At 40.5% G+C, this 144,179-nt stretch overlaps 2 protein-coding genes and 1 long non-coding RNA gene across 10 annotated transcripts; 1 reads left to right on the top strand and 2 right to left on the bottom strand.

Moving 5' to 3' along the window:
* Window positions 1-36,335: 36,335 nt before the first annotated feature.
* Smg7 (SMG7 nonsense mediated mRNA decay factor) lies at window positions 36,336-108,090 on the top strand. 8 transcript variants are annotated; one of them, XM_048358049.1, is made up of 24 exons: window positions 36,336-36,610; window positions 58,897-58,988; window positions 64,931-64,962; window positions 67,796-67,913; window positions 70,425-70,557; window positions 78,861-79,032; window positions 80,216-80,287; window positions 81,415-81,565; window positions 81,907-82,042; window positions 85,140-85,302; window positions 85,426-85,582; window positions 86,865-86,935; window positions 88,355-88,415; window positions 92,455-92,574; window positions 94,397-94,823; window positions 96,804-96,948; window positions 97,371-97,753; window positions 98,167-98,538; window positions 99,326-99,475; window positions 102,761-102,841; window positions 103,230-103,389; window positions 104,419-104,589; window positions 104,707-104,852; window positions 105,648-108,090. In XM_048358049.1, exons 2-24 carry the CDS (start codon window positions 58,936-58,938, stop codon window positions 105,759-105,761), a joined length of 3,588 nt encoding a protein of 1,195 aa, XP_048214006.1. In that variant the 5' UTR covers window positions 36,336-36,610; window positions 58,897-58,935; the 3' UTR covers window positions 105,762-108,090. The 8 variants fall into 8 exon arrangements, with proteins under 8 accessions (XP_048214006.1, XP_048214005.1, XP_048214007.1 ...); XM_048358048.1 differs by having other exon boundaries at window positions 58,850-58,988; XM_048358051.1 differs by having other exon boundaries at window positions 36,337-36,610; window positions 58,850-58,988; window positions 94,397-94,685.
* LOC125360071 lies at window positions 68,854-69,708 on the bottom strand. The gene is made up of 2 exons (XR_007212644.1): window positions 69,477-69,708; window positions 68,854-69,053 (listed from the first exon to the last, which is right to left on the bottom strand). It is a non-coding gene; the product is annotated as an uncharacterized LOC125360071 (long non-coding RNA).
* Window positions 108,091-108,953: 863 nt separating the features above from the next.
* Window positions 108,954-143,747, bottom strand: Ncf2 (neutrophil cytosolic factor 2). Its single transcript, XM_048358057.1, has 15 exons — window positions 143,391-143,747; window positions 141,321-141,403; window positions 129,215-129,323; window positions 125,474-125,608; window positions 124,115-124,222; window positions 122,415-122,474; window positions 121,040-121,083; window positions 118,923-119,064; window positions 118,663-118,731; window positions 116,599-116,674; window positions 114,512-114,537; window positions 113,990-114,141; window positions 113,754-113,865; window positions 110,922-111,099; window positions 108,954-109,426 (listed from the first exon to the last, which is right to left on the bottom strand). The coding sequence occupies exons 1-15, from the start codon at window positions 143,562-143,564 to the stop codon at window positions 109,314-109,316; spliced, it is 1,581 nt and encodes a 526-aa protein (XP_048214014.1). The 5' UTR covers window positions 143,565-143,747; the 3' UTR covers window positions 108,954-109,313.
* Window positions 143,748-144,179: the final 432 nt, after the last annotated feature.

Below are 144,179 nucleotides of genomic sequence, written 5' to 3'. Positions count from 1 at the left end.
TCTGGGAATTGAGAACATTATATTCTTTGGTTGGTTATACAGCACTAGGGATTAAACCCAGGGCCTCACACATTCCAGGCAAATGTTCTACCACTGGAGCCCAGGGAGAGTTATATATGTATGTGCGTGTGCAAAAATGTAAAAGGTGACTGGAAGATATAGTTTAGAAAGAGACATGCAGAGGACACGGTAGCACATTGGACTTCCATAATGGTATGCACATCCTCAGCCTTAACACTGGCAGATGGCCATGGAGCTATTCGAGTTGAAGGTGAAAAGAGGCATCTAGAGGTTCCAAATCCTCCAAGGTTCCATCTAGTAGAGGAGGTGGGGAGGGCACAGAGTAGGACTTACCTTTATAGCTGCCTTCAGTTACTGTTCTCTTAAACTGCTCTGTACACCCACCCACCAGCTTGCACACACAGGGCAATCATGCATTTTTCTTCTACTATCCCTCTAGATGTAGACTCCTTACTCCCCTCTCCAGTACAGAAAAGGTGTTTTCAAGGGAAGGAAGGAAAGGAAATTGTCAGGAGCCTGGAAAGTCAGAGACTTTTTTTTTGTTTGTTTGTTTATTTACTCAGTACCCATGTGTGTCAGTGAGGGGCTTAAAGGGTGGCAGGGATGATTGTCCCCATCGTCCAAACGGGGAAAGAATCAGAGGGGTCAAATTGTTTGCCTAGGCTTGCCACTCACTACATTACACATGGCAGAGCCAGGATTTGAACCAGATCTGCTTGAGTCCAGGGAAAGCCCCATGGTGTCATTTTGAAGGAGGTACTTGTAGCAGCCATTCTCTATTGCAGGACTATAGATTTGGTGAGAATCTCCAACCATTGCCTTCAGCTCTCTTGACCCTCAAACATGAAACTAGCTTGGATGAGGACAGAAAGCACTGCTGTGCTTTGTAGCCCAATGACATTTACCTGTCAAAGCTCAAGCTTTGTCCTCAAGGGCATTATCCAGAGGGGACTTCTGCTGAAGTCCACCCAGAGCAAATCCTAGTGACACATAAGGTCAATGGGAAAAGATAGTCTCCAGTGTTTTTTTCTACTTCTTCCCTCTACTCACTTAACCTCTGCTGAGGCAGGCTGCCTGCCTAGTCCTTCAACTAGGTTTTAAAGGTAGATGGGGTTTTAAAAGGTAGATGAGGACCGGGTGTAGTCCTTATAATATCAGCTACTCCAGAGGCACAGATTGTAAAGAACAATATTCAAGGCCAGCCCATGCAAAAAGTTAGTAGGAACCCATCTCAGCAACCAGACCAGGAATGATGGTCCAGTCTTGTAATCCTAGCTACTCAGGAGATATAGGTAAGAAGACCAAGGTACTCCAGAGGAGGATAGGGTGGGGAGGCAGGTGCACAGCACATGGCTTTCCAGGAAGACTTCTGGGTAGAAGGGAAGCATAAGGCATTTGTGATGATGATGTTTTAAGTCTTCCTTTAGTCCCTACAGAGTGTAACAATGGAAGTGGCTTCCAACATGATTTAAGTGAATTCATCACATAGAGAAGGCAGCATTAATATATAGTAGAGAGTTCATTTCCTTGTATAAATGGCACTGAAAGAGAACTTTAAAGTAATCAAACTTTGCATAATCAGAAATGATGGGTCTTTTGCTTTGTCAGCCTGTCTGGAAAAAGTGCAAGAGCCATAATGTGAATTCAAATTCAATATGCCACCAAAAGCGGAGGCAATTTCACATGCAGCGGGAAGTAACTGCCTTGGCTGTGGGCTCTGACACACTGTAGACTCTTCCCATTGAGCTCTTTAGCACTAAAAGAAAAAAGACTGTTCTCACCAGAATGACCTGGATCAGATTTACTTTATCAAGCTTGGAAATGAGGCTCTGAAGAAGAAGAATAAAGCTTAGTCCTATCTCTTCCTAAAAAGGCAAAGAAAAGACATTTTTGGGGGGTGGGGAATCTTTCCTTTTGTTGTTCGGGAGCTTAAACTCAAGCCCTCATGGTTGCTAAGTGGGCACTGTACACTGAGCCACCTCACCCCAACCCTTTGGGGGAATAGGGAAGAAAAGAAGAAATAAGAGAAGAGAAGAAGAAGAGAAAATGAGAAGGGATAGGTTAGGTGGGGAAAGAAAGGAATGAGATGTGAAGAGAGAAGAAGAGAGGAAAGGGAATCAGGAGAAGTAAGGGGAGTTCAGAGTGTATAAAGTTCTGTAAAGAGGAATGTGGGCACTATTAAAATAATACAACTAAGGAAAACCAAGGCAAAAGTAGTATCATATATTAAACTTCATATATGTAAATTGATGTTTACAAGAGAATTAGTAAGTATTTAGTGATGAATTTTTTCATTATTATTTTAGAGAAAGATTCACAAATTTTGTTTTGCTTTGCTCTGTTTATGTCTTCGACATCAAAACTAAGATGCATCTTAAGCATTTTAATAAGACCTTTTCTTTGCTTGCAAAGAAAAGGTTATGGATACTTTAAGAAGCCAATTTACCTAGGTTTTCTTCATTTCTCTCTGGATTAATCTCTCTTTCCCACACACAAATACAGATATTAGACAAGATTCAAGGCAGGGGAGCAGGCAGAGGGGAAAACATTTCAAAAAGTCTTTTAGACATATTTGTGTACAGGAATGGATTGATCCCAGGGGTGGAGAAAGGTTCCTCTGACAGATTAGAGAGTTATGTTTGTTTGTTGGTTGGTTTTGTACCTATACTGGGCTTGAACTCAGAGCCTCAAGCTTGCATTCAGTCACAGCATTCTACCACTTGAGCCATACCTCTATTCCCAACATTTTTGCTGGTTAGCTTGATCTTCAGACCTTAGCCTCATGAGTAGCAAGAATTATAAGCATGAGGCACAGGCAACTAACAAGAGGTTTTTGCTTCCCCTGTTCAGGCTAGTCTGTACTATAAGTTACCATCTAAAATGGCAAACAGGCAAGTTCCTAAAATTACAATAAAAATTCCTACAACTTTTAAAAAATATTACACTAACCCACACTTATCTTTTTCCCAATCCATCTGAATAGATAAGCTATGGAGATCACAAAGTTTCTCAAAAGGAAAATACAAAGTCAAAGAGAAGGGTGTTTGAGATATTATTTACTCCTAAGACTTGAACACGGCCTTGGAGACAGAAGTAAAAAGCAGACTGTTCCTTCAGATGTGTGTTTGCCAAGTCTCATTCTTTTTAGGTTGTCATTCCCAGACCTCCTTTTAGTCAGCATAGCAGTGTGACCCAGATCCTGCCAATGATACCTGAGGGAATTATTTTGATATCTTTTGGGAAATATTGCTGGGTTTTTTGGTGGTGGTGGTACTGGTCGTGGGGCTTGAGTGAACTCATGGCCTGGGCTCTGTCTCCCAGCTTTATCTCTACCACTTTGAGCCACAGGACTGCCTCCAGTTTTCTGGTAATTATTGGATATAGGAGTCACTGGACTCTCATGCTCAGGCTGGCTTTGAACCATGATCCTCAGATCTAGGGATTACAGAAGTGAGTCACAGGTGCTCTGCTATTTTTTTCCTGAAAAATGTTTATTGTGTTTTCACAACATCAGGTAAGGTATCAAACAGGAGAAAGGGGGCTAACTTGAGATCTAGACTTCAGTGATCTTCCTTCTTGTGACTGGAGGGAGGGGCTGTTAAGACTGAAGTCCCAGGAGGAGGGTAGATGCAGGGTTTACAGAGCCACAAATGAGCATGGGCCCCACACCATGAGGGATTCTTCTGGGAGATGAGATTGGGTGTTGAAGCCAGAACTGGCAGAGAAGGACAGAGTCCAGCTGGGAGTGGAGGAGCTCACTTGGCACAAGCTGGCCCAGTAAACACAGGGGATTCTTCCCCACCCATTCCACAAACCGCATCCATATTCATCCCAAGTCCGCATTCATGACAGCTTTGACCGCAGTGGTCATCTCGAAGTATCGGAGCCCATAGGGGCAGTTTGCAAGGCCAGAAAGCCATCCTTCGTGTCTGGAGGGGACATCTTGCTCACAAACAAGTGGATAAAGAAGAGCGCCCACACGTGGGCTTGCACGTCTCCTTTTGGGGGTCTCCTTGTTTCACTGCAGAGCAGACACCATGCCATGTCAGCCAAATAGGTACAGAGTGTGGACAGTCCTCAAGCAAACCTTAAGTCCTGTTCTTTTAAAAATAGAGATGGGCTCCATGAAATTCATGAGGATGTAATATTGGAACTATAAGAGCAATTTTGTTACTATCTGAGATTTCAGAATAGAAAAACATTGTTTGTTTTTATTATTGGTAGCCAAATTGGTAGCTACACCCCAAACCCCAGGCAAGTGATCTTTAAGAGCATCATGGAGCCACTTGCCAGCGCTGGAACCATCTACCTCTTCATAAATGTGTTCAATGCTTTAGCCACGGTGTTGCATGTGACCCACTACTTGTAGCTCTATATATCCTGACAGACAATATAACTTCAAATATATAAAAGATATTAATATACAAGATCAAAGGAATAAAATAGAGACTCTAGAAAAATTCCACTTAAATATATTCAGGTTTTTTTAGGCAAGGTAAAAAGTTGGTTCACAGTTTTGACCTAGGCAACATAATAAGATGCAGTCTTAAAAAACAAACAAACAAAAACCAAAAGAAAGAAAGAATGAGAGAAATTGAAGATCTATATTAGATCACAGTAATGACGGCTATAGGTAAGAATCTTTAAAATTGGGAGGTGGAGCTATGTATCTCACCTGAAATATTGATCACTCTGGTAACTGAACATTGGTCCCCAAATCCTTCACTAGATCTACCTCCAAGAGGTATATGAATCTGATTTCCTGAGTGTTCTTAGACTCCCTTATTGCTTCTGATGTATGGACTCTGGAGGGAGAGGATTGTAACTTCCCAGTGGAGAAACAAGTCAGCTTTTACCTTAACCAAGTGATCTAAGTTAGCATCATATGTAAGTATCCTGTGTTGATATCATGTAGCCCCTGCTATGATATGATAAGAGGATCATCTTCACCTTCATGAGATCATTTCCAAAAATGCATCAATTCCATCTAGTCATGAAGTGGTATTAACAGAAATCCCACTTTAGGGGTAACCCATGAAATATGTGACAAGCATGCTTCAAAATTGTCATGATCATGGAAGAGAAAAACAAAAACTGAGAACCGCATTGAAGGAGACAGATGCAATGATTAACTATAATAAAGTCTTTTGAACTAGATCTCAGAACAAAACAAAATAAAGAAAAGGAAAAGATTTGAAACATAAATGAAGCCTGTAGTTTTAGTATTGTATCAGCAATAATTTTAAAGTTTCCATGGTACTATTCTTATATATTAACATTGGGAAAAGGTGGATGGAAGTTATCCATAGACTCTAAATTTTTAAGAAAATTTTTAGAAAAATTAAATCTTTTTTTTTAAAAGGACTTAGGGCCTTGGTTGGAACATTGGTTTGGTGGTAGAGTGCTTGCTTAGCATGTACAGGGATTGATTCCTAGCACTACAAAGCAAAACAAAACTAAATAAAATAAAAAGTGTTTCAACTGATACTTTTTTCCTGATGTTTTCTGGGGTGATGGATGCATTCATTCAAAAATGAATGATTTTTTAGTGGTGTTTTACATGTTTTAGTCCATTAGGATTGCTATAAGAGACTGGGAAACTTATAAGTAACAGAAATTAATATCTCACATTGGTCAAGGCTCTGGCAGATTTTGTGTCTGGTAACTGTCTGGCTTTCTAGTTCATAGACACCTTCTGGTTAGTACTTTGATCAGTAACAACACTGACTAGATGGCAGAACCTTAGTTTTTAATCACTCTGTCTCTGAAGGCTAGTTTCATGGCTGGAGAATTGGGTCTGGCTTCATGACATCTCAGAAGCAGGATGACTTGATTTTACTTGTAAATTCTAGATTTACCAGCTCAGCTATCCCAGTTTTTGTTTTTAGGCTGTCCATTCAGCATTGAAAAGAGAAATAGCTTTAAAATGAAGCAATGTGAAAGTATGGCAGTCCTTCCGCTTGGCCCTAAGCATTTGAGATGTCACTGACTTCCATAGTGGTCAGAGGGAAGTAGAAAAGGATGCAGAGGAGGCTTCAAGTTGTGGGCTTAACTGTCAGTTGTTTTGTTTTCTTGCCTGTGCTTCATCCTAAATTCAAGTGTTTGGGTGTTTTATTCTCTCATTTAAAAAGAGTGTTGTTAGGCTGAGCATTGGTGGCTCACACTTGTAATCCTAACTACTCAGGAGGCTGAGACTGGAGGAGGATTGAAGTCAGCCTGGGCAAAACTTTGTGTAGTTAATCTTCAATTAATCACCAGAAAACCAGAAATGGAACCATGGCTCAAGTGGTAGAGTGCTAGCCTCAACAAGAAAGCTCAGGCACAGTGCCAAGGTTCTGAGTTCAAGCCCCACAACCAACTAAAATAAAGAAGGAAGGAAAAAGGGAAGGAAGAAGGAAGGAAGGAAGGAAGGAAAGAAGGAAGGAAGGAAGGAAGGAAGGAAGGAAGGAAGGAAGGAAGGAAGGAAGGAAGGAAGACTTTCTCTTACTAAGCTTTTTCTTGCCCAGTGGCTTTTGTAAACTACAGTGGAGTAGCTTTTGTTCATTATTTATGTTCTCATCTACTTCAAAAACAGAATTTAAAAAACTGTTTGGTGTAAGTGAACTGAACACCTCAGGGGGGGAAAGGGGGAGGGGGGAGGGGGGTATGAGGGACAAGGTAACAAACAGTACAAGAAAGTATCCAATGCCTAACGTATGAAACTGTAACCTCTCTGTACATCAGTTTTATAATAAAAACTTAAAAAAAACAGAATTTAAGGCAATTTATTCATTAAACAATTATGACAACTCTAAGCTTTCATTCTTTTCCTGGGCCATCTGTGTCTCCTCACCATGAAGTCATAGTACTAAATTTATGACAGCACAAGTATTTCCATGGTAACAAGATGTAGTCATCACCAAATCCTGATTTCATTCTGATGAAACTCAAGCAGAAGGAAGATTCAGGGGAGGAGATTCTAATCAGACATTCATATTCTGACATTGTCTTTTCTTGCTCAAGTTTGGTTTCTTTTTGAAAAAGTTTCTGTGAATATTTGCATAATTTACATTTGAAATATTTGTTCAGAAAATAATGAAACAAGAAAGCCAATAACATCCATAATTTGGAGGCACCATAGGAACCCCTCACGCACACACAAACACTATGACATATAAACTTGTTTAAAAAGGAAATCATTTTTAGCACGTGCCCTTCTAGTTTGAAGAGAAGAACAGATAACAAGGAATCCATTTTAAAGCCACAAAACTTCTAAGCCTAAGAAATTTTCTTTGATAACTTTGATAAGCTGACCTAGTTCCTACTTACAGGGTTTTCTTATCTTGCTTCAGCACAAGTAAAACACAAAGCATCTTCCCATATGAGCTCCAATGATCTGATCAGAGGAAGATTGATGGGCAGCTTTATTCACACAAATGACTATATTCCTGCATATTCTGGCTTTTGACTTTAGCCACACATGTCTTAATTACCTAGTCTGGAGAAAGTCTTCTGAACATCATTTGCTATACTGTAGAACTGAGTAAATGGAGCAAGCATCAGAAGAAAATATTAGTCTACCAATTTAGCAGTATTATAGGACAGATGACAAGGATAGTTTTAATGACCCTTGCTGAATACGTCACAATATATCATATAGTGAATGACATATTGTATGTAATATTTATGTAGGTCAAAGACAAAATGTATCTGTAAGAATAGACCTCTATTCTTCAGCTTCCTGGTTAATAGATTCATGAGGGAAGATAAAGGGGAGAGAAAGTAGTAAGAGAGACTGTAACAGGAAGAGAAAGTAGACTGCTTTATATTTTTAGCAATACATAAGAATTATCCACAATAGAAAAATTCCAAAAGGAAGAGCAAGCAGGGAGATAAGAGGTAGAAGGAGTAACTGAACAGCAGAGCAGAAATATTTAGAAGCAGCTGTTTTGCTGGGCTTTGGGAAAATAAAGAGGAAAGGACAATTTTAACTAAATTCTATTGTTATGTGATATAATTCATCACTTTGCTAAATTTTCAAGAGATTTTGGTAAAGAGAATTTGCTTTTCAAAGCTCTTTAAAGATGGACTGTGATTCTTTTGTTTTTTTTTAAAAAGAACACAGCTTTTATATTATTGAGCTTTATGTACAAAGCCATTTGATTTCAAATAAACATTTAATGTAAAAACAAATGTTCTTTTAAACTGAATTTCTTTTAAATCTACTGTACCATTCAAATGCTTTATCATCTTACATGATTTCTTCAAAATCTGTTATCAAGGGTACATATAGAAAAGCATTTTTTATTATAAATAGAAACAAAGGGTTTTTTTCTGCTTTTATTATAAGATGACATAAAAGGTTTACTCAACAGAAGTAATTTCATTACTATTTGGAGGAGGGAATCACCAACTTTTTGTGCAAATAATGCTAGCCTTCTTTTAAGCATTAAGAGCATTAACTGCTTAAGAAATGACATAAGCAATAATTCTACACCTACATCTCCCCTAAAATAATCTATTTTTTTCTTTTTTTTTTTCACATATGTGCACAGCTTTAGCAAATTAAAGCCCGAGAGAAATGCTGGAAACTCACTACCCAGAGGCAAAATGGGAGTTTACGGTAACTCCACAGGGAGTCAAGGAGTCTGTAATGAAAGCTGCAGTTTCCCTCTTTCCTATTATTTTTTAGCACAAAAATCAATTACTAAGAACTTAATACTGGATGACAAATCACATCCACATTATTAAATAGCCTCACAGTTAAACACATCTTACAGACCAACCAAATCAGTATTTACATTTTATAAATTTCTGAAGACACCATTAGAAAGCTTATATATCCCTTCACTAATGAAAATAGGGAACTGCATCTTATGGTAGTGGAATGAAATTTAAAAAAACACCTGTATTTACAGCAGCATTGATCCTTTATAAATAAAGAATATGAAAATACAACATCTTTAAAGGTATTTTGAAAGAGACAAAATGACCAGATGCATGCTAAAGTCTGAGAAAGTTCTATTGTGGTATAAATATGTGTATATAAAAATATATGCAATATACATATAAACGCATAATATATACAAATTCAAATATACACTGTATATTATATATACATTGTATGTCTAATTTTTGTTTGTTCATTGCCAGTCCTGGGGTTTGAACTCAGGGCCTGAGCTCTGTCCCTGAGCAATTGTGCTCAAGTCTAGCATTCTACCACTTTGAACCATAGCTGCACTTCTGGGTTTTGAGTGGTTGATTCGAGACAAGAGTCTCATGGGGACTTTTCTGCCTGGGCTGGCTTTGAATCACAATCTTTAGATCTTAGGCTCCTGAGTAGCTAGTATTATGGGCGTGAGCTACTGGTACCCGACTCTTTCTACCTTGTCCCTCAGCAATTCTGTCTTCCTTCCCTGTTGTAACAACCATTACCACTTTTCAAAAATTTCCTTTTATCAGTATTCTGTGTTTGTAGGAGCATATGCATTTTCTTTTACACAGATATTATGATAGGCATTCTTCTTTCTCTATGATTTTTTAATTTACCAATATATCTTTTTTTCTCTTTTTTAAAAAATAATTTATTGTCGGGCTGGGGATATAGCCTAGTGGCAAGAGTGCCTGCCTCGGATACACGAGGCCCTAGGTTCGATTTCCCAGCACCACATATACAGAAAACGGCCAGAAGCGGCGCTGTGGCTCAAGTGGCAGAGTGCTAGCCTTGAGCGGGAAGAAGCCAGGGACAGTACTCAGGCCCTGAGTCCAAGGCCCAGGACTGGCCAAAAAAAAAAAAAAAATTTTATTGTCAAAGTGATGTACAGAGGGATTACAGTTTCATAAAGCAGTGAGTACATTTCTTATCAAACTTGTTACCTCCCTCATTTTTCTCCCATGTTCCCTCCTCTTCAACTCCCTCCCCTCCCCCCAAATTGTACAGTTTGGTTTACAGCATATTGTCTTGTAAGTATTGCTGTTGCACTGTTTCACCTTTTAATTTTGTCTCTCTGATGTTCCCCTTCCCTTCCCTAGTTCCAGTAAGTGTCTATACAATACCCAGGGTACCAAAAACCAGTTACAGTGACACCAGGGGTAAAACCATGGGGAAGAAAGACAAAAGAAATAGACATAATTTCACATTTACCAATATATCTTAATCTTAGTAATACAATATATGGAGAGATCGTGGCTTGGTTATTTTCATAGCTACATCGTATTTCCATAGACCACATCCCTACACTGGATGCATGTGCCATTTTATTTCACTAGTCTAATTGAGGAATACTATTTCATATTATCAACAATAATGCTTTGAATAGATTCACTGGACAAGCACCTGAAAACATCATTTGTGTTTATGGGTATACACAATTCTACTTTTTTTTTTTTTTGGTAGGACTGTGGTTTAAACTCAGGGCCTCAAGTTACTAGTAAGGTGCTCTACCACTTGAGCCATATTCTAGCCTTTTTTGCTCTGGCCTTTTGTGAGAGCTGGTCTAAACTGGACTGTAATATTCCTACTTATGCTTCCCATTCTAACTGAAATGACAGGTGTGTGCTACCACACTTAGCTTTTTCTGTTGAGATGGGGTCCTGTGAACTTTTTGCTTGGCCTGGAGTCAAAGTGCAAACCTCCTGACCTCAGCCTCCCAAGTAGCTGGGATTACAGGCATGCACCATAGCATCAGATTTACATTTTTTACTTTTGAAAGATATTGCCAATTTCCAAAATGTTCTTTATCCTTTACATACCCACCAACTGTATATGAGTGGCTACTTCCTTAGTCCTTTATCAAACCAGCATACCATAAAGAGTTTATTTTTGATAGTTTGATGGTTAAAAATGTGTAAATATTGGGCTGGGAGTATGGCCTAGTGGTAAAGTGCTCACCTCATATACATGAAGCCCTGGGTTCAATTCCTCAGCACCGCATATATAGAAAAAGCTGGAAGTGGCACTGTAGCTCAAGAGGTAGAGTGCTACCCTTGTGCAAAAAGAAGCCAGGGACAGTGCTCAGGCCCTCAGTTCAAGCCCCAGGCCTGGCAAAAAACAAAAACAAAAATGTGTAAATATTTACAACACGGAACCAAAGATAGGGATGGTATAAAGGTTAAATAAGGTGTAAAGGGCAAATATGAAAGTCATATGGTAGCATTTCTCAGGCACTCAGGAACTTGTTCCTAAGCAGAGAGACACTGAATTAAAATAAATTAATCAGGGGCTAGGGATATGGCCTAGTGGCAAGAGAGCTTGCCTCCTATACATGAAGCCCTGGATTCAATTCCCCAGCACCGCATATACAGAAAACGGCCAGAAGAGGCGCTGTGGCTCAAGTGGCAGAGTGCTAGCCTTGAGGAAAAAAAAAAAGAAGCCAGGGACAGTGCTCAGGTCCTGAGTCCAAGCCCCAGGACTGGCAAAATAATAATCATAATAAAATAAATTAATCATACATCAAAAGTGCCTTGATATTAAAATAGGTTACTTCAAAAAGTTAAAGATTCTTTATACCAAACATGTATTGTTTTGTTTTTCATTTTGGCTTGTTTAATTAACTAATTTCTTTTCAAAGTAATGTACAGAGGGGTTAGAGTTTCATACATAAGGCAGTGAGTACATTTCTTTCTTTTTTAATTTTAATTTTCAAACTGATGTACGGAGAAGTTACAGTTTCATACATTAGGCATTGTATACATTTCTTTTACTGTCTGTTACCTCCTCCCTCATTCCCCTTCCCCCTCCCCCTTTCCCTTTCCCCTCCAAGAGTTGTTCAGTTCATTTACACCAAACAGTTTTGCAAGTATTGCTTTTGTAGTCGTTTGTCTTTTTTACCCTGTGTCTCTCTATTTTAGTATTCCCTTTTAGTTTCCTAGTTCTAATACCAGTATACACGGTTTCCATTGTACTCAGATAAGATACAGAGATAGTGCAGGTACAAACACAGGAAGGGGATATAAGATCATCAATAATAGAAGCTACGGTTACACATAGCACGTTGAAAGTAGTTACAACAGTGATATAACACTCGTTTCCATGACCTGGAGTTCATTTCACTTAGCATCATCTTATGTGTTCATAAGGGTATAGCTATTGGGCTCTTGTGATCCACTGCTGTGACTTGCCTAAACCTGTGCTAATTATTCCCTATGAGGGAAACCATAGAGTCCATGTTTCTTTGGGTCTGGCTCACTTCACTTAGTATAATTTTTTCCAAGTCTGGAAGGGAATCTTATGAAGAAGTGGAACTTAGGCCATGCGGAAAAGGATGAGGTTACACACTCATCCATTTACCTAACACAGACAAGTAGGAAGGCAGGATAAATAGGGTTCTGGTTTTATTTTAGGGTTCATAAGGGGGTTCTCTGGGGCATGGATATTTCAACTGAGACCAGAGTATGTCTTCATCTAGGCCAGATGAACAAAGTGGACTATGTAGCCCTGGGGCTTCACCTAGTACCTCAAAATGAGGGGGAGGAAAAAGTCACAAGTCTCAAGTGCAAATCTTTCAATATTGGATGGCAGTGTCTTTTGCAAGAATTAAAACAGCACAGATAAAAGTCAAGGGCCCTAGCTGCCCCTTCCCAGCTTAACTCCCTAGACACAACCAGTACTAGAAATTTGCTATGAAGGAGTCCCTGCTGTGATGCTTTTCTTTAACCTATTATAGACCACCACAACATTTTGTGTTTGTGTTTTTTGAACAATGTGTACATGCAATTGCATATTGTACATAATATGGTGCAAGTTGATGTCACACAATGTTTTCAGCATATCCATGTTTCGATATAGAACCTCTGTGCTATCTTAACTTCTGAATAGTATTTTATAGACTGGTTACCCCACAGTTAACCTGTTCCCTATTCATTCATGACTGGTTTGTTTCAGTGTTTCCTTAAAACAAATAATATCAACAGTAGCTATGCTTGCCTACTTCTTTTCATCAGCTGTTTTCATCAGTAAATGACATTGTCAGGCACCAGGCTTAAGTCCTCTGTCCTAAGCTCCAATCAGGTCAAACCCTACCCTTTCACCTTGAACCTCATCACTAAGCTGTCTGTTTCATCTTCAATACATAGTCTAGATTCATCCATTTCTCAGTACTTTCAACCCAACCCAACCCAACCCAACATCTCTTTCACTACTACTGTGATATGTTTTTTCATTATTCGGAGAATTTGCTTTTACAATGCAGTTTTTTAGTTAATTTATTAATCAAAAATTAACCAATTTTACTATACAAAGGGGAATGACATTTTAAAAATATTAAAAATCAATATACTTTGGGAAATAATACAAAATGTAAAGAACCTTATACAGTGTAACTATGCAGTCATCATTTTATCACCTAGTCTCATCATTAATGCGATCTTTTGCTATGTAATTAGAAACATAGCAGTAGTCACTCACTTAACCTAGTAAATACAGGTCATCAGTTTACTAGTCAAAAACGATGATACAGTGGGAGGTAAAAAGGATAACTCATAGAGTAAACAGGCTTCCTTGCAGTATCTTACTACCCTGTACCCTAAGCTTCTTGTCCACAGAACTGCAAGAATGATCTTTACACATGGAAATTAGAGCAACTGTATTCCTGCACAAAAACCTCAAATGGCTTCTCATTTCACTCTTGAAAAACGTCTAAACTGTCTACCTTGATCTCACAGCATCTGTGATCCAACCCTTGTCCAGCCTCCTGGCTCATCTTCTCCCATTCCCTAGTGAGCATCTTTGTGTGCTCTCATTCCATGTTTCAGCCTTCTCCCTGTTTCCAGATATTTGCATCTTCCATTCCTTCTTGCCCAAAATGCACTTTCCTCAAAATCAAAGCACAGATTTGGCGTTCTCACCTCTCCAGTCTCCCTGAATCCACTCTCCCCTGAAGGTCTTCCCTGTCATCCTGGTGCTAGCAGAAACAACACCTCAGGCCCCCACCTCCTCACCTGGACAGGTCCTCACCTCGGCTCCATTCACATGCTTCCCCGTAAGTCTATTTCTGTTTCCCAAGAGCAGTCTTGCTCACCATTTTATTCCAAGGCCTAGCGTGATCTTTAGTTTTGGTGGGACCTTGTTAAACATTTATTAACCAAATAGACGCATGGTTTCCTTAAGCACCATTTTATCATTTTTCTAAATTTTAGATGTTTCTGGATCATAGAATATATGCATTTTCAATTAGGCAAGATATTCCTAACTTCTTCTCCAAGTAGCTGTACCTGTTTACACTTCGACTTGCAATTAAGTTAGGCTTCCACTTCTACTTGATAAGATTTCTCACTCCCCTAGATCCTTGCCAATATATTACATTGACATATTAAGAAAGCTTTTGTAATCTGAGTGCTGGTGGCTCATATGCGAAATCCTAGCTACTCAGGTAGCTGAGATCTGAGGATCACAATTCAAACTCAGTCTGGGCAGGAAAATCTTTGAGACTCTTATCTCCAATTCACCACCAAAAAGCTGGAAGTAGAAGTGGTAGACCATCAGCCTTGAGCAGACAAAGCTTAGGGATAGTGGCCAGCCCTTGAGTTCAAACCCCAGTGTCAGCACATGTACGCATGCGCGCATGCACACACACATTATTATTTTTTTTTGCTGACAGATGTTTTGATTTATATTTCTCTGATGCTAGTGAGATTGAACGTATATCTTCATTTACTCATTTTTACAGGGATGTCTTCCTTTCACTTATAAAAGTAATTTATATTGTCTGAATACTACTTCTTTGCTTGATTTATGTGACAATTAACTTCTACCAGACTATGGCCTTCCTTTTAATTGTATGGGATATTTTGTCAATTAGAAGTGGTATATTTGGAGTGTTCAAATTTATTAAGCTTTTTTTTTTCATAATTTGCCCTTCAGATGTCTCATGTAAGTAATCCTTGCTTCTCCTGCAATCACGAATGCGTTCCCCTTCTAATAGTTATCAAAGTTTTTATGTTGTTTCAGGTTTAGATGTTTTTCATGTGGCCTTTTAAAAAATAATAAATTAAAATGGCCCTTAATTTATAGTTTGGGAAGACTAGGAGACCTCAGAGACTCTTTCAGGAAGTGTAGTGCAGGGTCAAAACTGTTTTTCATGGTTTTACTAAGATATTTCTCTTCTTCCCTATCATTCTCATCAGTAATAGTCTTAACCTCATGTAATGGTATCACCACTGATAGCTAGCTAATGGAATGTGTTCTCTGTTCAGGTGTCTTGTAAATGCCTCAGTTTTAATTCAAACATGATAAAGATCAATGGAGGTAACCCATATAAATGTATAGTATCTTCTATAAATTCTAAGAATGTAAAGGAATCTTAAGATCAAATAGGTCGAGAATGGTTGGTATATAAGAAAGTATCTCATTAGGAATCTAGTACTTAAGTACCTCATTAGGAGTATAATTGTTCTGGTTGTCTTTAATACAGAAAGTCAGTATCCTCTGAACCTGAGTGGTCTATGAAATCTCCTTTATCAAGTGTCCAGGTCTCATGTATGTCTGTGTCTAGCCCATTGCTTTTGTCTTATAAACACACTACACTATAGAATTACCACAGCTTTATAATCAATCTTCCTTTCTGGAAGGGAAAATTGTACTTGCTTGCTTTTTAGAATTACCTTGGCTTTTCTTAGGTCTTTTCTATATGTATTAATTTTCATATTTTAATAAATAAATTAATGTTTGTGCTGGTTCTGAGGCTTGAACTCAGGGCCTAGATGCTACTGCCCATGAGATTTTTTTGCTCAAGGCTAGTACTTTACTATTTAAGCCACAGCTCCACTTTGGGCTTTTTGGTGATTAATTAGATATAAGAGTCTCATGGACTTTGCTGCCTAGGCAGGCTTCTAACTACAATCCTCAGATCTCAGCCTCCTGAGTAGCTAGGATTACAAGCATGAGCTACCAGCAATCAGCCTCTATATAATTAATTTTGTAGTCATTTGTCAAGTTCAAGGAAATAATGTTGCTCAGATTTTGGTTGTAACTATAATGATTTATGGGGAATTATAATCCCTTTCTATTAAATGTCTGTCCTGTGAGCTTACTATTATGTGCTTTTATTACACTCTTCTTTTTTTTTATATTTGTAATTCTTCATAAATGTTTTGCATGCTTTTTTTTTTTTTTTGGCCATGTGACTTGAACTCTGGGCCCAGGCACTGTCCCTGAGCTCTTCAGCTCAAGGCTAGCATTCTACCACTTGAGCCATAGAGCCATGTCTGGTTTTCTGGTGATTAATTGGAGATAAGAGTTTCATGGACTTTCCTGCCCAGGATGACTTTGAATTATGATCCTCAGATCTGAGCCTCCTGAGTAGCTAGGATTACAGGAGTAAGCCACTGGCATCCGGCTTGCATGCTTTTTAACTTTATTTTTACCTTTAATTAGTTGTACAAAGGAGTCGCATGTTTTTGTTAGATTTATTCCTAAGTATTTAATAGTTTCTGTTGCAATTGTAAATATGATCTTTTGTCCACTGTTATGCAAGTGTACAGATTGTTTAATTTTATATAAAATGACTATTGATTTTTATATTGATTTCATGCACTTAGCAGCATTGTTCAAATGGTGATTCTAATTTTTGTCCTGTTGAACCTCTTGAAGTTTCTAGATAAGAAATGATTGTCTACAAATATATATTTTTTTACCTTTACTTGCTAAAATTGTTGAATGCCTTTTTTCTCTTACAGGAACTAGAACTGTTAGTACATTTGGTTGCAGAAGTTACAGCATATTTGTCATGTTCTTGATCCTAACAGACTACTTCTATAATAGTTAAGTATGTTTATTTTTAGACACCTGATATATACTAATTCATTCAGCTTCCTGAATAGCTAGGATTACAGCCATGAACTACTGGTACCTGGCTTAATTCAACTAAATTTTGGTCAAGGTTCTTTGTCTCTACTGTGATTTTTTGAATTATCTGGCCTATTTATTATGTACTCAAATTATATGACGGTTAGATATGTGTTAGTAAGGAATATTTATTGTGGGAGCAGGAGGTGTATTACAGAGGTAGAGTGCTTGTTTAACATGAGGCCCTGTTTTCAAACCTCATAGTGCCAAAAAAAAAAATCACACACACACACACACACACACACACACACACACACACACACACTGGTAGAGAGCAACTATTCCTTGTTGGGTGGAGTATTTTTACATACATATACACATATTATAAAAATCGATTTATTTGAACTGAACAACTCATGGGGGAGGAAGGGGAAAGGGGAGGGGGAAGGGGGGAATGAGGGAGGAGGTAACAAACAGTACAAGAAATGTATCCAATGCCTAACGTATGAAACTGTAACCTCTCTGTACATCAATTTGATAATAAAAATTTTTTTAAAAATCAATTTCTTGTAGGTGCTATATTCCTACTGAAGTAGAAATCCAGACTAGAAAGTAGTCTAAAATGACTTAAAATAAGTATGTTCAAAATATTTTAAAATAATCAATATTAAAGAAACAAATGCAGAAGCTATGAATAAAGATGAATTTGAAAGGTAACTAAATAGAAAAATGAAGTCATTGTAATTAGAAAAGAATAAGATAAACTCTAATTCTATCATAGTGTGGGAAAGAGTTATTGCATTGAAAAATTACACTGAAAACTTTCCAGAATCAAGCATGACACGAGATTTTTGTGTATGTGTGTGCTAGTTCTGGAAGCTTGAACTGAGCATCTGGGTGCTGTCCCTGAGCTTCTTTGGCACAAGGCTAGTGTTCTACCACTTGAGCCACAACTCCACTTTTTTTTTTTTTTTTTTTTTTTTTTTGCCAGTCCTGGGCCTTGGACTCAGGGCCTGGGCACTGTCCCTGGCTTCCTTTTGCTCAAGGCTAGCACTCTGCCACTTGAGCCACAGCGCCACTTCTGGCCATTTTCTGTATACGTGGTGCTGGGGAATTGAACCCAGGGCCTCATGTATAGGAGACAAGCTCTCTTGCCACTAGGCCATATCCCCAGCCCACAACTCCACTTTTGCTTATTGGTAGTTAATTGGAAACAAGAGTCTCACAGACTTTCCTGCTCAGTCAGGATTCAAACCTCAACTCTCAGATCTTAGCCTCTTGGATAGCTAGGATTACAGGCATGAGTCACCCATACCTAGCTTAAACATATTTTTTAAATGGAGGAGAATTTGTGTATCCATGATTAAAGATGACCACTATATGTCCTCTCTCTTATATCATGCTGGAAGCAGGGGGCCAGTGGCTCATGCTTGTAATCTTACCTACTTGGGAGGCTGAGATCTGAGGATTGAGGTTTGAAGCCAGCCTGGGCAGGAAAGTCTGTGAGACTCTTACCTCCGTTAAACTACCAAAAACTCTACCAAAAATGGAATTGTGGATCCAGAGGTAGAGTGCTAGCTTTGAGCAAGACATTCGCGGAAAGCACTCAGGCCCTAAGTTCAAGCCCCAGAACTGGCACCAAAAAAAAAAACAAAAACAGTGAGTATAGCACCTGCATTCTTGAATCTGAGTGGACTGGTGACTGAGAACATGTAGAAAGGGGCTTGTCACCAGTTGCTCATACCTGTAATCATAGCTTCTCAGTTGGCTGAGGTTTGAGAATCATGGATGGAAGCAACCCAGGCAGAAAACTCCATGAGACTCTTATTCCAATTACCAAGGTGCCAGAAGTGGAGGTGTGATTCAAATGGCAGAGTGCCAGTCTTGAGTTGAAAAAGCTAAGGGAGAGTGATCAGGCCTTGGGTTCAAGCCCACAGAGTACCAACACACCACACACACAAACACACACACACTCACACACACACGCACACACAGCATACTCTGTGACTTGTTGTATTGTGCACTACTGGAACCCCGAGTTGCCACATAGGAAGTCCATTAGTGCTGAAGCTACTATGATGTGACTAAACCCACACATAGTGACAACTGTGATCTGTCATTCAGCAAAGTCTAGCCCTCCACACTCTACCACCCATCACAAATTAAATAGGATAAAGATAAATTACATAGTGGCATATTAAAAAATATGAATAAGTGCTATCTTGCTAACCATGCAAAATCATGCAACTATGGTATAAAATAAAAAATTAATAACAAAACCACAAGAAAAATGGTAGTTTCAGCATTTCTATTTGAAAATTTCCCCATGTTCTTATGAGAAATGCAGAGATTAATTAAAAACTAAGTTGATGCTATCTGGTGTTTTAAATATTAGTTTACCTTTTGTATAAATTGTTGTTTGCAACTGATTTTTTTAAGTGGTAGTTCTTAATCTCCCTACCACTCCACTCATTTCCTGTTTTAGGATAGCTTCCATGTACATCTGAGACACTCTAGTCCAGAAATAAGTGTGAGGGGCTGGGGATATGGCCTAGTGGCAAAGAGTGCTTACCTCATATACATGAAGCCCTGGGTTCAATTCCCCAGTACCACATATACAGAAAACAGCCAAAAGTGGCACTGTGGAGCCCCAGGACTGGCAAAAAAAAAAAAGAACCAATCTCAGAAATAAGTGTGATAGCATCCTTGACACTTGGGATGTTTATGGGACATGTCTGGTGATGAGCTGGAAAACAGAGTAGCCTAAGTCTTATGTGTAAGGTCTCACTGTTTTCTTCCCCTATAGCAGCAGTTATTTTTTAACCCAGTCCAAATTCCCAGCATGGAAAATACAACTTTTCCAACATTCCAAAGGCATCATACATTGAAAGGGATGCTTTTGATCATTCCAAACATCAGTCCGACCTGCATCCAGACATAGTCCATTACCAGAGCCCTAACTGTGGCCCTACTACATCAATTAGGTTGGGTTTTCCTTTCTGATACCCTGAAATAAACACTATGAAATAAACAACATGAGAATCCTGAACTAAATACCCTGAGGTAAATAAATAATAAAGCTAGAGATAGCTCTTCTTTTTTTTTTTCATTACTGAAATTCTTGAAGAATTTGAAAGTATGAGCTCACAATACCACTTTCTGTTTTCTTCTGCATGTGGGGAACCCAGTGGTTTCATTATTCTTGGCTCTACTCAATTAGTAATGGGGTATCATGTTTATTCTGCTCTAAAAATGTAAAAAAAAAAAACTATTTAGAAACTTTATGAGGGGCTGGGGATATAGCCTAGCAGCAAGAGTGCCTGCCTCAGATACACGAGGCCCTAGGTTCGATTCCCCAGCACCACATATACAGAAAACGGCCAGAAGCGGCGCTGTGGCAGAGTGCTAGCCTTGAGCGGGAAGAAGCCAGGGACAGTGCTCAGGCCCTGAGTCCAAGGCCCAGGACTGGCAAAAAAAAAAAAAAAAAAAGAAACTTTATGAATTTCCTCAGGGCATATGGGTTCTAGCAGAAGGCAGAGTATAAAGCCTTTTGGTTTTTGGTTTCTTCTCTGATATTCTTTATATATTAATCAAAGGTAGTTTTCTTTCCTTTTTTGTTAATACATTCTAAGCCAGGTGCTGGTGGGTCACACCTGTAATCCTAGCTACTCAGGAGGCTGAAATATGATTATTGCAGTTGGAAGCCAGTCTAGGTAGGACAGTCCATGAGACTCTTACTAAGCACTGAAAACACAGGAAGTGGAGCTGTGACACAAGCAGTAGAGCACTAGCTTTAAGCAAAAACCTCAGGAACAGTGCCTAGCCTGTGAGTTCAAGTCCTAGGACCTGAAACACACAAAGTAAATATTATAGTGCTGAAAATCTTGCTTTTAAATTATCCTAAGTTTCTTTAGTCTGTGCATCCTCATAGCCCTAATATTTAAAATCCCAAAGAACAAGTAAAGAAGAAAATGTATGCAATGTAAACCCATCAAATTTTTGTTGCCATTTCACCAGGGAACAGATCTCCTTTTGTACTTGTGTTCCTTGCTTGCATCTACTTTGTCTGTTTTGTCTCTCTTATTTTTTATATTGAATCCTTTCCTTTAGTCAGTCTCTCATTCATTATACAGGAAAGCTTTCTAAAAAACCACTCAAGTATCTCTAATTATCATCTACATGATGTTAACCAAATCTACAACTCTGGCTCCAATTTCTTTCAAGTTTTCTAAATAAATAAACTTTTCAATTTCAGACAAATGTGTGTGATTTGACTAAAATGAATTCATTATCCTTATATCCCATATACCTGTTCTTTCTCTTTTGCTGCCTACTTTCATCCAGCTTCTCAAGCAGAAACCTTGAAATCTTTTCTATTTCTTCACTGTATTCCTTCCATCCAGCAAGTTATCAAGTCCTGCCTGGCATTATACTTTCATTTAATGAACACTTAGAGCCAAACATTTAATACTGTTCAACTAAACTACAACCAGCAAACCTGTCTCTGTACCCGACTTCCTTTTTCTATCCACAAATAGTTTCTGACCACATTGCAACCCCAATGTTCTTTGAACCCATGTTATTTATTTCAGAGGGCTGCATAATTCTAGAATCATGAATAAAAACCACTTAAAGTCTTCAAATTTGTTATAATTTTGACTTTTAACAATGCAGAGTGCACACTCCTAGCTCAAAAATTCAAAATCAATTTTTATTTCCTTTTTCATTTATTTATCCATTTAGCCAGTACTGAGGTTTGAATTCACAGTCTTATACTTTCCTTTCCTTCCTTCTTTCCTTCCTTCCTTCCTTCCTTCCTTCCTTCCTTCCTTCCTTCCTTCCTTCCTTCCTTCCTTCCTTCCTTCCTTCCCTCCCTCCCTCTCCCCCTCTCTCTTTTTAAGGTGGCACTCGGTATTGTCATATGTCAGAGCCTTACTTGCCAGAGAGGCACTCTACCAACTGAGCCATGTCTCAGCTGCTGCTTAGTGCCAGTGGCTCTTGTCTAAGTTTCTAATCCTAACTACTCAGGAGGCTGAGATCTAGAGGACTGAGGTTAGAAGCCAACCTGGGAAGAAAACTCCATAGGACACCATCTTCAACTGACCAGTAAAATGCTAAATCAGAGGCTGTTAGAGCACCAGCCAAACAAGCAAGCCAGTGTGACCTTGAGGTTCTGAGCTCATCACAATATTGTCCCCGCAGAGACAGATTGAGGATTGAGACTCTTCATAAAATCTCTCATGGAGCCAGGCATAGTAGGGCATACCTATAATCCCAGCACTTGAGAAGTCAAAGCAGGAGAATTCTGAGTCTGAGAACAGTCTTGGCTATCTATGGAGACCGTCTTCATAAAACAGATGGAAAGTAGGTTTAATACCGCCAGGAGGTATGCCTCTTTGCCCACCCATCTCTCTGTTCTTCCTCTAAACTTTATGGTTTACTTTTTCTCTTCCTCTATTCTTTCTTCCTTATTTCACAATTCATTTTTCCTACGTTTTCCTTTCTCAATTTAAAAAAAGAAGGAAGATGTTGAGGTTCTGGATTGGTCACATTCCAGAGGAATGAGATTGTTATATAATTGGGAAGGGCCAGGTATGCCTTCAAGTTGAGGGAGGAGACTAGATTTTAAAGGTAAGAGAAAGCAAAAAGTTTAAATGAATGTATAACTGCAAACTTTTATTACTTAAAATAGTTCATGAATCTCATTCAGGTCATCTTGCTCAGTTTGTGATGGATTGCAGAGATAAATCTAAACTTATCAAAAATGTTTAATCAGTAATAGCCCAAATGGTCAAAAATGACCATCCTTATTCATATTAGCTTGTACATAAGTATCAGTGTCCACTAGTGCACCAGAACCAAATGGATTGCCTATAATAAGATCTTTCTTTTTAATCATCAGTTTTTAAAAAGCTGTTACACTTATTTTTAATCTGACTCCTCTTCCATCTGCAGGGCTACTTTCAGGCCCCTACATTATAGAAGGCTGATCAAACATTTAAAGAAAAACAGTGCTGGAGTGTAGCTCAGTGGTAGAATGCTTGCCTGGTGTGCACAAACCCCTGAGTTTCATCCTCAGCACCACAAAACAATAACCAATTAAACTCCTACATAGTGCAAAGAGGGGAGGGTGGATAAAAATGAGTGACAGAAGGGATAATCTCTTCGAAGCACAGTATGTACATGTATAAACATATTGCAATGAAAACACCTTGAATAATGAATATATGCAAATTTTAGAAAATACACAATGAAATCCTAACAACAATAGTAACACAGAAATAATAACAACTCTTCAGTTGGTCAAATATATTAAAAACTTGAAAGTAAGAGCCACAGAAATAACTATTATTAACATGTTGTATTCTTGGGCATTTTCTTTGCAATCTATTTTATAGTTTCACTCTACATAGCTTTGTGTCTTTCTGGTATATTGTGGTGTACAACAGTTTCAACCATGGTTTTCCATCCCTCTTCTGTTAACTTGAATGCTATGTATTCCTTTTCCTGCTGGGAAATAGAATTTCAGAAAGAGAACTCTGAAATCTCATTCTGAAGGACTTTGTGGTTGGCACACTTAAGTGTCCAGTTGAATAAGATGCTTAACTGGAGTTTTTTGACTGCTGGTCTAGACTTGATCTCAAAGTGGAATGGATGTAGAGACCTTTACCATACTTAAACCACAGCTTCCCATTTACTTAATTCTCCTCTCAAATTTAAGCTCTGGAAGACTGTTGTTCATCACTGGCATGGCAGTGCCTATCATATGACCCAATACAACAGATTTTTCAAGATTGAATAACATATGATTAAATACTGCAATTCTAGAGGCTCGACCACTCATCAACTTATCTTAGTATCAGGATATATGAAGATTAATATTTTCAGAAGATAAGAATTTGGTTTAGGATTATCGTTGTCTTCAATGAGCAAAGAAAGACAGGATTTGATTAGCAATTGAACATTCTAGCACATTCATGAGCATTCTGGAGCTTTTACTAAAATCTCTCTCTTTCTCTCTCTCTCTCTCTCTCTCTCTCTCTCTCTCTCTCTCTTTCTCTCTCTCTCTCTGTGTCTGTCTGTCTGTCCTCTCCCCTCTTCCCTTTATTCCCTCTCTTTGCAGTCCTAAGGTTTCAAACTCAGGCTTCACAATGACTAGACAAGCACTATGCTATGCCACTTGAATCAAACCTCCAGCCCCCTTTACTTTTAGTTCTTTGTTTTTTTCCAGACAGGTTCTCATGCCTCTGCCAAGAGCTAGCCTTAGGTAGCATTCTAATCTTCCCACTATTCCTACCTTATAACTGGGATTATGAGCACAAACTACCATATCTTTAGCTTATTTGGGATGAGGCCTCACTAATTTTTTGCTGAGATTGGCTTTAAACTGGTCTGCATCTGAATAGTTGGGATTACAGGGAAGAGCCATTGTGCCTGGCCAATAGATCCTAAATTCTAAAGATTTCTGTTGATTTTTAACACTAAAATTTGGCTGTCTCTCAAATACTTTCTGAAAGTTAATTTCACCTTCTTTCTAAAGCTAATAACCTTTCCTAACATCTAGGCCCCTTGCTGTGTACATTTTGGTACTCCACATGCCCAATAGATTTGATCCAACCATAAGAACATGGTCATGGGCAGATTAGAACTAAAACCATGCATCTCCTCTAGGAATAAGGATTTAGAGAACCATGAGAAACATCTCAGTCAATGAGGGGAGGGGGAAGAGCTAGAGAGAGAGGAGGACTGGGAGGGGGAGAAAGAGAGAGACAGAGAGACAGAGACAGAGACAGAGACAGAGAGTTTTTTTTTAAAAAAGGAACAAGTGAGAGTAAGCACATACAAACCAGAGCTACCCAGGAAGTTCTAAAGGGGGCAAGGACTGGTCAGTCCTAAGCAGCTGGTTTTGCTCCTTATGAGCTCTGTATCCTCATTAGCTGTGAGATCGATTTGCAATATCATCTCATCCAAACATAAGACAACTAATGAACTGAGACATCCTCCAAATGCATATGAATGCTGTTTTCTTCTTTTGGCACTTTACCCCTGGTCAAATGATTTTAAAGAATGTGCTCTGTATTTCCCTCCCCATAAATGCAATTCTGAAAACACAAGTATTGTGTTTTAAAAGAAAGTTTAACCTACACTGATTGGTGTGTGTTATGAAGATTTTATTTGCCTATGTGCATAAGAGCAGCACCATCTGTTGACTTTCTATTAAGTGCCAGAAGTGCTAGGTATATTACAAATGTTAATTTAATCACACAATTTGCCTCCAGAAACATAATTTAATTACCTCATTTACTTTGAAATTGAAGACAGAGTCTAATATTCAATATTTTTAGTTCTACCTCATTGGAGAAAAAAATAATGCTGCTAGAATTTATACTTTTCTGATAAGAAATAGAGACCACTGAGCTCCTCATTCTACAACCTGATACAATTTTCATTCTCAATGTTTGTAACTAATATCTTCCATATTATCTAACTAGTTGATGGTCTTTCTTCTGTTTTCACATCCTCTCCCAGGAGGGTGTCCTTCCTCTGAGACATGATGGAAAAGCTGCTTTCATTTAATTATGAATTAGAAAACACAAAGGTAAATAGAAGTAATTTGGATGTCAAAGACACTATTGCTCTGAAGTCTGAAAATTTGCGTTATGATACTTTATATGTGCTCTTTACTCATTGCCTAAACTTGGCTTAGTTAACACTTTCAAGCTGGGTGTTGGTGGCTCCTGTGCTGATAATCCTAGCTACTCAGGAGGCATAAATCTGAGGATCTATGGAAATTCTTATCTCCAATTAGCCAGCAAAAGCTAGAGTGGATCTATGGCTCAAGTTCTAGAGCTTTAGCCTTGAGTGAAAAAAGCTAAGCAACAATGTGAGGTCCTGAGTTCAAACCCCAATATCTTAAAAAAAAAAAATGTTCCATATTGCATAACATAGTAGCACATTCCCATTGCCCAGATTGGTTGCAGGCTCTATAAAGTTGTTAAAATTGTTCTCTGATTGTATAGGAATTACTTCTAGAAGGCATTCCGCAGTAAGGTAGTCAGGAATTTTAAGTATATACTTGAAAGTAATGATCCAAATTTCTATTCGCTTTTTAAAATTTACTGATTTAATAAACAGTTATTGAACACTCATTGTACCTGACACTTTCTAGGGAAAGAATAGGACAATACTGCAGAAGATAGGAACAACATTTCTTTTTTCTTAAATTTATTTATTAATTAAACAAAAAATTTTGACAAGGTGTTGTGCAAAAAGGGTACAGTTACATAGTAGGGAAGTTTGTACATTTCTTGTGATATCTTACACCCTGTTTTTCTTTCCCTTCCCTAGGTCAGGCAGACATATATACAATACCCAATGTACCAAGAACATATACAGTAGCCACGTGGCATACGCCAAAGGAAATTCGCCTAGGGCTTTAAATGTAATGTCGACATTAGACAATATGTCGACAGTAGAATTATATGAATGTACATGCATAGCTTTTGAGCTATTGTATTCCACTGAGAGGTCAATTTTTGACCTTTATATGTTGAGTAGTTGTTCGGTTTTAGTTACATAATGTTGGGTCGCTGCCCCAATCCTGTGGGAAATACCATTTTACAAGCAGTTTTTGGTTTCACAGACCTGGTCCCTACTGTCTCTCCGTCACCCCATCTTAACAGTCATATATTAGGGAGATCATGCCCCTTTGTTTTCTGTGTTCTAGGCTTGTCTCACTCAACATTATTTGTTGGAGTTCTGACCATTTCCCTGCGAATAACAATATTTCACCATTCCTAATCGCTATGTAGTATTTCATTGTGTATAGGTACCATATTTTTTGGATCCATTCATCTGGGTTGTTTCCATATTTGGGCTATTGTGAATTGTGCAGTGATAAACATGGAAGTACAAATGTCTTTTTGATATATTGGGACCTGCTGTTCAGGATAGATGCCTAGGAGTAGTATGGCTGGGTCACAGGTAGGTCTATATTGAGCTTTTTGAGAAACCTCCATAATGTTCTCCAAAGTGGTTGTACTAATTTGCACTCCCACCAACAATGGAGAAGGGTTCCTCTTTCCCCACACCCTCTCCATCATTTGTTGTTGCCTGAGTTCAGAGTATAGGCCATTCTAACAGGGGTGAGGTGGTATCTCAGGGTTGTTTTTATTTGTATTTCCTTTACTACCAGGGATGTTGAACATTTCCTCATATGTTTCTTTGCCATTTTTATTTCTTCTCTTGTGAAGTCTCTCTTTAGCTCCTTTGCCCATTTCCTAATTGGTTTATTGGGCTTGGAGGGGGTTAGTTTTTTGAGTTCTCTGTAGATGACAGATATTAGGCCTTTGTCTGTTGCTGTGCTGGTAAAGATCCTTTCCCATATGGTTGGCTGTCTTTCTGTTTTGGTGGCTATGTCCTTAGCTGTGCAGAAACTTTTTAATTTGTAGTAGTCCCATTTGTCAAGTCTCTCCCCTATTTGTTGTGCCCCTGGGACTCTATTCAGGAAGTCCCTTCCTGTGCCTATAAGTTCTAGCGTCTTTCCTACTCTGTCCTTCAGTAGTTTCAAGGATTCAGGTCTGATATTGAGGTCCTTGATCCATTTTGAGTTGATCTTGGTGCATGGTGATAGACTTGGATCTACTTTGAGTTTTCTGCATATGGCTGCCCAGTTCTCCCAGCACCAGTAGTTGAAGAGGCTCTGTTTATTCCATTGTATGTCTTTAGCTCCTTCGTCAAATATCAGCTGACTGTAAGAGTGCGGTTTTATTTCTGGATCTTCAATTCTAATCCACTGGTCTTCAGGTCTGTTTTTATACCAATACCAGGCTGTTTTTGTTATGATGGCCCTATAGTAGAGCTTGAAGTCTGGTATTGTGATATCTCCTGCACTGCTTTTTTTGCCTAGAATTGCTTTGGCTATTCTAGGTCTTTTGCTGTTCCATATGAATTTATGGATTGCTTTCTCTATTTCAGTGAAGAATGCAACTGGGATTTTGATAGGGATTGCATTGAATTTGTATAACAATTTGGGCAATATGGCCATTTTCACTATATTGATTCTGCCTACCCATGAGCATGGGAGGTCTTTCCATCTCCTTGTGTCTTCTTTGATTTCCCTTATTAGATTTTTATAGTTCTCATTAAATAGGTCTGTCATGTCCTTGGTTAGGTTGATCCCTAGGTACTTTATTCTTTTTTTGGCTACTGTAAATGGAATTGTTTCCATAATTTCCTTTTCTGTTTGTATATTGCTGGTGTACAGAAAAGCTGCTGACTTTTGTGGATTGATTTTGTATCCTGCTACTTTGCCAAAATGGCTTATTAGGTGTAGGAGTTTGGGAACTGAGTTTTTTGGGTCCTTCAGATATAAGATCATGTCATCTGCAAATAGGGATAGCTTTATTTCTTCCTTGCCAATGTGGATCCCTTTGATGTCCTCCTCTTGCCTTATTGCTATGGCTAGGGATTCCAGCACTATGTTGAAAAGAAGTGGGGAGAGTGGACATCCTTATCTTGTTCCTGAGTTTAGGGGGAATGATTTAAGTTTCTCTCCATTTAATATGATGTTAGCAGTTGGTCTGTTGTATATGGCTTTTATTGTTTTGAGGAATGAGGGACAACATTTCTTACAGAGCTCTAGCTGGAGTTAACCATATACACACGAATTATAAACAAAAGCAGGGGCATAAAGACACAGGCTGAACACTAAGAGAATACACAGCTGTGTAGTTACCTAGCTTGATGGGGGCCAGGGTGAGTTTTTCTACAGTTCAGATTTAGATTGGAGAGAAAAGTTAGGAGGGGCTGGAAATGTGGCCTAGTGGTAGAGTGCTTGCCTATCATACATGAAGCCTTGGGTTCGATTCCTCAGCACCACATATACAGAAAAAACTGGAAGTGGCACTGTGCCTCAAGTGGTAGAATGATAGCCTTAAGCAAAAAGAAGCCAAGGACAGTGCTCAGACTCTGAGTTCAAGCCCTAGTTGTTGGGGACAGCTGTGCCTTTCAGAGGCCACAGCTGGCTTTAGCCCGTCCCCTTCCGCCTTTAACAGGAAGAGAAGCACCTGCCCCTGGAGGCGAGAATGTGTCTAGAGGAAGTCCCATGACGTCACTAGAGGGGCAGCCCTTGTGGCCAACTAGTGGCCCCTCTCTTGTGCCCGCCTTTGGGTGTATATCTGTTGGCTCCTCATTTGAATAAACCAGAACGCCCCAGAAGCTTTCTCCGGGACTCCCACGTGCCCGTGTCTTTCCTTGGGCTGGCGGGCATGGGGTCTTGCAACCACACGCGAACTGAGGCTACCTTGGGTCCCCGCATCCGGGACTAACCCCTCTGGCCAGGGAGACGTGAAAGAGCGAGAAAGGATCCCACAAGGAGGAGGCAGACAAGCCCAGGACCCCCTCCCATGTAGATGGGGTGGGGGGTAGAGCGAAGCCCGGCACTAGGACTAGCAAAAAAATAAATAAGTAAACAATAAAAAAGGGGGAGCAAGAGGGGGAAAATGAGGGAGGAGATAACAAATTGTACAAGAAATGTACCCACTGCCTTACATATGAAACTGTAACCCCTCTGCACATCACTTTGACAATAAATAATTATTCAAAAAAGAGAAGAAAAGGGGCTGGGGATATGGCCTAGTGGCAAGAGTGCCTGCCTCGGATACACGAGGCCCTAGGTTCGATTCCCCAGCACCACATATACAGAAAACGGCCAGAAGCGGCGCTGTGGCTCAAGTGGCAGAGTGCTAGCCTTGAGCGGGAAGAAGCCAGGGACAGTGCTCAGGCCCTGAGTCCAAGGCCCAGGACTGGCAAAAAAAAAAAAAAAAAAAAAAGAGAAGAAAAAAGTTATCTAGATAGAAGAAACAATTTAAGTGTATGTTTTGAGGGAAAAGAGAATACAGTTCCTATTCAAAGACCCAAGAGAAGGTCCCTATAGCTAGAGTGGTCAGGATGGGGTACCAAGGGAATCCGGGAAGAATCAGCCAAGGGACAGGATATACACATCACCCTAAAGATTGGGAACTTTATCCCAAGGGTAATAGACAGCCAATGGAAACCTTAAGCCATATTTTAAAATTTGGGGAAAAAAAGCTTAATATGGCTAAAAGGTTAACTACACATAAACATTAATTTACTAATTGTTCTGCAATGGGCTCCTGTGTGTTAATCCAATGGTGTCAAGAATTTCCACAAACTTGGGGCAAATCATCCAAGTTTCTGACATACAAAACTGTTCTGAGAAAAAAAAAATCTTAGGGCAGTTAAGCAAAGTAGAAAAGTAAAAACAAAAACAAAAACAAAAAAAACCTTGTATGCTTCAGAGCAATGAGCTTAACTTCCAGGGTGGCTCACTTTTCATCTTTATTACATCTTATCTGGAATTACAAATGCAAACAGCAAAGTAACAGTGGTAGAGAAAAGGAGGAAGTTCCTGCCTGTGTGTGTGCACTTACATGCTACTTCCCACTGGCTGGAAGAAGAAACTCATAGCAATGAATATCAGCATCATATTCTTTGTGGCCAAACTGGTATCTACTATGTAGAAATTAAGAGACTGGAAAAATCTTCAAGATTATGTTCCTTTAGATGGGCGTTTTAAGGGGAAAGTGGCAGTTTGGACTTGGAAATGAAATGTATTGACTTGAGAATCGGACCCAGAGGATGGCTTTGGTAAAATTGTGCTGGTGTTAGTAAAGAGTAACATGAGAACTAAGGCTGTCTGTCAGTACATTATGGAGAACCCAGGCTTTTGTTTTACTTTAAAGTACTTTTCCATCTTCCCATTGAACATCTTTTTGTCTTCTTCAGATTATCTCTGCTCACTAGCAGATTCAAGTGTAATAATTTCTCATACATATTTGCTTATTGGGAGTTGAGAAATTTTCTTGTTTAGTTTCCTTAGTAAATATTGTAGAATGGAGAGAGAGTGGGAGAAAGGGAGAGGTGAGGAAGAAAGCAAATGAAGAGGAAGAGGAGGAGGAAGGGAAGGAAGAACAGAAGGAAGAGAACACACACACACACACACACACACACACACACACACACATACAAATAAGCCCACTACAATTCTCAGCTGACACCCTATTGCTTTCAAACCTGAAGTTGTTTTCTTTGGATCATGGACTGCTGTCATCCCTATTTTTCAGGCTACATGATTCCCTCTTAAAAATGAGCTTAGACTTGGTATGTTCTTTGAGAAAGAGTGCTGACCCTTGATCTAAGAAAGCCTGAGTAGGGGCTGGGGATATAGCCTAGTGGCAAGAGTGCCTGCCTCGGATACAAGAGGCCCTAGGTTCGATTCCCCAGCACCACATATACAGAAAATGGCCAGAAGCGGCGCTGTGGCTCAAGTGGCAGAGTGCTAGCCTTGAGCGGGAAGAAGCCAGGGACAGTGCTCAGGCCCTGAGTCCAAGGCCCAGGACTGGCCAAAAAAAAAAACAAAAAAAAAAAACAAAGCCTGAGTAACAGAAGACCTGAGTTTTAAATGTCAACCTGTATCTGACTCACTATTTGAAGACACTGAATCACTGACTTGACTGAATGACTTAGCTCTATGTTCTGAGGTGTGGTACTAAAGAACACAAGCCAGCTATACATAAATTGTGTACTTGAGTATGCAATGATAATTGTTCATCAAAATAGAAACACATCTATTAATGCTTAATTGTACACATCATTTAGAAACATTCAGAATATGTAGGCTAAATAGAAAAATAAATTAGTGCTTACTAAGGTTTCATGCAACAAGATGTCTATTATTAAAAAAAAAGGAGAGGTTTGCTATGTATTAATTGTCAGGTTACTAAAGCTCTGAATATCTTCACAGGATTGCTAGGAATTAGTTTCTCAGTAAGTTCTTAGTGTACGATGGAAAAGTAGCCACTCTGATTGAGCAGAAATATGGTTATACTAGGATGTTTGGTAGTGGTAAAAGTATTTGACATTTAACACTTCTAGAATCTGACTCACAATGTCATAATATTGTATTCTTTCACATAATCAGAGTCATGGATAAAGTAATTTACATCATTCTAATACTTAGGAGGCTGAGGTAGGAGGATTGTGAGTTTAAAGTCAGTTTGAACTATATAATGAGATCTTGTCTCAAAAAAAAAAATCTGTAGGCTGAGAATGTGGCTTAATGGTAGAGTGCTTGCATAGTGTGCATGAAGCCCTGGGTTTGATTCCTCAGTACCAAATGAACAGAAAATGTCAGAAGTAGCACTATGGCTCAAATGGTAGAGTGCTAGCCTTGAGCAGATGCAGCTCAGGGACAATCCCCTGGTCCTGAGTTAAAGCCCCAGGACTCGCAAAAAAAAAACAAAAAACTGTATTCTGAATGATACATTGAGAATTAAAACTTTCATTGTAGTAGCATATGAATTATAATACATTTGGAGGTATGCTTAGACATTAATATTATGGACAAAGACTAGAATATTATTTGTAAATAATTTTATGCTGTAGCAATTATACTTCAGTATAAAAAAAGCACAAAGAGGGGCTGGGGATATAGCCTAGTGGCAAGAGTGCCTGCCTCGGATACATGAGGCCCTAGGTTCGATTCCCCAGCACCACATATACAGAAAAAACGGCCAGAAGCGACGCTGTGGCTCACGTGGCAGAGTGCTAGCCTTGAGCGGGAAGAAGCCAGGGACAGTGCTCAGGCCCTGAGTCCAAGGCCCAGGACGGCCAAAAAAAAAAAAAAAAGAAAAAAAAAAAAAAAAAAAAAGCACAAAGAAAATAAGCCTGTGTCACATGCTGGTGTTATGAGGCATTCATAAATTCAGTCACAGGTCATCTAACTAAAGTTTACAGGAATCCTGTATTCAGGATTGCCATCAGCAAACTAAGATAGTGAGATGCAGGGCAAAGCACACTCAAGTCTGTTACCTTATGAGTGTTTTGTGAAATCAGCTAAAAAGACAAATGAAAAACATTTTAAAATCAGTGGTAATATGGCAGCAAAAGGCATATCACCTTTATTAGTGTTTATTTGCACTGGGGCTCACAGAACGGCAAGGTAAGAAAAATTTAGCTGGGTGTGGTGACTCATATAATCTCAGCACAGTTGGAGGTAGTCTGCACTAGAGGGGCTTGTTCATGTTGAACTTCCTATGCAGTGTGTAAGAAGCCATGTTTTCCATTGGCAATACCATCAAGGAACTGCTACAATCAGGCATTCTGGAATGCAACTTTAAAATCCCCTGTGTGCTACCTTATCCTGCAAGAAAACTGAAAAGATTCTAGAAAAAAAACCCAATGAGCTATCTTGTTTTCAATGTTGAGTAATTAGTATAACTGTCAACAGTCAACTTGCACAGTTCCAGAAATCCTAAATTTCCTCAGTGGAATCTACTAAAAGATGAATTGAGGTGTGGAAATGTTGCTAAGTGCTTGCCTATCATACATGAAGCCCTGGGCACCACATATACAGAAAAGGCCAGAGGTGGCTCTGTGGCTTAAGTGGTAGAGTGCTAGCCTTGAGCAAAAAGAAGCCAGGGTCAGTGCCCACGCCCTGAGTTCAAGCCCCAGGACTGGCGTGCAAATGTGCACACACACACACACAAAGATGAATTGACTTCTAGGCTGCTTTTCTCTTTTGGTGCTGATGGAATGTGCATCCCCAACAGGGAAAGTTAATAAAACTTGTTGCAGAAAGATATTTGTGCTCAGGTTGGTTGATTTTTATTCGTTGTAGATGGTGGTGCAGTCTGTTAACTGAAACAGTGTAAAGGTACTAGAAAATGTACATTGCCCATATGTATATTCCAGGTACTATTTTTTTCTGAGTATTATTGATTTTGAAAGTTATTTGTAAGATTATCATCAATGTTTTATGATTGGTCAGACTTATTATCATTTATAGACACATTACAAAGCTGTTGAATCATTTTAACTTCTTAGGATACAGTATTCCTTTTTTTTTTTCTAAGCAAAGATTTCTGACCTCATCCATGTTTCTATTTTGCTCATACATCACTGCATCTGCCACTTGGCATGGAATTATTTCTGTAACCTAATGTCTCCTCTAGTGAGTTAAAAGACCATTATCTCTTCCATTGTGGTATACACAGTCACTTGGACAGTGCCTACAGTACATTATGTGCTCACTAAATCAACAAACCATAATAAAAAAAGACTCATCTCTCTGGATCCATTTTGTTTCTAAAATGAGAAGAAGTAATATCTTCATGGATTTCATACCAGGAGATAATTACTGTTTACTGGAGACATGCGTCCTACATATAAAACGTTTTTATGATGATTAGTATTATGGTTACATAACGTAAACGTTTCATTCTGGCTAAAGTCTCTAAATATGACTAATACAGTTCAGAAAATGAATGTATGGTATTTGAGGTGGCAAATACAGTAGTAATCTTCATCCTTGGGCTCTGGGGTTGAAAAGCAGCATGCTACACTAGAGATGTGAACGTCGTCTCACTAGGTGGCTCTCTTTCCCGGGAGTGGGCATCGCCTGGGTGTGGGTATCGCCTCAGTTTGGGTGGAAGGCTGGGGGCGTGGCACTGCCGTCATCTCTTCGTCATAGCGCATCATTCTGGGTGCCTGCTGGCAGTGCGGTGGTGAGGGGCCATAGTTCACTTTTTATTTCGCTAATGACAATCTGTCCTTGAGACTGGCTTCACAGTGGACGGTACAAACTTACACAGTATATGGTGTTCCAAATAAACACAGGTCCTGTTTTCTAATAGGTGCTGTCCTGGACAAGGAACTGGCTTGGGAAGACAGGAACCAGGTACTCAAGCCTGTTGGAATGCTGATTTTAACTACTCTGATCGGGGTGTGTTTCCTGGAGGATTTTACACCCTTCTCAAGTGTTTTGGAGATAGCTGCTTATGCTATCCACAATATGTACTGAAAATGTTTAAATGTCAAGTGATTCGAGCCCTTAGAATGATTTCCCGCTATTTCTCAGGCTCCATATTATCGGCCTCATTCTTAGTTTCTACATTTTAGCCCCAAACCTGACAAAATACACATAACTAACATTAAGAATGTTAAAGATGGAAAAATTCTTTTCCTAATTAGATTCCTTTCACTGAGTCTTTGCGCCAGTAATACTTAGGTTCCTCTGTATTAGGTGCTTTCTGCTCTAACACCCTTTCCCCGGTATCAGGTGTCAAGTGTGAAACACTGCGGAGAGGACAAAGGGTGAGGGGAGGGGTGGTTGGAGATCAATCTTTAATGACCAGCGTGTGTGTGTGTGTGGGGGGGCGTACCTTTAGGAGAGAAGGCAGTAGTCCCCCACTTTACCGGACCTCGATTCTAAAGGCTTGAAAAACTTGTTACCATTCGAGATTACGTTCCTATCCATACCTCACCCGGGTCTCCCCCCAGCAGGCTGGTGGAGGAGGAAGGTGCCAGTGGGTTAGGATTGGGGGGATTTCGGGAAGGGGCTGTCTCTCGCCGGTCGTGAGCCGTTCTCCTCCCTCGAGGGACCCCGTCCAGGCCGGATCCTGCCCCGCCCCGCCGCCCGCGGCGCGAGTGGGGAAGCCCCGGGCCCGTCCTCGCCGTCGCCTCGCTCTCACAGCTCCTTTTCAGCCCTGCGTCTGCGCAGGCCCGGCCCTGCCTCCACGAGCAGCTCCGGGCCGCTCCTGTAGGAAACCCTGGAGGTGGTTCCCGCCCGCGGCGGAGGAAATGCCCACGGGGGAAGCCGCGGGGGTCTCCGCCATGGCTGCGGGTGGGGAGGGGTGGAGGACATGGATTCCACCGCCCGAGAGAACAATTTCGACTTCCAACCAGGGGAAAGTCTTTAGATGGCGGAGGAAGCCAAAGTGGGGGAGTGGGGAGGCGGTGGAGGAATCCTGGGCGTTTTCCCGGGAATCCATTCGCCTAGGGGAGGGTCACCCCTGTCCACACACAGCGGTTACTATGACAATACAACCACAGCCTCCAGTTTCCAAGGCAGCTGCTTATCCAATCCGGTGGCCCTCCTTTCTCTTCCTCCCGGGGCTCTACCCAATCCCCACCACCCGTCTCCCCGCGCGCAGGGGCGGGGCAGCGGAGTCAGAGGGAGGCCTTCGAGCACTCGGAAGCGCGCGAGCGGAGACCCGAGTCGCAGAGACTGGCGGGCGGAACTGCAAAAGGAAGGGGCGGAGTTTCCGGTGGGGAAGAAAGGAGGGGTGGAAAGAGGAAGAGGGAAATCGGGTAGAGTGGAAAGACGGGGGAAGACTTTGAGTGTAACTCCCCGCTGGTTTGGGCTCGATGTTCCCGGTGAGGCTAGGGTTGTCCCCTGGCGCGGGAGAGGGCTGGATCGTCAGGAAGTCGCCTGCCAGCGGGTTCCTCAGCGGCAGCGGCAGCAGCAGCAGGTTCTTCAGTAGTCGCGGAAACGCCGTGAAGCTTGCTGATCCCAAGAGGGAGCGGCACCGAAAGGCGGAAACCACCTGGAGGGATTAGCGCCGCTGAAATCTCGCGAGAGCAAACTCCTACTTCCTTCCTCTACTTCTCCCTCCTCCGTCCCCCGCCCCCTTCCCTTCTCCCGCCTCCTCTTCCACCTACTCCTACTCCTCCTCTTCCACCTCCTCCTCCTCCTCTTCCTCCTCCGGGGTCGGAGTGTCCCCGTGCCTCACGGGCCGGAGCCGCTGGAGAGCAGCTTCTCTGCTCCCTCCCCTTCAACTCACCCCCCGGCTCCCCCGCCCCCCCCCCCCGCCGAGCGAGGAGGAGCCGGAGAGAGGAAGATGGCGGCGGCCGCCAGCACCCGCGGGGCCGCGGGGCCGCTCCGAGGAGCCTGAGAGACCCACGGAGGCTTCGCGGGAAGACGCGGCGGCGGAGGATGAGCCTGCAGAGCGCGCAGTACCTCCGGTGAGTCTCCAGAGGCCGGCGTGGGGGGAACGGCCGGAGGGCGGGCGGGGGCACGGGGCGACAGCCACCGTGGTGGTACGTCCCGGGGTGGGGTGAGGGGTGGTGGCGGCGTCCTCTCCTTCCCGGGCAAGCGGGCACATAGCTGCTCCTGGGCCTGGCCCCCGCCGGCGGGGCCCGAGCTCTGGCGAAGCCGGTCGTCCCGGTGTGCGGTAGGAGGTTGGGGGAAGCGTGTGAAGAAGGTGTGCGCGCGCGCCCGGGGTCTCGGGCTCGCCGGCGGGCCGGGGGAAGAGGCGACCCAGGGTGGAGGTGGGTGTGGAGGAGTTGGATCTCGGCCGCCCGGGGTTGGCTGGAGCGAAAGGATGCGTGTAGTAAAGTACTGAATGGAAATGGGCACACCTGAGGTGTGGAGAGAGGACAAGGGAGGGGGAGACTCTGGGAAACGGAAGCTGCTGCTTCATTCGCCGGAGCCCGGGGGAATAATGTCATCTGCGGTTAGTTGGCGGGGTATGGGAGAGCGTGTAGAGGGGGAGTGGATGGAGAAAGTGAGGAAACGGGGAGGCCAATCGGTTCAGTGAATAAGGTTGTGTTTCCCAGCCGAAACTAGGTTAGAATCCATGTAGTTGGAAGATACCATTGTGAGAGTCGTGTGCGTTCATTAAGAGTAGTGTAGGAACTTGGATGTCAAAGAGATGGAGTGACGCATGTATGGTACAGTGTGTGTATGTGAGACTTGTGTGGCCGCGGTGGGGCCAGAGAGGACGTCCATGGATGCAAAGAAAGAAGATGCAGATACACTGGAACTTTTATTTGGTATGGAGAGGACCAGAAAATATACTGTTTTGCAGCCACAATGGCTTCATAGATGCTGAATAAGAGCTGGGAGGTAGAGCAAAAGACTTGAGTCAAAAGCCTTGATGGCAGAGAAAAAAAATAAGGTTGGAGCCTGAGACTGAGGAATTGCTACTGCTTACAAAAGGAAAAGACCTTAAAATCAGTCCTTTTTGTCTTTCAGGAGCAGAACTAAGAAAGGCTGGCCACATAGGAAGATGGTTTTAAAAAGTAGTTCCATACTTGGCAAAGGAGGGAGAAGTCTGCAATGAGCAGAAAAGTCACTCAAGCTGTTAGTGAAGTGAAAATATTAATGTTGAGAGAGAGAGAGAGAGAGAGAGAGAGAGGTGTCAAGGCAAGAAAAATATAGCTATGTGATATATAGGGTGGCTTTTCAATCTTTGAAAGAAGTTGTTTATTAAGAATACATGAATGTCTTGAGTTTTAACAACATATGTGCCCAAAGACCATAAAACAGTTGGTATGATAACCTACGTATTGAGGCCTTTTTCCTCCCTTCCCTGCCCTTTATTTAATATATCAGCTAATCTTGAAAAATACAATTAGAGCAGACATCAGTGGTAGGTGCTGTAAAGGGCGGGACCTGGAAACTACCACAAGAGTCCTTAACCTGAAGGAATTTGTGTGGGGTAGACAAATTTATAACCGCATAGAGTAATATGGCAGATACCACAATAGATACCAAGTGTGTGAGTCCAAAGGCAGGCGGTAACCTTAACAATTACAGGGAATCAGGAAAACTTTTCTTTGGTCATTGGCCCATACATTCATGATTCATCAGTTTAGTTGATCACCTGTGTGGGGAAGCATTGTACCAACTGCTAAGAATAGAACGTGACAACTCTGCCCCAGTCTTAATAGATTTTACAGCTTTAAGAAGAAAATAGCACTTAAAATTTAACATGATTTCCTTGTCCAAAAAGAAATGTACTCTTTATGGAACTGTAATCCCTCTCCCCATCACTGTTATGATAACAATTGAAACACAATAAGAAGGGCTGGGACTGTGACTTAGTGGTAGAATGCTTGCTTAGCATGCATGAAGCCCTGGATTCGATTCCTCAGTACCACATAAACAGAAAAGGCCACAAATGGTAGAGCACTAGCCTTGAGCTGAAGAGCTTAGGGACAGTGCCCAGGCCCAGAGTTCAAGCCCCATGACCTGCAAAAAGAAAACAGTGGAGGAAATGATGGTACTGTTCCCAAAGAGAGACAACGGGTGTGCCAAAGAGGAGATCCAGCGTTCTGGTTTGGGTGGCAGTGTTAACACTACCCTCTTATCTTTTTACACAGTGAATGTAAGTGATGCCTATCTATGCCAGCTGGTATTGTTAACATCTCAAGGCATTAATGTAATACAGTGATGCCCTCAGAAAATAAACAGCTGATAGAGAAATTAAAAACAAATTTAACATGATCGACATTCTGACAGATGTGAATTAAAAAGAAGAGATTCCAAGGAAGGAAACGGAATAGATATTACAGATGTTGGAGGCAAGGATATGGTTTAGACAAGAATGTAGGATGATATACCTGGAGAAACTTGAGCTGTATCAATCAAGTTTGACCTCTTTTACAGATTAGGAAGTTAATAAAGTTAAAAGTGTTAAGTATCATATAGCTGGTATGTAGAAACTAACCCAGTATTGGCCTTCTAACTTTCGGGTCAGCAGTGCTGTGGTACTTGTCTGTGTCCATCTCTTCTTTCCACAAATTTGTGTTGGAAGCTGTTTCTGTATTCTAGGTGCTAAGGCTACATGGGTGAACAAAAAGGTGAATGTGAGAGGGCTTATTCTATTAGAAAGAGATAAATATAGGGCATTTTTGAGTACTAGGAAGAAAAAAGTAAGAGAGATGTACCATTTTATATAAATAAGATGGTTAGAAAAGGCCAATTTGTTAATATTTAAGAGGGTCTTAGGTATGGGGCAAACAATAGAGAATCTGAGATGATTTGGTAGAAAGGAAAATTGTTCTTTGCTGTATAATAGTGGATGTATAGAGCCTGAAATAAGGTATTGGCAGTCGGGACTAGAACAGTGTAATGACAAACAGGTTGTAAAAGTAGTAATACTTTTAATAAGAAGGAGGCTTCCTGCTAGTGTATCTTCTATTTTATAAATCAACATTTTAAGGAAGACTTAGGTTATGGTAACAAAGATAGGTAGATTGCAAGAACAAGAGTGAACACAGTGTTTAACTTGCATATTTCCAGCTGACACTGAATAGACAAAAAGGGAAGCTGCTGGGTCTGGAATCTTTTTTTTTTTAAGATTTCTGGGAGCCAATCTTAATCTGTTGTGTGTCTGTCCTAAGGAAATAAGTCTGGAACTGAAAGAGTGTCTGTTTGGGTGACAGGTGGGGTAATGAATAATAAAGGCTGCAACCAGCCTCAATTTCCCTCCTTCCCCTTAAGATAATTGTTCTATTGATATTGGGAGAACATGTGTTATGCTCAAATTTATTTTTTTTAATGGACTGTTGGGAGTTGGGGAGGCTGTTGAGAGTTTAACAGTTATTCTTTGTGACCTTGACTTTAGAGAGGAGTTATATTGTCTTTGGTCAGTGGTGGAAGACTATGACTGGGCAGTTTTTAAACTGTATAATTATAGGTCTCCCCTCAAATGATGGAAATTAGTTTTATCTGCTGAATTTTATTAGAATAAATGAGCTAGAGTGTCTGGCTTTGAACAAGTGCTCCAGTAGGAAGTGAAAGAGCAAGATGGTGGTTTCAAAAGGGTAAGAAATAAGGATATGAAGTAATAAGCATCCGTAGACCCAACAAAGAAGGAACTGAACATTGAGGGGACTTAATTAGTCTCAATTTGTAGAAGTAGAGCAGAGATTAAAGGAAAAAAACCTTTATGTAGTTAAAGGTCTAACAAGAAAAGGTGACATATTGTCAGAAAGGAAAATCTTTTTCTTTTTGGTAGTAGACTAACTCCTATTGTAATGCATACGTTGAAAATACTCTCCTTTATAAAAATATGAAAGGCTTTAAATATAGAAGTTCTAGGCTGAATAACACTGGAAATGTATTAACCCCGCAAATTGAGGAAAAAAATCTGGTATTTTTCTCTTGATTTAAAAAAAAAAGTTTAAAAAAACCCTACAAATAATAATAATAATAATAATAATAATAAAAGACAACCTTTGTCAGGTCCATTGAAAGCATTGAATGTAGTTCATTTACGTAAGGATAGGCGATTATATATGTATATGTGTATATATGTATATATATGTTGCTTTAAAAATTACATGTTTGAAAGAATAGAATAGAAATTTACATACTAAAGATGAAAAAGTAGAGGGGAGGCAAGTATTAAAGAATTAGATGGTGAAGACATCATCAAAGTTGTTTTGGAAGATGAGAAAGAATAATCATAGCCATAGGGAATACCATCAGACAGGTCAAATCTTGTTATAAAAGGTGGCACAGGTGCCACTGAATTACATCTATTGCTGTTAGGGGACTCACTTCATCCTCTGAACTCCCTCCAACTTTGCTTCACTATTTCTGTCTTTAATTTACTCCTGTGCTACACCAGGTGATTCCTGGTGTTAAGACTTGTTTACTTGGGCTGGGGATATAGCCTAGTGGCAAGAGTGCCTGCCTCAGATACAGGAGGCCCTAGGTTTGATTCCCCAGCACCACATATACAGAAAACGGCCAGAAGCGGCGCTGTGGCTCAAGTGGCAGAGTGCTAGCCTTGAGCGGGAAGAAGCCAGGGACAGTGCTCAGGCCCTGAGTCCAAGGCCCAGGACTGGCCAAAAAAAAAAAAAAAAGAGACTTGTTTACTTGAAAGATCTTTAGGTTGTTTTGTCACTACATGATACACATGTAGTGGGAAGACATTCCAATAGCACACTGCTTTATCAAAAACTTACCAGAGATAGGAATAATACTGTAGTCACAGTTGTTTTCCAAGACAGCAGAAAAATGGTTCTCATATAAATGAAAATGAAGATATATAAAATAATGTGTCCTTGTAAATCCTGGAGTGCGACTAGATAGAGAGCAGAGTAAGTAGTAGCCTATAGTCTGGAAAGAGGAACAGGGAGAATACAAATAATTAAATGGTGGGACTGATATTCATGATCTCTTTTCAAGCTAAAAAGCCCTGTATCATTGATTTTAATCCACACAGTCCTTAAATTTATCTTCTCTTTGTGTGTCACTATGCTATAAAGTAGCTCTGATTCTAGAAAATTAATCAAACATGGATGATTGACCAAACATGGTAAAATTACTTTGAAATAAATGACTGTTCCTTAAGTGCCTTAACCTATTTGGGTGTAGACTGGCTAAATTATTTTAGCAGTTAATTTCTGCTTCCCTTGTGATTTCACTTAGGTTTCTTGTCATAATTTATGTTTTATTTCTTTTCTTTCTAACAGCTACTGTCATTTACCTTCATGATAGAAGAAGCAATTGCTGGGGTTTTGTTTTGTATTTACTTGACTCACCAGTATAGCAAGTTTCTCATGAAGAACTTTTATAGAGTGGAGAGTGGTTCAGGCTTTAGGAGACTACTTTTTTTATTTCTTAACATATTGGAATAAAATTGTTTGCAGTTTCAGGCTGGTAATGTGGATTAGCGGTAGATTGCTTGCCTAGCATGCATGAAGCCCTGGGTTTGATTCCTTAGCACCACATAAACAAGAAAAGGCTGGAAGTGGTGCTGTGGCCCAAGTGGTAGAGTAAGCCTTGAGCAAAAAACAAAACAAAAAAAGAAGCCATGGACAGTGCTCAGACCCTGAGTCCAAGCCCAGGATTAGCCAAAAAAAAAAAAAAAAGATTGTTTGCAGTCTCCAATTAATATGCCTAGACTTTCAGATTTTTGTTACTAGTGGCACAGATAGGTGCCCGAAAGTTCAACAGGTTAATTTAACTGATTGTCTTGTTCAGAAAATAAATTATTAAGTAGATACCTTATAAATGGTGAATTGTTCACTTGTGTATCTGTGATCTGTGTATTAGTATGTTGGCAGATACACACACATTGCCATTTAAATTTTGCAATCAAGCTATACTTAAACTTAGTCACTGTTTTGCTTGTGAAGATTTATCAATGGCTTGGGAGATTGTAACTAAGAAGTGCTATAATCAGGAAGATACAGGGATAGAGTTTTGGCAAATGCATCACATGGTAAGTGAGATTGTAACCGATTCCTTTCTTAGCTGGTAATTGGAGCTGCTGAGGAAGGTTGTTTTTACTCTCCCGTAGACCAATTTTTACTCAGCAGAAAAAGGAAGGGATCCTATCATTTAGAAAGAGTAAGGAAGGCTGGGATGTAGCTCAGTGGCAAAGCGCGTGCCTAGCAAGTGCAACATCCTGGGTTCGATCCCCAGTACCAAAAAAAAAAAAGAAAAGAAAGTAAGGAATCTCAGATACTAGCAAGTTTGGATATTATTGTTATTATTATTATCTTGTTTCATTTTGAACAGGATTTCTCAGTTCGTCAGTTATTGACATAGTGGGCTGTTATTGTGAGTATGTAGGGAGGGTCTGTCCTATTCATTCTAGGATTTTGGCAGCCATCCTATCCTGTATTCATTAGATGCCAAGTATCATTTGTTTCTATTGGTGACAACCAAAAACATTTCCACACATTGTCAGATCCTGGAGGCATAAGTTGAGAACCAGTGACTTAAAAATATATTGGAAAATTATATATGCATGTTAGCTTTCCATCACTGTGACAAATAACCTGAGATAACCACCTTAGAGAGAAAGAGTTGCTTAGGCTCATAATTTTGGAAGTTTCAGCCTATAGATAGTTGGTTCTTGCTTTTGAGCCTATGGTGAGCTCCTCATAGTAGAGGGTGTGTAGTGAGGCATCCTGCTCACCTCGGTATGGCTGAGAAGCAAAGGGAGTGAAAGACCTGTGTCCTATAATCCCCTTTGAGGGCATGCCCTCAGTGACCTCAAGCCTCCCAAGGGGCCCCATCTCTTAAAGGTTTTACAGCCTTCTTACAGTGCCACTCTAGAGACCAGTCCTTTACATGGACCAGAGGCCGATCTAGGTCTAAACTACAGGACATAGTCTGGGTCCATTTTCTTAATTTTCTAAGCCACAGACTAGTGCTTAAGCTTTGTTTCTGTTTTAAGTGGCAACAGGCTAATTACTATGTTCAGGCTTTACCCATAAACACTCGTTCATATTTTAGTTTAGTTTTTTTTTTTTTTTTTGGCCTGGGGCTTGAACTCAGGGTCTGAGCACTGTCCCTGGCTTCTTTTTGTTCAAAGCCAGCACTCTACCACTGAGCCATAGCGCCACCTCCGGCTTTTTCTTTATATGTGGTGCTGAGGAATCGAACCCAGGGCTTCATGTATACGAATGAGGTGAACACTTTACCACTAGGCCATATTCCCAGCCCCAGTTTTTTTCTTTTAAGTCTGGGATTTATTTTGCTGACAATTACTGAATACTGAGCATAGTCACAAGCAGAAGAAGGTAGGTTGAAAGACAGAAAAAAGAAAGACAGTTAAGTACCTTATAGCTAGTAAGGTAGAGATGCTATGATAGAGCCAAAGATACTATAAATGCAATGATAGTGTTTATCCAACATAGGTGAATGTGGCATAAGGAAAGCATCTTGGAGGATATGAGATTTCATGAGCATATGGACAGATGGATAGAAGTTTTAAAAGGATTTTGGACAAATTAATATAAGTAAATAAAAATAGTCACTTTCATTTACTATAACAGCATTCTGATTAGGCTTCTGAAGTTTTGCTTGGATCAGATAGGCTTAAGAACAGAGAAATAAAGATAAGCAAGTAGTGATTCTGAAGATTAGATGACTTCATAAGCCTCAAAGGGAAAAGCAATCCTGGGTCAAAGTCAACCTGGCCAGATTCTTTATCTCCAATTAACAAAAAAAGCGAGGAGTAGAGCTGTGACTCACGTGGTAGAGCACTAGCCTTAAGGAGAAAAGCTCAGAGACAGTGCCTTGGCCCTGAGTTCAAGCCCCATGACCAGCACCCTCACCAAAAAAGGAGACAAGCAGTTTGTTAGGTTTCTGCAGGTTGGTTTCTACAGAATCCTCTTCTTGTGCTCTTAAGTGTCTGTCATTCCTCCAGAACCTATTTCAGCTTTAATAAATTACTTTCACTAATCTTTTCTATGAGCCAGAAAAGAAAATAAATTCTAAAAACACCCTAAAAGTCCTTTCTTCCTCTGGTTTTACCTTTAAATTCTGTTATTCCTTACCCTTATTTTGTGGTTAAGCATTTTGTTTACTTTATAATAATATTTTTCTTTATAATATGAGTCAGTCACTTTTTCTTAATATTTGATAAAATTGACCAAAGGCTTCTAGAGTTGCCAATATTCTGATAATGGCCCTATAATTCACTCAGTATTTTTATATTTCTCTCAAACTCACACTTTTGTTTTCTCTCTGCCTTTCTATCATTCTCTCTTATCTGTTTGTTCATCTGTCCAACCAGTCAACATTCAGTTTGGGCCAAGGTATATAGGACCCTGGAGATAAAAAGAGACAAGTAGTTTTACCAAACTCCTAAGTACTCAGTTGCTATATAGTTCATACTATCTGTGATATGTATATTCTGGGAAGTTCTCGAGTCCAGTTACTTTCAAGCACCAGATTCTGATTACCCTGCCTGTGTAATTTTCCTGGCCTACTTTACTCCATCAGTGGCAAAAATGTGTTGCCAGCTAGCCCATCTCACAGGATTTTTGCTTTCACTGTATTCTCATTGTTTAAAATCTGTCAAGCATCTACTCATTATGTTAGGTCCTGGGTAGGTTGTTCTAAGATACCATCCCTGGGCCTCAGAAAGTTATAAACTATCAAAATAGACATAAACACAAAATACTAAAGTGTAGTTAAGCTTTAAGAGCATAGTCTCGGGGGGTGAAATTGTCTCCTTCTAAAATATGATTGTGCAACTTACTATGTTACCTAGAGCAAGCTAATTAGGCTTTCTGTACCTGAGTTTCTCCATCTCTACAATGGGGATACTAATGATATCTTACCTCACACTGTTATGAAGAGCAGGTAACATGTGATATGATTAGAATTAATTCAGTGGCTCACACCAGAGGAAGCTCAGGTAGGAGAATTGAAGTCCAAGGTTGGCTTCAGCAAAAGCATGACTCTAAACTAAAAAAATAACAAAAGCAGAAGAGCTGGAGTTATGGCATAAGTGGTGGAGCAAAGGCCAGTTTCAAACTCCAGTACCCACTAAAAATGTTTAGAACAGCAAGACGCATGTAAGTTTTTAGGTAGGCATAACACTTGAAAATTAGCCTTGAGCCTGACTAATCATTTTACACCTCTGTCTTTTGGGTGTTCCTCATTTCATAAGTCTTGCTGTCATTATCAATCACAACAAGTAAACTATTATTATTATTATTATTATTATTATTATTATTATTATTTTGGTGGTGTTAGGACTAGAGCCTAGGGTTGGTTTGTTGTTTTTTTTCTTGCATGCTAAGCAAGCATTCTCTACCACTGAACTAAAAGTAAACTCTTTTTGTTGTCCCTCCTTTCTATTTACCTCCTGTTTTATCTTTGTCCTCTTTGTCACTCTACTTTTGTCTCCTCTTCCACACCCAAGTTTAAACCCTTATAGTCAACTTCTTCTAGTTTCTTTATCTTCTGCATTTATACTACTTGGAGACATTGCCACCTTGTCTGTCTCCTTTTTCTTGCCTTTGCTGTCAATTTTACCCTTACTGAAATTCTCTTCCAATTGGTGAATTGTTTGCACCCTTCCCTTAAGTAGCCAGAAGAAAGCTTTCAGCACTGCTCATCACTTTTCATTATTTGTAAATGTGAAACATAGATTTCATAAAATTGTTGTCCATTTTAAAGTAAAATAGCAACGGTTCATATGTGTTCAAGTTCTGGTTCTCTTTCAGATTAAAGTCTGGTTCTTTCTCAGAGTCCCCACCAACTGACCCTACTGCAGAGAAATCTTTCACATTCTTTTTATATTAATATTCCTTAAAAAATATATTTGGGCTTTTCTTAAACCTGGCTATCAGGCATTGTCAGTCTTCCATAAAATGACTGTTATCTACTTTGGCCAATGATAGATACCTGCTTAACCTTCGATAAGAACCAAGTACCTTAAAAGCATAGCATATATTCCTACTTAAATCTCCCTATTCCATTTCCCTTGTAGGAAGTGCCAACCTCCATTACCTGAATTTATGCTTTGCCTTGTTAAAAATATTTTTTAAATTACTATCTTTTAAGTAGTTGTAGAAAGGCATTACCATTTAACAAAGCAGTTTATGGGTACAATATATTTTGATCAGTGTTATCCCTTTCAACAGTCTCACCCATTCCTCTCTTACCCCTTTCCTCACTCTTCTTACTTGTGTATTTGCATTGGATTCTTGTCTGTATTTTCCCCTTCTTCTTGTCTTCATTGGTGTACCCCTTTCTCCTTAACCCCACTCCAACCATTTTGAGTACCTACTTCCTAGTGTTTTATTTTGCTGAACTTTGACTTCGGTTTTCTAAAGAATTATAATCGGAGATATCTCCCTTGAACCTACCATATGTCAGTTAATACATTTGTATACACTTGCATTCCACCTAATATGTTTACTTAGGAGTTTGTAAGCTAAATCTAGCTTCTACATATAAAGGAAAACATGGATACTTTGTCTCTCTGGGCCTGACTTACTCCACTTAACATAATTCTTTCGAAGTCTTTCCATTTCTTTACAAATGGTCCAATATCATTCTTTGTAATGGATGAGTATACATACACACACAAACACACACATATACATATACATATATATATCACATTTTCTGGATCCATTTGTCCATCAAGGGGCATCTAGAAGTGACTCCATACCTTGGCTATGGTGAATAGTGCTGCAATGAACATGGTTGTACTGGTACTTTACTATATCCTGGTTTACATTCTTTTGGGTAAATAAATGCCCAGGAGTGGAATTGCAGGATCACAGGGTAGTTCTATGTTTATATGATACACCTTTTTAATGAATAACATTTCCTGTCTTTTAATCACTTAATACTTGGCACTTCATTGATTTTGTAATCATCCCCCTAAAAAGGTGTTTAAATCTGAAGCTAGACTGCATATGATACAGTACATGCCTAACCATTTTTAAAAATATATTGTATGGATATTAAAATTATCATGCTTCTATGGAATATCTACTGTATAGATGCTACTGTTGATTCTGAGACTATAAAAACAAATTGACTCTTGTTCCTTAGGATAGCTGTCTCCTGAGGTAGATAGATACTGTACAACTATTTCAATATGTGTCAAACCCTATGTTATTTGTTTTCAGTGGGTACTGTGAAGTATATTGAGGAAAGTGCAATTTTTCCTACTTAGGGGGCCAGTGCAGAGAAAGTTACTAGACATGAGCACCAGAGTGAACAAGCCCTCCATTCCTTTTTCCTCCTTTCACTTTGCCTGGATTCATCTCTGGTGCTTCTCCTTCCTTAGCCTTCCTAGTGCTAAGCTACATCACTGTGCCCAGGCTGAGCACAGTTTAAAGGCTAAGTAGGTAAAGAAGAGATGCATAAAGTAGCAGAAAAACAAAATGAGTGATTGTCTTGAGGTAGTGTATTTGAGGAACTAATTTGATATTAGGAATGACTAGAGAGATTGGGTGATGTAAATATCAACCAATCAGGTAATGTCATGTATAATAAAGATCAATCCATGTCTCATTTCCTTTGGGAGTCCAAGATTTTCTTTTAACAAATTTGGTCATTAATCTTTTGTGTATATGTGTGTCCCAATCTCAGGGCGTGGGTGTTGACCCTGAGATTTTGTGCTCAAGGCTAGTGCATTACCACTTGAGCCACAGTTCCACTTAGATTTTTTGGTCTTTCCTGTTCAGGCTGGATTTGAACCCCAGTTCTTAGATCTCAGCCTCATGAGTAGCTAGTATTACAGGTGTGAGCCACTAGTGCCTGGCCTCGTCATTAATCTTAAGAGAGCAATGTGTACTTGAATGGTTAGTTTTGTACATTCCTACTAGTATAGGGAGACCTCATTTGAGATACACAGACTTTGTTCTCCTCTTCCTCTTATTGTAAGTAGCTTCTAACCATAGTAAAAAGTTGTTTGAAACATTATTAAATTATGTGGGAGATGGCAAGTGTTTCAGTAAGTACATATAATTATGAAAAACTTTTTTTTGAGGTTGTAGAATTTATGCTGTAGAATCCTTATTTTAAGAGAATTGGGGAGAGAGGTACTAAGATTGGAACTCAGACCTTCTGCTTGCTAGGCAAACAGTCTAACACAAGCTAAGCCTTCAGCCCTATAACCTTCACTTTTTGAGATGAGGGGATAGAGGGAAAATAAGAGCATTAGGATGATTGCTCTAAAAATCTCTACTTTTGTTACTGGACTTACATAAAGTTTGGACTTCACTTGGGTCTGTCATTTAAAAAGCCAGCTGTGTGTGGGGCTGGGGGTATGGCCTAGTGGCAAGAGTGCCTGCCTCATATACATGAGGCCCTGGGTTCGATTCCCCAGCACCACATATACAGAAAATGGCCAGAAGGGGTGCTGTGGCTCAAGTGGCAGAGTGCTAGCCTTGAGCAAAAAGAAGCCAGGGACAGCGCTCAGGCCCTGAGTCCAAGCCCCAGGACTGGCCAAAAAAAAAAAAAAAAAAGCCAGCTGTGGGCTGGGAATATGGCCTAGTGGCAAAGGTGCTTGCCTCGTATACATGAAGCCCTGGGTTCAATTCCTCAGCACCACATATATACAAAATGGCCAGAAGTGGCACTTTGGCTCAAGTGGCAGAGTGCTAGCCTTGAGCAAAAAGAAGCCAGGGACAGTACTCAGGCCCTGAGTTCAAGTCCCGGTACTGGCAGAAAAAAAAAAGCCAGCTGTGTTTTTTTTATGATTCATTTTTTTGTTGTCACAGTTTTACTATCTATCCCTTTCTGTGCCTGTGATTATGCATGCTTGGCAACTACTCTACCATTGAGATGCAGCCCAGGCCACTGTGATGGATCTTCATGGCATCTACATTCTGTGAGAAATTGGTTTCGAATGTTTGCCATCAAGTAATTGCATTAAGTCCATTTCCTGAAACTGTTTATAGAACATAGAAGTCCTTTTTCTCTTTTCCTATTACCAAGGGCATAGTGTTTCCTGGCTGTATTGGTCAAACATAATGTTACAGTGTGTTTTTTTGGTACTGCTGTCTAGACAGGCTATGTTATTACTTAGGATTTTTCAAATCAGATAATCACCTACCCAAAATTTCTGAGACACTTTATAAATTAGGAAATCAGAATTCACCTGGAAGATGATGGTATGCAAAGAAGGAAATGAATTAAAGAGTGCATATTTATTAGTGCTGAATAAAAATAAGAAGCATAGTGTTAAAAAAAAAAGCCACAGCAGGATAAGTTTGAATATTAAAAAGTATCATAGGGTATTTGCAAAAGTTAGCATGTGACAATATAGTTTCTGTAATGTATTTTAAAGTATATTTTTAAACTTTTCATATATAATTCTAAAAATGTATATTTCTCAAATTCACCTAAGTTTTCTTTTTTATGGGACCAGGACTTGAACTCAGGGTCTCATACTTTTGCTCACAGCCTGGAACTCCGCCACTTGAACCATGCCTGCAGCCCCTCATATTTACCTAATTTAAATAGCCTGTATGACAGTAACTTGTTTCCTTGAAATAATCACTCGTTTTTAGTGACAAAAGGTTAGAGTGTTTGAAGAAGCACATCCAAAAGGCATATTGATAATCAATTCTGATTTCTAAAAGGGCAGGAAAAGAAATTACAACAGACGGTTAACTTTCTGACTTAAATTCTGGCTTCTGAAAGGGGCAGGAAAAGAAATAACAAATTAACTTTGTGACTTAAAAACATTTATTTGTGTAGTTTTATGTAAGTTTGACACACCGGGGGTATTTTAAGACAGCAGCATGGTATAACAAATTAAGGAAGTATGAGTGAAGACTCCAAATTTATATTCAAGTTCTGAGTTATGATCCCTGGTCTGCTATCTACAGCAATGTGTCCTTAAGCCTCTCTAGTTTTTGTTTTGCTGTCCACAAACTGATCATAATAGACTTACTAGGAGAATTTCATAGGAAGATGTAACCTATGTGAATGAAGTTCAGCATAGTTTTCAGATGGGTGAAGAGCCTAGTTTTTGTTTTCTGAATATATTAATATTTAACTTATAAATTCTGTAGTCTTTTGTTGTGGGGGTTAAGCAACTGTAGGATAATTGAGGGGTCTTCACTGCGAAGTAGGCTTCTTTGTTCTACAAGGGTACCATTTTACATTTATTAGTCTTATTTGCTTTTCTAATTACATAATTGTCTTTTTAGCATGAATTAAAAACTGTGTAATTGTTTTTGCATTTTGTAAAAGTAAAATAAGACTTAGTCAAGATACCTAATTAGGAGAGTTGAGTTGGGATTGCCCTCAATCTGCTCTTCCTCCTCCTCTTCTCTCTTGCTTGCTTTCCTTGCTGTTGCTGTTACTCTTGTTCTCACTCTCTGACTCTCACATGCTTTGGGGTTTGAACATAGGGCCTTGAACTCTGGTTCAGCTTTTATGCTCATGGCTGGAGTTCTGCTAGAGTCATGTCTCTCCTGCTTGGTGTTTTGCTGCTCTTTTTGTTTATTTGTTTTGTTTTATGGTCAGTCCTAGGGCTTGAACTCAGGGCCTGAGCACTATCCCTGGCATCTTTTTGCTCAAGGCTAGCATTCCATCACAGTGCCACTTCTGGCTTTTTCCTTTTATGTGGTACTGAGGAATTGAACCCAGGGCTTCATGCTTGCTAGGCAAGCACTCTACCGCTAAGCCACATTCTCAGCCCTTGCTGGTTTTTATAGGAATTTCTTGGACTTTTCTGTCAAGGTTAGGTTCAAACCTTGGTTCTCTAGATTCCCTAGTTACCTCCTTTTTGCCTTCTGCATATACTTGGACTTAAAAATGAAGTTTTGATTCTGGAGCTCTCTTGCTCTAGCCCACTTCTGTGGTATGGAGTATATTTTACTCTTAACTGCTTATGTCACATAAAAGAAGAAAATGAAGTTTTCCTTTGAATATTCATGTTTACCATTGATGTCAAATGCTATCTTTAAACATATTTAGTTTAACTTCAACCCCCAGATAGGTGGTTGAAATCCATGTATTAGTGTGTGTGTGTGTGTGTGTGTGTGTGTGTGTGTGTGTTTGAGACAGGGTCTCATTAGGTAGTTCAGGCTGGGATAGAATACATAGTGAGTCAGCCCAGGCTGACATTGAATTCACAATCTTCTTGCCTTAACTAAGATTATAAGCATGTATTATGCTCAATGTAAAAATAACCAGGTACAATTTTTGTTGCTGATTTTGTTTGCTATGATGCTGAGACTCAAATTCATGGCCTACCACATGTTATAGCAGGTGCTGTACCATTAGATTATATACCTAGCTCATTAAAGCATAATTCTCAAATTACTTTATAATTTTTAAAACTTTAAATGCAAGTGTAGGTCCTTACCACTTTAAGCATCTAGGAAAGTAATATATTCTTGTTCTAAAAATAAAAGAAAACCCAAAAGATGATGAGTGTGATCATATGATAGTGAGGAGTGCTGATCTCTGCTGGGTCAGTTTTATATGTATATACATAAATCTTCATACTTTTATGTACATACTCTAAAAACCAGAACTGTAGTTTTGTAATTTTTTCCCTTAACATTATCAAGAATGTGTTTGTAGTAGAATGTCTATGGTAACATTCTGTTATATCTAGTATTGTTTTCTAAACTAATTTTCTACTAATGAGAATTTATGTTAACTCTAGAACTTTATTATAAAAAAATGGAATACCTTTGTATGCACATAAGGATATGTTACTTTTTTGAGTGAAAGCATATTTACATTTAAAATACTTGTTAGATGTCTGGTCCCCTTTTCTCCTAGTATGTTCACACACTTGTCCTTGGAATCTATGACTGTTTTACTATACATTACTGGCAAGGATAGATTGCAGATGGAATTTAAATTGTTAATCAGCAGACTTTATTTTTTGTTTTGTTTTGTTTTACCAGTTGTGGAGCTTGAACTCAGGGCCTGAGATTGTCCCTGGCTTCTTTTTCCTCAAGGCTAGCACTCTACCACTTGAGCCACAGTGCCACTTCTGGTTTTTTCCATATATGTGGTGCTGAGGAATCGAACCCAGGGCTTCATGTATATGAGGCAAGCACTCTACCACTAGGCCATATTCCCAGCCCTAATCAGCAGACTTTAAAGTGAGATGATCATAGATTATCTGGTAGACTTAATGTAACGGAACAGTTAGGTAAGCAAGTAAGACAGTAGAGTCACAACTAGAATAATGTCATCCTGTATCTTTGAAGATAGAAGAAGGCAGCTTGAAGTCAAGGAATGCAGACAACCTTCAGAACCAGCCCCCCAAAACCAAATAGATTCTCCTCCAGAGCCTCAAATGCAGCCTTGGTGACATCTTGGATTTAGCCCACTAGAACCCATTTAGTTTTTCAAGCCTGTAAGATAATAATTTGTGTTATTCTAAGCCACTAAATTTGTGATAATGTACAACAGCAATAGGAAAGTAAAACATGCCATAGTAATTCTTCAGAATGTTCAAAGTATTTATTATATCCCTACCAGTTTTTAAAAGCACCTGTTTTCATACATCCTCTCCCAGTACTGAGGAGCTCATGCATCTTACGTTTTTTATTTAACAGACCCTTTGATGTCTTTACTTGAGTTACATGTAGACAGTTACTCTATTGAGCAAAATCCTCTTGAGATAGTCGTAGGCATTAGGACTATTAGTATTTTCACGACCAAATTTAAGAATAATAGTTAAATCAGATGTTTTAATATACAGATCTTTTCATAAAGTGAAATACGCTAATATGTATTTGAGCTTCCAGGACAGTAGTATTGTGTAGTTTATTTTCCTAAAGTTATACCACATTTCACAGGATTGATGTTTTGAACTGATTTTTTTTTTGTGCTGGTGCTTGGGTTTGAACTCAGGGTCCCATGCTATTACTTGTCTTTCTCATTCAAAGCTGCCACTCTACTATTTGAGCCACACCTTCATTTCTGGCTGTCTGCTGGTTAATTTGGAGATGAGTCTCATGTACTTTTCTGCCCTGGTTGGTTTTGAACTGTAGTCCTCAGATCTCTACTCAGACCTCTTGAGTAGCTAGAATTACAGGTGTGACCCACCAGCACCCAGTACTTTCACTTTCATATATGCTTATCAAACTGTAGGCTTTGCCACTATATAGAACTGTATAGAACCACTAAAGTCTTAAATCTACCTATTCCATTCTGATCAGAGCCCCATCTCCATTAATCTGCTTTTGGTAAAGACTTCCAAGGTAATGATTCTTCTTCCTTATTAGTCAGTCTTTCTGTTTTGTTCTTCTGTTCCTCCTCCTACCCTTTAGAGAATATTGTCTTCCCACTATCCTTGTTTCCTTGTCCATTATTCTCTGCCTTATTTGTCTGGGAGAATCCAGCACTGAATGGATTTGTGCTTCTTTGGGGCTATCGAAGGTAGTCCCGTTAGGGGGAAATTATAGACTCACTAATTGCTATTTAAAGTGCACAGTCTTCCATTTAAATATGTACTTGTCCCATTCTTTGCATTTATCCACTTCCTTTCTTTAGCTATTTTAAACTGCTACTATTTTCTTGAAGCTTTTCTACTCTCTAGTAGGGCTGGAGTTGTGGCTCAGTTGGTAGTGTGTCAGCATTACTATTCTTAGCAAAGGGCCTTGTATAACAAATATAATGCTTGAAACCTTTGATGGGACTGATCTTTTTCCTGCCTCCTTCTCTACCACTCTGCCCTCTGCTGCTTCCATATAAAGGTCTTTGCTCTGGATCTCAATAGTATTTCTTATTTAATCTTTTTTTAAAAAGAAAATCAGGTCTTTATCATAGATATTCAAGTACATTCCCCTGCTACATTTCACCTTAAAATGTAGTCTTGTGCTGATTTTAGTTCCTTCATTTTTCTCATGTTTCTTTCCTCAACCACTTCTTCTTTTTCTTTTTTTTTTTTTGGCCAGTCCTGGGCCTTGGGCTCAGGGCCTGAGCACTGTCCCTGGCTTCTTTTTGCTCAAGGCTCTGCCACTTGAGCCACAGCGCCACTTCTGGCCATTTTCTGTTTATGTGGTGCATGAAGAATTGAACCCAGGGCCTCATGTATACAAGGTAAGCACTCTTGCCACTAGGCCATATCCCCAGCCCCCTCAACCACTTCTTTAAAACTACCTGCTTTGTGACCAGAGGACTCCCTAGATTTAAGTCTGTGAACTGTTTTCTTTTATAGCATAAGTTGTTTCTTCCTTTTGCTTCCCCCTACACAAATTTGTGAACAAAGGGACTATTTTGTTAATATTTGTTTCCCTTTAGCTTTTCAGAGTCAGGCACATAGTGGTGGCATAGAATGCATTTGCTGAACGTTTATTCAGAAAGTAAGAATGCACTTTAGTTTTCTAATGTTACACTTTTTTACTCCGATTTGGTTTATGTTTTCATGACTTTCCTTGCTCCTTTGTTACTTTACTTTATTTATTTATTTATTTAGCCAGTCCCAGAGCTTGAATTCTGGGCCTGAATGATGTCAGTGAGCTTTTGTGCTCAAGGCTCGCTAGTATTCTACTACTTGAGCCACAGCTCCACTTCTGGCTTTTTTGGTAGTTAATTAGAAATAAGTGTTGCATTTAAGATATCTAACCAAACATTTAAACCATGTTTGGTAGGTTAGACATCTTAAATTTATTTTCAGTTTACAATATTTTTAGTTTTCAGTGAGTTTGTTGGGAAATGGGCTCATCATTAACTCATGAACATCTGTCTAGGAGCACCTATCATTGTCCTAAAATACTGTGATTTCTTGTTTATCTTCATCCTGTTCCTTGAGCTCCTGTCACTATTGTTCCCATAGTTCTACCTTTCCCAAATTGCCACATAGCTGAAATTATATAGTATCCAATCTTTTCAGGTTGGCCTTTTGAATTTAGTATTCTTCATTTAAAATTCATCCCCTTTTTTTGAGACTTAATAGTCTTGGGTTTTTGTTTTTGTTTTTGTTTTTTAAAGCTCTGAATATTGCTAGATGAGCCACAAATTAATCACATATCAAAGGACATCTTGATGGCTTTGAAGTTTTGGCAAGTAGGAATAAAAATGTGGTCTTGCGGGTATTTGTGGAGAAGTAAAATTTTATTTTGTTTGGGAGCACAGTATCTGGATCATGTGATAAGACTAATTTTGGTAAGAAACTGCGGGACTATCTTTTGAATTGTCTGTACTCTTTGACATTCCTACAAACAATAAATAATACTGATCAGCATTTGGTTTTGTCAGTTTTCTGAATTTGGGCCTTTCTAATAGCATAGAAATGTGTCATATTTGTTTTAGCATATAGTCTCCTGGAAAAATTTGATCATTTTGTATTGCTCTACCTTCTTTGGTGAGATATCTGCTACTTTGGCTTATTTTTTAATCTCATTTGTTTTCTTATTATTTGAGTTTGAGAATTATTTGTATGCTTTTGATAAGTATACAGTCTACAAAGCTATTTAAAATATTTTCTCCCAGTATTCTCATTCTCTTATAACATCCTTGTTATCTCCCATTAAGTTCTTATACTTCGTCTCATTATATTATCCTATATTTCACTTACTCTTTCCATTGCTGAATAACTGTGACCTGATGTTACTTACATTATCGAATTAATTCTAATGGCTATTCTTATTTTTGTTTTTATATAATTGAAATTCTCTTAGTTTGTATAATGTAATACCAATTTTATTAAGTTGCTTTATTTTCTGTTATATGTAAAATATTTATTTACTTGAATGTTTTGAATAGTTTACATTACCTGGGAGTTTTATTTCAGGAAAGTACAAGAGTTGCCAACAATGAAATTTTTTTTTAAGGGCCATTAGAGCTTGGTGCTAGAGGATGAGGATGAGTCCTGTAATCCTAGCTACTTGGGAAGCTATATGTGGAAGATTGGATGGGACAGACAATCTTTCATGGAGATGTATAGACAGATAACTATTATAATGCTGAGTGCCGTAATAAAGGTGGACATTAAGATGCACTGACATTACTTGGTCAAGCCAAGGCTTTCATAAGAGCTGCTGAGTTTAAAAATACCAGAATGGGGGCTGGGGATATAGCCTAGTGGCAAGAGCGCCTGCCTCGGATACACGAGGCCCTAGGTTCGATTCCCCAGCACCACATATACAGAAAAACGGCCAGAAGCGGCGCTGTGGCTCAAGAGGCGGAGTGCTAGCCTTGAGCGGGAAGAAGCCAGGGACAGTGCTCAGGCCCTGAGTCCAAGGCCCAGGACTGGCCAAAAAAAAACAAACAAACAAACAAAAAATACCAGAATGGGTTAGCCAGACAAGGAGATGATTGGGAGTATATTCCAAGTTGGGTGTTAGAGCATGAATAAAAATATGGAGGGGCAAAAGGTCAAGGAACTAGGCATAACACAGGTCTATTGAATCAGAAAGTGGAAAGTCAAGGGTACTCAGATGCTATGTGCTTTATTATGAAATACTTTATCTTATTTTCTCTCTCTTTTTTTCTTCCCTTCTGTCCTTCTCTCCTTCCCCCCCCCCCCCCTTTCTTTCGGGTCATAGAGCTTGAACTCAGGGCCTTGGTACCGCCCCTGAGCTCTTTTGCTCAAGGCTAGCACTCTACCATTTGGAGTCACAACACTACTTCTAGTTTTCTGATGGTTGGTTGGAGATAAAAGTCACCGAATTTCCTGCCTGAGCTGTCTTTGAAACGTGTCCTGAGTAGGATTACAGGCATGATCCACTAGCTCCTAGCCTCATTCTTTTCCACTGAAGTGCAACTAAATAAGAAATAGACTATATGACTTGAAGTCCACTACTACATGGTTGAAATTTATTGTTAAAAATCATGAAAATTTTTGTGTTATTTTCTAGAATTGGTAGATATGAATTTGTAGCTTCATATTCCTAATTATAGAATAAAGATAATCACATTTACCTTTTTGAGTTGTGTTGGGAGGACTATTACAAACTATAAGTATAACATTACTTATGATATATAACATCACAATAATAGCTAACATTTTTGAGGGTTGTTAATTGTCTTACATTTTTATTTTTCTAATCATCAAAACATCTCAGTGAGGTAGGTTATTATCTCCATCTACTTAGGATCAGGGTTAAAGTTTATCTCCATCTTATTTCTGATAAACATTGAAGATTGGAGAAGTAATTTTTAGCCTTATAAGCCAAGGGGCAGTGTTTGATTTGAGCCAAGAAACGTGACCATATACCTTACTATATGCTTTGTCTCTTTGCGATCACACATTTAGAAAAGTTAGTTTAATATCTGCCACAAAAATAGGTACAGATGTAAACATTGAACAATAGCCAATTGTCACTAAAATTACTTTGCATTAATCTGATATCCCCAAGAAATTGTGCTGTTTTTCCTGTGGCTTTACCCCCATGCATACTATTGATTATAGAATGATTTCTCAAGCCTGTATTTTTAGCCCCTACTTTCTCTTGCTTCTGTTGGACTGCTTCTACATTAGATTTTAAATCAGGGGTCCTATCTGTTTTATGATTGTATACTCAGTCATTTATACAGTATCTAGCACATAAAAATGACAGTGTTGTTCAATGAGTGGTTAAAAATCTTAAAAACCTCTGGGCACCAGTAGTTCACACCTGTAATCATAGCTACTCTCAAGAGGCTGAGATCTAAGGGTCATAGTTCGAAGCCAGCCTGGCCAGGAAAGTCTGTGAGAATCTTACCTCCAATTAAACACCAGAAAAGCTAGAAGTGAATCTGTGGTTCAAGTGGTAGAGTGTTGCCTTGAGCAAAAAAGCTCAGGGCCCAGGCCCTCAGTCCAAGCCCTGGGACTGGCACAAAAAAAATATAAATAAATACAAATCTAAAAACCTAATGTTTTCAGCTGATCTTAAATTTTAAGCATTATTTGCATGGCATGTAATTATGGTTTAATTCCTTTCCAAGTTTTCTTAGTGTATAAGGAGTCCTTCTGCATCTTTGTTTTATAGGACGTTGTCACAATGATTCCTTAACATTGTTCTCTGCTGAGTAACTTTATCTGTCCTCTAGAGACCAGTCAGCTTTCATACAGTGAGACAAATGATAATATTTTGAACTAAGACTAAAATACATGAAACGATTCTAAAGGACGTTTTTAAAGAAACATGTTAAGCAAAAAAAAAAAGCCTTTTGTTATTTTTTCCTTTGCCTTTCACATTAAGTCATTTCAAGCAAAATTAAAAAATAATTTGATTCCAGGGGTTCTCTGTGTTTCTAAGTTAACTCGTATTTTCCTCCTCTCTGTCTAGAAAGTCTTAAGCCATTCTACCTTATGAGAAATTGGATGTTCTTGCAAATAGTCATTGTGGGAGAAAACGTTTCATTTAAGTCCCAGATGAGGACCGAAAACTTGAAATCAGAGGAGCATCTGAAATCAAGTAATATTAGGTAGGATAAAAATTACAAAGGGTTTCTATATGTTTTTGCTCATTTTAGAGATGTATGTTAAGGTTATTCATATTCTGTGGACATTGAAACAAATTAGAGACTCTGAAGTCTTGATTTTGGCCAAGATGGGGGAGGGATGCTTTATGAGAATTTCAGGCTAGGTTTTCTTCATCATGAGCATTTATATTTTAGGGTCCAAGGATTTAATAAAAATTTACAGGAATAAATTTGCATGTTATGTGAAGTCTCTGACTATTAGGATGCTTTGGGACATGTAATCTATGTTGTAGCTATTTACAAGAAGCATCTGCTGTGGGGTCTGTATGTCAGCATGGATTCAGTTAAGGCTCTTCCATACCTGTAAAAATGGATGTGTGATAATGTGCTACAAGGCCCTCTGTATTGTTAGTAAAAATTCTTGCATTTTATGATGACAGAGCATGTGAAGATGCTTTATCTCAGAGATGTGACTTGTAACTGAAAAGAAGTGGTTACCGCTGCAAATTGATACTGTGATAGATACATCTGTGTAGCCAAAGTTTTTTAGAAGACCTGTTTTATTGATTATTTTTAAGTTCTAGGTCTGGAACTAGGCTCTTCACTGAATCCAGAATAAAACCCAGGCTCTTCACTGTCAAGCTGTGTGACTTTGGGCAGGTTACTTAGTTACTTCATGTCTCAGTTTCCTTACCAAAATGAGTGTCTTGCTATTTATTTGACAAAATTGAAGTTTGAAGTTATTGCTTTTTTTTTTTTTTTTTTTTTTTTTTTTTTTTTTTTTGCAGTGCTAGGGGTTAAACCTGGGGTCTTGGGCCTGCTAGCAAGCATGCTCTACCACTGTGTTACATTACATCCCCAGTCACTTTGTTTGCTTGCTTGTAGGGGGTTGACTGGGTCTTACTGTGTAGGCTGGCCTTGAATTCAGGATTCTGTCTCCTCCTGAATTTTCAAATTATAGGAATGTGCTATTATACCCTAGCAAGATTTGAAAAATGGAAAATAAATGAAATGAATGTAAAATAAATGACTAAATTGCATTATTAGGCTACTAGTGAATTTATAACAGATTAATCCACTACCAAATGAATTTAGAGAGTATTATCAATTAGCATAAAATTTCCATAATTTATACTATGCTTAACTCAGTCCAGTTTTTTAAATGCATTTGTAAAATGATAATATGTGGACTGGGAATGTGGCTTTAGTGGTAGAGTGCTTGCCTAACATGCATGAAGCCCTGGGTTCAATCCCTCACCACCACTTAAACAGAGAAAGCTGGAAGTGGCTCTCTGTGTGGCTCAAGAGGTATAGTGCTAGCATTGAGCAAAAAGAAGCCAGGGACAGTGTTCAGGCCCCGAGTCTAAGCCCCCAGACTGGCAAAGAAAGTAATCAGAACTAAAGTTTACAGAGAAGTAAAAAAGAAAAATACCAACTTGGTTTAGTTCTTTTGTAATTATCCTGTATCTTATCTCTTGTTTTATTTTCTATCCATACTAAAAATTTAGATTTCATCTAGGTGACCTAGGATTTTTAACTTCAACCTTGGGATGTTTTCTTTAACCCAGTGTGCTTCTTTAAACAGCAGAGAGAAAGAAACACTTGATTAGTCCGTTACTAACTAGATTAGCAAAAGTAATCTGTTAGTCACAGTTTACCTCTCATTTGTAAATTCTTTTCTGCAACTTGTTTTATTCCTCATATCAACTCTCTCATCTTTAAATCCCTCCTTACATACCTCCACTTCCTCAGATATCCCATCTGTACCTATCTGGAAGTGATTTTAGACTTTTCCTCTGCTTTGGCTCCCCTTCTGTTTAACTTTTATTCTTGAATCTGAGATGTTTTTAACTCCTCTATATCATTTTTATATGTGCCCGTCATATGTGTTAATAATCTTTATGGGGGGTCTTGCTTGAACTTAAGCATTTTTGCTTAAGGCTATTGCACTACCACTTCTTGTAAGAGTCTTACCTACTTTCCTGCCCTGGCTAGCTTCAAACCTTGATCCTCAGATGAAGTGTAAAGTTCTATAGAGAGAAAGCAAGTTATTGTGTTGTTGTTTTTAAGATGTACTGAGAAATCCTCCTTTAGGAGCAGACTTTCCCTAGATTCTCTTTAAATGAAATTCATCAATACACAGTATGATTTATTCTTCATTGATATGACTGGATGGATGAATATTTCTGTGAGTGCATTGCATGCTAACAATATGGCCCATTTGGCATAAATAATTCTGATTCAGTTTTATTTTTATAGTTAAAATCAATGGCTGTTTGTTACTAGCCCAAATTACTCCTTAGAACTCTACAGAAACAACAGTAACAAATTAAAAATGTACCTTGGCTCTTGTTTACACTTCCTTACCCCCAACATATAATAGATACTTTAGCGTCTTCTTCCAAAATAGAAGAGTGACTCACCGCTTTTTAGTAGCTGTTTAGAAGTGTTTCCAAATTCTTGTAGAGAAAGGGGTCTAGAGTTCCAAGCAGGTCAGACACACACAACCCTCCTTCTCTCTATCCTTTCTTTGTTGACAATGCTAGAGATTGAACTCTATACATGCTAGGCAAGCACTCTATCCACAGAACTACATCCCCAATCACTTAAAATTTTAAACTGTGAATCTTGGAGTACACATTAAGAGAGATACTATTATCTTACATTGTTAAATACATGCTATACATAACCAAGACACTTGTTAAGGAAGACGATCCAAATTTTTATTTTTCATTTAAAATTACCATAAACTGATTACGTATTGAAAGCCCTTGATCTATGGGTAATTACTATAAAACACTCTAGTTTTGTTTTGTTTTTTCTCTCTTGTGTAAGAGAAGAATTCTGATTTAAATGAGTAGAATAGTCTCACATAATAAGTCCTATACATTGTATTAGCTATTATTGTACCTTGTCCTAAGAATATAGCAAATATGTCTAATAGATCTTGATTATTTTCTTACCACAAGCATTCTTTCACATTGTAAACTTCAATATATTTATCACTTGAGTATTCTAGATTTTTCAGCCTTTCAATATTGCTTATCGGAAATACTTAATTTCTCTTAATAACCGAGACATGCAATTAATTCTTTGAAATTTTCTAGTAGTGCTGTTTTATTACTAAAGGCATAGTGATTTAATATTTAGATTCTTGGTTCATTCTTTTGATTAATTTGTCCAGCTTAACATATGAATAGTAGGTGCGGAATACTGGGCTGCCTGTAATTCTAGCTACTCTCTAGCTACTTGGAAGGCTGAGATCTGAGAGGATTGTGGTTTGAAGCCCAAGGGCAGAAAAGTCATGAGATTCCAATTAACCACTAAGAATCTGTAAGTGAAACTGTGGTTCAAGTGGTAGAATGCAAAAAAGCTCCAACAGATCCAGGCCCTGAGTTCAAGCCCTAGGACTTGCACAAAAGAAACATAAAAACCTCATGATGCTACACCCTCTACCAAGAGAAAACATTAAAACTTTTAAGTGTTGGCTTAAAAATTGTATTGTCTGTGTGGTAAAGGTCTTTAAGAAAACCAGGTTGGGGTGTAGTATTCTTTATAAAAGAAATTGATACTTCATTAGAGAGTATGCCATTTTGGTGGAAAGAAGGGGAAATAGAATAGGGCATGTAGTAATAATGTAAGCAGAATAGCTTTGACAAAAGTTGACACCGTAATTAGTAAAGCTATGCTGTATGGAAGATGAAATTTGATATGTTACTTTTTAAGACTAAACATAGCTATTTAGTTGTTCATTTATATTGATCAATCCCAGATGTTATCTCTCTCTCTCTTTTTTTTTTTTTGCAGCAGAAGCTAGTTTTGTTTTGTTTTGTTTTTTGTGAGTCCTGGGGCTTGAACTCAGGGCCTGAGCACTGTCCCTGGATTCTTTTTACTCAAGGCTGGAACTCTACCACTTGAGCCACAGTGCCACTTCTGACTTTTTCTGTATATGTGGTGCTGACGAATCGAACCCAGGGCTTCATGTATGTAAGGCGAGCACTTTACCACTAGGCCATATTCCCAGCTCAGCAGAAGCTATTTATATAGCACACGATTGTGAATCTATTTGAAAGTGTGCCTTTAAAAAAATCCAAAACAACACTAAGTATCTTTATAAAGGCTAATACAATGAAAAGAATTTACTTAGTGTTTTAATGAAATTAAAATCTACAATTGCTACAAAATAATTATGAAAACAGTATTTACAGTAAAAATTTGAGACCCTTAATGCACTAGCTTTCATTTAATGAGTCTGAAGTGCATATAATTTTCTTTAATTATTTTTATTTGACACAGTGGCATGTAGTAATGGTACAGACCAGTGTTTCAATACATGTATCCATTGTGTTATTACAGTCCGAATATTTGGCATATTTATCACTTCATATATTTGTCATTTCTTTGTGGTGAGGACATTCTTACAGCTGTTTGAGATACTCAGTGTGATATTGCTAACTATGATCTGCTGTTCAACAAACAACAGAACTTATTCCTTCTATCTAACAGTAACTTTGTACTAGTTAAACAATTGTTTTCTATCCTCTTCCACTCCTTGCTTGTTTCCAGCTTCTGATAACTTACTCTTATATTCTCTACTTCCATGAGAGTGACTTCTTTAGATTCTGTATTTGGGTGAGAGCACTAAATAGGATATAAGGACATGATGTATAATTAAGTAGCTAAAGAAGTAGGAAGTGAAGATTAAAGTCTTTGGGTTTGGGCAAAGGTTATGGAATTCTTGAAGGTTCTGCCATCCACAGCTGGAAATTCATGATAGAGTTGCTACAGTGAGAAGAAAAACATACTAAACGGAACAATAGGTTGATAATGCATCATGAGTTCAGTTTTGGACCTCTTTAATGCAAGCCATTTTTAAGACACTGAGAGAAAAGAGGGTAGTAGCTAGAGGAATATGGGACTGAAGGTTTTAAAATGCATGAGAATATTTTAACCTTTCAATACTAAAGAGCAGACAGGACCCAGCAGAAAGAAGTGTCAAAATTGTCCAAAAAAACACATGAACATTGCTGATTGTGGTGGCTCAAGTATGTAATTCTAACTACTTGGGAGCCAGAGACTGGGAGGAACACAGTTTAGGCCAGCCTGGGCATAAAGTGCACAAAGTCGTGTCTCAACCAATGGCTAGGCACAAGGGCACATATCAGGAACCACAATAGTTGTGCTATAACATGCATCTTTTATCCCTAGCATGCAGCCTATATGTAGGGAGATTGGGAATGAAGTGAGACCCTACGATGAAAATAGCCAATGTAAAAAGGAGCTGGAGGTGTGGCTCAAGTAGTAGGTCACATGACTGGTAATGAAAGGCCTTGAATACCCTAGCACTTAAAATAAGTTGTGTTTTTTTTTTAAAAGGGGGGGGGGGTGGACCAAAACCTCATGAACACATAGATACATCCTTACAAAAGGCCAGAAAGAGCATACTGAAGTGGAATTTTGGACTTTAAATAAGAGGTGCTACTCTATTGTTAATAGAAAGTAAAGGTAAAGCTGTGTAAGTATTTATTGTACTTAGCATAGATTGTTTTCCCAGAAATCTAGGACTATCATTGGTAAAGAGAAAAGGGAATAGGAGTCAGCATCTCTGGGGAGAGTAGGGGGGAATTTGATGTAGTTACAATACATGGTTGAAGATTTCCTCAGTGCAGAGAAACTCTCCACTTAACATTTCCTTTAAAAAGTTAAATTTAGAGGAAAACAGCCAAAAAGAAAACTCTTAAGATGTCACTTAAGGTTCTGTAAATTACAAAATAATAGCATCAGTTTGCCAAAGTCCAGTGCTACCCTGATATTAAAGCAAGGACACACTTTACAGTACCACACCTGGTTGCTGTATAGCCTTATTGTAATACGTAGTCTTTACTTTATGTTATGTTGGTTAAGTCTGGTTTATTCCTAACTTGTGTTCTTTTTTCCTTATTTAGGCAGGCAGAAGTCCTGAAGGCTGATATGACAGGTATTGGTTGAATTTTTTTTCACAACTTACTTTATGCCATTAAATTAATGAAAGAATATTCTGTCTTTTTTGTATTATATGTCATACCAAATCCCACAACATGTAGCCCTAAACCCATGTTGTCAAAAGGGCTAATTCATCATTGTCTCTATTTGCTTTGAATATATATATATATTTTTTTTGGGGGGGGGGCCAGTCTTGGGGCTTGGACTCAGGGCCTGAGCACTGTCCCTGGCTTCTTTTTTGCTCAAGGCTAGCACTCTGCCACTTGAGCCACAGCGCCACTTCTGGCCATTTTCTGTATATGTGGTGCTGAGGAATCAAACCCAGGGCCTCATGTATACAAGGCAAGCACTCTTGCCACTAGGCCATATTCCCAGCCCCATGCTTTGAATATTTTTGTTTTTAGCCTTTAGACTCTTACTTAATTATGTCAGGAAACACTGTGTAAAATATCCCACATTAAACTGAATGTTGCTTAATTTAATAGACATAGGCAGTTTTTTTATGAATCTTATATTTATGGTAAACAAAATAATTCATACTCCATATAAGTAGAAACAGTGTTCACTTAATGTCTTCCTGGGAAATATTATTTTTCTATTTACAATGATCCAAACTTAAAGGGTAGGTAAGACTTGAGAAAAAAGTTGCAAAAACCGTGCTGACAGTCTTTGAAATTGAGTCAGCTACTTTGCCATGTTTCTTCCTTTTTTCCCATCTTTGCTATTTTGCATACTAGTTGAGGTCTTTTTTGGAAGAATTCCTGGTTTTAGCCACTGGAATGTTAATAATTTTATCTTCAAAATTAAGAACTATATGGTAATTATACAGTGGTCAGCATGTCCTCCATAACAGCATATCTTATCCTGAAATATAAGAGGGATGTGTGATAACGGATTTCAATCTAGTTGTACAATAAAACCCGCAAAGAAGAATTAAACTTTATGGTAATCAGCATATCTTCTAAAATTTACCATCAGAGGAAATAGGCATTAATGATATATCTTTTCCCCAATTTCTAGAATTGCAACTTAGTGTTCTAAGAATTCATGGATAATCTACTTTCTTAAGGAAAAGGGCAATGAAAAGTCTGAGATTCATTTAGTGTAACACCTCAGTTCTGCCTCTTAAATGTGTTGTTGTCCTGCTTTCTTTTGAATTGTCATTGAAGTATAATCTATGTTATGTGACACCTAGTACACAGGACAACATCAAGCTAAGTAAACCATTTACTTAAGTGTAGAATACTGCCTTATTGTCTCATTTTTTTGTCATCCATAAATAAATCAATCTCTTAGGTCTGTTGATGTTTAAAGAATTGCTAAATCTGTTGGTTACTAAAGACTTGCATACAGTAAGAGATCAACCAGCTTATACTAGACTTTATTTTTACTAGCTAGCAAACTCCTGTGATAATTAACTCAGATATACAGTAGTTTCTGTTTACGGAACAGGATTGTGGGTGGCTGTAGATACAAATAGCAACTCTTTTTTTTTTTTTTCTCACCAGTTCTGGGGCTTGAACTCAGGGCCTGGACATGGTCCCTGGCTTCCTTTTGCTCAAGGCTAGCACTCTATCACTTCAGCCACAGCACAACACTTTCGGCTTTTTCTGTTTATGTGGTACTGAGGAATAGAAACTCAACTTCATGCATGCTAGGCAAGCACTCTATCACTAAGCCATATTCCCAGCCCAACAAACTACACTTGAGTTTTTTGGTTTTTTGGAGGGGAGGGGGGCAGTTGTGGGTTTGAACTCACAACCCAGGGCACAGTCCTTGAGCACTTTTGCTTAAGGCTAGCGCTCTACCACTTGGAGCCAGAACTCTACTTTCCAAATAGCAACTCTTAAGAAGGGAGAAGTGTGCCATTGTGCAGTGGTAAGTTACTGGTTTATTGAAAGTCTATTATTAGTTATTAATTTGCTCAAGGACTCTACCTTGCAAAAAGTATGGTCCCAATTTTACAGTGTATGTATACTCATTGTGTGACTTCCTAATTTTGTCCTATGTCCAGTCTCTCATTTGGTTTTTTGAGCAGTTTAATCCTGGACTTCTGCCAGCCCTCTTTCACGTCACATACCAAGCATAGATTGCTCACAGCAGTGTTCTACGTTAAAATAATTCTCAACTGTTTTGACTTTATTGTGTTGAAATAGAGAAGGAGGAGTAACCTAAGAAACTACTAGCTGGTTAGCTGACATGAAATTCTGTAAGATCATTGTGAGAATTTTTCTAAATAAAATGGGGGGGGAAAACTACTTGGTAAACAGACCAGTACTCCATAGTTCACTATGTCAAATGAAATGATTGTTTTGGAGCTATAGCTTCTTGTGATAAGCATATGTAGAAATCCAAATCAAAGGCAAGGACATGTGAATCATTCCTTTAAGCCATTTTTGTTTTATGATGTTATTTTAAAACTAAAAGACAAACACATACAAAAGCTTATTAAACTAGATTTAGTCTTTAGTGAAAAGTTCAAAGTCCGGGCTGGGAATATGGCTTTAGTGGTAGAGTGCTTGCATACATGAAGCCCTGGGTTCAATTCCTCAGAACCACATATATGAAAAAGGCAGTAGTGGTGCTGTGGCTAGAATGCTAGAATGCTAGAAGGGGTAGAATGCTATCCTTGAGCAAGGGACAGTGCTCAGGCCCTGAGTTCAAGCCCCAGGACTGGCCAAAAAAAGAAAAGTTCAAAGTCACTTGAAATGTTATAATGTAAAACTTCTGCAACAGACTTGCTTGGGAATGGAGAAAGAAGAAATCATCTTTGTGGTATATGAATTAAGCTGTTTTTCCATGTGTTGTGTTTTTGTTTCCTTACCCAGATTCTAAGCTGGGTCCAGCTGAGGTCTGGACATCCAGGCAGGCTCTGCAGGACCTGTACCAGAAAATGCTAGTTACCGATTTGGAATATGCTTTAGACAAGAAAGTAGAACAGGATCTGTAAGTATTACCATTTAAGATGCTCTTGTAGATCAGGAATCTCACCAAGACTTTTAAACTGGTTGGTGGTTGTCTTATTTTATTTTCTTAATGTACTTTAGAGTAAGCATTTCAACACAAAGAAATTACAGTATTTGATTTTTGTTTTTTTAATGTTGGTCATGGGGCTAGAATTCTCTGGGCTTAGGCCCTGTCCCTGAGCTCTTCAGCTCAAGGTTAGGTTAGTGCTCTACCACTTGAGCCATAGCACCACTTCTAGTTTTCTGGTGGTTAATTGGAGATAAGAGTCTCATGGACTTTCCTGCCCAGACTGGCTTTGAACTATGATCCCCAGATCTGAGCCTCCTGAGTAGCTAGGATTACAGGTGTAAGCCAACGGCTCCCTGCAGTATTTGATTTTTAAAAATAGAATATTTGGCCATTAGTATTTTTTCAGTTGTAAAGGTAAGAGAAGAATTTCAGAGAGTGGAATCTAACTAAGGTCAGTTTTTTTAGGGTTCCTATCAGAAAAATAAATACATATATTTCAGTTACTAAAACTGTTCATTTGTTTGTATTCAATTCTATATTGAAGCCATGATTTATTTGTTTGCTTGTTTTGTTTTTTGCCAGTCCTGGGGCTTGAATTCAGGGCCTGAGCACTGTCCCTGGCTTCTTTTTGCTCAAGGCAAGCACTCTACCACTTGAGCCACAGCTCTACTTCTGGCCTTTTTTATATATGTGATGCTGAGGAATTGAACCCAGGGCTTCATGTACATGAGGCAAGCACTCTACCTTTAGGTCATATTCCCAGTCCCTGAAGCCATGATTTAAAATATCTATATATTAAAGAAAAATCTTCATTTGGAAAAGTGATCCTAAAGGTTTCTCCAATAGGAAAATATATTTTCTTTGTAAGGAAAATCCTTGCTAATCAAATAAATTGATATTGCTCCCCCCTCCCATTCCTAATAAAACTAAAGGAAGATTTTATATATCTAGGCTATTCCACTTGTTCTTCCTATGCAGGGTGAAATGGCAGTTAACCAGATATCCAAGTGAGTAAATGAATGCCTTTTTCGTAAGGCCTTTCCTTATAAATTGGCAGGATATGCGCTTGATGGAAACGAAAATCGGTTAGGAATTTTCTGTCTAGTAATGCTTATTACCCTAAATTAGAGTCAAGACTTAGTTTTTCCTACTTTACTGTTGTGTTCTTCCTCCACCTCCTCCCCTCCCCCCCCCCCCCGGCCCTGGGGTGAGGAGGGGTTGACTGCAGTTTTTCCAAGGCCTTACATTTATTTGCTAGGCAGGCAACTCTTAACTTGAGTCACATCTCTAGCCTTGTCTGGACTTTATGTTCTTAGGAAATCTAGTAGTAGAACTAAACAACCAGTCAGAATCCATGTCTATGATATTAGATTTAAGGATAAAATGTTATTAACAATATTGAGAAGAGTGTTTGTAAAAAAAATCCTGGGTCTAGCTGGGCAAGGTATCTAATGCCTGTTGTCCTACCTATTTAAAAGGCAGAGATCAGAAGAATTTAGTTCAAGGCCAGGCTGTGCAGAAAGTTACAAAGACCTCATCTCATGCAGTTAAAAGAAAAAAAACCCAAGCTTGGTGATGTGTGCCTGTCATCCCAGCTATATGGGATCTATATAAGTGGAGCAGCCCAGGCATAAATATGAGACCCTAACTGAAAACTACCTAAATTGAAAAGGACTTGAGAATAAGGCTCAGGTGATAGAGAGTCTGCCTAGCAAAGCACAAGGCCCTTGTTTACACACAAAAAGCAGGAAGCTCTAAATAGCCTTAAAAATGGATAAAGATGTTAGGTGGTGAAACTCTTCTTTGTTTCCTCAATCCCCGTACCTCTCCCCCCAGTGATTTTCAAGTTGAATAGCTGTATTTCACCAAATCTGAATTTAAACTGATTATATAATTTAGTTAGTGAAAGGTATTTTATAACCAGATTTTGGTATGCATTGTAAATAAAATAGCCAGAATTGAAATGTGGCTTGTGTTTCATGCTGTAAAGAAGATGTTAATCCCAAGATAAACAAGCAAAACTATTAATAGGAATAGAACTGAATGCTATGGGAAATAACTTGGGGAAAAAATAAGAGATTGTATGTAGTATTTACAAAGCCTAACTCGTCCCTTGAACAGGGGGTAGAGTCAATTATTTTTGGCACAATAAATGGAAATTAGTTAATTTTGGTCTTGCCTATTCTGATTTTGTACTGGGATTCCTAAATAGACTTAAGAGTAGCTCTAAAAGATTAATAGCTGAAGCCTCGGAATGATTATTCTAACATTTGGTAGGTGTTATTAAGATCAGTTGGATTCTACTGCATGACTAGTCTTGTTCAAAGGAAAGCATAAAGTTATTTAAATGAATAACTTTAATGCAGATTTACTGCCTAGTATGGTATAATTATAACAGACAGTTCTTTCTTGTTCTCAGGGGGACCAGTGTCTGCCCAGTGAGTCACTGCTATACCAAATAGAATTACATTTTGTTTTCAGCTGGAATCATGCCTTTAAGAATCAGATCACAACACTACAAGGCCAGGCAAAGAATCGAGCAAACCCGAATCGGAGTGAAGTTCAGGCAAACCTTTCTCTGTTCCTAGAGGCAGCTAGTGGCTTCTATACCCAGGTTAGTATGCATTATATATCAATTTTCCTAGTATTTCAGGTATTCTGCTCTTTGTACATATCTTTTTTTCATGTAAGCTCTTGGTATAACCACTACTTTCTTGATTACCTAAAATCTCAAGAGAATACAAATGTCCAAAATTTACCATAAGACCTTAAAGAAATTAAAGGTTTGGGTTTACATTTTGGCTTATAGATTAAAAGTGCAACTGTATGAATAGGATTGGGATAGATGGTGAAAAGTCAGTTACAAGTGGTATTAGGGCAAATATGGATTTATGAGTATTGTAATTATGAAGTTACTTGGTACGTTGTGCCAGATAGAAATGTAAGAGTTTCCATAATATTATTTATACAGTGGAATTTATGTATATCTTGAATTTTTTTTTCAGATTCAAGGGATTTAATGCCAGTACCACAGTATTTTTTTTCTTTTTCTTTTTTTTTAAAATTTATTTATTAATTAAAAAAGTTTTTTTCACAAGGTGTTGTGCAAAAGTTGTACAGTTACATAATAGGGCAGTGTGTTCATTTCTTGTGATATCTTACGCCTTGTTTTTCTTTCCCTTCCCTAGATCAGGTAGGCATATATACAATACACAGTATACCAAAAACATATACAGTAGCCACATGGCCTACGCCAAAGGAAATTCACCTAGGACTTCAAATGTAACGTCAACAATAGAGTTTGCTTTCCTTGTCTTACATGAACATACATACATAGCTTTTAAGCTATTGTGATCCACTGAGAGGTCTGTTTTTTACCTTTATATGTTGAGTAGTTGTTTGGTTTTAGTTACATAATGTAGGGTCGCTGACCCAAACCTGTGGGAAATACCATTTGACAAGAAGTTTTTGGTTTTGCAGACCTGGTCTCTACTGTCTCCCCCTCCCCCCACCTTAACAGTCATATATCAAGGAGATCATGCCCCTTTGTTTTCTGTGTTCTAGGCTTGTCTCGCTCAACATTATTTGTTCAAGTTCTGACCATTTCCTTGCGAATACCAATATTTTTCCCCATTTCTAATCACTATGTAGTATTCCATTATCTATAGGTACCATATTTTTTGGATCCATTCATCTGTGGAGGGGCATCTTGAAATATTTTTAAACTAAGAAATGTATAGCTTTTTCTCAGCTTGAATAATAAGATGTTATTCACAGAGTGTTCCATGGTCATATGCTGATACAATTTCTGTATCCAGCAAGATTTAAAAAAATACATAAATCGTAGGCTTTTTTTTTTTTTTTTTTTTGCCGGTGCTTTTGATGCTTCAAATTGGCCTTCATTGGGCTGGGGATATAGCCTAGTGGCAAGAGTGCCTGCCTTGGATACACGAGGCCCTAGGTTCGATTCCCCAGCACCACATATACAGAAAACGGCCAGAAGCGGCGCTGTGGCTCAAGTGGCAGAGTGCTAGCCTTGAGCGGGAAGAAGCCAGGGACAGTGCTCAGTCCCTGAGTCCAAGGCCCAGGACTGGCCAAAAAAAAAAAAAAATTGGCCTTCATGTGTGCTAAGCGGGCGCTCTACCACTTCAGCCATTGCCCCAGCCCTTTCAGGGGCTAGCCTACACCACAATATTCTTGTTTATTATATCTCTCACATGTCTGAAATGCAGGCATATCACCATGCCCAGCCTATTTCTTGAGGTGAGAGTCTCACTAACTTCTTGCCTGGACTAGCCTCAAACTGTGATCTTTATGATCTCAGCCACCCAAGTAGCTGGGATTGCATACATAAGCCACCATGTTCAGTAATTAAGTCTTATTTCTGATGATGGAATTTTCTTTATTGTACTCATAGTCCTTATGGAAAGTTCTGACTTCTTCCATTAGTAATTTAACTAATATGACTACATATATCTACACAATATTAGCATTTTAAAGTCATAAGTCAGGGTTTTGTTTGTTTTTTGTCGATTGTGGGGCTTGAACTCTGGGCCTGGACTCTGTCCTTCAGCTCTTCAGCTCTAAGTTAGCACTCTACCACTTGATTTCACAGCGCATTTCTGGTTTCCTGGAAGATAAGCCTCCTGAGTAGCTAGGATTACAGGCATGAGCCCCCAGCGCCTGGTATAAGACAAGGTTTTGAGGCTCATGTACTTAAAAAAAATCTTTGGTCAGTTCTCTTTACACTGCTTGCCACCTACCTATATTCTGACCTTATTATGTTCTCACCATTTCTTTTCATGAAGGGGGGATTAGGATCTCTGTGTTGGATATACTGAATGGATATCATTTTATAGAAATTATATCTCATTGAGACCCAAAACACTCATCATAATTCATCATTAAATGTGTGGGGGGGGTTTTTTTTGTTTTGTTTTTTTTAGCCAGGCACTGGTAACTAAAACCTGTAATCTAAGCTACTCAGGAGGCTGAGATCTGAGAATAGCAGTTCAAAGCCAGCCCAGGCAGGAAAGTCTGTGAGACTCTTACCTCCAATTAACTACCAGAAAACAGGAAGTAATGCTATGGCTCAGTGGTAGAGCCCTAGCCTTGAGCATAAAAGCTGGACAGTGCCCAGGCGCTGCATTCAAGCCTCATGACTGACAAAAAAAGAAAACATGTTTTTAATCTCAGAATTTATTTTGAAATTTGTACCAACTTTTAGCAGTATAAATTCATACTTCTGGAAAGAGAATGCTTTTGGAGCAAGGAATTACTGTTTCACTGCTAGTCCGTAAAGCAAATTTAAAGACTTCATTCTACAAGTACTTGTCAAAAGCTTGTATCAGACACAATATTAGATACTGAAGATATGGAGGAAAGTGAGTCTTTTAGCTTCAAGAAAATATCTACTCGGGCTGGGAATATGGCCTAGTGGCAAGAGTGCTTGCCTCATATACACAAAGCCCTGGGTTCGATTCCCTAGCACCACATATATAGAAAACGGCCAGAAGTGGCGCTGTGGCTCAAGTGGCAGAGTGCTATCCTTGAGCAAAAAGAAGCCAGGGACAGTGCTCAGGTCCGGAGGCCATGCCCCAGGACTGGCCAAAAAAAAAAAAAAAAGAAAGAAAATATCTACTCTAAATGCAAAACCATAAGTACATAAGCCTTTTTTTTTTTCTAACTATAAATAATGCATTCTGCTGGAGGAGTGGTTGAAGTGGTAGAATGCCTCTTAGCAAGTGAAAAGCCTGAGTTCAAACCCAGTACCAACAAAAATAATACATACTCACATCTAGAAACTTAAAAATTATACAAAGTCCAAAGATTTTTTTCGTTCATTATAAACCAATACCTTAATGTATAGCCTACCAGTGTTTTTGTACTTTTTTACATAGTTTAGGCAATAGAATATATCCAGTCCTGTATCTGTTTGATAACCATAATGGAAACTTTTTCTTAGTTTAATGAGCTTCATTGCATATAAAACATATTCTCTAGTTCTGCATTATTTCCCAAGAACCAATTCATTATGTGGAAATCACTAGAGATGTGAAAGTTTAAATGCTAGTAATATATATTGTCTTCCCAAAGGGTCATGATTTATAGCACGTTTCACCAGTTCTTTCTGTTATCTTTTCACTTCATTTAGAAGTTTTTTGAAGTACAGAAGTTATATTTTGCAATATAATTTGTTTTTCTTTGTCCATAGCTCAGTGGATTTTTAATAATCATAATAATGATCACTTCTAAAGGACAGATGGATTTTATAATTCAAATTTTATTTTATTTTTACCAGTCCTAGGCCTTAAACTCTGGGCTTTAGCACTGTCCCTAAGCTCCTTTTGCTTAAGGCTTAACACTCTACCATTTGAGCAACAGCACCACTTCTGGCTTTTTCTGTGATTAATTGGAGATAATAGCGACGCAGACTTTTCTGCCTAGGTTGGCGTCAAACCAGAATCCTCAGATCTCAGCCTCCTGAGTAACTAGGCTTATAGGTGTGAGCCACTGGTGCCCAGCCAAATTTTAACATTCGAAAACAACATAAACATCTCACAGTAGAATAAAAGTGAAATTTTGGCGTAACTATAAAGTGGAAGTATGAAATTATTATAAAATGTATTTATGGGGCTTTTTAAGATGAGAAAACTGTAGTGTTAGTAAGTGAAAAATGATATAAAGATACACATATGGATGTATGTATATATATACACACACACACACACTCAGTTCAGTGCAGTATTAGCACAAAAGGTATCTCTTCCTTGTCCCCATCACTGCTTTCAGCTGTGCTCTAAAATATCCAGACTCACATCAGTACTTGAATAGAGTTCATAACATTCTGATTGCTTTTAGTTTCTGAAGCATAGTCATTTTTAAATTTTCAGTCTGGTTTCTAATTCAAATCTCATTTTCTTCTCTTGTTTGGTAAAAGCTAAAATTGAGGATACAACTGAAGTAGGGGGCTGAGAATATGGCCTAGTGGCAAGAGTGCTTACCTTGTATACATGAAGCCCTAGGTTCGATTCCTCAGCACCACATATAGAAAAAGCCAGAAGTGGCGCTGTGGGTAAGTTGGCAGAGTGCTAGCCTTGAGCAAAAAGAAGCCAGGGACAGTGCTCAGACCCTGAGTTCAAGTCCCAGGACTGGCAAAAAAAAAAAGTTACAGTTGAAATAGGGAGGCAGGAAGGAGATGGAGTAGGTGGCTGTATTGATGAAGGACAGGAAAGGAACCCAGCTCTGCAGTACATTTTTGTATTAGACAACTTTATTTTATACCTTCAAATTTTATTATTATTTTGTGTGGAGAGAGGAACTGGGTTTAACCCAGGTCCTATGCCTCTAAGTAAGCTCTCTTGAATTTTTGTGTTTATTTTGTTTTGAAGATAGGGCTTTGCTCTAGTTGGCCTCAAACATTCAATCTCTTGCCGGCCTCTACCTCCAAAGTAACTTCAAGTTTTATTAAAGAACCATTTATAAATAAAAGCAATTTGTTTTCCCTTACCTACTTTTCACAGGCAGCAATTGCCCAGTCATGACACTTGTAGAATAACTATCAACACAATCCCTAATTTCATATTACTCTAATTTAGATTTTTAAGCTATTAACATTAATAGAGCTTCTTAATTTTGTTTTTATACTATCTTAATTTGATCATTGAAACAATGATAACTAATGAGTGGACATTAATGTAGTTTCTAGCAGCAATATTCCATTTGTCTTGGGTAAATGCTGTACAGATTAAGATCTAGTCAGATCCAAGAAGCAGACCGATTCCTAATCAGTGTATGACCTCATAGGCCAAAAGAAGGTTTTAACTTCAATAAGTAACATGTACTTGGAAAGTTAGCAAATGTGAGACACTCAGATTTATGTTTCTAAAAGGTTGTTTTTTTTTATATTAGATTCAGAAATGGAAATTATTTAGGATGTCATGATGGTAGTAGAAAGAAAGATAATTTTGAAATATGGCCAATAGGACTTTTCTCTGATTGATTGGATTACCTCTGTGGAATCCAAGTAGAGAAGTCAAAGCTTAACTAGAAGAGCAACTAAGATAGGAACCATATTGAGATCATGCAAGAAATGCCTTTTTCATACAAGAGGGGATATCAAATAGGTAATTAGGTGAACAAAATTTAGAACCTGGTGAGAAGTCAGAGTAAGTTTTATGATTCTAGTACAGAGCCTGACTTACTCAGATGGAAATTGATTTAGCATAAGAGGAGTCAACTTTACAGTAGAAGAAACAGCAAGAAAGATAACTTGGATACCAAAAGAAAACGTTTCAGTGTTGTGCTGCAGAGAACTATTTGCACTGTGAAAAATTAGAGTTCACAACATGGATATCATTGATGAACTTAATGAGTACCGTGTTACTTCATTTCTAAAGCTTTTTATATTCAATGTCTCTGAAATAGAGGCAAGTTTACAATAGACTTCTTAGATATCAGGATTAATATGGTTTTCCCTCTCAAAAGTATATACAATAATGGTTCATCTTAAAAGTTAGGGTGTCTTGGATTTGATGAAATGTAACTTAAGCAGAGTGGTGAGGATGGACACCTGATTGGAGTGGATTGGGAAGAGACTTCATGATTAGCCACTGTGAAATACACTTACTGAACTTATGAAACTCTTCTTCCTTGGCTCTACTTTGTTATTGACTCTCAACCAAAGGGATAGTTGTACCAGTAATCTGCATTATGTTTCATTTTGTCTTTTAAGATCATTTTTCCCCTTCTTGCTAGATGTTCAGATTTCTCTAGTTTTCTAGTGTGTCTCCAATTACTATTAACTTTTGTTTATCATCCTCTGATGCTTTCTTGTCATTTTTCAGTTATCTGTTTTTTTGTAGAAACCCCCAGTCTACTGCCCCAGTACACATTTTTTTTGTTCCATTATGTCTTCTCTGTTTCCTGGCTACCCACTTGGGACATGAACTTTTCTTATTAGGCAAAGACATAGCATTTTATTTTTTAAAAAATCAATTCTGTGCATTGCTGTAAAAATATAATTAATATAAAATATATATTAAATTACATATTATATATTAAATATATTATTATAAATTATAAAATAATCCTTTCCCAGGACTTTCCCACTAATCCAGTCTTGTCTCGAAGAGGAAATAACTTTTTTTAAAAAAATGATCTTTAAGTAATCGAACAAAGGAGTTGCCATTCAACAAAGCAGTTTATTACTACAATGCACCCTGATCAATGTCCCCCATTTCATCATTCCCCCCATTAATTTTTTAATATGATTTTGTGTCAAATACAGTTATAGGGGAAAAATGAAATAGATAATTCTTATGCTTAGTGAGAAAGGCTGAAAAAGATTTACCCTCAAGTTATAGAGATGGATTTTACCTTGGGAAAAAGATGGCCCCTCTCAGGTTCTTTTGAGTCAGCTCCTTAGAGTGTTTTATTTTGTGTTGTGAATTCTGTGTGTATTAGGAAGTGTGATGGTAGAATCAAGGTATTTCAAATTCTGTAACCTTAAGCAAGACACTTAATGTTTCTGTTGCTTTCACATCCTCATCTGAAAGAATATGGAACTTTCTATCTGCGTATACTGTAACCACAGTTTATCACTGGGTATCTTGAGACAGGAGTATCAAACAATGAATTTTATTGTGAATATAAAATATTCTATTGGTTTGTATTGTACATAATCATGCTTTCTTCTCTTTTCTTCTCCTTACACCTTCTTTTCCCCACTCTCTTCTTTCTTACCTGTCTGATTATGAGTTCTCAGAGAACTCCAATTGACTTATCTTTGTATCTGTTGCTTATCATTTGTCTGATAGAGTAGTAGATAGTTGAATGAATAAAATATTATTTGAAAAAATACTTGAATGAATGCTTTTTAGTAACTGTTTGGATAAACAAGAATAGAATATAAACATCTGGCTGGGGAATTAAACTCCTTCTAAGATGAGGAGAGGACATGAGTGGTAGTGGCTCACACCTAGCTACAAGAAGCTGAAATCTGAGGATTGTTGTGGTTCAAAGTGAGCTGGGCAGGAAAGTCCATGAAAGTCTTAGCTGAAGTTAACCACCACAAACAAAAAAAAAACAACAAAAACCCAGAAGTGGAACTGTGGGCAAGGCTCCAATCTGGAAAAAAAACTAAGGCACAACACCTAATCCCTATTATATTCCACCCACCCCCCGTACTGACATAAAAAAGGGGAAAAAAATGGTGAAGGGGGCGGGGGGGGCGGGGAGAAAGCCTTGGAAGAAACCTGAAAAGAGCTGGTAGGAGAGATACAAAGAAGTAGAAGATATCCATTGTTATAAATCATAAGAGCAGTCTAGAAAGGTGACATTGAAAAATGAGCATTGTATTTAAGTACCTCATCATGAATTGTCTGATTGACACAGTTTTAGTAGACCATTGGTGGATGGTAGATTGGGAAGAACCCATCTCACTTTTAAGAATCGAAGAGGTAAGAATGGATGCTCTGATTAAGGTCTACTAGTTCCATTACATATGCAAAGCCATGTGAATTGGCCTAGAATTTGAGAAAAGAAATAGGACAAGTGCCAGAAGTCTTACAAGTACCTTGGCATTCTACTCGCATTTATCACCAACCCAGTCTTTAGTGGTTTTGTGGTTTTGAGATAGATACTATGGAATTTCATGATTTTCTTTGCTTTTTGAATGTATCCGAAAATAGTGCTCAGGTAAATAACTTGTATTTAAAAAAACCTAATTTAAGTACATATCCTAATACTTTAAGAATTCAAAAGATAAAAATCATAATAAATTACTAAAGGTTACCATATAATGTTCATCTAGTTCATGTTCAGTTCTCAGCAGTGACAATAGATGTATTTCATAATGTACAAATTTTACTGTTAGAGGACACTTTTGACTGCTAAATATTATTTGTTTCCTTTTAGTTATTACAAGAACTGTGTACAGTGTTTAATGTAGATTTACCATGCCGTGTGAAGTCTTCCCAACTGGGAATTATTAGCAATAAACAGACGCATACCAGCGCCATAGTGAAGCCACAATCTAGCTCCTGTTCCTATATCTGCCAGCACTGCCTCGTCCACCTTGGAGACATTGGTGAGCTTTTGGTGTGACAGAATTCACAGTTTAATTATCTTGTCTTTTCTTTGGAGTAGTCATAATTTTCCTGTAAGTTAAATGTACACACACTATTTAGATTGTCGTATGAGGAAAGTACAAAAGGTATTTTTAGTAATGTTTGGGGATTGGCCAGAGGATCTTGAAAAAAATAATTTCCATATTAAGACTTAAATTTTATGCAGACTTTATACAGGTGAGAGCAAAACTATAACTGAAGCTAAATTTATTTAAAATGATGCCATAATATTTTCTAAGTTAAATAGACAAAGTTTCTGAAATACTTCTTTTAAAGTAATTTGCCCTTTTCTTTTCCTACTAGTGCAAAAGCTCATTTTACTTCCCTTCAAAGGTTAAATGATCTATTTCCATTATATGTATTTTATCTTGAGACTATAATAAAACTTATTTTTGTTCATTCCTTTAAGGTGACCTGAAAAGGTTGTAAAACAAATTAACTATAGGATTATGTTTTGCTTGTCCTCAAATAACAAGGAATGGAGAACCTGCTTTTAAGTCAGATTATAGGTTTCTTAATGCCATAAATCAGTGACTTCATGAGTGGTCACTTTAAAGAAAGCCTGAGTTCTCAGGGAGATTCAGTGTCAGTGTGTTTAGGTTGTTTTTGCTTTGAATGTCTTCTTTGCACACACACACACACACACACACACACACACACATATTTGCTATTGCAGTAGGTATGAGGCATTTTTCAAAATCACTTTAATAAGATATTGAAGAAATACATAATTTTCAGATCATATTGTATAGTGTTTTTTGTTTTGTTTTGTTTTTAAGTGCCATATAAGTCACCCCTTCTTGTGGGCCGGCTCCAGGTCACCAGCATAGTCCATAGTGGGAGCTGGTGATGCATGACACTGGAGGACCTGAAAATGGGGGCTAGGTAAGCTTTAACATTGGTTACATGCTGAATGTCCCAAATAGGGAAAGCCAGATGGACACTTCACACATAATCCTATAGTTAATTTGTTTTAGAGTATTTTCTGTCTTTAATGATCTTTAATTTTAATGTCTTTATCTTTAGAATTTAAAACTTTAGATGTTTTGGAAATGCCCTTTTGGTTGTATGTGTGTGCATGTGCATGCATGTTTGTTTGTTTTAACTAAGTTTGTTTTTTGTTTTTTGTTTTTTTCCCCTCAGCTCGGTACAGAAATCAGACCAGCCAGGCAGAGTCCTACTACAGGCATGCAGCTCAGCTTGTCCCCTCCAATGGTGAGTGAACCTGCCAACTTGGGGTTGATAAAACACTTCATCCTTTACAGCGGTGTATCAATGCGACTCACCTTTCAAGTTTTATAAAAGCAAGAGATAATGAATTTTGGTATTGCGTTTTTGTACTTTTCTTTCATATAATTGGAATGAATTTTTTTTTTGTTTTGTTTTTCATTTTGTGGTGCAGGGACTTTGGACATGCTAGGCAGTTGCTCTATTACTGGGTCTCATCTGGAACCCCCTGAATTTTTTTTTCCAGTTCAAATTTTTATTTTGCTAAAGCAATATAAGTAGATTTAATTCATGTGATCTAGTATTATTTCTACAACTATGGCTTTAATTGATTATAGAATAAATATTTGTTCCTTAGGGAATGATCTGTTACCTAAAATAAATTTTTTTGTCTTTTGACAGTCCTAAAATAGGCATTATCAACAATTATTTAATTAATAAAGTTAACAGCAAGGAGAGTCTAGAGTCTAAAGCAGAGATGGAAGTCTGACTACATTATTCATGTTGTCTGGCTCTGTTCACACTACAGTTACAGAGCTGAATAGTTTGGGTGAAACTATGAAAAAGAAAAAACAAAACTCCATAGCCTGCAAAGTCCAACAGATTTATTATGTAACCCTTTTTGGATCCTTATTTTAAGTGCTTCTACTACTCTCTTTACCCTAATTAAAGTTTTTGGGGTCGGGGAAGTACTGTGGTTTGAACTCCAGGCCTTGTGTTTGCCAGATAAACACTTCACTGCTGGGGAACAGCTCTAGTCCTTTTTTGCCCTGGCTATTTTTGAGATGTATTTTCACTTCTTTCCCTGGGCTTATGTCTGGACCATGGTCTGCCTATTTGAGGTTTCATGTCCTGATTAGAAGGACAGATGTATATAGCATTGTCCAGCTTGTGTTTGCTGAGATTGAGTTTTGGACTTTTCTTGCCTAGGCTAACCTAGAGCTGCACACCTCCCAATTTCACCCTCTCAAGTAGCTAGAATTATAGCTGTGAGCCACTAGCACATGGCTTAGGATTTTTTAACCTATGCTGTACCAGTGCTAAAAATTTGTTGTTTCACATTGTGCTAGTTTGTAATTAGCATACTCAAGAGGATTTTCAATTCTGTCCTTTAGGTCAGCCTTACAATCAGTTGGCTATTTTAGCTTCTTCCAAAGGAGATCATCTTACCACAATTTTCTACTACTGCAGAAGCATTGCTGTGAAGTTCCCTTTCCCAGCTGCCTCCACTAATCTACAAAAGGCACTTTCTAAAGCACTGGAAAGGTAATGTTACCTTTTCTAACATTTTCTGTAACCTGGAACCTTAATTCCTCAAGTTTTGGTATGTAGAAAATAGTGTCCAGTGACCTATGCTTCTCATGTTCCTAAATATATATAGATATATAATCATTTTGTGTGTAGTCACTGAACTTTACCCGATCTATGATTTGTTCTCAGCTGAATATTAAGTAATTTGAGTATGTTCTAGTTGAAAAGCCAAATGCAGAGCTCTGTCTTTTGGAATCAAAACTCAAAATAGCTTGTTTTTGCAAGCCAACTTCTCTTATAAGTCATTTTGGCCATTTTGTTGCTTAAGATTCATGGAAATTTTTCTTTGATTTCAGCCGGGATGAGGTGAAAACCAAATGGAGTGTTTCTGACTTCATCAAGGCTTTTATTAAATTCCACGGCCATGTGTATCTGAGTAAGAGTTTGGAAAAGTTGAGTCCTCTTCGAGAGAAATTGGAAGAACAGTTTAAGGTTAGAGTCTAAAAATAGAAACATCTTTATTCTGTCTAAATAACAAAGCATAATATTTGGAGGAAATTGACTCCCAGTTTTTTTTTGTCATTTTTACCTGAACCATTAGTAAAATTTTAATTTAAAATTCTTATGTATGGATACCACTCAATTTTAACAGAGCTACAATATCTGAAGAAATGCAGTAGCAGTGTGGTCACTGCAGAATATGTGTCAAAGTAGAGAAAAAAATTCCTTCTTAGTTTTGTAAAGTACTATTTTTGGTATGTGTTAAATTCTTAGCTATGATTCTGTTATCTACTTTATAGATACTGCCACCTGCAGATCATGCTCATTATTACTCTGCTTCAGTCCATCAGGATGTATGATAGCTTGAAAGAAAGCAAGAACTTTATTCTGTATTATTAATTTGGAATAATCTTAATACACTAATGGCCTCATTAATCTATTAATAGTTACAACCAACCAGTATAATGGTCTCTTGTTAGTATACTATAAACTTTTTATTTTATTTTATTTTTTTGCCAGTCGTAGGGCTTGAACTTAGGGTCTGGGACAGTGTCTCTGAGCCTCTCTGTGCTCAAGGCGAGCACTCTACCACTTGAGCCACAGTGCCACTCCGGGCTTTTTTTTTAGTATTTATTGGAGATAAGAGTCTCACAAGTACTTTTCTGCCTGGGCTGGCTTTGAACCTCAATCCTCAGATATCAGCCTTCTTAGTAGCTACAATTATAGGCTTGATCCACATGCTATTAAATTAAGTGGGAGAGTCAGAAAAATTATTTATTCAGATATTTATGTTGTATATCAGTCACTGTTTTAGGCACTAGAATCAATACTGAACAGGACAATTTCTTGATGAATTTTTTCTGTTTGATGGTTTTCCTTTAAGTATTATAAAAGTAACACATTCAAAGAATATTTAGGACTTGACAGTTAAAAAATGAATAAGCCAAATACAGTCAGTGTAAAATAGTTTTTGCTATTGATTTTTTGAGTTGGGCAATACTGGATTAAACTTAGGATTTTCTGTTTGCTAGATGCTCTATTATTTGAGTCACACTTCCAGCCCTAGTTGATATTCTTTATATGTATGAGATTATGCTTCCAGGAGCTGGTTGCTCATGCTTATAATCCTAGCTTCTCAGGAGGCTAAGACCTGAGGATCACGGTTCTAAGCCAGCCAGGCAGGAAACTTCATGACTCTTACCTCCAATTAACCACCAGGTGGGCACTGTGGTTCAAAGGACTAGAGTGCTAGCCTTGAGCGAAAAAGCTCAGGGATAGCTCCCAGGCCCTGAGTTCAAGCTCTACAACTGACACCGCCCCCACCCCACCCCCCCCCCCAAAAAAAGGAGAAAAAGCTTATGCTAGGCAATTATAATAGAAATAGTTTCAAATAAGCTTTTAGTGCCCTTTTTTGTTTCCTGTTATTGCTAATGGTCATGATATTTATAAGGTAGAGTGTGAAAGAAACAACTGCCTTTTTATGTCCTAGACTACTTAACCTGAAAGAAGCATCCAGATTGAAATCGTGTTTTGGTTTTGTGGGGAGTTTTGGCCAGTCCTGCCTGCGGCTTGAACTCTGGGTCTGGGTGCTGTCCCTGAGCTTCTTGAACCACAACACCACTTTTGGCTGGCTTCAAACTGGGATCCTCAGATTTCAGCCTTCTCAATAGCTAGAATTACAGGTGTGAACCACCAACCCTCAGTTTGAAGAACTATTTGTAAAGAAGACATACTTTTGTCTTTCCAAAAATTAAAACTGAAATCTTAAATTTGAAGTTGAAATCTTTTAAGTGAGTGTAGATTCTTTTTGGAAAGCTTACTAGGCTTTGTATTAACAGCCATGCTTCTTAGATGGTTTCATAGAATACTTTTGTGTGTGTGTGCCAATCCTAGGGCTTGAACTCGGGACCTAGGCACTGTCTCTGGGCTTTTTTGCTCAAAGCTAGCAAGCACTCTGCCACTTGAGCCAGAACTCTGCTTCTGGCTTTTTGTTGGTTAACTGTGAAGATAAGAGTCTCAGGGACTTTCCTGTCCTTCCTGTCTTCAAATCCCAAAATATCAAAGTAGCTCTTAACTTTGATAAGACATTTACGGTTGTAATCTAAAACTATTGCATATATTGAAATAGAAGTATAATTTAAATAGATGCTACCAGTTGAGTATCTGGGTGATGATGTTTGTATATGTATGCTGGTACCAGTATTGGAACTCGGGGTTCTCTGCCTCTTGAATCCTATATCTAGTTTGGTATTTTGCTGATTGATTAATGGGAGATGGAGTCTCACAGAGTTTTCTGCTCAGACTAGCTTTGAGCCGAGATCTTCCAGGTGTCAAATTTTCTGAGTATTATTACATGTTTGAGCTACCACCAGTGCCCAACTTAGTTAACTTCGTTTATAGTCCTCTTTAGCAGGTTACCATGAACACAGTTATCAAGTAAATTAATTTGGATTAAAATAACAAATGTGCATGTCAAGCAAAATTTATAATGTCTTATAAGTACCTATAGCGACTGTAACTATAATGATTGCTCCAGCATTCTGTTTATCCTGTGTTCCATGGGATGTTTGGGATGTTCTTGCTGTGTCTTATTTATAAATATTTCTTCAAATATGTCAAGCCTTTGAAAGTGAAAATTTTAGGATAAATCTTAGAGGTATTATCTTATGTATCAAGAATTTTTTAAAGTATTGGTCTTTTCTTGAAAACTTGGTACTACATATATATGTTTTCCAATCACTGGTCCTTGTTTAACATGTTAATATGTGTGCATCTCTTAATAAATTTATTGATACACCCCTCCAAAAAACTTTTTGGAGTGTGTGTGTGTATACATACACTTCTTTAAGATAAAATGTTGGTTTGACAATCAGCTTAAATAACTTGTTATTGTCTGAATTTATTTCAGGGCAAAATATCACCTTGGGAAACCTTGCAATTAAAATACTGAGATTAGGAGCAGAAAGGTCACTTGTTTGTGCTTTACCCTCTGATTCTAAATGCAGGCTACCTGTTTATTTTTGATGGTTTAATTCTAAGATGGGTCCTACTCTTGATAACATTTATGCACTTTTTTCTCTTTTTGCAGAGGCTGCTATTCCAAAAAGCTTTCAACTCTCAGCAGTTAGTTCACGTTACTGTCATTAACCTGTTTCAACTTCATCACCTCCGTGACTTTAGCAATGAAACAGAGCAGCATAGTTACAGTCAAGATGAGCAGCTATGTTGGACACAGTTACTGGCCCTCTTTAGTGAGTATTAAATCATTTAACTTCAGGTGTCATAATGATACTTTAATTTGAACTTGTATATAGTTTTAAATATCTTACACTTTCTGAATGTTTCTTTTTTCTTTTTTCTTTTTTTTTTTTAAGTGTCTTTTCTTGGCATTCTGTGCAAGTATCCTCTCCAGAATGAGTCTCAGGAGGAATCCTACAATGCCTATCCCCTCCCTGCAGTCAAGGTCTCCATGGACTGGTTGAGACTTAGACCCAGAGTCTTTCAGGAGTCAGTGGTGGATGAAAGACAATAGTAAGTGTTTTGGAATTCCATGTTAGTTTGTGTGCTTTGTTTGTATGGTAGTCTTAGATATGTAGAAAGTGCTTTCTCAAACACAGCATTTAAACAATGGACAATTGTATTTTCTGCCTACTCTCTGGAAACCTCTTTGTGTGCCTTTCGTAGGTGACTCCCTCTCTATTCTTTCTGTTCCCAGTTGCCATCCAAGGGAGAAACATTTTGCCTATTGTAAATTGAGCTTGACATAAAATTAGTTTCTTATCCATGACACTATGCAACACTTTGCTTTTGGGGAAATGAAAGAAAGAGATTCTTATTTCTTGGATTATCTTCTACTCAAACTGTTTGTTGTTTCCTTATAATTAGACCCAAATTTGGTCTAAGCAAAATTTTAGAATACTAAAGTTATTTTTACTCTTGCCATTTTTTTTCTCTAATCTCTACTCATAGCAACTCTGATAGTTCTTAATAGTCTGGTTTTATAGTGAGAAATGGAAAGAGTGTTTTTTTGTTGTTTTGTTTTGTTTTTTTTTTTGCCAGTCCTGGGGCTTGAACTCTGGGCCTGGGCACTGTCCCTGAGCTTCTTTTGCTCAAGGCAAGCACTCTACCACTTGAGCCATAGCTCTACTTCCAGCTTTTTTGAATAGTTTACTGGAAATAAGAGTTTCATGGAGTTTCTGCCCAGACTGGCTTCAAACCATAATCCTCAGATCTCAGCTTCCTGAGTAAGATTACAGGAGTGAGCCACTGGTGGCGCCGGGCACCTAGCGTATTTTTTGAGAATAGGCTAGCATTGAACTGTGATTCTGCTATTTGTGTCTCTTGAGTAGCTGGAATTACAGATGTTAGCCACAAAGACCGGTTCAAGATGGACTTTGTCATGCTGTTAGGAAAAGGCATTGTTTATAACTCTCTGGAAAATGTGATTTGAGTATGGTATAAGTATGGCATATTCATATCCTGTCAACAGAGTAAAGAACTAACAATGCATTCTACATCTAGTCATATCTGAAAGTATGTGCTGTTTTCTAAATATCGCATTTCCATGTGTAAAATAAACAAAATTGTATCATTATTAAATGATTTGCAGTGGTGTATCTCTGTCATGGAAATCTTCTGTTTATTTTTGTCTAGATATCCTTAAAAATATATTTTAGGGAATTATATAGCCTGTAAGATTCCAGTAAGTAGAAAATATTGATGATCATTTAGCTATCATTTTCATGACTTATTAGTGTTTTGATAACTTGTATAGAAAAATAAAGTCTGAACTTTAGCTTTCTTTAATTTACAGCATTTGGCCTTGGCTAATTTCTCTTCTGAATAGTTTTAATCCCCATGAAGAAGATCTCTCTAGCACCAATGGTAAGTGTGCCCATACCATATATTATGGCTAGCCTCCTCTATTGCTACTGGTACGCTTAAGGCCAAAGAAAAATAGGCTTTAGGTGAGATGCCTTTGACTTTATGCTTTCCATCTTTTCTCTTAATTCTTACTTTTTCCCCCTCTGTTGTAGGGCTTGAACTCAGGGCCTGGTCGCTGTCCCTGAGCTCTTTTTTGCTCAAGGCTAGTGGTCTACCACTTTGAGCCATAGCTCTACTTCCACTTTTCTCGTGGTTAATTGGAGATAAATACTCTCATGGTCTTTCCTGTTCAGGCTGGCTTTGAACCAAGATCCTCAGATCTCAGTCTCAGGAATAGCTATGATTACAGGCATAAGCCATCAGTGCCCAGCTTCATTCTTACTATTTTTTTAAAAGAGAAAAATAATATAAGCAGTGCTTGTTAAAATAATAGTCATTCTTAATAGAAAATTTAGTAAATGCACAAATTGCTCAAAAGTTCTCTCATAATACTTTGTACTTTACATGCTACTTCCTTGGGTCTTTTTAACTGTACAAGCATAAGAAATGTTAAGTGTCTTCTACGGCTTTGTACTCACTTTTCAAATTTAACAATGTGTAGTGTTAACATTGCCTTTTGTCACTAATTATTTTGGAAGCACAATTTTGTTGAGTTCAAATTTTTCTGCCATGTGCATATATCATAATCAAATCACTCCCTGTTACTTTTTTTCCCCATACAAACAGTATATAGCACTGCAACCTGATTATTCTTCCATTAGTTCAGTACTCTTCAAATGTTCATTTCTAAGCAGATCACATGGTTCTTGGTTAAAGTACAGCTTTATGGTTCAGTAAGTTTGGAATAATGCCCAAGAATATATTTCTTGTAAGCTCATTGTGATATAAATGATATTGTTACTCAATCCTTTGAGTAAAAAAATAGGTATTTTAAACACTGGGAAGATCGTTCATAAGAAATGTTTGCCATCCTCAGCCACTGAATATTAGGGAATATCTTAAGCTCCAAAAGTAACAGGATAGATTTTAAAATGGGGCTTTTATTATTTTTTTAAAAAAAGCAATTGAACATTGAGTCTTCCTTTTTTATTCTTTTCTTTTTTTTTTAAATTTCTTAATTTGGTGAGCAGTATTCTACCAACCCCAATTTTTTTGTTTTTGTTTTTGTTTTTGTTTTGTGTTTTGCCAGTCCTAGGGCTTAAACTCAGAGCCTGAGCACTGTTCCTGGCTTCTTTTTTGCTCAAGGCTAGCACACTCTACCTTTTGAGCCACAGCACCACTTCAGGCTTTTTCTGTTTATGTGGTGCTGAGGAATCCTGCATGCTAGGCAAGCACTCTACCACTAAGCCATATTTCCAGCCCTCCCCCCAGTAATATTTTTAATGAAATAATTTACAAAATTTTATTTCTTCCTTTTAGCTACACCACTTCCAGAGGAATTTGAGTTACAAGGATTCTTGGCATTGAGACCTTCTTTCAGGTAGGTAACTGCCAAAGGATGTCTGTTTCACTTCTGTTGTTTATAGGATGAAAATGAATAGGAAGGAATCAAGCATAAATGTAGAGGAATTTTTTTTCTATCCCAATTACGTCTTATTTTCAGAATAGCAACTAAGAATGAAAGCTTGTTGAAAGGATTTGTGTATGTCATTGCCTTCAATTCCTTAAGAATGCTTAAGAAAATAGAGAAGAAAGAAATGGAAAAGAAACTTTTCTCAAGTGACAATTATACTTTGATACTTATCTTGACATTAAACCAAAGCCAAGTGCTGGTAGCTCGTAATCCTGGCTATTCATGGTCTGAGGATTGTGGTTTGAAGCCACCTTGAGCCAGGAAAGTCTTATTTACAGTTAGCCCGCAAAAAGCCAGAAGTGGAGATATTTATTGCTCAAGTGGTAGAGTGTGTCAAGCAGAAAAGCTTATGAGACAGCACCCAAGCACTAAGTTTAACTTAACCCAGTAGTGACTGGCACTAAAAGATAAATATGTATTAACTAAAGATGATTACATTATCTTTTCTGTTTTTTTTTCATTCATCAGTTTCTTCCTTTTTGTGCTTTAAAATGACATAAAATACACAACTCCATGTTTCTCTAATGTTTCTGCACCTTTCTCATCATCAAACTTGTTACTCTTTTGTCTTCTGTAACTTAGATTGCCAGTATACTCCTTAGATAGATAACAGATTCCAATAATTTTTAATCATTTATCCTTTTGAGTTTTTGTCAGCATTGAATTTCCTAATCCTCATCCTTCACAAGATTTTTTTCCTTATTTCTATTCTCCAACCACCTTTAACCAGTTCTATTTTTTATATCACATGCCTCTCCTGTTTTCTCCAGGAATCTTTCCTTGCACTTTCTTTCTAGCTACATTCTTCTTTTTTTTTTTTTTTTGGCCAGTCCTGGGCCTTGGACTCAGGGCCTGAGCACTGTCCCTGGCTTCTTCCCACTCAAGGCTAGCACTCCGCCACTTGAGCCACAGCGCCGCTTCTGGCCGTTTTCTGTATATGTGGTGCTGGGGAATCGAACCTAGGGCCTCGTGTATCCGAGGCAGGCACGCTTGCCACTAGGCTATATCCCCAGCCCTCTAACTACATTCTTCTTGATGATCAGATCTCTATCTTGAGTTTTTATCTGTTGAATAGTTCTGACTTCTTTTGATTTAGAGTCTTTACTTTTTAAAATATGTCCCTTTCACATTTTAAATTGAAATATGACTAAAGTTAAGCTGATATTACCCGATTTGGTGATTAAGGTTAATTTTGTTTCTTTGCGAGAGGGTGGGGGCATTCCTAGGGCTTGAACTCAGGACGTGAGCACTGTCCCTGACTTCTTTTTGCACGAGGCTACCACTCTATCTCTTGGGCCACAGCTCCCACTTCCATCTTTTTCTGTTTATGTGGTGCTGAGGAACCGAACCCCGGGCTTGCCTCATGCATGCTATAAGCAAGCATTCTACCGCTAAGCCACATTCCCAACCCCTAATTTTCTGTTTCTTATCTGTGCTTGTGACATCATCTACCATGCCAGAAGTCAGAAGAGCCTTATTTCTGTTCGTCTTCTTCCCAAATCTTATAATTTTGTAATTAATATGCCTCATAAATTCAGTGCCTTCTTTTTTTTTTTTTTTTTTTTTTTTTTGGCTAGTCCTGAACTCAGGGCTTGAACTCTTGATTACTGACAGTGCCTGGGCACTATACCTAAGCTTCTTTTGCTCAAAGTTAGTACTCTACCACTTGAGCCACAGCAGCACTTGTGACTTTCTATTTATGTGGTACTGAGGATTCAAACCCAGGGCTTTATACATACCACTAAGCCACATTCCCAGCCCCATTCTTTTTAACATCTACCTAGAGCATAAAAAGCTTGCCTACAGGGGGCTGGGGATATAGCCTAGTGGCAAGAGTGCCTGCCTCAGATACACGAGGCCCTAGGTTCGATTCCCCAGCACCACATATACAGAAAACGGCCAGAAGCGGCGCTGTGGCTCAAGTGGCAGAGTGCTAGCCTTGAGCGGGAAGAAGCCAGGGACAGTGCTCAGGCCCTGAGTCCAAGGCCCAGGACTGGCCAAAAAAAAAAAAAAAAAAAGCTTTCCTACAGTCTTTCTCTGTGTTTCGTTTTTGTACTGCTTGAAGAATTTTTTAATATAAAATAAATGATGTTCCACAACCAGTATAAAAACTTGATTTCATCCATGTCCAGACATTCTGTTTTTTTCTTTTAGCTTGATGTTCAAGTCCTAGCACTATCTAGCTCTTCATTTTCCAGGTTTATCACTTCCTTTTCCTTAACACCAGTTTTTTGTTTTGTTTTTTGTTTTGTTTTTTTGCCAGTCCTGGGGCTTGAACTCAGGGCCTGAACACTGTCCCTGGCTTCTTTTTGTTCAAGGCTTTGCCACTTGAGCCACAGCACCACTTCTGGCCATTTTCTATATATGTGGTGCTGAGGAATCGAAGCCAGGGCTTCATGTATACGAGGCGAGCACTCTTGCCACTAGGCCATATTCCCAGCCCTTAACACCAGTTCTTAAACATACTATATGCTCACTGTGTCCTGTTCTTTAATAGCTTCATATTTTTATTTTTCTACATATTTTGTTTATGTGGTATCTAGAACATTTCCTTCTTTTCTGCCTTCTCTTTCCTAGCCTGGTAAGCAGTTATCCATACCTGTCAGGGTCCAACTCAGATGTCATTTACTCCATGACAAAAACAGTTCCCAGAACTTCCTGGAAAGGACTCATTCTTTTGTTTTCTTACTTATCTTTGTGTCTGCAACCTCTAGCATAGTATGTCCAGCATCTTTTTTTTTTTTTTTTTTTTTTTTTTTGCCAATCCTGGAGCTTGAACTCAGGGCCTGGGCACTGTCCCTGAGCTTCTTTTGCTCAAGGCTAGTGCTCTGCCACTTGAGCCACAGTGCCACTTGTGGCTTTTCCTGTTTATGTGGTACTGAGGAATCAAACCCAAGGCATCATGCATGCTAGGCAAGCACTCTACCACTAAGCCACATTCCCCGCCCAGCAATTCTTAAATTATTCTTTCTTTTGAAAATTTTTAAGTTTAATGGTGGAGAGATCTGAAGAGTCCTTATTTTTTTTCGGGTTGACTTCTCATCTGTGTTCAGTATGATATTTATATTTACACACACACACACACACACACACACACACACACACACACACACACACACACACACACACACACACACACACACACACACACACACACACACACACACACACACACACACACACACACACACACACACACACACACACACACACACACACACACACACACACACACACACACACACACACACACACACACACACACACACACACACACACACACACACACACACACACACACACACACACACACACACACACACACACACACACACACACACACACACACACACACACACACACACACACACACACACACACACACACACACACACACACACACACACACACACACACACACACACACACACACAGCCTGGGCTAACTTAAAGTGGTTAATTAGTACTCTTTATTACAAGGGGCACCTGAAAAACCCTTAACATTACCATTGCAATTTTAAGCAAGTTACTCAAAAGACAGGGTAAGTCCTTAGGTAAAATTTTATTTTTGGATTAGGGGCATAGCACACTAGTGGTAGAATCTAGTATATTCATAGTCCTGGGTTTGGTTCCTAGCACTGAGAGGTGGGGGGAACAGCCCATTCTCAAAATAACAAAAGCAATCTTCTCTAATATAAGGTTTATGGAGTTTAGCTAGAAAATTAAATGAAAATAGAAATATTACATTATTATAATGAACTTGTATGTTCTCTGCTTTGTATTGTATTTAAAATACTAGCAAATATAAATTTAAACAAATGTGATTTTATCGAAGTTTTAACCTTATAGAAAATGTCTGGAAACCATTGCAGTTAGTTGGGTAAATTTGGTTGTTTAGAAGATGCCTTTAGAGTTCAATGCTTTATCATTTATCATGTCAATTCTAGGAACTTAGATTTTTCCAAAGGCCACCAGGGTATCACAGGAGACAAAGAAGGTCAACAACGACGGATACGGCAGCAGCGTCTGATTGCTATAGGAAAATGGATTGCTGATAATCAGCCAAGGTATGTCCATCAGACTTCTGGCTGTTTTCTTTTAATCACCTTATCAGCACATGTACACATAAATGCTATTATGAACAAAGTCAGAATATTTGTATGTAATGATTATATTTGTATATAATAATTGGTATATAATTGCATATGATTATATATTTGTATATAATGATGATAGCTAATTGTAATCCTAGTGATCATAAGTAAACTCTGCTTTTAAAAGTGTTATCCCCATTATACTGCCTATTCTAGAGGAATTGGTCTTGTCTCCTTTGTTTATCATCATCTGCTCTTAATTTGTAAAAATCTAGATTAATGTAAATGGTTGTAAATTCTTGTCATAATGATTTATATGGGCAAGGATATGGTCAGTTTCACTCAGCATAGAGCAGGATGATACTACTGGCTAAATAGATGGAATTGTTATAGTGGAAAAAACACAGATTTTAGAATCAGATTTGAATTCCGTTTCTAGCTCTGCCACTTTCTAGGTGCATCTCATTGGGATCTCCCAGTAGATTAGAGCCTTTCCTGATTTAAAAACAAAAAAAAAGCTGTTTTTTCATATTCTTTGTTTCTGACGTAGACATTTAAATATTTGCATATTTAAATGAACTTAGCACCTCTGAGCTTGTTTCCTCACCTATAAAATAGTTATAGTTGGCTTCCTGTAACTGATGCCTGTAATCCTAGATACTCAAGTGACCAAGGTCTGAGGATCACAGTTCAAAGCCAACCTGGGCAAGAGAGTTCTTGAGACTCTTATCACCAAAAAACCGAAGTGAAGCTTTGGCTCAAGTTCCAGTATAGGAACAGTTCCTGGGTCCTGAGTTCAAGCCTTGCTACTGACCCAGAATAATTATTGTAATTATTACATATAGTACCATATCAACAGCTTAAATTAATTTCTTAAGCATGCAACTATTAGCAAATTGAAAGGGGAAGGTACATGTTATACTTAAATATTTATGTTCATGAGATCCCAGGGAGTTGCCATTTAACAAAGCAGTTTATGAGTACAATATATCTTGATCACTATCACCCCTTTCAACATTCTCACCTATTTCCTCCCTTACCCACCATCTTCCTTACTCTTCTTAATTTTATAGGACATACATTGGATTCTTATCTGTGTTTTCCCCTTCTTCTCTTCATTGGTCTACCCCACCCCTTTTCAGTACCCTCTTCCTGGTGTTTTATTTACTGAACTTTGATTTTGGCTTTCTAAGGAATTGAGCTATTGGAGATCTTCCTTGAACCTACCATATCTCAGTTAATACATTTGTATACACTTAGATACCACCCAATGTATTTACTTAGGAGTTTGTAAGCTAAATCTAGCTTCCACATATAAGGGAAAACATGAATCCTTTGTCTCTCTGGGCCTTACTTCACTTAATATTATTTTTTCTAAATCTTTCCATCTCTTTACAAATGGCACAATATCATTCTTTCTAATGTACGAATAAAATTCCACTGTATCTATATACCACATTTTCTTGATCCATTTGTCCTTTGAGGGTCATTTGGGATTATTCCATGTCTTGGCTAGGTGAATACTGTGGCAGTAAACATGATTGTGCTGGTGGCTTTACTGTATCCTGGTTTGCACTCTTACCGGTAAATGCCCAGGAGTGGAATTGCTGGATCATAGGAGGCCATAGGAGATCATAGGTTTCTGAAAACTACTTTTTATGTTACCTCAGTCCATAATTCTCTTTTCCATAACTTTTTGTCCTAGAAATACATTATTTTACCAACAGACATTGATGTACTAATTTTTAGGTTTATGTTTTACACTTTGAAATTAATTTTTTTTATTTTTTCTTAGGCTCATTCAGTGTGAAAATGAGGTAGGAAAATTGTTGTTTATCACAGAAATTCCAGAGTTAATACTGGAAGACCCCAGTGAAGCCAAAGAGAACCTCATTCTACAAGAAACATCTGTGATAGAGTCGCTGGCTGCTGATGGGAGCCCAGGACTGAAATCAGTGCTGTCTACAGGCCGAAATCTAAGCAACAACTGTGACACAGGAGAGAAACCAGTGGTCACCTTCAAAGAGAACATTAAGCCACGAGAAGTGAACAGAGACCAAGGAAGAAGTTTTCCTCCCAAAGAGGTGAGAAGGGACTATAGCAAAGGAATAACTATAACTAAGAATGATGGAAAGAAGGACAACAACAAGAGGAAAACTGAAACCAAGAAATGCACCTTAGAAATGTTACAGGAAACAGGAAAACAGAGTGTGGCAGTGCAGGTAAGCTGTATTTGAACTATAAAACAGGTAGAGGAAGGCTCACGCACAAGGCAAGATTTCTTATCTTGTTCCTTAAGCCTTGAGCAATAGCTGTTCTGAAGATTGACTGCATTCTTTGAATGCATAGTGAGGTATGTAAAGATTTATAGTATATCCACTATTGGGAATTATAATATGAGTGAAAAATGCCTCAACTTGATTTTAAAGTTTTCTCAGTTTTGTTCAAGTGATTGAGATGACCAGTCATTGGAGTCATTGTTTCCTCAGGATTATTTTTTTCTGAAAGTACTGTTAAGTACTGTTTGTTAATGTCACAGTAGAGATTTGGAAGTCTTTTATAGATCCAGTAGACCAAGGTTTATGCAGTTTTCATTGTTTCCCCCACTCCCTAGATTCCATATGCAAGGTAAAATATATTCTTGGGAAAAAATGAAGCTCTGAGCTGGGAATATGGCTTAGTGGTAGAGTGCTTGCCTAGAATGCATGAAGCCCTGGGTTCAATTCCTTAGCACCACATAAACAGAAAAATCTGGAAGTGGCACTGTGGCTCAAGTGGTAAAGTGCTAGCCTTGAGCAAAAAGAAGCCAGGAACAGTGCTTAAACCCTGAGTTCAAGCCCCCAGGACTGGCAAAAAAAAATTTTTTTTTAATAAAAAGCTCTTTTACTTGACATTTGTCCCTGTCCTAGCCAGTAGCATCCTATCATTTCAATAGCCTTGCTCATGAGAATTGACAAAACAAGAACTCAGATCGTTTCCTTGAAAAAGACACGACTTGGTTATTTGTGACTCTGTACTTTTCCAAAGAGATACAGGTACTTTCATATAAACTGAGATGTTATGGATAAGTACTTAAGTAGTTATGTGGTTAGTTGACACATTTTGACAAATGTTTGTTTAGATGAGGAACTTTACATTTTTGAAAGCCACTTATAAATAGTATTTTTATTTTCTCCATAGAATTTTTTAAGAGAGAAATAAATTGATGTTACATTTTATGATTTCCAGTAGGAAAAGAAATGGGAAAAAATGAAATTGGGAAAAGACACGGTAAGAGGGAGAGAGATGCTAGAAAAAGGCAAGAAAAGGATCTGTATTTTAGGAACACCAAGACCAGAACTTCCTTTGTATCCTTTCTCTCTTCTCTCTAATAGGTTCCAGCAATAAAATCTCCTTTTTCTGTCCCTAATCCATGTCGAATCTACTTGTAGATAAAGCTTGGTATAAGGAATATATCATTACACTGTACTTACCCAAGCTTTCTATATCTGCTACCTTTTCTCCTCTTTGTTCAACCTCAGGCAGTGCATATGGCATCTACTTCTTTTTCCTTACTGCTTGTTTTGTTTTTTGGTTTTTTTGGCCAGTCCTGGGGCTTGGACTGTCCCTGGCTTCTTCTTGCTCAAGGCTAGCACTCTGCCACTTGAGCCACAGCGCCACTTCTGGCCATTTTCTGTATATGTGGTGCTGGGGAATCGAACCCAGGGCCTCATGTATACGAAGCAAGCACTCTTGCCACTAGGCCATATCCCCAGCTTTACTGCTTACTTGTTAACATTGTAGAGGCCTGATTGTACACTAAAGGCTGCCAAGATGAAATTAAACTTTACGATCACCTTTTAGCTATGGTCTTTGGTAATTCATAGTTCAGCATAAAGAGCCATAGGCCACATAACCGGCAGCTTCAGATCATAGGCAAGTTTTTTAACCTGTTAAAATCAGGTTTCACACTTGTAAAACAAATGGCCTTTCAAGACCTTTCTATCTTTACTATCTTTGTGATTATGTGAAAGCAAAACAATTAGTAATGGTTATTATATCTTTTATTGATAACTAAATAACAATTGAATTTTCTGTTTTTAACTTGGGTGAAAAAAAGGCCTTTTGATATAATGGGATTTCCAAACTTTCTTAGGAATACATGCTTCTTTCTGACACAGCTGCATTCCAGGTTTTTACAGTTTTGCCTCCATTGGTCATAGGTAAAATCTCAGACAGAATTAAGAAAAACTCCAGTATCTGAAGCCAGAAAAACCCCTGTATCTCAAACCCCAAGCCAAGCAAGTAACTCTCAGTTCATCCCTATTCATCACCCTGGAGCCTTTCCTCCTCTTCCCAGCCGGCCAGGTAAATAATGTCTTGTGCTTTGTCTGTGTGAGGATTTCATTTCTGTAATTGAGCAGTGTATTCTTGGAGTGACTTTACTAAGTCATAATGATAATAGATAGAAAGAAGTTTGATTTTCCCTAATGTTTATAAATTACTTTTGAGCCATTTCTCTGTAGTTTTCATATAAGTACATGAGTATTATCATGAAGAAATTCCCATATTAGACACAACAAGCCATTTTTTTAGAATGCTCTGATCACTTCTGTGGATAGAAGGAAACTAGTCAAGTCTCTAATTCTTAAAATCATGTTGAAGTTTGACAACATAGTTGGTTTATAGCTTGTGTAATGTGTTAGATCCCCTACTCCAAAGAAATGACATTTCCCCCTTTATTTTGCCAAGTTTCATTAGAACTAAAGCTGTGTTCTTCTATTTTGAAGGGTTCCCGCCCCCAACATATGTTATCCCCCCTCCTGTGGCATTTTCTATGGGCTCAGGTTACACCTTCCCAGCTGGTGTTTCTGTCCCAGGAACCTTTCTTCAGCCTACAGCTCACTCTCCAGCAGGAAACCAGGTGCAAGCTGGGAAACAGTCCCACATTCCTTACAGCCAGCAACGGCCCTCTGGACCAGGGCCAATGAACCAGGGACCTCAACAATCACAGCCACCTTCCCAGCAACCCCTTACATCTTTACCAACTCAGCCAACAGCACAGTCTACAAGCCAGTTGCAGGTTCAAGCTCTAGCTCAACAACAACAATCCCCTACAAAAGCTGTGGCAGCTTTGGGGAAAAGCCCGCCTCACCACTCTGGATTCCAGCAGGTAAGTTAGTCTTCACTACCATTTCTTGTTGACATTAATGGCCATCTTTCTAGAAGATTTAGTGTAAGCAGTTGTCTTATTTGAATATAAACTACTGAATGGAGATGGGATTATAGTCTTGTTGAAGTGCTTAGATGTGACAACAATCTAAAAAGCAGGAGGGGGAAACATAAATTCTTACTTTCCCACATAGATACCTCTTAAATAATTGATTTTGAAAGAGAATGTGAGGTTAGTACTCATAATATGCTCCGAGAAATCTGTATGTTGCAAAAACCAAAAGATAAAGAAAATGATATTACCTAGTTTCATTAGTTGTAAAACCCCTCAAATTCATCCTGTGATTCTTCAGCATGTATTACAAAATGACATTGTATTTTACCTTTTTCTTGATGATAGCTATCTCTGTTTAGTATCAACAGGCAGATGCCTCCAAACAGCTGTGGAATCCCCCTCAGGTTCAAGGCCCAATGGGGAAAATCATGCCTGTGAAACAGCCCTATTACCTTCAGACCCAAGACCCCATAAAACTGTTTGAGCCGTCATTGCAACCTCCTGTAATACAGCAACAGCCTCTAGAAAAAAAAATGAAGCCTTTTCCCATGGAGCCATATAACCATAATCCCTCAGAAGTCAAGGTCCCAGAATTCTACTGGGAACCCTCCTACAGTATGGCTGATAACAGAGCTGTAATGGCACAGCAAGCAAACATGGACCGCAGGGGCAAACGGTCACCAGGAGTCTTCCGTCCAGAGCAGGATCCAGTACCCAGAATGCCATTTGAGGTGTGTGCTCTTTCCTATCCCCAGGTTCTTTAAAGACAGGCCTGAAGTTGCATATCTTTTATTTTTTCCAATAGATACTGTGTGTATTTATTTGCACTTTTAAGTTGACACAAAAACTACACGTAATTTGTGGGAAATAGCTGTTATAAAGACCACACTGATGCTTTAGTACTGTAGCATTTCGTCTCCTCTTTAGAATTGACACAGACTTTAATTGGAGGAGCTGAAGAGTTTAGTAACTAATTTAGAAATGTGATGGTTTGTCAGAGAAATGTGCAGGAATATCTAGCCTGGAATGTGAGGACTCTAAGACAAATAGTTTTCAGTTGAGCTGAATCGTTTTAAGCTTAAAAATGACTTACTAAATATGGAGATTGCTTTCTGGAAGGCACAAATTGGTCAGTTATCTTACACAGGGGAATTCTCTTTCTTTGCTCTTTATTAATGAGAAACAGGTCTATGTAATTTCTTTAAAGAGCTGGTTGTTTATTAGTACGAAATATAGAATCATCTTGCTGCATTGTATTGTTTTGCTCAGTAGCCACACATTAACGTTTTGTTTTCTGTGTAATTTTGCTTCTTTCTATTGTCTCAGTCTTTTCTTTCTCCACTATCGTCCTCATGTTCCTTTACATTTGTACTTAATAGCTTTTTCCTCTGCATAACCATCTTATTTCACTATTGATCACTTCTCTACCCTGGACTATAGCTGCCTGCCAGCCTAATCATTCTACTAGTCCTTTATGCTTTTGTCATCCCTAATTGTATTGATCCTTTCTGTCACTAGGACCCCAAGGGCTCCCCTCTGCTTCCTCCGGACCTGTTAAAGAGTCTGGCTGCCTTGGAGGAAGAGGAAGAGCTGATTTTTTCTAACCCTCCTGATCTTTACCCAGCTTTGTTGGGGCCTCTCGCCTCTCTTCCTGGACGAAGCCTCTTTGTATGTATTTGACATAATACTGCTGCTTGCTCTAACCCCAACTTATTTTCTGGGAGTGTGCAGTATACTTAGTATTGGTGATTTCTTCTTTCTGAGGCTTTCCTTCCTATGGAAGTATAAAAAAATATTTTCTGATAACCTTAAAATGGTACTGGAGCATAGCAAACCATTGCTGACTTTAGTTGCTCCAATTCAGAGTTACAGCTTGGACATACATATATCATCCAGAAGAAAGCATCCGTAGGGCTATTAGACTCACTTCAGCTGTCAATTCTCTCTAGCCCCAGAAATTTCAAGTGTTACTTAATTTTATACATGCTCAAAATATGGAAGGAAATAGGATATATGTGTGTATATGTATATACACATATACATACATATATACACATATGCATATATATGGTTGTGGACTTGAGCTCTGGGCCAAGGACAGCCCTGAGCTCTTCAGCTCAAGGTTAGTGCTGTACTACTTGAGCCACAACGTTACTTATGGTTTTCTCGTGGTTAATTGGAGATGAGGGTCTCACGGACTTTACTGCCCGGGGCTAGCTTTGAACCATGATCCTCACATCTCAGCCTCCTGAGTAGTTACGATTACAGGCGTGAGCCACCAGAGTCAGCTGCAGGTTCTGTGTTTTTTTCACTGATGAGATTGAACATACATGGCCCTTTTTTGTTTGCTTAACTGAATCTGAAACGAGCCTTAATCTAAATCCAGAGCTGGATTCAGAGGAGTAGAAATGAAGAGTATTGTGTTTATAAACATTATTAGAGTGCCATAAATGAGTGATTGTGAAGTAAATCACTAGGATAATATAATACAGAATATTAATAGACTGAAGGTATGGCTCTGGTGGTAGAGTGCAAGCTGTAAGCAAGCAAACTGAGCAAGAACCATGCTCATGAGGTCCTGAGTTCAAGACCTAGTACCACCCACCCACAACCCAAAATATTTTTATTAGTGGTACCATTTTTAAAAGTCTTCTAGGGGCTGAGAATATGGCCTTAGTCGTAGAGTGATTGCCTTGCATACATGAAGCCCTGGGTTCGATTTTTCAATACCACATATATAGGAAAAGCCAGAAGTGGCGCTGTGGCTCAAGTGGTAAAAGTGTTAGCCTTGAGCAAAATGAAGCCAGAGACAGTGCTCAGGCCCTGAGTTCAAGCCCCAGGACTGGCAAAAAAAAAAAATGTCTTCTAGAACCCAGCCAGGTGCTGGTGGTGCACACTTATAATCCTTGTTAAGCTACTCAGGAGTCTTAAGATCTGAAGACCATGGTTCACAGCAAGCCCAGGCAATGAAAGTCTGTGAGACTCTGACTCTGGTTATAATCACCATAAAGCCAGAAGCAAAACTGTGGGCAAGTGGTAGAGCACTATCCTTGAGCCCCCAGGCCCGGAATTCAAGCCCTAGGACCAGTACACACACAGAATAAGTATTCTAGAGCCCAAGCCTGCCAAAAAAAAAAAAAAATTTCTAGTGCTTATCAATATTTATATTTTTACTGAGGGTGAGGAGTAGAAGAGGTTAAAGAAAGCATGTGCCATGAATTTTTTCCCCTCTTGTGATTGTGTGTGTGTATGTGTGTAATATATGTGGGAATTTGAACTCAAGTCTATACAGTTGGGAGGCAAGCACTTTGCTACTGGAGCCACCCCTTCAGCCATTTATTCTTTTTTTTTTAAATTATTGTCAAAGTGATGTACAGAGGGGTTACAGTTTCATACGTAAGGCAGTGAATACATTTCTTATCAAACTTGTTACCTCCTCTCCCATTTTTCTCCCACCTTTCCCCTTCCCAAAGCCATTTATTCTTTAACTTATTTTTAAGCAGGTGTCTTCCTTTTGCTTGGGGCCAGTCTTGAGCTAAGAAGCTTCTACTTTGACCTCCCTTCTGGGGATTTCAGGCATGTGCCATTATACCTGGCCCCTTTCACTTATATCACAATGAAACCAAAGATTCTGAGTTTTTCTTTCTTGCTATTTCTGTTCTATAATCACAGGGTAATAAAATACTCATAAGATTAAAATGTATTAATTATAGTACCAGGGGAAAGTTAAAAACAACTTCCATGGCAGTAGTCACCATCCTTGGTGCTTGTAAGTTGTCTTAAGCATTTGCCTGGGAGAGTGACCGTAGAGGCCTCCTTTCAATTTGCAGTAGTATCTGGAAGTTTATTTAGTGGTTGGAAGAATAGGAATTATGAAAGGTGTCTAGCATATAAACTTTTCATGTTGCTTTTCTACTGAGATGGCTTGAGGAGCTAAGGATGGCACCTTTCTATCCACTTGTTTCCTTTGTTGTTATTTCTGTCCCTTAGGATGGAAATGGGAGCCAACTGTAGAACAAATGGGGAGCTTTCAATTTCTTTTTGCTTCTTTCCTCCCTTTACTCTTTCCCTCCCTCCCTTTCTTCTCTTCTTTTCCATTTTGAAAATAAACTGAGGGTAGGTAACACTTCTTGTAGTTAATATTGTTGACAAAATAATATATATAGAAATGTTTTGCATGTAATAGGTGCTCAGTAGTTTTATTAACTCTCTGTTCAAGGACAATGAGCTTTAGAGATCCGGTGTTCTTTTTCCCCCAATAAGTGTAAATTTGACTTTTTCAAATGTACCACAAACACAGTTGCTTAGGAAACCCACACACAAAACCAGTTGACCACATTGATTTCTTTAAGTCATATATGTTAATGTTAAATTTTTTTTTAAGGAATAAGAAGTGCTAGAACACTTAAGCATCTTTTTTTGTGCCTAAGAATACACAGTACCACCGGCGCTGGTGGCTCAGGCCTCTACTCCTAGCTACTCAGGAGGCTGAGATCTGAGGATCATGGTTCAAAGCCAGCCCTGGCAGGAAAGTCCATGAGACACTCATCTCCAATTTACTACCAGAAGACCGGTAGTAACACTGTGGCTCAAGTGGATCACTAGCCTTGAGCTGAAGAGCTCAGGGACAGCACCCAGGCCCAGAGTTCCAGCCCCATGACCAATCAAAAAAACAAACACCACAGTACCTGCTTCCCAGGGTCTCTGATCCCAAAACTTGACTAGATACTCTCTATAGAGAGTTCTGGCTTAGCTGCGGCACCTGGCACTTAGCTGGTGTTGTGATATTCACAAATTGAATCCACATGTGTTATATACATGAAATGAAGTATGCTTAAATGGTGGTCTTTTCCTTTTGCTACATAGTATTTTAAGATGAATGTTAAGAAAAATGTAAGAAATCACTTAACCTCCCACCCACCCCCTTTTTTTTCCTCCCCTGGGTCTATGAAGAAATCCTTATTGGAGAAACCCTCAGAGCTCATGTCACATTCATCCTCTTTCCTGTCCCTCACCGGATTCTCTCTGAATCAGGTAGATACATAATTTAAAATTTACTTTGTGCTTTTAGGGTGCTAATTTTCTTCCGTTCTATTTAGGTACCTTTTTTTTTTTATCTTTCCCCTCTTTCCATATAATACTATCTTCTAGATACTGGTTTTATCCTATCTCTGATGGGATCAGATTAGTAACCTCTGTATATTATGAGTTTGAATCTTTAAACGTCTTAAAATTCTTACAAGTTTTGTTGTGTAGCCAAATATATTATTCACATTTAAGACACAAAAAGAAATAAATGCTTTCGGCAATATTTCATGCTAATAAAAGCTTCAGGTGGATTCAGTATCTATAAACATGGCATTTCCTTTTCTTAAAGCTTTTTTTCTTGGAGTGAGTTTACAGCCTAACTGTCCTCTTTCAGGAAAGATACCCAAATAGCAGTGTGTTCAATGAGGTGTATGGGAAAAACCTGACAACCAACTCCAAAGCAGAACTCAGTCCCTCAATGGCTCCCCAGGAAACATCACTGTACTCCCTTTTTGAAGGGACTCCATGGTCTCCATCACTTCCTGCCAGTTCCGGTATGAACTAGTCTTTAAATTATAAACTTAACCTTTCCTATACATTTAGCTTTACAGTGTTATCAGATTCTGTATTACAGATACACTCATTGAGTTTTTGGGTTTGTTCAACCTCTAAAAGAAAAGAATTAAATGTACTAAATGCTACTTAAAAGCTTTTTTTTTGGTGGCCAGGCACCTGTGGCTCATGCCTATAATCCTAGCTAATTAAATTAGAAGGCTGAAATCTGAAAACCCTAGTTCAAAGCCAGACCAAGTGAAAAAGTCCATGAGACTTTCACCTCCACTTAACCACCAAAAAGCCAGAAATGGAGCTTTACTCAAGTAGTAGAGCTCTAGCCTTAAGCAGAAAAGCTTAGGGACAACATTGTAGGCCCTGAGTTCAAGCCCCAGAAGTGGTACACCTGGGCACGCACACACAAACATTTATCCCAGATAAATAGCAGAGTTATGAGAGAAAAAATAAGTTGTCTTGTAAGCTTTTTAATCTTGTCAGTAGGTGTTCATTCATCTCAGCTTTATGGTGTAATTTCGTAGAAACTCCTAAGGTTAAGAAATTGTGTTTCTGGGCTGGGAATGTGGCTTAGTGGTAGAGTGCTTGCCTCACATTGCATGAAGCCCTGGGTTTGGTTCCTCAGTACCTCATACACAGAAAAAGCCAGAAGTGGCACTATGGCTCAACGGGTAATGCCCAGACTCTGAGTTCAAGCCCCAGGACTGGCCAAAAGAAAGAAAGAAAAAGAAATTGTTTCTATTGGGGAAAACCCCCAAATATTTACCTGAAGCCTGCCAGAATAGCATATTTGGAGGACAAAATTATATTTTTCTTAGATATTTTTAAGGCCAAGAATGTAAAGCAAATTAGTACTCAGGACAAATTCCTTTATGAGGCCTTTATGTTACCTTTCCTCCAAAGGCCTTATCACTTTTCGTAAAACATAGGTGGGTGATGAGATTTGTAAGAAACACTAGTTGTGGAACGTTTGTGAAATATCTTTTCTATTTAATGCCCTGTGTCACTGTTAATAGATCATTCAACACCAGCCAGCCAATCTCCTCATTCCTCCAATCCAAGCAGCTTGCCTAGCTCTCCTCCAACACACAACCATAATTCTGCTCCATTCTCTAACTTTGGACCCATTGGGACTCCAGATAACAGGGATAGGAGGCCTGCAGATCGATGGAAAACTGATAAGCCAGGTAAAATCTCTACTTTCTTGCCTACCTAGTAAGAATGGAGTGATTTTGTCTGTTTTTACCTGGGATTTGGAATTTGGCAATGATAGAACACCTTAAATTCTTCTCTGTTTCCATCAGCCATGGGTGGGTTTGGCGTTGATTATCTCTCAGCAACATCATCCTCTGAGAGCAGTTGGCATCAGGCCAACACTCCAAGTGGCACCTGGACAGGCCATGGCCCCTCCATGGAGGACTCATCTGCTGTTCTCATGGAAAGCCTAAAGGTAAGTGGATTTCAGGAACAAGAACTACAAGACTAGAAGCAGGTGTTTCCATTTTCACACACATAAATAGGCTGACTTTCTACAGCTCTCAGACTTGACAATGCATAGAACACATATGGCAGTGTCTACGTATAGTCTGTCTTATGTGATAACTTCCTTGACTCTTGCAGTATTTTAATTTGTGAATTCATTAATGATAAGAGGGATCAGGGGGCTGGGGATATGGCCTAGTGGCAAGAGAGCTTGCCTCGGATACATGAGGCCCTGGGTTCGATTCCCCAGCACCACATATACAGAAAACGGCCAGAAGTGGCGCTGTGGCTCAAGTGGCAGAGTGCTAGCCTTGAGCAAAAAGGAAGCCAGGGACAGTGCTCAGGCCCTGAGTCCAAGGCCCAGGACTGGCCAAAAAAAAAAAAAAGAGGGATCAGAGAATCAAACACAATTTGTAAATGTTTTATTCTAAGGTCAGACATCATGACATGGTTAATCCTTTTCTGAGGAAATGAAAGAAGAATTATTTATATGCTTTTAGAAATGTTTGCCTAAAACCTTTAAAATAAACATATCCTGTGGTGTCACAGGGAGAAAATATTTTCACCTTTTCCAGTTTAAAATAATTATAATAGTCTTGAGAGTTTTATGATAACAATTTTCTCATAGCTGGATTGTTAGAAGTTAGCTTGGAGATTGTTTGGGATTTATATGCCTTTTTAGCTGGCTGGAATTAAAAACCAAATACTTGTCAGATACGTAAAGCATTTTATCTCTGTTGACAACATTTGGACTGTTTTTCAGTCTATCTGGTCCAGCTCCATGATGCATCCTGGACCTTCAGCTCTGGAGCAGTTGTTAATGCAGCAGAAGCAGAAACAGCAGCGGGGACAAGGCACCATGAACCCACCACACTGAGGCCACAGTAGCAACCCTGGGAATGAAGGCTCCATAAACCATGGCATGTTGGGTTTGCAGGACTGGCCCACATAGTCCTCTGCAGGTGGCAGCCCTCTTGTCTGTTTCTTGCTGTCAAGAGGGTGTAAGTGTTCCACCAGCCCGCTGAGTGTGCACGACATGTTCGCAGTGCAACAAAAAGAAAAACCATCAGGAACTCTCCGTCCCCCGGGGCCTTCCGGAGGGAGAGAGGAACTGCTGTTTGTCTCACTCAGTCACCTGATATCACCACCTCTCACCTATTCCGTTGTGCATGTTCCTAGCCACATGGGAAGTGAAAGCTGAGAAGGGAAGGCAGGTGGGAGAAGCCAATGGGAACTTCTCAGTCCTTTTTTCCTCTTTGGGGAATAAAATAGGAATCCATTAATGATTGCTTTGCTGACTGAGAATGTAGTTGAAATTATTCTTGAACATCTTTTATTATTGTTATTACTCTCAGTAGTAAGATATCACACTGAATTCTTCCATATACAGGTGTGCTTCTGGTCAGTGTGTAGCAAAGGCAGTCAGTCCTGTTTGCTGCTCCTGTGAGAGGTCGGTGGTGGTAGGACAGGGAACCGACCTCTTCAGCCAGTGGGAGAGAACAAGGCCCCTCAGAATGTTCTGGTTAGGCCTCCTCTGGCCTAGCAACTCAGCAGGAAATATCCTTCACCCTGTAGGTGCTCGAGCCCCAAGGGAGGATGTAGTACACGTGGTGCTGCTACTGGGCGGGGCTAGCAAGTGACTGCTGTAAGAGTTCAAATTAATGTTTTTGATTTTCTGTACCTTTTGCAGTAGCCTCGCAAGCGGTCTCATAAAAGGCAGGCTAGTCCATTCGTGGCCTGACACGTTTTAGTAGGTGGAAGCTTTCAGTGTGGTTTTTTTGTTTGGTTGGTTGATTTTTGTGCCTCATCCCGCTTACCAGCTTCCTGTGCTTGTCTCCGTTCATTTTTTTAAAACCCTATGCTGTGTGCTAGTAATTGATTTTATTCCTAATGTGTACAACGTCTCACCAAGAAGCAACAGCATGGGGACCAGCAGTCAGGCCCAGAGACAGTCTGAAGAGGAAGGAAGCAGCGATGCCTGTGAAACCACAGCGGAGCCAGGCCCCTGCCCAGCTATAGCCTCCCAGCCTCCACCTCATGAGTGAACGCCAAGAGGCAACGTGGACATATGCACGTCATGCACAGGAGAAAACAACGAAGGCCATTTTGGGAAAAGCAAAAGAAAGGAAGATAAACTTTATTTGATATTTATTAGGAGGAAAGAGGACTGAAGATGTTCTTGCGTAGACACAGAAGGACAGAATTTCTGTTAGTCATTTCCTGGAAAAGTAATGTTTTAAGGGGAAATTATGGAAACAATCTAAATGTCCAATTGCTGTGCTAGCGGTAGGGATTATTTTCTGGGAGGTCTCTGTGTGTGTGTGCGTGTGCGTGTGCGTGGTGTGTGTGTGTATGCGTGTGCGTGTGTAGGGGTGGGTGGGTAGGTCCACACCCATCTGCTTTCCTAAAGGGAAAGGGTGTGTGTATGAGTGTGTAGAACTTAGCTGGAAAACAGCTGCAGAGCAAAGCACATCCAAGAGCCCTGGTTGTTACTGGAATCTGGGCAACCCCAGCAATGAAAAGGGGTGAGATAATGCTTATTGCTCTTCAGAAAGAGTGGTTGGAGCCCCCTAAGCTTACATTATTGCTCATTTAGTTTGACATGGTGTTTGGGATTTTTTTGTTTTGTTTTTGAAAGGTCTGAAAGGGTGACGCCCCCTACCCAATGGCAATATGAAACCCTTTGTGCTTCTCTCTAGTCCCTTCCACGTGTTCCCCTTTATCCTCTTCCCTCCTTCCTAAGCTGCTTTCCCTATTACCTTTACCCAGTTTATGTGTTTGAGCTCTGCATTCAGGCAGCTGCAACATTCCAGTGTTTGAACTGTCAATGATTCTTGCACCCTAGACAAGCTAACCAGGTTTACCATCTCCCTCCCACTAGTGCCCAGTGCCCATCTACAGCCCCATTCTGCATGAGAACTTGATGTTTGGAATAGTCTGTGACTTTTGGGATGGGTTCCTCGCCTTATCATCCTCACAGTGGAATAATGAGGAGGGGAGGAGAATCTTCATCAGAAACTGGTTTTATGTAGTAAACTTTCTTTTGTGATTTTTTTGTTATTGTTTTGTTTGCTGTTTTTTGTTTGGGGTTTTATTTTTCCTCCTAGGTTTTGTTTCGTTTTGTTTTGTTTTTGTCTATCTGTGCAAGACCTGCAGCTGCTGAAATCAGCTTTGCCTTTAATTAAACCATGTTCTCTCCAACCAGATTTGTGTGTTCGATTATTTCTTTTCTATCCCAAAGGATATAATATTGAAGGAAATCCAATTTAAAGAGATTTCAACAACTCAAAACCCAAAGGAAAACAAAGATAGAATGTGAATTTGTTTGGGGGTTAATTTTGCTTTTGGTAGCATTCCTAACCAGTGAATTGGAAAGCAATAGGTAGAAATTATCAGTTATTTTATAAGTTATATAAAGAAGTTATCATTAAGCCCACCATTTTTATGCCTATTACAGCTATTATTGAGGCAATTCTGAGATGTCTTATCTTTTTGGCCTTCAAAAATCACTAAATCTTATTAGCATCAAAGTTTGTAATTATAATAATGGTCATAGTCTTCCCATTTGTCCAAAATTTCTATTAGTGGCTTGCTGGGCCATTCCCCCCTCTACTGGCCATTGATGCATCTCCTTTTGGTGTATAGGTCACTTCCTGACTTGTGCACCTACGTGCTTGAAAAACATGCTAGCCTGGGCATACATATACTCTGAAAAGAGATAGGGACAATCCAGTTGAGGTCCTGTGATCTAGTATTTATGGAATTCTTGATAACCAAAATTAAAATTGTGGCATTACTAAGTGGAAAAATTAACACTAAGCAACTGGCTTCCTGAACATAATTTTACATCATTTACATGTTAGTGGCATAAATTCAGTATTGAGTAGTAAATGTCCATCTTTGAGGATGCATAAAGAGATGCAATTTTAGTATTTTAATTCTCTGGAATTAAATGGAAACCCAGCTCAGCCTAGGTTCTGTTTAAGCAGTAAAATTCGGTTAGAATTTTGTATGTATATGCCTTCTGAGTCACCTGTAAGTTACTTTGCTCTCAGGAGTCTCAAAAATGTTGGATCTCTTAAGTGTTTTATTAAAGTTTTGCCCATACAGAGAGGTGCAACAATTAGAAATGTGCAGCCCAGTGAATTTTCACAAATTGAACATATCTAGGTATGCAGCATTTAGAGCAAAACATAATTAACACCCTAGAAGCCTCCATCATGTCCCAGACAATTCACCTCCCTCTTCCTGCCCTGGCAGATCTTGACTAAGTTCTCATGTTATATATAACAGGTTAAATTTAACAAAGAAAAATTAGATTAACATTTCTCCAAACTAATGTCTGTGTGCTTACAGCAGAAGTACAGTAATAGTAAGTCTTTCAAACCAATAATAGAGCCTCCTTTTCTCCTTTGTAGCCAGAACCATCCTAGGCTCTTCTGGGAGTACTTTCCAAATCCACAGCAGTCCATTCTTCAACAAAAGCTTTAGGGAAGATGCCAACTTTCCCTTTGCACTCTCCTTCCAGCCATTCCTCATTCACTGACAAAAGGGAAAGCACATTGCTTAATAAGTCCATTGAAAATTTATCTCCAGGTAGCCACATGTTTTTGGTCAGTGATCCTGAACCTCCAATAGATTTTTTTTTTTTAAAGAAATGAATTGTATCTGAGCTTTAATTGGGAACCTTAATTTTGTTGACAAGGACAGGCACTTCATTAGCCAAATATACTAAAAATGAAAATTACCTAGTGAGTGATTAATTGAATTGAGAGCCAGAGCTAGTGATTAATTTGGTGTAAGTTCATAAAAACAATTTTTTTTTTCGGCCAGTCCTGGGCCTTGGACTCAGGGCCCGAGCACTGTCCCTGGCCTCTTCTTGCTCAAGGCTAGCACTCTGTCACTTGAGCCACAGCAGCCCCTCTGGCCATTTTCCAAATATGTGGTGCTGGGGCATTGAACCGAGAGCTTCATGTGTAGGAGGCAAGCACTCTTGCCACTAGGCCATACTCCCAGCCCCAAAAACAATTTTAATAAAGTTTTAAAAAAGATGTGCTAAAGCACATATATACTCAGACTTCAGTATAATAAATTAGTTATAATTAATACCCCTATTTTATGGTGGTTAAGTGCTATCTTATCAGACTAAACAGTTTAGAAACATTTTTGGATATGAGTCATTTTAAAAGATCCCAAGTGGTTGAGTTAACATTAAAATTTGAGAAACCCTTGGGGAATGAGAAACTACCCTGGTGACTGCTGACTATGCATGCTGTTGGTTGCCTACTAAAGTGTTAAGAACAAAGTTTCAGAGTGTGGAAGGGTGCTTTTACTTAAACCATTTCGCCTTATGTCACAGGAAGAGATACAATGCCTTCTCTGTGTGTCTGCCCATTAGATTTTTCTTGTGTGTTATCTTGTCCTTGACCAACCTCTTAAAAGGAAATGACAAAACTCCATCCTTTAGCTAATATGGACATTTAAGAAAATGAGCAGTACTTCTCAAAAAAAGATAACCTGACATCACCTGGAAACTAGAAGGCCTTGCTATAGATCTGAGCTGGAATCTCTGGGAGGTGGCCAAAGTGCTTCATAAAGTTCATGGGCTACTAAGACACGCTGAAGTTTGAGGACCACTACTTTGAAACTCCTTATTCCCTTTTAATGGCAAAACAGACTCCTCCCCCTTCCCTCTAGAATGCGTGTTAATTCAGTGATCTATGATTTGATGCAAATACCCCGATTTAATGCCTATGCATCAAGTCAGTTCCTGCCAGTGTATTAACCTTAGAATGAAAATGCATAGTTTCCAGAACATAGCCATCTTCATCAAAAGGCTATCACGATTGTATTACCTATTGCTTCTCAACCGGGAAAAGCAGAGCACTCATTTTGTTCCTGCTAAAAACTAGTCAGGGAATTGAAGCCATCAGCTGAAGTTTGGCTTCTCCATTATTGATGTTTTCTTCTCTCTGGCCCTGACTTTATTTTTGGTAAACATATGAATGCATTTCTGTGATCCTAGGGTAGCACTTACCTTGAGACAGCACCAGGATTACATCTCCTTCAAGGAACTCCAGATCCTCTGGTTGAGTAGCCTCATACCTGAAGAGTGCCACCACTTGGCTCCCTTCCTTAAGCTGAGCTCCTATTGTCTGGTTGTTAGGATCAGATTTTTCACCTTCCATGGGCTCCTGTGTAAAGCCTTGTTCACCCTGAAATAATAAGCCTGTTACTTTTCCTAATTTCTTGGCCAGTGAACACTGAACATCAAAAGGAAGTCAGTAGATCAGGTCTACTGTAAACTCAAGGATGAGTTTGAGATCAGTTCTAGTAGAAACCGTGTATGTGTGTGTATCCCAGTTTCTTATATGTATAATGAATACTGGATAATTGAGTTAAGTGAAACCCAAAGGTCTGCAGAACTATGTGTGAAATGTATTAGGATACCTTACTGAAATCCTGACAACAGAAGGTAGATGGGCACGATTGATTTCCTCGAGGAGGGGAAATAGAATTTAGATGACAAGGAAATGAGCCCATGTAAACATTATGGTCTTAAACCTCCTACATATTGTGGTCACTTTTATTCTCCCAGTTGTAGGATTTGAAATAGCAGCCTGGATGCTGTCTCTGAGCTCTTTTGCTCATGGCTAATGCTCTACCACTTTAAGTCACAGCACCACTTCCAGTTTGCTAGTGCTTAATTGGATATGAGTTTCATTGACTTTCCTACTGGAGCTGGCTTTGAACCACTATCCTCTGATCTCAGCCTCCTGAGTAGCTAGGATTCCAGGCACAAGCCACCAGCATCTGGCTTATTGTGGTCACTTCCACCAAATGTTGAGGAGGAATGTAGTTTGCAGAAGTTGGAATTATGTGGTATAATTAATCAGAAACAGCTTAAGCTAAAATGCTGCACTGAAAGGTGAGGCTCTGGCTAGCAAGCACAGGTCCTAACTTCAAACCTCAGCACTACAAAGCATAAAATCCTGGACTGAGTGTTAAGTCTCAATTTCTTACATGGTGGAACCTTAGTGTATTGTCTTTTTTAGAAGGCAGCAGCAGTATAGAGAGGTGGAAATAGCTCTGGAGCCCAGCTCCACTGTTTACCAGCTGTCTGTCCCCAAGCAGCAGTTAGCCTCTCTGAGCCTGGGGTTGGGGCTTGGAGAATTAAATGAAATGATGAGGGCATTTATTGAGTATTTACTGCATAACAAATGGTTAAAAATGAGTTCATGAAGTGTTCCTGCTGGAGTGGGTAATGAATGATACTTCATCAAAAATTTCCCTGGCTAGAACAGGATTTGCTGGCTCTGGTGTAACCAAAAATGGCAGCATTCAGCAATGATCCCTGAGCCCGGATTGAGTTCCAAAAAGCTTTGGGAATTTGAGAGAGGTTTAGGCATAGTCACTAGATTGAACTTCTCATCAAAAGAAAAAAACTTAATTTACTCTAAATCCATTTAGAGGAAATTGTCCACAAGCAGGTGAGTAAATTGTGGCATCCATACAATGGAATGCCACATATTCCAAAGGAAGAGACCGCTGCACAGAACGCACAAGGCACTACACCATATCGTTTGATACATGTTACATAGAAGGTCAGCCATGTTGATAGAAAGCAAGGCTGGAACAACAAAGTAGCAACTGTTGTTCTGGACACTAGAGGAAGAAGTCAGAAGAGTGTTACACTGGCTGCCTCTTGTAGCCTGAAATTTTCCTCCTGACTGCCATTGGTCTCACTGTAATGCAGCAGACTTGGGTAGACCTCAGGGCCAATAGCTGGCCTGCCTGGTCCTGTCAGTTCCAAGAGGTGGCTGTGATCCTGGGCAGGCATTGGTGACAGCCCCTCCCTGAACCCTGGTTCCAGCACTGACCAGCTGTGTCGCCTTGGTTAGCTTGCTTGACTTATGCTGCCTTGTTTCTAAGTCATCAAACAGGTTGACAATAGCCACCTCGAAGAATGCACTCCACATACTGCCTGCCATATGGAAGGTTCTCACATACTTCTTGTTGGCAGGAAGCTGTTGCTCATGATATCTGTGGAATAAAAGCTTGCCCCCATCTGTTCTCATGGAAACCTAACATGGTGAAGAATGGCTGTGGGCACAGACTCAAGCTATGACTGGATCCCAACCCTTGCCTGATAAGAGACGAGCTTGACAGACTCAAGCATGGCAGGTGACTCTTCTCGTTAGAAACCCTCTCCCAGCAGCAAATACCCACAATGTCCCTATTACTAAGCATAATGCCTGACATAGAAGGAGCTTCATGGGGCTGGGAATGTGGATTGGTGGTAGAGTGCTTGCCTAACATGCACGATGCCCTGAGGAGTCAATTCATTAGTACCACATACACAAAAATAGCCACAAGTGGTGCTGTGGCTCAAGTGGTAGATGGCTAGCCTTGAGCAAAAGAAGCTCAGAGACAGCACCCAGACACCAAGTTCCAGCCCCAGGGCTGGCCATTTAAAAAAAAAAAAAAAAAAAAAAAAAGGAGCTTCATAAATCCTTAATCTGTTGGACCAGGAATGTGGCCTAGTGGTAGAATGCTCACCTAGCATGCATGAAACCCTGGGTTCAATTCCTCAGGACCACATAAACAGAAAAAGCCAGAAGTGGTACTGTGGCTCAAGTGAGAGTGCTAGCCTTGAGCAAAAGGAAGCCAGGGACAGTGCTCAGGTCCTGAGTTCAAGCCCCAGGACTGGCCAAAAATAAATTTATGTATATATATGTATATATATGTATATATATATATATATATATATATATATATATATATATATATATATATATATACTGAATAATCTGTCATTGAGGAAACAGCCACTGGAAACAAGGTCTGCAGCTCCAGGCTCTGTACTCACCACTGTGTTCTCACACCAGAGAGTCAGACAGTAGTTCTTCACTTGACTCCAGGCATCCTTCATGCTTTCTTCAGAAAGAGGCACCAACTTATTGCTGTCCCGAGGCCGATAGCTGAGCAGGGATAACAAAGTAACCAGTCATCATCATCATGCCCCCAAACCATCTCCTATGTCTTTCCTCGGAGCCAGCACGGGGCCTTCAGCTGTATCCCTGGTGCAGCCTGCATGGAGCTCACCTCAGCTGAGTGTGTTGTGGCAGCAGCTTCAGTTTCTTAGACACCATGTCCCGGACCTGGCTGCAGGGGAGCCCCGGCTGAGCCTCCATGACCACCGTGTACTTGTAGTGCACCTTGATTGTGTAGGGGGTAGGAACATTGAGCCTTACTTCCTGCGGGAGGAGGAAGCAAAGGGAGCTGATCATCGGAGGCTTTCAGTCACACTCTGGATTGCTGCCTCTCTGTCACTTTGAGTTCCCAGGATAACGGGAGAGGCCAGTAGGTAACTGATTCCAATACCCTGAAAGGCCTTCACAGGTCCTCTAGCCCAACTGTGACTTGAGCAACTATGGTATGAAATGTATGCATGGGCGTGGAGGACAGTAGAGGAAGGTCAGTCCATGGACTGTGCATGAGGTAGCAAGTGGTTTTATCCTTCCACCGGGACTATAATTCAAAGAGCCATGCCCATGTTGACAGCCCATTTTTTTTCCATCTTCTCCTATTTGAAAGAATACAGGCATAAAAAAAATTAAAATGTACCTTAAGCTCTTCTTTTTGCTTCTGACCTAAATGAAAAAGGTAAGGAGTGAAATTAAAAAGAATAAAAAGCAGTGAAGAAGTGTTCTTGACCTGCTCCTGCCATCCACAGGACTGACAGCTATTAGAGCATGGCACTGAACTTTTTGCATTTTAATCTTGAATGCTCATTAACCTTAGTAAACTGAGGGGAAAGCTCACTGTGGGGAACATGAGGGTCATGAGTCCATAGACAAAGCCAGTCTGTGCTTCAAGGGAGCTAATAGACATGTCAAAGGACTAGCATATGCCTATCAACCTGGGGAATTAGTGGGGCTCCCAAAGGTCAACCAGGGAGACCCAAAGTAATGAAAAGCCAGGACTATGAGATGCAGCAGCAGCCATGGGAGAAATATCAGAGCCACTTATTTTTGCCCTGTCCTTTATTGTGTGTTTTCTAATGTGCATGCATTGAGATAGCAATATTCATGTAGTTTATATAAGAAAAGTAGAACATTATTTACTATAGGGGGTGCATGATTTTTTTAAAAAAAAGATCTATTCATAACCTCAACTGATCATTAAAATTACTGCTAAACTGTGCCCTAGTGACTCATGCCTCTGATCCTAGCTACTTAGGAGGCTGAAATCTGAGGGTCACCCATTCAACCCGTTCAAAGCCAGCCCAGGCAAGAAAGTCTGTGAGACTCTTAGCTCCAATGAGCCACCAGAAATGGAGCTGTGTCTCAAAGTGGTAGAGCACTAACCTCTAGCAAAAAAAAAATAGCTCAGGAACAGCACCTAGACCCTGAGTTCAAGCCCCATGACTGACAAAAAACAAAACAAAACACATAAGTGGAGCTGTGGCTCAAGTGGTAGAGCACTAGCCTTAAGCAAAAAAAGATCAGGGACAATGCCTGATACCTGAATTCAAGTCCTAGGATCAGCACAAAAAAGTTAAATTTTAAAAATGATAAAAATTAAACTCCCAAGTCCCTGGGACAATATGTGATCCTGGACAAACCCTAGGCAGAAAATAACAAGACAGTCTGTCAGCGATACTAAGCAGATGATTGAAAGTTATGTGTAGAATGGACACTAATGTATTTTGATGTTACATACCCTACTTAGGGTGTGATGATATTACTGTGATCATGCGGATGACTGTGTTTGTGCTCAGGATAGAGGCATGCTCAAGTGTAAGTTGCATCACATGTCTATAACTTACTTGAAGTGGCAGGCAGGTAGGGAGAGGGTTATAGAAAAGGGAGCAGGACACCTATATGCTGTGAACTGTATACTGGAGCATTTAGGTGAAAGGCATGGGATGCTTATTGTACGTGACTTCCAACTATTCTGTAGGTCTGCAAAGGAGGCCTCTGGAGTGTTTCTGATGATCAGGTAGTCATGGACAAACCAACTGCTTAGTGTATCTCTACCAGAATCTGCTACTCATCACTGTAGTGGTGACAAAAAGCCTATTGTTTCCTAAGACATCCCTGTCTATTTGAGGAGACATAGCTGGAGAGACGATCTCTCTTTCACATCAGGTGTCATTCTTTGCCTATCTCCTTCCCTTGCCATGGTTCTGCTGGATGTGCTTCACAAGCACAATTTGCAGTTACTCCATGCTCCTTGAGGTAAAGATGTGCAATTCCTGCAGACTTGCTTCTGCAACCTGACTTCAGTGACCAGAGGGGTGACTGGGTGGTAACCCTTATAGCTTATAGACTTCAAATCCAGCTGCACTCACCCAGGCCTGTGAGAGAGTGTTCTGGAGGAGGCAGCGAGGCAGCAAACTGACTATACTTGGTGTGTGTGTGTGCGTGCATGTTTGCATGCACACATGTGTGCATGTGTGTGAGAGAGAAACAGACACACACACACACACACACACACACAGATGTAGGTGTATGGTGCAAACTCTTGCCTCTTTGGAGAAGAAACCAGAATTTTCTAGAAGCCTGAGATAACAACTGTTAGGAAGTAACATGATGTGTTCCTGTGCTTGGGCCTTGGGTGTTGTTCTAGGACCACTAACCTGGTGATGGCTGGGGTCTTCCAGGGGCATTAGCACTGGAGGAAGTGGAATATCAGATAGGACCACTAACCTGGTGACAGCTGGGGTCTTCTGGGGGCGTTGGCACTGGGAGGAGGTGGGATGTCAGGCTCCAAGGAGGTTTCCTCCTATAGATTACAGGAGAAGATGGTCAGAACTTCTCATTCAAAGTTCTCCAGATGGAGGGGACAACCCTGTGGACTCCCATGGAAAAGACTCCTAAAAGTTGTTAGGGTGATACTGACATTTGGAGAAGACTGAGGAAAATGTTGGTTAAAAGGAGAGACAAGGGCTGGGGATATGGCCTAGTGGCAAGAGTGCCTGCCTCGTATACATGAGGCTCCGGATTCCCCAGCACCACATATACAGAAAACGGCCAGAAGTGGCGCTGTGGCTTAAGTGGCAGAGTGCTAGCCTTGAGCAAAAAGAAGCCAGGGACAGTGCTCAGGCCCTGAGTCCAAGCCCCAGGACTGGCCAAAAAAAAAAGGAGAGACAAGGTTGGCCCAAACAAAACAAAACCCACAGAAGGAATAGAAATCCATCTACAAAGTCCTTTCCAACATCCCTTCAGCCATATTGGAAATCCACTGGAAATAGGAGGGATGGCTCTCCTCTTGTTTTGATACAAAGGAGAAACTCTACTCCTCATGTGCATACTATTTGGAACTTTTCAAAGCAGCTGGATAAAATGACTCTGACGTGGGAGAGCAGAGCCCATATACATCAGGTTACAGAGAGTCTGGAGAGAGACAGGCTGTCCTAGGATCACTGAGTGCTCAGATTCAACCAGGAGCACTCTTGAGGCTCCATGGAAAGGCAAGCCTCCGAGGGGAAGGACAAGGGGGTAGCAACTTCAGAAGAAGGGGATGGCAAGACCTACTCCTCTAAAGTAGTACTGAGGATAGCTGGTCAAACACCACATACGTATGTGCATACATAGATTCACACACATAGACACAGACACACACACACACACACACACAAACACACACACACTTTTTTTGATTTAGTTATTTTTCAGGTATTGTGCCTTTAGTCCATGGCCAGCCAGCCTTAAGATGGCAGTCCCCTCACCTATGCTGCTATAGCTGGGCACATAGGCTCTATAGCCTATTTATGTGTGTGTGTGTGTGTGTGTGTGTGTGTGTGTGTGTGTGTGTGTGTGTGTTGTAGGCAGGCACTCTACTACTTAAGCCATACTTCCAGCCCCTTTTTGAATTAGTTATTTTCAAGGTAATGTCTCGCTTTAGGCCAGGGCCCATCTGGGTTGTGGTCTTCCTGCTTTTGCTTCCCTGAGTTACTGTGAGCTACTGGGGATGACAGGCAAGCACCACTGTGTCCAGATAAAATCCCATTCCATCCTTACTACTCATTGTGCTTCCTCTGTAGCTGCATGTGTACCATCACAGCCAGCCATTTGGTTGAGAGGGAGCTTCATGCACTTTTATATCTGGGTTGGCCTCAATCTATAATCCCTCAGTCTTTATCTCCCAAGTAAGACTACATGCTTGAGTAACTGATTGTGTGTGTGCTGGTCCTGGGCCTTGAACTCAGGGCCTGTGCTCTGTCCCTGAGCTTCTTTTACTCAAAGCTAGCACTCTACCACTTGGGTACAACTCCACTTCCAGCTGTTTTTGGTAGAGTCTCACAGCCTTTCCTACCCCATCTGGCTTCAAACCACAATCCTCTGTGCTCAGTTTCCTGAGAGGCTAGATTATAGGCATGAGCAGATTATAGCTAGGATTATAGGTGTGAGCTTGGCTTCATTTTGTTTTTAAAAACACCATACCAACCAACACATTAACCCTTCTCCCTAATGAGGAAGATACATCTGGGAAGACCTAGCCCTCCAGTACTGCTTCCCAAGTCATCCTGACGAAGATCCACAGCAGTAGGGTACCTATTCGGTCCCCTAGATGTGTTCACTCAGTACCTCTGGGGTCTCCTCATCCCTAGGTTCAGCTCTAGGTGGCTGGTACCAACTCAGGGGGGCCCAGAACCAGTGAATCTTCTCCAGCAACAGTGACAAGACCTCTTTCACACTACTATTCCTCCTTCCAGAGAGAGGATCTGCAAAGGGTGGGACAATGGTGGTCAGGCCTTAGTATGACTTTACCTGGGGTGGCTGCTGAGGCTGAATCCGCAGCTCCACTGGCTCCAGGTAGTTGCAAGGAACAAGCCCCTTCTGCAGTTCCACATCACAGAAGCCAAGGCGAAGACAGAGTTGGGCTCGTCAGCACCCAGCCACAGAACAGCCCACAGTCACCAGCAGGGATGGTGTACACAACAAAGCAGTTAGCTGGCCTGCTCCATAGCAAGTTCTGCTATTTGCTGCCAGGATCCCATTCCGTTAGCATTTCCCCCGGCCCTGAATACCTGCCCATTGAACATGACTGTGGCCCAGTTGTCATTGCCCTTCTTCAGCACAAAGACGATGTTCCCTGGCATGACCTGGAGCTCCTCCGGTGTTTCCGGCACAAACCCAAACAGCACACGGTGCGCCTCGCCTTCCAGAGCCCTGCAGTGGGTAGACACGGGTCCATGGTGGACTTTGAGCAGAGTCCTATCAGACCTGTCCTCCCCAGGGAGCAAGGTGCTCCTTGAAGAGCAAGGTACTTGGTGCTTGCCTTCCCCAGACTCCCAAGAGGACTAGGCAGGAACCCCTGTCAGCCTGTTTCTTAACCACCAAGAGTCAGTCCCTTCTCGCCTACAGGAGGTGATGACCCAGGAGCCTTAGGAGGCTCTGAAACCACCTAGTATCAAACTCTCTATATACTAATGTCCCCCTTCCCCCTCTTTCCTATCTTATCTAAATGCTTATCACACACTCTGACTGTCACTTTTACAGTGTGAGATGCAACAGTGAAAACCAGCCTAAATATCTTTGTCTTTCTTAGCAATGTCACAAACGTGAGGCTTGTTTCTACCATGGATCTTAGCAATCTCTCAACACATGACCCATCCCCCTTCTATTAACTCAAGAACTTCCACTTTTTCACTTCTCTTTGGCATAGGTATATTGCTGACACCACTATTCTTATGCTTCAGAACCATTACTAACTAAAACTATGAAACAGAGTTCAAATGCATTTATGTGACTGTCACAATGAACTCTACTTGTACTATTGATGTATGCTAATAAAAAAAAGGAGTTAGACAGCCAAGCACTGATGGCTTATAACTATAATCCTAGCTCTCGGGAGGCTGAGATATAAGCCAGCCTGGGCAGGAAAGTCTGAAAGTTGGTGAGACTCTAGTCTCCAGTCAGCCATCAAATAGCTAGAAATGGTGCTGTGGCTCAAAGCCTTGAGCACAAAAGCTTAGGGACAGCACACCTTGAGTTCAAGCCACAGGATTGGCCCCAAAAAATAAAAATGAGTCAAAGAGACAAAAATACATCTCTAGATGAAGAGATCTGAGAACATTTGTCCTCAAGTCCCTTCTGAGGAAGACATTCTGGGGACGTATCCCAAGTATGGGCTGGGGTAGTGACCCTGGTGAGAGTCAGCTGAGTGATAAAGATGAATGAGTAGGGGTCACTTAGGCCATCCTGGGGCCAGAGGAGAAGAAGGGAATGAGAGCTAGCTGAGTTCTTGTGCTGTGTGTTCCACAATGTTGAATCACTTCAATTCCTCAGTATTTCCACGGTGCTTCTCCACACCCTGTGCCTCCTTAAGAAGTGAGTGGGGCTGCCTTAAAGCCTCCTGTGTGTAGGGTTTCAGGCTCACTCTGCTCATGCTCCATGCAACCCATTCCTCAGTTTCCAGATGCCCTGTCCCTTCATAACCCCTTCAGTCACAGGGTTTAGAAATGAGCCTTTCCAACCTCCTTTATTGCTAGGGACTAGGCTTGCTTTTTTTCTTTCTTTTTTTTTTTCCAGTCCTGGGCCTTGGCCTCAGGGCCTGAGCACTGTCCCTGCCTTCTTTTTGCTCAAGGCTAGCACTCTGCCACTTGAGCCACAGCACCACTTCTGGCCGTTTTCTGTATATGTGGTGCTGGGGAATTGAACCCAGGGCTTCATGTATACAAGGCAAGCACTCTTGCCACTAGGCCATATCCCCAGCCCCTCCCTAGGTTTGCTTTGTTGCTTATGACAGGGAATTCTTAAGAAAGCTGGAGTTTATGACCTGCTTTGTTTTTCATCTTACAGAAGAATAGACTTCCTTTTCTTGGGTCCTTCCTCATATTTCTTCAAAAAAAATATGCAAAAAAAAAAAAGAGTAGGAAATACCCCCACAGGAAAGGGTTCACCATGTTAACTGCATACAGCTTCTCAAGAGGCCTGTGGCCAGGACAATGCAGCACTTCAGCACCCCCTCATTATATGAATGGCTATACACATAGACTTAGGGACACTAGGATACCCCATAGCTTCAGTGTCCCTCCCCCACTGCAGTGGAAAAGGAATCATTCTGTCCTAATCTTGAAAACAGAAGGCTTCTACTCAGGCTTGGAGCTTGACCATTCTGCCTTTGGATCTACATCTAACTTACCTGAAGATCTCTGGGGTTTTGGGTCTGGGTGGAGGCTCAGCTGCCTGTGGAATGTTTGGGAGAAATGGGCAGGGGAGGATAGTGAGAGGAAAGAAGAGAAAACAGACTGTTAATGGTAATCTGAGAATTCTTCCAGGCTAGAAAACAAAGACTGCATGTCTGGATGATGGAAACAAAGTCCAGAAAGAAAGTACAGTGCTCCCTGACTAAACACAGGAAAATAACACCTCCCTCGGCTCCCTGGGCACAGTTTTCAGCAGCCCAGCAATTTCTCTGGAGCCCCAGCTGCTCTGTGGAGAAGGCTAGCTGTCACCGGGTGCCATGATGTCATGGGAGTGCTTCTGACCTTGGGCTCTGTTCCCTGCCCAGGATTGTTTCCAAAAGCTCTGTTCTATAATTAATGTCTACCCTGTCACATGACACTCCTGGGGAGTCAAAACCAATTCAGGATCCACTGGCCAGGCAAGGATCTACTTTCAATGCCCACTCCCTGTTCTCCACTGAATATCAGGAATGCGGTATCCATGCTTCTCTCCTCTTCAGTACTGCTCTGGCTGGACTGAAGCCCAAGGGGCTTCTTCCAAGCTCTCTCCAACTTTACAGTGAAGCAAGAGTTTGTGGAGTCTTGATGCTGCCCCCTTCCATCCTCTTGGATCAGCCCATCTCCCAGAATCCCCAGTTGGCTGCATAGTGGTCCAGCCAGGCAGGCATCTGGGCAAAGCAAAGTCTTCTCTTCCTCTTCTGCTCACCCACCACAGTTCCATCACAGCAGAGCTTGCATTTTCCTTACCCTGTTTCACCCTCTTTCTGTCACAAGGAAGCTCCTTCCACATCTCACCATCTACTGCCATCGGCCCATCTGGATCCATCTCTCTGAAATCATTTTGGGCTGAACTCTGGGTCCCTCAGCACCTTGTGCCTATGTTCCCAAGTGAAGCCCCTGTGCAGGGGCAAATGCATAGGTTTGCCTGGAGGGCCCAAGGCCTTTGGCTTCAAGCCATGGGGTTGCTTACTAACCCCCATACCCAAGAAGATGCTTTGTTTAAACACTTCCCAGAGCTTACTTTAAAAGTCTCTGAAATGTACGAACAATCAAGGCCTCAAAGCATAATTGATAGATCTTTTGGAACTTAGAGGTATGAGGGCTTGCATTTTAGAGCAGGAGGCTTGGCATCAGAAGTTGAGAGGAAGCTGACAAGGCCTTATTTCCTACCAGCCACAGGAGCAGGGCCTGGCAATGGGTAGGCAGATCCCCACAGCTGGCTGTTCTGAGGAGCCCTGACAAGACCATAGCTCCACACAGCTGCTCCCCCAAGGGGCTCTTTCCTGCACAGCTTGGGAGCCCTGGATCTGGGGAAGGTCAGGCCTGCCTCACCTGTGGCTGCAGAGGGGCAAATCCAGAGAAACTGTCCTGATCCACCACAGACGCCACAACCTGAAACAGAGCAGGAGTGTGTGAGAGCTCCACCAGCTCTGCTCTCCCCAACATCATCTCCCCATCCTCAAGGGCACACCACAGGTCCATTATCATTATCACGGGTTCCAGTAGTGATGGTGGCCGAGTATCACATAACAGATCTTGAGGATTAGAAGTTCCTGCAACCAAAGAAGCTAGTTTTTGTTTTGTTTTGTTTAAACTTGGAGCCTGGTCACTGTCTCTTTTTGCTCAAGGCTAGCATGCTACTCCTTGAGCCAAAGCTCCACTTCTGGCTTTTCTGATAATTAATTGGAGATTAGAGTCTCTCAGACTTTTCCTGCCTGGGCTGGCTTCCAACCAGGATCCTCAGATTTCAGCCTCCTGAGTAGCTAGGATTATAGGTGTGAGCCACTGGAGCACAGTTCACAGCTAGTTTTTACTTTACCACCACCAGTAACCCAAGCTAACATTCTCTCTCTCTTAAAATCTTTCTTTTTTTTTTTTTTTTTTTTGGCCAGTCCTGGGCCTTGGACTCAGGGCCTGAGCACTGTCCCTGGCTTCTTCCCGCTCAAGGCTAGCACTCTGCCACTTGAGCCACAGCGCCGCTTCTGGCCGTTTTCTGTATATGTGGTGCTGGGGAATCGAACCTAGGGCCTCGTGTATCCGAGGCAGGCACTCTTGCCACTAGGCTATATCCCCAGCCCTCTTAAAATCTTTCTTGATGTGCAATTCATATTAATCAATTACTAATTAATTATAAGTTGATTGATGCACCTAATATAAATTAATTCATCAAATTAACTATTTGAAGTAATTCAGTGGCACTTACTTAGTACATCCACATTGCTTTGGAACTACCATCTCTAGCTAGTTCCAAACATTTCAATCACTCCCCAAGAAAATGCCATATCATTAAGCAGTTAGTTTTCAGCTCCTTCCTCCTAGCCTGTTTCCTATCTCAGTAGATTTATCCACTTAAAGACTGTCTATAAATACAATTATAGAGCATATGGCCTTTTGTGATGGCTTGTTACACATAGCATAGTTATTGAGGTTCATCCGTGTTTTCAAGGCTCAGCCTACTCACTGGAATCACTACTAACTTAAATAGCTTTTGTTTCTGTACCACATTTTTAAGGCTGAGTAACATTCCATCATATAGATATGCCAGGATTTACTTATCCGTTCATTCATTGGTGGATATTTAAGGTATTTCTATTAAGTCATTTCCTTCTGGCCTCTGAAGCGCTACCAGATCTAGTTACCCAGCTCCTTTACAAATGTCAAAGCCAATGCACTTTTTGTTGTTTGGTGCAGATCCTAGGGCTTGAACTCAAGGCCTAGACACTGTTCCGAGCTTTTGTGTTCAAAGCTAGCACTCTACCACTTGAGCCACAGCTCTACTTCCAGTGTGGTTCTCTCCATATTCAGTGAGCGCCTCAGGGGATTCTGTCCAGGCCCAGGCTGGAAGGGACACATGACAGGGACCAGGAGAAAAATCCCTAGTAGCATTTTGAGGCAGATCTTGTCACTGTAAGCTAGTCTTTTGCTGTCCTCCAGAGGCAGAGCCACAAGATGCCTGTCTCTTCCCGAGCCCCTCCCACACTGTCCCACATGGCCCAGGACCTAGGAGATGGGGAAGACAAGTTGGCACCTACCATAGCCTTGCCTAGGTAATCCTTCTTGGCCAGCTGGGCCACTTGTTTCTCATTTGGTCGAAACAGCCTACCCATTGGAATCACCACTGGCTCGAACAGCTTCTGTTTCTGTATCAAAAGACCGCCACCTGTCACTCAACCATGGCAATAGCTTTTGAGAAATGTTTACACAGTTGGTTTCATCATTGTGAAAGCATCAGAGGGTGCGTGCTTACACCAATCTAGATGGTTCAACCATAGCCCAAAAGGAATCAACCAAATGACCAGAACATCTGATTCCCGTCCCCATGATGATGCTGCAAATGGGGGTGACAGACTTGACCTGCAGCTCATATTGAACAGTTGCAATAATCTTATGAAAGCATTTTTCTTTCTTCCCCATATTGGGAGGACAGATCTTGCTGTTATTCTGGAATGTGAGGGAGGAGCAGCTGGCTTTAATATCACTTTATGTTACTGTTGTTTGCCCAGCACCCTTGTTCCCTAGGAGCTACCCCTCCCACTCTGTGGTGTTTGGGGAAGCCAGTTCTCTCCCAGCATAGAGGACACAAGGACTTAAGCCAAAATAATGGCAGTGCTGTCTTGGGACTTAGCAGAATTGTAGATGTAGACAGACATACAAGGACTGACTGAGTTCTCTAGTTCTTGGCGTTGAAGATCTTACTGAAAATTAGCATTGTTTCCATATGCTAGTACTCAAGCTATAGACAATTTTCACCATTCCTTCTATAACTGATTTTTGTTGTTGTTGAGGTTGCTGGGTTGGATATATATGTGTGTGTGTGGTGGTACTGGGGCTTGAACTCGGGGCCTTGCACTCTTGCTTGGCTTATTCACTGAATGTTGGCACTCTACCACTTGAGCCATACCTTTCCCCCCCTTTTTTGTTAACTGGTTAATTGAAGATAAGAGTTTTGGGAACTTGTCTGCCTAGGCTGCCTTCAAACTTCAGTCCTCACATCTCAGCCTCCTGAGTAGCTAGGATTTCAGGCGGGAGCCACAGGTGACTGGCAATTTATCAATAGATCAGTTGTGGAGAGGCACATCGTTCTGGCACTGAGTTGGGGCTGTGAGAGCTCCAAGGTGAACAAACAAATATAGCCATTGCCCTGCAGGATTGAAGACTGCACATCACAGCATAGTTCTTAATATCCTCTTCCCTGGGGGCTGCTGTGGAGCCCCACTATAAGGGACTCAGGGCCTCTATCCTCTTAGCTCACAGCCTTGACTTCTTAGCATTGTTCAAGATCTGAACTGTAACGATGTTACAAAGTCCCCCATTCATGGTGTCCTCAGAAACAAGTAAGAGCCCAAGATATTCTCTTGTCCCCCTGCCCCCCACATCAACAGTACCCTCACCCAGACGCTTTCCAGGGCCTTGTCGATTTTGGAATGCCTGGGCTCTGACTTCATCTTCATGGCTATTGCCAACTGTTCTTCTGCCTTCTTCCATTCCTCCTTCTTGGCGTACAAGAAAGCAATATTATACAACACCTAGAAAGGCAGAGGTCATACACAAAACTCAAGACCAATCTGAGTCAAGGTGCCAGAAAAGAGCTTCTGTGAACATGTAGGGAATACAGCTCTCCTGGGGATATTGAACTTATTTAATAAATATTAATCTTGCACAGAAATAATGAGACAAAGGGTGAGCCAATTCAGCAGTGATACTCACTAGACACTATGTTGGAAATGAACCTTACAACTTGAGGGGGTGGCAAGAGGGAAGGAGGGAGGGAGGGAAAAATGGGAGAAAATGAGGGAGAGGGTGACCCTGTTCAAAAGGAAATGTACTCATTTCCTGACTTACGTAACTGTAACCCCTTTGTACATCACCTTTACAAGAAAATTATTTTTTAAAAAGAAATGCAAGATTCAGGCAAGGCAGATAGAAATTGAATGATTCTAGTTGAAGAAGGAGAGCTAGTAAAAAGCCTCGAATATATATTAAGAAAAGATTATTAGTCTTGCTCATGTCAAGCACAAACATGGCACTGAGAAAGCATCACATCATGTGTAAACTTACACTGCCAAATAGGTCAGAAGAGGACAAGAACCACTGTGCTGGAGGAGGATATCCTGCCCAGGGCCTCTTAACGAGGCAGAGTTGGGCCTAAAACATAGGTGTGTGTCTTCTCAGTCAGATCCTACCTGAGCCACAGGACAGGTACAGGGTCAGAGAAGGTCCTCAAGTGCACCCTCCTGCACAAGACCCGGCCTGGGCCACGTGAGTAACAAGACCATAACACAGCCGTGGAAATGAGGCAACTCCATGGGCAAAGCCCAACCTAGCTGAGCTGGGGTCCACACAGAGGAGGGGAGCAGGACAGTCAGACCGAATAATCTCTTCATTTACCATGTCTTTACCTGGGTTGTAGGCTCAGGGTTGTTTCTTTTATTATACTTAACAATTTACACACAGAATCAAACAACTGGATGTATTAGTAAGATACACACACACACACACACACACACACACGAACCAAAACAAAAAACACACCAGCCATCAGTGGCTCATGCCTAGCTACACAGGAGGCTGAGATCTAAGGCCGTGGCTCAAAGCTATCCAGGTCAGGAAAGTCCATGAGACTCTTACCTGCCAATTAACACCAAAAAAGCTAGAGTAGAGCTATGGCTCAAAGTGGTAGAATACTAGCCTTGAGCCAAACAGCTCAGCAACAGCACCTAAGTCCTGAGTTCAAGCCCCAGGACTGGCAGGAAAAAAATTTTTTAAACCCTACCTAACTGAAAAAAGAGGGTATTGTAGAGATGAAGGCGTGTGGCATTTGACACACCATCTAACATCTTGACTCACTCTAAGGACACCGGCTACTGTGTCATCACAAGACTCAGGCATCCCTGGGGAAAGGTTCTATGGAAGGAACAGTGACCTTTTGCCAGCAGCACTCAGGTGCCATGCACACATGCGCACAGCAGTGATGTGAGTTCAAGCCCCAAGAATGGAAAAAAAAAAATAGAACTGATTTGGTGTTCAGTCACCTTCTCTTGGAGCATTTTCCCGCTAGTTCTCCTGATTTGGTGGCTAGAAATACCTTGAGGCTCTTTAACTAGAATGTTGAAAGTAGGGAAATGACTAATGGGTCTCCATTTGCAGAGAAGCCTCCCACTCATCCAGTATTTCCTGTGCCTCAGGTCATCTCAACCCCAGCCATCTGAAGGACTTTCCCCGATGGAGCTCAGCTTGAATGCCACTGCAGTGTGATCCTCTTTCCTCCAGAAAAGAACCAGCTGGTCAGCCAGCCCTTTCATCTGTATAAGGGGACTGGAAGTGTGTGGTGACAGCTTGGGTCATTACAATGAAGATCCCACAGTGCACCAAAGAACGTTCTCCAGATCAATAGCACCATGGCTGCGAGTCTCTCCTCTAGCATCTGGCCAAATGCTGGTCAGTTCCCAGAGCAAAGTCTTCTCTTCCCAGTCTGTGAGAAGTGGTGTGAGCCCCGAGTCTCCTGAAGGGCGGAGATGGGGCCACATGTCCCCAGGGACCTAGTGCAGCTGTGGACTCTATTTTTACTTTTAGCCCTGAGCAACCCTGAGAACACTTGACTTTTTGTGCCTGAGAAAATAAAGCAAGGGACTTTGTCTCCCCACCCCACCTTCATTCCCCTCTCAGGAATTCTTCTAAATAAAGACCTGTAGTATTCACAAGAATTTTAGTTTTTAAAGCTTCTGGTGTATGTTTGGGGGAGGAGAGGGTTGCTTAGAGAAAGGACATGAACTTGCTAAGTCAAAGCCAGTGATGTCTTTTCCTTTTTGGTAATACAGAAGTTGTCCTTCTATGGAAAGCTTTACTTAGAAATTCCTGCTTTCAGCTGTTCTTTGAGCAAGAAAGGGCAGATTGGAAACATGGTGTCCTCACTCTCTCTTGAGTGTCAACTGAGAGTTCAGGGTAGAGAACTATTAATAGTCGTGTGTGTGTGTGTGTGTGTGTGTGTGTGTGTGTGTGTGTAAAAGAGAGAGTGAGCTGGAAACCTAGTAAGGTTACAGCAGCTACTGTGAGGGGACTGAACCCATGAATTTGGGTTTGTTAGCAAAATGCTAAGCAAATAGCCTATTAGCCGGAATTACCAAATAAAGCATGCAAATTATTCTGAATACTTTTATAAGTCCATACACAGGTCCAGTCTCTCTGCAGAAAGCCCAACGGACTCATGGTTTTGTTTGCATGCATTTTGAAGCCTAGTGGTAATAAAAATATACTGCCTCACCTAACTAATGACTCCATGAGGCATCTGAGTTTCTTTGCTATTTATTTACATTGGGGATCAAATCCTTGACCTTGCATACCCTAGGCAAATGATTTACCACTGAACTACATCTCCAGTCCACCTGAATCTTTTCCTTCCTCCCTTCCTTCCTTCCTTCCTTCCTTCCCTCCCTTCCTTCCTTCCCCTTCCTTCCTTCCTTCCTTCCTTCCTTCCTTCCTTCCTTCCTTCTTCTTCCTTTATTTCCTTCTTATTTATTTATTGGTTCAATATTGGGGCTTGAACTCAACGATTCTCATTCTTGTTTAGCTTTTTCACTCAAGGTTCTACCACTTGAGCCACACCTCTACTTCTGGCTTTTTGATGATCAATTGAAGATAGAGTCTCTCCAACTCTTCTTCCCCAGCTTACTTTGAATGGGGACCTCAATCTCAGCCTTCTGAGTAGCTAGGACTATAGGCATGAGCCAGAAACACCTGGCCCTGAGTCTTTTCTTTTTTCTTTGTGCCCGTCCTGGGCTTGAACTCTGGGCCTGAGCTCTGTCTCCAAGCTTCTTTTTGCTCAAGGTTAGCACTCTACCACTTGAGCCACAGAGCCACTTCTGGCCTTTTCTGAATAGTTTATTGGAGATAAGAGAATCACAGACTTTCCTGCCCAGACTGGCTTTGAACTTTGATCCTCAGATCCTACCCTTCTGAGTAGCTAGAATTATAGGTGTAAGCCATCAGCTCCCAGCTCTTTGGGTCTTTACATGAGGAAAACAAAAATCTGAGTCCTAAGGTCAAAGAGTCATATTGATTTTTCACAAGAGCTTGTGAGGGTCAGCAGTTGACAGTGCCTGGTAGCCCTCCTGCCCAGCAGGCCCTGTCCTCACCTCACAGGCAAACAGCTTGAACGGCAGCCCCAGGATCTTGTAGTCAATCAGCTGGTTCCCACGAAGCTGAGTGAAGGCTTCTTTAAGATCTTTAATAGCTAAGTCATATCTGCAGACAGAAAATAAAACAGTCTAGGCATGGAGAAGGACATGCAGAATAGACAGTTTCTCGCTTCTACTATCCCTGTCTATTTCACAGGGGTTAAACAGCTTTTCAGATTTCTTTCAGCTTGCTCTAGTGTTTCATCCACTCTGGGCTCAAGGATCCTGCAGATGTAGTGAATCATAGGTACCAGAGAGCTCCAGGCTGGAATGGTCACAGGGATTTTCTACTCTATAGATGGCATACCATTCCCATCTTTCCTTAAAAAACAAAACAAAACAAAACTGGTTTAGCCATCATACTCTTTTAAGAGCTCTAAGCAAAGCCATACCTGCCCATGTCTGTATCTCTGCCAAGTCTCAGAGCTGATTCAGAGCGTTCTGTCTCCTGACACCCCTGTAAGGGCAGGCCCATCTGGCACAGCAGCAATGGCCACTCCTCAAGCTGCTGACAACATCCTCCTGCCCACTGCCTTCTCCTGACTTTATTTTATTTATTTGTGGTAGAGGTCCTGGGGTGTGAACTCAGGGACTGGGCTCTGTTCCTGAGCTTTTATTGGAGATAATAATAGCTTTTATTTTTGGAGATAATAGTCTCACAGACTTTCCTGCTCTGGCTGGCTTTGAACCATGACCCTCAGTGTTAGCATTTCCCTAGCCTCAGGTCCTCAGCTCCTCCTACTAGACCCCAGACCCACCCATACCTAATGAGCCACTCCTACTCACTACCTAACTACTTCCCCTTTACCCCCAGAGAGAAGCTGCCACCTGGATAAGGTGCAGATGCCATGTAGCTCCCTCTCCCGTGGGAACTATGGCCCCACTAATAAAGCTCCTTATGAACCTTCTTCTCCTGCCTGTGATTATCTCCGCCTGGTCCTCTGGGATTGCCAATACCTATGCTTTCATTGGTGCCGAAAACTGGGATAGGTTCTCCGGTGGATTTGCTCCCCCATTTCTGGGGGGTCCAAGCTGCCTCCGGGACCTATTCTGCTGTCCTAAGCCCACCCAGACGACCACTGAGGTAAGTTCTCCTGACTGAGCACTCTACTTCCATCCACCACGACAATCTACAAATTTGCCCTCACAGTCAGTGATCATCTTAACGAGGGCTCGGATCCCATTTTCCGATTTACCATAGGGCGACAGGGCCGTGGCTTCAGGGCCACACCAAAAATCTTGGCGCCAAGTTCCGAGCCCTACTCAATGACCATAGCATAGGGCCATACTCCGCGCTCGAGACACAGTGATTGGGGTGACGATTCCATCGCTAATTGTCTCTCACATTTCAGCTGACCAGAGTAATACCAAGGAGGCTTGGTATTTAACTCCTCAGCTCCACTAATCACTTACCATGGGAGGGGCACAATCATCCACCACAACAGATTTGAAACTCCAACCAGGGTGAGTGACTATTAGCCGGGAGCTTGGATTTTCTCTAGTTCAGCTCCTTGGTCACTCATCAAGTGGGGAACAGTCTAAAGCTGCTCAAGTTTGAGCCCAATCTTACAAATTTGGAATATTTTATGGGACTCACATAACTTCTATGAGCGCTCGGGTAGATGGAGTTATCTCTCTCTCTCTCTCTCTCTCTCTCTCTCTCTCTCTCTCTCTCTCTCTCTCTCTGTGTGTGTGTGTGTGTGTGTGTCTTTTTGCCTCTCTCTATGCCTGCCTGCCTGTGATGGGCTGGTACTAGCTTCCAAAGGTACCAATGTTTGTTTAACATCTGCTTTGATTGATGCTTGTTAAGCTTGGAGATTTGGTTAAAGTCTGCTTGTCGTTGGCTAAATACTGTTTTCTCTAGCATTGACCACGTGGTGGACAATAAAATTGATTTTAGCAAGCCCCTTCTTGGTTCCATCAAAGTTCCAAGAACTCTGGGAGATGGAGCCCACCCATCCCCCAGGTAATGGGCATGCAAAATTCCTCTAATTCCTTGAGGCAGGGCAGGGACTTGGCCCTTCCCCTCCCACCCTAAACTCTATAACTGTGGCCTTGCAATTCAAATGTGCCTTGCAATTCAAATGCTGTAAGGTGAATGTGTCTTGCTGTGAGCATGCTAAGGCTCGACCAGCCCCGCCACCATTACGCCGTGCCACATGTCTGTGTTCTGTTCATATCCTGTCTCCCATCTCCTGGACCTTCTCTGGTCTTAGCATCCCACTTCAGCTCCCCATTGGAGCTAAAACTTGTTTCTCAAAATGTGGCTTCTTCATTTCCTTGCCAGATCATCTGTGAAAATGTTGTTTCCTAGGAAAAGTTTTTTGTTTTCTAACTGACCACATGGTTCTAAAATATGGGCAAAATAATACCATTTTGCCACTGGAATTCCAGAAAACTTACATGGCCAATTTAAAAGAAAAAATTCTAAGTGCACCCCAAAGCTTGTGCACAACTGTATGTCTGCCTGTCTGTCTGTCTGTTGGTAAAACATGTAAAAACTGGCATCATGGTTTCAAAATTACTTACTTTAAGTCTTCTGTTAAACTTTCCTTTGCAGCCTGTGGGTGGAGTCACAGTGCACCAGACTCCAAGCCAAAAGAAAAAACCCAGGTTTTAAACCCAAACTTATCATGTTTGGATGCAAGCAAATGTGTCTAAGAAAAACTCCAAAAAGTCCTATGCAGCATGTGGTATACAATAATGTAAAACCAGTGTGTTATTCCTTATGTTATTCTCTATGCTAAAAGTCAAGTGTACATCTGTTCATGACAATTCTTTGGTATAGACTAAGTGGCTGCTAACCTCGATTTTCTTGACCTAGGATTGATATTTTGCTTTATAGGATGCAGGTCGACATGTGTGTTAACTGCGTGGACTGTGGCAGACGGTGGCTACAGGACACTTCCTCCACAGTCTGCTCCCAAACTGCCTGGTTTCACTACTAGTGATTGCTTATTCTCTCTCTCTTGCATGGAAAACTGCTCAGGGAATCTAGGAGTCCTGTGAAGCCCAGAGTGCTCCTGCCCTGGCTCTACCCCCCGACCTCCCAGATTAGAGTTGGGCTTATTAGGAGGCCTATCATGACAAGAGTTGCAACCGAGACTTACTCCAAGGTTAAAAACATCAGAGTTGTGTTTGGTGGCCAAGGGTTGCATTGAGGTAGCACTGGTGTCTTCCCCTTCCATGTCTCAGAAACTGTCATGGCTGCTGCAGAGAGCAGACTTGGTTGGCTTTTGGTCTGTGTGGATTTTATGACTAGGAAGATGGTTAAAGGCCCAAGCCTTCTAAAATCTGTTTAAAGTTGTCACCCTGCTTAAACCAGTAGGGTACCAGCCTACAAAAGCCAGAGTACTCAGAGTAAGCAACCAGGGAATACTGGGAGATTTCAAATGTCTTTAACCAGTCTGTGTAGAAATTTGAAGGCCACCCAGCAGAACAGCTTCACCCAGATCCAACTCATCTCTCTTGCCTGCCTCCATCACACCTGACTAATGAAGCCTGCCAATTCGGAATGGAGAAGACACAGCCACTTCGGATCTGCTGAAGCTGGTACTGTCCTGACCCTTTGCCCTCTTGATTGTTAATTCATTTGTGTTCTTTTCCACCTGCCGGTAAGGTTAAATGATATGATTTGATTTGATGGCACATGGATCTCATTCAGTCTGCTGTTCTCTAAGTGTTACATCAGAACTCTGGCAAGTACTTGTTGGTCAATTCTCAACAAGTTACAGGTAAGCTCTACTCCTATTGTTCTCCTGTTGCTTTAATTGGAAATAAAAAGGGATTTTATGGCTAAGACTCCTTGGATTGCTGTTCAAAGCCAGCCTGGGCAGAAAAAAATATCCCTCTAAAACTCCATCTCCCAACTAGCCAGCAAGAGCCAGACTGGAAGCTTGGCTCAAGAGAACCAGCCAAATGTTGAAAGCAGCACCATGGCTCAAGTGGTAGAGCACTAGCCTTGAGCAGAAGTGCTCAGGGACAGTGCCCAGGCCTTGAGTTCAAATCCTGTGAATGCCAACTGGGACCAGCTATCCGAGCAATGAGCACCTAGACCTCCAGGACGAGGTCAATCCTGACAACAAGGAACCATGGAGAGGAGTAAGAGGAGATGAAGTCTCATCTTAAATGGAGTCAATTTAAACTTGCCCTTTCAAAATTAATCAGAGCTGGGAGATCAAGAAGAATAGTTGTTTACCCGCCTAATGTCCATACCTGTCCATTTTCCATCTGTACTGAAACTTGCATTCTTGCCTTTGTTACTTGCTATTTGTATGTATATCTATATAGCCTCTGACTGGTTACTCCCAACCAGTCCACTATCCCTAAACACTTCCTTCCTGCCCTCAGTCCAGTTATTTCTCCTTCCTTGTAATGGGCCACAATTGGGTTTATGTTCCAAATGGAACTTTTCTGGCTTATGCCAAGGGTGTGTTCTCCCATGTTGTTCATGTTAACTGGTCCTGTGAACTTGTCAGCCTTTTGCCTGACTTTTTCAAAAGTCTCTTTGAACAGGATAATATCCCTCACCGATGTCGCCACCTGGGAACTTGCAGTTCAAGGCCATCCTCTTACTACACTGCTGTGCCCATCGTAGATCTGGACCCTGAAGACCCCAGCCCCAGAGACTCCTTGATGTGCCCAAGCTGCAGGAGGTAGCCAGAGAACACCAGACACCCATTAGCCCTGATAACCATATTGTGGAAATGATGAGGACTTTTACCAACCAAACTGTCAAATACTTCTTAGGCGGTACCAGGCCAAATAATAATCAGGGACCCCTGACTACTTCACCCCTTTTCAGCAGGAAGTAGTTCCAGAAGAAACAACTTCCGCCCATACTCCCAGCCTGGTACCCCTCCTCTGTTATTAGTAAACAACAAATGGGGGAATGTTAGCATTTCCCTAACCTCAGGTCCTCAGCTCCTCCCACTAGACCCCAGACCCACCCATACCTAATGAGCTACTCCTACTCACTACCTAACTACTTCCCCTTTACCCCAGAGAGAAGCTGCCACCTGGATAAGGTGCAGACGCCATGTAGCTCCCTCTCCCGTGGGAACTATGGCCCCACTAACAAACCTCCTTATGAACCTTCTTCTCCTGCCTGTGATTATCTCCGCCTGGTCCTCTGGGATGGCCGATGCCTATGCTTTCACTCAGATCTCAGTCTTCTGAGTGGCTAGGATTATAGGTGGGAGCCACCATTGTCCACCTGAAGACTTTTTGTTTTCTTTTTTTTTTTTTGGCCAGTCCTGGGGCTTGGACTCAGGGCCTGAGCACTGTCCCTGGCTTCTTCCCGCTCAAGGCTAGCACTCTGCCACTTGAGCCACAGCGCCCCCTCTGGCCATTTTCTGTATATATGGTGCTGGGGAATTGAACCCAGGGCCTCATGTATAGGAGGCAAGCACTCTTGCCACTAGGCCATATCCCCAGCCCGACTTTTTGTTTTCTTAAGATAAACAGTAGGTTTATTTGAAAGTGAAAGAGAAGCCTTGAAAGGAACTATGGAGAGAATGTCCATTTGGGGCGGGGGGCGGGGGGAAGCAAGGAGAGGAGCAAACAGGAACAATCCTGGGACTTCTTTGAGTCCAAAATTTAGCTCTTAGTTTTGTGGCCTCACCATCTCCTTCCCCATCCTGCTTCTGTGCACATTTTGCAAAAGAGGGTGAAGCTAGTCCGTATTTTCAAGGCTGCTTCTGGTGTCACATGCACTTTGCTGCTGGTGTGCTGACTAGCTCAAGGGTTAATGCCTTGGAATTATACCTAGAATGGGGACCCCACATCATTTGCAGGGGGGTGCAGGGCTTTGGGCAGTACTTAGATTCACATACAGAGGAAGCTCATGCAGGCAGTAGCTTGACCCTGCCTGACCTTCAGAGGCCCCAATGGAAAGCGACCATTACTAGATTACAGTGAGTGGGAAGAGCAAAAGCAAAGCACTCCACCTGTCACCCCATTGAGCCCCTGGGTGCATAGGAACACATCTGGCTGTTTGGTTGTGTCTCCTACTTGGGCAACTGGCCTGAAAGCTCCTAAGCCACTGCCACCCAGAGCTTCCATCCAGGGCTTCTCTAGGATGTGAGATGGGCAAGGATTCTTAAGAGGTAGTGTGGTGGAGGGAGGGTACCCAAGGGCAGGAGTAGGAGCCAGGAACCAGGTCTCACTGTTGGTGGACCCTTGCATCATTACTGTCAGTAATATAGGAGTGTATAGTCTGCATTGCCTAGAATGAGCAGATAATCTACAAAGAATATGTAAAGGAGGAACTAGCTTCTGTGTGGTTCCAGCTCTAATTTCAGGACTCAAAACCAGCTTGAGTCTTGGCTCTGCCACTCACGTCCGGTGAGGAAAGTAAAGTTACTTCACTCTTTCCTCATCTTAAGTAAAAATGGCAATTCTGGGCTGGGAATGTGGTTTAGTGGTAGAGTGCTTGCCTAGCATGCATGAAGCCCTAGGTTCAACCCCTTGGTAACACATAAACAGAAAAAACCAGAAGTGGCTCTGTGGTTCAAGTGGTAGAGCACTAGCAAAAAGAAGCTCAGGGATAGTGCTCAGGCCCTGAGTTCAAGCCCCACAACTACCAAAAAACAACAACAAAAGAATGGCAAGTCTCACAGGGATGTTGTCAGCACTATATGCAACAGGACATTTAGATGCTTAGGAAGGTGCCTGACACATATTTGTTTACTTCATGGATTTTCTTTTACACTTCTAAATTCTACCAATTGTAGAATGCTTACGTAGCAAGTGTGAGACTCCAAGTTCAAAACCCTAGTACAACATGTTTAACCCATACACCAATCATTTGTCATAGCGTTGTTTAAAACTCTGCACTGTATTAGGTATTTCCATGAGATTAAAAATCCAGTGCAGAAGCTGGGACTCTAAGGTAAGGAGACTTAGAGCTGACCAGAGGGGTTGGTTGACCTAAGAGAGACTATAGGGGGGCCAGGGATTAGAGGAAAAGATGGAATTGCCATCTCTACTAGATGTGTGTGTGTGTGTGTGTGTGTGTGTGTGTGTGTGTGTGTGTGTATTGGGGCTTGAACTTAGGCCTTGTGCTCTTTCTAGGATTACTTGCTCACAGCTGGTGCTTTACCCCTGGAACTGCTCCCCCAGTCTGGCATTTTTTGAGTCAATTGCAGATGGAGTCTCTCAAATTGTAACCCTCTATCATCCAGATCTCAGATCCTTAGTAGCTAGATTTACAGGTATGAGGTACAGGCCATGGCAGTGGTGGTACAGGACCAATGGGAGAAGAAAGAGAATCTGGGTTTGAAACAGGAGAATGGCTCTCTTCAATATCCTTGCTGCTAACAAAGATAGTTACAAAAGGCATGAACGCATGGGAGCCCTTCCTTAGAAAGCAATGGGTATTTCAAAGTCATCACCACATGTCTTTCACATGACCCTGAATCGTGTGAAGGGAGAGATGGCACAAAGGCATCATGGGTCCCTCTTTCTAAACTGAAAGGCTGAGCAGCAGCTGTTTCTCTGAGCTGAAGGGGGGGCAGGTGGTGGTGCAGGTGTCCTGTTCCCTGAGCAGCTACAATTTCCACAGCAGGTCCCAGAGGGCACGCTAAAGTGTCATCAGCATTAACTTACAAATGTGCCTTTCTCCCTGCTGAGCAGGCAAAGCAGATGGATTTCAGTGGTAAAGAAACATGCCTGGCTCTACCTGGACTCACAGGAGCCCAGCAACCCTCTCCTTGTATTTCTCCCATCCCTTGAGCTGTCCCTAGTGTGACAGAGAAAGAACTGACAGACTATTCAGTGCTTTCTCTGAGTCACAAGACAAATATCAACAACAACAAAACCCCCAAACAAAAGAGCTTTTGTGTTCAAGGCTAATGGGCTATTACTTTGAGCCTCAGCTCCACTTGCAGCTGTTTGGTGGTTAGAGATAAGAGTCTCACAAAACCCGGGACTCATGCCCATATTCCTAGCTTCTCAGGAGGCTGAGGTCTGAGGGTTGCGGTTTGAAGCCAGCCAGGGCAGAAAGTCTATGTGACACTTATTTCCAATTAACTACTAAAAAAGCCAGAAGTGGAGCTGTGGCTCAAGTGGTAGAGTGATAGCCTTGAGCACAAAATGGAACAGTGCCTGGGCCCTGAGTTCAAGCCCCAGTTCCAGCACACACACACACACACACACACACACACACACACACACACACACACACTCAAAGACTCTCATGGACTTTCCCTGCCTGGGCTGGCTTTGAATCACAGTCATCAGATCTTGGCCTCTAGAGTAGATTACCAGATAACAGGTGTGAGCTACTGTTTCCTCTCTCTAACATCCCATTGAAAACATGTCTTTGAACACATCCTCCTTCCCTATTCTTGGTTTCTCCTCTCCCCCCACTGCATTCACAGGGTGTGGGTGACCATGCTTTGACACACAGCTCTGTTTCCTACTGTACATGTCTGAAACAGCTCAATATGAAAAGTCCAAAATAGAGTTCAGCCCTATGTGCAGTGCGTGGTGGGCACAATCTTGCCTCCCTCTAGCTCTTCTCCAAAGTTCTCTTCCATGGGAAAGCCTCCTGTGGAGCCACCTAAGGAGTATCTGCTCCCCACCAGCTCAGAGGGCTCGGCCCCTCTTGTTCCACACCCGCACTCAGTAACACCACTGTGCAGTGCCTGCCCTTGTGGCCCCAGGCTGGGGCTTCCCACCATGGCTTCTCAGCTTGAGAAGGTTCCTCATCCAACCTCTTTTGTAACAGGCCTTAGAAAGGTTTCTTAGTAACTGTAGAAGTTCCTGCTGTTCTCCTGCTACCAGTGTCCCACACAGCCCAGAGCCCTGCGGTTCACACACCCGTAGCTAAAGTATGGAGCACCTTTGGGGTCCTATAGTATACCTCTGGCAGGGATTTTGATCCCACCCATTCCCATCCGGAGCTCGGCAGGAAGAAGGCCTGGCTGCAGGGTTTGTTTGTTCTGTTTTGTTTTTATGTGACAATATCTGAAGGAGGCACCACTCTTTATGAACAACTTTGGGATAACAAACATTGGGCCAGAAAGCGGGGATAGCATGGCAAGGTTAACAATAAGATACCACCTGCCTCCCAGGAAATGTGCTTGGACTTTGTTCTGCTAGAACTACCTAATGACAGGAAATCAATGCCAGGACCCAAGGGGGCTTGGGAGAGAGTGACCTTATCACTCTAAAACAAGTCCTTCTGCAATCAAATGTGGTTCTTAACCACTCAGGAATAATTTCTCATGGCACTCAATATAGCACTCACAGGACTTACCCAGTCCTGCCTTGTGTCATGGTTATTAGTGTTAATGACTTTGTTTCCTCCTTTTAATCTTTGAGTTTCTTGATGTAGAGACTTGTTCACTTTCATTTAATTAATTCAACAAACATGCATCTCAGTGCTAAACACCTGTGAGAGTTTATAGAGATTTCTTAGGAAATTCACAGAATGGCTGGTCATGGGTGGCTCTTGCCTGTAATCCTTGCTACACAGGAGGATAAGATCTGAAGATCAGGGTCAGAAGCCAGCCTGGGAAGGACAGCCCTTGAGATTCTCATCTCCAATTAACCAGTGAAAAGCCAGAAGTGGAGCTGTGGCTGAAGTGGTAGAGTGACAACCTTAAGTAAAAAAGCTAAAGGACAGTGCCCAGGACCTGAGTTCAAGCCTCATTATTAGAACACGTGTGTGTGTATATGTACACACACACAAAATTTAATTTGGCAGATTTTCCCCTCTCAGCTTTAACTATTATTAAGTAAATAAACTGAGCCTTGGATCTTTTTTTACCTTTTTCTTTTCTTTTTTTTTTTTTTTGCCAGTCCTGGGGATTGAACTCAGGGGCCAGGAGAACTGTCCCTGGCTTCTTTTAGCTTAAGGCTAGCAGTCTACCACTTGAGCCACAATGCCACTTCCGGCTTTTTCTGTTTATATGGTGCTGAGGAGTCGAACCTAGAGCTTTGTGCATGCAAGGCAAGAACTCTATCACTAGGCCACATTCCAGCCCAAGCCTTGGATCTTATACTAGATTTTTCTATCTCACTCAAAATCTTAGCCTTCCGGGCTTAGGAACTTGCAAGCATTTTCATGTGAAAATTCCTGCTGGGAGCAGTTCCTCTTGCTGTGGGTTGGCCTCATTATAGCCTACTGGAGGTACTTAGAGTCTGCCTTTGGAGATTTCACACAAATTGGGGGATTTGTGCTTGACCTTCCTGGATTTCATGGGTGCTAGGGTTTGGAGTCAGCATCTCGTTGGCTAGGAAGAAGCTCTATCACTTGAGCCATGCCTCAGTCCTTTCTTTATACTTGTCTTTGTTTTTTTCAATAGGGTTTTGTGCTTTTACCCAGGCTGGTTTTGTCATGCCCTAATCCTACCTTTGCATCTTGCATAGCTAAGATGACAGTTGTGTGCCACCATGGCCAAGCCTGTTTTGTTTTGTTTTCAATAACTCCCCCCACCTACACACACACACACACACACACACACACACACACACACACACACACCTCAAATCTCTGTCTCCCGACTTGCTGACATTTTAGGCAGGAGCCACACACTTGGTGTCTCTGCATATTCTGTAACACATGGAGATGGAGGAAGGAGTGGAAGGGAGGATGTTAAGAAGTGATACAGAGGGCTGGGGATATGGCCTAGTGGCAAGAGTGCTTGCCTCATATACATGAGGCCCTGGGTTCAATTCCCCAGCACCATATATACAGAAAATGGCCAGAAGTGGTGCTGTGGCTCAAGTGGCAGAGTGCTAGCCTTGAGCAAAAAGAAGCCAGGGACAGTGCTCAGGCCCTGAGTCCAAGCCCAAGGACTGGCAAAAAGAAAAAAGAAGTGATACAGAGCCAAGGATGCAGACAATTCTTTTAACCCTGGATTCTGTCTGCACAGTGTCTTTGTGATGTACTTTTTTTTTTCCTTTCTGGGAAGATTTTGCTTCTTAAGCCTTCAAGTAATTGGCAAAATCTACACCTTTGAAGTATTCTGAGCTTTCTGTGGTTGCCTCTAGCAACAGCTAACCACGTGGGCTTTGCAGGCTGCATTTTACCCCGGTCCTAGCATTAGTGCCTTTCAAAGTGGCATGGGACCAGAGCCTAGGCCCTTCCCAGCCCAGGTACTCTATGTATCCTCCCAGATGCCACACCAATATCCTGCCCTCCTGGACCCACACTTGCACTTCTGGGCCAGTGTCACTGTTCGAAAGAGCTTCCTTAGCCTGAACCAGATCCCTCCTTTGAACTTGTGAGCAATGAGAGATTTTCTATAAAGGGTCAATGTGCAGTCTCCTAACTCAGTTGAAATTCACTCTGAGAATGTTTTTCCTATGTATTCTTATTTGTGTATTTGTTCTTTGTCATTTGAGAGGGGATTAGTACTTGAAATTAACAGTGATTTATATCTTCCCACTCATGATTTCATGTTAACAGTAAATACACTACAAATAAAGATGGGCATTTCAACAAAATCATTCCACTACTCAGAAGGAATTACCAAAAATATGGGAGGCTGAGATATTAATCTAGCCTATAGACTACAGAGCTATGGCCTTCTGGTCTCTATTCTGTGAAACAAATGGAATTGTGCTGTTTACAAACCTTTTTATTTTTAAAGATGTCTACTGTAAACTTAAAAAATTTTAGTATACCTATGCAACTTCTGTATCTGTATTAATTGACTATATTGTTAATGGTTTGTACTCTCATTTTTGTGGCTGAATTATATTCACTCAAATGGATTAACTGGGCATTGGAAACCATTTGCCAGGATGAAGCCCAATTTTCATGTGGTTTCATGAAACATTTCATCAACAGATCATTGTCTCACAGGTGTAAGCTACCATGGATGGCCCCACCAGGGACATTTGAGGTGTGGTGCCCAAGCAGTGGGGGTTTCTACTACTTGTGAGCACGGCAGGGTTGACATGCTCTGGGGCAGGCCTGCCCTCCCTCTTCATTGAGCCTCCCCGGCTTGGGTTCCTGTATCACTGCCTGGGTTGGGCTAGTCACGCGCTACACTAGCAGCCATAGCTAGGCTTTCTTTCTCTTCAGACTTCTCCAGTGTGGGCCACTTACTTCTCCATTCTGTGGTAGAGCATCCCTCGCTGGAAGTAAGCTACTGCCAAGTGCTTGTCCCGGTTAATGCTTCTGGTGAAGGCCTGCAGAGAGAAAAGTCCAGATAGGGCCACCAAGCGAGGAATTGAGGAGAGGTGAGATGAGTCCCAAGGAATGTCAAGAAGGGGCTTGAGAATGACCCAGCTCTACAAGGTGAGAGGATAGAAATCTGGGGCACAGTCACCCTGGATCAGAACTCTCTGGGCTGTCACTTCCTCTTTGCCTCGCATGTAGCTAATCTCCAGAACCTGTTTTCTCCTCTGTAAAAACAGGGACATTCCCTGTTGCCTTTCAAGATTATTGATAGGACCAAATTAATAAATCAAATGGCAATTAATATGACTTGTGATATAAATTTATCATAAATTTATATCATAAGTTTATATAAGTATGATATAAATAGCAAACAAGAATATTTATATTATCTATATTATATAACTAAAATAATAACAACTGAGAATATATAGGACATATTATATATACACACATAAAGAAATACACACATATAATACTACATACACATATGTTATATATTGTATGTCCATATATGTTATATATGCCTATATATGTTATACACACACACACACACACACACACACACACACACACACACACACACACGGGCTCCAGCAGGAAAACAAAGGCCAGAGAGAATGTCAAGTCAGCAGAATAGAGCAAGAAGGAATCTTGACTGGGGACAGCAGAGCCAGTGAGCTACGAGCATGCTGTGGTGGCGGCCGGCACAGCCTGGCTCAGGATACCACGTCCAGGCCAAGGCAGGAGCCAAGAGGCTGGGCTGGGGGACCTGTACCCTGACTAATCACCTCCTTTGCCCGACCAGACAATATGTGCTTTGTCTCCACCAGCTCTCAGAATACAGAGCTGGGCTGTTGCTGGCCCCCTGCTGCCCTCCACATGCCCACTGGAGGCGGGGTCAGCCTTCTCCCTGGGGCGTCACGCTCCACCCCTGGACTAGCCTCTGGAGCTTGGCGCTGCTTGTTAGATGTACAGAACTGCAAGTCCCTTGTCTCCTGGCAGGAGGAGGTGACTGAGGCTTGTTTCCTGTTGTTCACAGGCTGACTGTGGGGTAAACTGGTTCTTCAGGGTGCTTGGAAAATTCAATTGCCAAGACCTCTCCAAAGGAGAAGGTGAAAATCAAAAACGTTTGCAAAGCAACGTGAAGCTAGCCTGTACTTGAATAGTTGATGTCTCTCTTCATACTCATGATACCTAAATCCTCGTGATGCTGAGAGCTAGGAGTTTATGTGGCTTGCTTAATTAGCACTAAAAGAGGGAGGGAGGGAGGGAGGGAGAGAGAGAGAGAGAGAGAGAGAGAGAGAGAGAGAGAGAGCTGGGATTTGGTCATTGATCCTCTGCTTCCAAGCTCCATGCCCTCTCTACCTTGTGATGGATCCCCAAAAGCAGTTAAGAATGTTCTACCTCTTACTAGGGCTATTTAAATAAGAAAAAATATTTTTAAAAGATGCTAGGATATTCCATACCATGTTGCAGACATTGCTTATCAATCTCACTATGCTTTTTTCCTGACAGCCTCAGAATCCTTAAAAGAGTGCTCTGCACAATAGATCAGAATTATCACGTGAGTGGAACCTATTTTTTTCCTGTGTTACCTTTCCTCAGTCTCTTGGGCAGGCAAAGCTGATGCCTATGAAATTCTTAGAAAGTCCTAACTGGGCAAGGTAGAAAGACAGAGAACCTGTGTCCAGCAAGAGTTGGTAGGAGGAAGTACAACTAGAGGAGTCTTCATGAAGGTTTTAAGAGATGACTTGCACTGAGAAATGAAACCATCATGATTCCTATCACTGCTGCTCAGGAGAACCAGCAGGGATTTTGCAATGGTGGCTGCCAGGCCCCTCCCCAGACCCAGACCCATCCATCAGGACATTGGGTGGGACCTTTGTTGTGGAATTCCCCCCATGCATTCCGATGAGGCTGCTGGAGTGGAGTGGGTTTGACAGCTGTAATGGCAGGGGCTCAGAGGAATGGAGGAGTCTCCCCATCCCCACTCACCTTTTCAGCATCTGGCATATTTTCCAGGATTGTGTGCATGCAGCCAATGTTGAAGCAAATTCGAGAGTGGGGGTCCTGGACTGTGCTGAAGGCCTGCAGGGCCCCCTTCCAGTCCTTTTTGTCAGCTGCCAGCACTCCCTCATTCCAGAGGCTGATGGCCTCCACCAGGGACATGGTCAGATGACACCAGGAGGCTGAGAGCTGGAGGGGCTCAGAGAGGCTGCGCAGAGAGCACAAGTGTGTCTCCCACAATAGGGTGGCCCCAGTGCCCAGTGTCTTCACACTCCTAGGCTGGTGTTCAAAGTGGAGTCAGGCCTCTTTTAGGGTGACTTTATTAGTGTTGCAAGTGTGCCAGGAAATGTCCCCACCTTTCCAGGAACTGACGCAGAAGCTACATGAGAGAAAAGTAGAGGCTGGAGTGCTGGGTGTGGAGGCGGGGAGAGGAGGAGAGAGGAAGTGCATCAGAAGCTCCGCCAGGGTTCAGTTCCCCAAAGTGCTTCTGTTCTGCCCCCAGCTCCGCCACGCCCTCACCCGCCCCTGTCTGTGGCCCAGGTAAACCCCGCCCCCCCCCCCCCCACCGGCCCCGCAAGTCTGATGTCTCCTTGTTTCTGCGCCTTTGCCAAGGGGGACTGGATGAGAGGAGAATTCAACAGATTCCTTATTTTCTCTCCATCCAGGCAGGTCTGGAACTTGTGATCTTCTGGTCTCAGCCTCCCGAGTGCTTGGATCACAGACAGGTACCACTATGCTAGTTTTTATCTTGAGCAAAACTGAGCAATAAATACATTT

The sequence above is a fragment of the Perognathus longimembris genome, chromosome 11, assembly GCF_023159225.1.
Source record: "Perognathus longimembris pacificus isolate PPM17 chromosome 11, ASM2315922v1, whole genome shotgun sequence".
NCBI lineage: Eukaryota > Metazoa > Chordata > Mammalia > Rodentia > Heteromyidae > Perognathus > Perognathus longimembris.
The sequence above is the reverse complement of the archived record's forward strand: the minus strand, read 5'-3'. Positions and strand labels throughout refer to the sequence as shown.

Coding starts and splice junctions, on each gene's coding strand:
- Smg7 (XM_048358048.1), top strand. CDS start 58,873: ATGAGAAATTGGATGTTCTTGCAAATAGTCATTGTGGGAGAAAACGTT. Junction 70,558..78,860: donor CTAGTGGCTTCTATACCCAG/GTTAGTATGCAT, acceptor GTTTCCTTTTAG/TTATTACAAGAACTGTGTAC. Junction 96,949..97,370: donor TCCTCTTCCCAGCCGGCCAG/GTAAATAATGTC, acceptor TCTATTTTGAAG/GGTTCCCGCCCCCAACATAT.
- Ncf2 (XM_048358057.1), bottom strand. CDS start 143,564: ATGTCCCTGGTGGAGGCCATCAGCCTCTGGAATGAGGGAGTGCTGGCA. Junction 141,404..143,390: donor ATATGCCAGATGCTGAAAAG/GTGAGTGGGGAT, acceptor TTCTCTCTGCAG/GCCTTCACCAGAAGCATTAA. Junction 116,675..118,662: donor AGCCTCAGCAGCCACCCCAG/GTAAAGTCATAC, acceptor TGTAATCTATAG/GAGGAAACCTCCTTGGAGCC.